The following is a 144179-nucleotide window of genomic DNA, read 5'->3' on the forward strand; positions in this document are numbered from 1 at the left end:
ATGTTTGGTTTTGGAGTTATATTTATATAACCTGCTTTCTGAGCCGCCACCTTTGTGGTTTGCGTGTCCCACTGATCCAGGAACAACTATGGCTTCTATGGTCTCCCAAGACAAACAGGTCCTAGGTGAGGGATCAGACAAAGAGCAGCTCAAAGACCTTTATTAAAAGTACAATTGAGGACCTAGATTTTTTCTCGCCCGGACGCAGGTCACCGTGGCTCCCCTGTGGAGCCAGGCCCAGAGGTGTGGCACGATGGCGATTGACGGGCCTGTCCCCATGGGGCCCAGCCGTGCTCAGCTCGAAGAGCCAACGTGGATCCCCCCTCCGAGGCTCACCACTCATGGGCTGGGTCATAGAGGGTGCAGTGTGAGCTGGGCGGCAGCCGAAGGCAGGGCACTTGGTGGTCCGATTATCGGCTACATAAGCTCGCTCTTGGGACATGGAACGTCATCTCGCTGGGAGGGAAGGAGCCTGAGCTGTTGCTTGAGGTGGAGACGTTCCCGGCTAGATATAGTTGGACTCACAGCAAGGGCTCTGGAACCTGTTCTCTCAGAGGGGCTGGACTGAGCTGAACTTTCATTACTTGCAACGCCAGAGTGGAAGGGATTCCACACTGGCGTTGCAACTAATGAGAGGCTGGGGTGGCAATTCTTGTTGCCCCCCGGCTCAAAGCCTGCACGTTGGACTTTAAACCCAATAGACGAGATGGTAGCTTCCTTCAGCCTTCGGGTTGGGTGACGGGTCCTGACTGTTGTTTGTGTTTACACACCAAACAGCAGCTCAGAGTACCAACTCTTTTTGGATTCCCTTGAGGGAGTACTGGAGAGTGCTCCCTCGGGTGATTCCCTTGTTCTGCTGGTGGACTTCAACACTATGTTGGCAACGACAGTGAAACCTGGAGAGTCGTGATTGGGAAAAATGGCCACCCGGATCTGAACCCAAGTGGTGCTTTGTTATTGGACTTTTGTGCTTGTCACGGATTGTCCATAACAAACACAATGTTCAAACATAAGGGTGTCCATATGTGCACTTGGCACAAGGACACCCTCGGCCGCATGATTGACTTTGTAGTTGTGTCATGGGATTTGCGGCCTCATGTTTTGGACACTCGGTGAAGAGAGGGGCAGAGCTTTCTACCAACCACCACCTGGTGGTGAGCTGGCTCCGATGGTAGGGGAGGATGCCGGTCAGACCTGGCAGGCCCAAACGCATTGTAAGGGTCTGCTGGGAACACCTAGCAGAGTCTCCTGAAGAACTTTGAACATGTCCGGAAGAACTTTGAACATGTCACGAGGGAGGTGCTGGACATTGAGTCTGAGTGGACCATGTTCCGTTCCTCTCTTGTTGAGCCAGCTGATTGAAGCTGTGGCCGCACGGTGTTTGGTGCCTGTTGTGGCAGTAATCCACCAGCAGTGAGGGATGCTGTCAAGCTGAAGAAAGAGCCACCAGGTCCTTTTGGCTCATGGGACTCCAGAGGCAGTGGGCATACCGACAGGCCAAGCGAGACCTCCTCAGTCCCACCAACACGTCTTCCTATGAGGAAACAGTGCCTGGGAAGTCTGTGGTGGGCTCTCCTATTTCTGGGGCTGAGGTTGCCAAGGTAGTTAAAAAGCTCCTCGGTGGCAAGGCCCCAGGGGTATGAGCTCCGTCCGGAGTTCCTTAAGGCTCTGGATGCTGTGGGGCAGTCTTGGTTGACAAGACTCTGCAACATTGCGTCTACATCGGGGGCGGTACCTCTGGATTGGCAGACCGGGGTGGTGGTTCCTCTCTTTAAGAAGGGGAACCGGAGGGTGTGTTCCAACTATCGTAGATCACACTCCTCAGCCTTCCCGGTAAGGTCTATTCATGTGTAATGGAGAGGAGGAACCTCGGATCCAGGACGAACAGTGTAGTTTTCGTCCTGGTCGTGGAACGGTAGACCAGCTCTATACTCTCGGCAGGGTCCGAGTGTTCATGGGAGTTTGCCCAACCAGTCTACATAAGTTTTGTGGACTTGGAGAAGACATTCGACCTTGGCCCCCGGTAAATCCTGTGGGGAGTGCTCAGAGAGTATGCAGTATCGGCATGTCTGATTGTGGCGGGTGTCTCCCTGTATGATCAGTGTCAGAGCTTGGTCCGCATTGCCGGCAGTATGTCGTACCCCTTTCCAGTGAGGGTTGGACTCCCCCAAGGCTGCCCTTTGTCACCGATTCTGTTCATAACTTTAATGGACATAATATCTAGGCGCAGTCATGGCTTTGAGGATCCCCTCAACGCCATGACTGCGCCTGGTTTGGTGGCTGCAGGATTAGGTCCCTGCTTTTTGCAGATGATGTGGTCCTGATGGCTTCAACTGGCCAAGATCTTCAGCTTTCATTGGATCGGTTCGCAGTGAAGCGACTGGGATGAGAATCAGCACCTCCAAGTCCGAGTCCATGGTTCTCGCCCGGGAAAGGGTGGAGTGCCATTTCGAGGTTGGGAAAGAGATCTTTCCCCAAGTGAAGGAGTTCAAGTACCTAGGAGTCTTGTTCACGAGTGAGGATAGAGTGGATTGTGAGATCTACAGGCGGATCGGTGCGGCGTCTTCATTAATGAGGACGCTATATCGATCCGTTGTGGTGAAGAAGGAGCTGCGCCAGAAGGAAAAGCTTTCAATTTACCGGTCGATCAACGTTCCCATCCTCACCTATGGTCATGAGCTTTGGGTTGTGTCCGAAAGGACAAGGTCACGGGTACAAGCGGCCGAAATGAGTTTCCTCCGCCGGGTGGTGGGTCTCTCCCTTAGAGATAGGGTGAGAAGCTCTGTCATCTGGGAGGAACTCAGTGTAAAGCCGCTGCTCCTCCACATTGAGAGGAGCCAGATGAGGTGGTTCGGGCATCTGCTCAGGATGCCACCCGAACGCCTCCCTAGGTCCGAACGGCAGGAGGCCATGGGGAAGACCTAGGATACATTGGAAAGACTATGGCCTGGGAACGCCTCGGGATCCCCGAGAAGAGCTGGACGAAGTGGCTGGGGAGAGGGAAGTCTGGGCTCTCTGCTTAGGCTGCTGCCCCCGCAACCCGACCTCGGATAAGCGGAAGAAAATGGATGGATTTAGTATGACTGTTATACTGTCATATTGAGTGTGACAGTATACTGTCATAAAACCCAATTTTTGTATTTGCAAACCTGATTCTAGTAAAACTCACATCTATACAATATTACAGGCAATTTTGGACATAATGCACGTTTGGTTTTGGAGTTATGTTCATATAACTTTAATATATAGTATGACATCTATACTGTTATAATGAGTAAAAAAAGTAACTTGTGTCCGTCATAAAACTCAATTTTTGTATTTGTAAAACAAATGATTCTAGTAAAACTCACATGGATTCAATATTACAGGCATTTTTAGACATTTTGCATGTTTGGTTTAGGAATCATGTTGGAATACATTTGTATTGTTTTTTTCACATTATCTCAGCATTTTAAGAACTTACTGTCATATTGAGTAAAAAAAACCTTTTGTGTTTGCAAGCCTTAAAAAAACAACCGATTCTAGTAAAACTCACATTGATACAATATTACAGGCATGTTTAGACATCTTGCATGTTTGGTTTTGGAGTTATGTTTATATAACCTGCTTTCTGAGCCGCCACCTTTGTGGTTTACGTGTCCCACTGATCCTAGGAGCTATGTTGTCCGGGGGCTTCTATGCCCCCTGATAGGGTCCCCCAAGACAAACAGGTCCTAGGTGAGGAATCAGACAAAGAGTAGCTCAAAGACCTTTATGAAAAGTACAAATCGAGGACCTAGATATTTTCTCGCCCGGACGCGGGTCACCGTGGCTCCCCTGTGGAGCCAGGCCCAGAGGTGGGGCACGATGGCGAGCGACTGGTGCCCATGGGGCCCAGCTCGAAGAGGCAACGTGGGTCCCCCCTGCAATAGGCTCACCACTCATGGGCTGGGTCATAGAGGTCGGGTGCAGTGTTAGCTGGACGGAAGCCGAAGGCAGGGCACTTGGCGGTCCGATTATCGGCTACATAAGCTCGCTCTTGGGACGTGGAACGTCACCTCGCGAGGTGGAGAAGTTCCCGGCTAGATAAAGCTGGACTCACTTCGACGCACAGCAAGGGCTCTGGAACCTGTTCTCTCAAGAGGGGTTGGACTCTCTTCCACTCTGGCGTTGCAAGTAATGAGAGGCTGGGTTGGCAATTCTTGTTGCCCCCCGGCTCAAAGCCTGCACATTGGACTTAACCCAGAAGACGAGATGGTAGCTTCCCTCCGCTTTCGGGTTGGGTGACGGGTCCTGACTATTGTTGGTGTTTACGCACCAAACAGCAGCTCAGAGTACCCACTCTTTTTGGATTCCCTTGAGAGTGCTCCCTCGGGTGATTCCCTTGTTCTGCTGGGGGTCTTCAACGCTCATGTTGGCAACGACTTTGAAACCTGGAGAGTCGTGATTGGGAAAAATGGCCACCCGGATCTGAACCCAAGTGGTGCTTTGTTATTGGACTTTTGTGCTCGTCACGGATTGTCCATAACAAACACAATGTTCAAACATAAGGGTGTCCATATGTGCACTTGGCACCAGGACACCCTCGGCCGCAGTTCCATTATTGACTTTGTAGTTGTGTCATGGGATTTGCGGCCTCATGTTTTGGACACTCGGGTGAAGAGAGGGGCGAGCTTTCTACCGATCACCACCTGGTGGTGAGCTGGCTCCGATGGTGGGGTAGGATGGCAGGCCCAAAAGCATTGTGAGAGTCTTTTGGGAATGCCTAGCAGAGTCTCCTGTCAGAGAGAGTTTCTTTTTCCACCTCCGGAGGAACTTTGAACATGTCACAAAGGAGGTGCTGGACATTGAGTCTGAATGGATCATGTTCCGTGCCTCTCTTGTCAAGCCAGCTGATTGGAGCTGTGGCCGCAAGGTGTTTGGTGCCTGTCGCGGCGGTAATCCTAGAACCTGCTGGTGGCCACCAGCAGTGCGGGATGCCGTCAAGCTGAAGAAAGAGCTTATCTGGTCCTTTTGGCTCATGGGACTCCAGAGGCAGGGGGCATACCGACAGGCCAAGCAGTGCCTGGGGAATCTGTGGTGGGCTCTCCTATTTCTGGGGCTGAGGTTGCCAAGATAGTTTTAAAAGCTCCTCGGTGGCAAGGCCCCGGGGGTGGATGAGCTCCGTCCGGAGTTCCTTAAGGCTCTGGATGCTGTGGGGCTGTTTTAGTTGACAAGACTCTGCAACATCGCGTGGACATCAGGGGCGGTACCTCTGGATTGGCAGACCGGGGTGGTGGTTCCTCTCTTTAAGAAGGGGAACCGGAGGGTGTGTTCCAACTATCGTAGATCACACTCCTCAGCCTTCCCGGTAAGGTCTATTCATGTGTACTGGAGAGGAGGAACCTCGGATCCAGGACGAACAGTGTGGTTTTCGTCCTGGTCGTGGAACGGTAGACCAGCTCTATACTCTCGGCAGGGTCCTTGAGTGTGCATGGGAGTTTGTCCAACCAGTCTACATGTGCTTTGTGGACTTGGAGAAGACATTCGACCGTGGCCACCCCGGGAAGTCCTGTGGGGAGTGCTCAGAGAGTATGGGGTATCGGCATGTCTGATTGTGGCGGGTCGCTCCCTGTATGATCAGTGTCAGAGCTTGGTCCGCATTGCCAGCAGTAAGTTGGCTGCCCTTTGTCACCAAATGTGTTCATAAATTTTATGGACAGAATTTCTAGGTGCAGTCATGGCGTTGAGGGGATCCGGTTTGGTGGCTGCAGGATTAGGTCTCTCCTTTTTGCAGATGATGTGGTCCTTATGGCTTCAACTGGCCAGGATCTTCAGCTCTCATTGGATTGGTTCGCAGCCGAGTGTGAAGCGACTGGGATGAGAATCAGCACCTCCAAGTCCGAGGTTCTCGCCCGGGAAAGGGTGGAGTGCCATCTCGAGGTTGGGCAGGAGATCTTGCCCCAAGTGGATGAGTTCAAGTACCTGGAGTCTTGTTCATGAGTGAGGGAAGAGTGGATCGTGAGATGCACAGGCTGATCGGTGCGGCGTCTTCAGTAATGAGGACGCTATATCGATTCGTTGTGGTAAGAAGGAGCTGCGCCAGAAGGAAAAATTCTCTCAATTTACCGGTCAATCTACGTTCCCATCCTCACCTATGGTCATGAGCTTTGGGTAATGACCGAAAGGACAAGATCACGGGTACAAGCGGCCGAAATGAGTTTTCTCCGCTGGGTGGCGGGTCTCTCCCTTACTGTAAGAATTTTCACCGTTTAATTACAGTAACCTACTGGCAGCTAATGGTTCCAGTATAAAACTGTTTTTCTACAGCACACATACTGTGATTTATCACTACAGTTTATTACTGTAAAAAGTATCACAGTACTGTGCTGTATCAAATATACGCTTCACAGCATAATACTGTCATCTGTTTAGCGGCATTACACTGTTATTTTAGTGTATCTACTGTAATATCCATTAACAGTTAATTACAGTAAAATAATTGTAAGCACTGAGCTTTACAGTATAATGCCACTAGAAGTTAATGAGTTGAACTTTTAATTTTTCAAAATCAAAACCCCTGCAATCTGCTGGCATAAAAATGACTGGAGAAATGGCCTTGCAAGATTATGTTTTTATTAACCAATTATTTTAAAGTGCATCAAATACATTCAATGTACATTTAGTGCATTCTTCTTATTTTCAGTAAAGCATTTTAACATTTATAACATGTCCACTTAATTTCTAACTGGAGACAAAACACTGAACACGAGTCCAGTGTTTAGTTGTCGGCTACATAAAGCCCCACTCAAAGTCTGTGAGATGTTTTTTAAGGGTGGCTACGTGAGGATTTACAGTTGCTGCCTTTTTCTGGACCAGCTTCCCGGTCTTCTTGGACAGCACCTTTCCCTGGCTAGCCTTTGTTCCCCTCTCAGGGTTAACGCCAATGAATCGCCTAAAAAAGAGAGAAAGCATATTAGATATTCTGTTGTGATTGAAGATTACTTGCAGTCGATACAGAACCCCCCTCACATTGTTATTTAGGAATATGCACTGCACAAATATTAATATCAATTTTAGGATATATGTGAGCCTATACCATAACCACAGCTGTAGATGAGTGAATGCTCTAAAACCCATTAAGACAAATTCAGAGAGGAAGACAATGCTAAAGCCTCCCCAATCCCTCTCTCTATTTATGTTTTCTCTCCATCTACGGGACCGTGTATTTACGCTGATGTTTCCTGCTTTCACCCATTTAACATATCGTTACCTGCTCATTACCTATCTTCTCTGCATCCTGGGGTCACACTGGTGCTTCTTGCCTTTACCCATTCAACATATCTTTACCTGCACATTACCTACCTTCTCTGTATCCTGGAGTCAAGCTGGTGTTTCCTGCCTTTACTCATTCAACATATCTTTACCTGCACATTACCTACCTTCTCTGTATCCTGGCGTCTAGCTGGTGTTTCCTGCCTTCACCTATTCAACATATCTTTACCTGCACATTACCTACCTTCCCTGCATCCTTGGGTCACACTGGTGCTTCTTTCTTTCACCATACAACATATCTTCACCTGCACATACCTACCTTGTCTGCATGGCCTCGACCACACCTGCGCTTCCTTCTTTCACCCATTCAACATACCTTCACCCGCACATTACCTACCTTCCCTGCATAGTGGGGTCACACTGGTGCTTCCTGCCTTTACCCATTCAACATATCTTCACCCGCACATTACCTACTTGCTCTGCATTCTCGGGTCAAGCTGGTGCTTCCTGCCATCATCCAGTCAACATATCTTTACCTGCAAATTACCTACTTTTTCTGCATCCTGGGGTCAAACAGGTGCTTCCTTCTTTGACCCAGTCAACATATCTTTACCTGCACATTACCTACCTTCTCTGTATCCTAGAGTCAAACTGGTGCTTCGGTCCCTAATAAGAAGGTCCACAAAGGAACAGAAGAGTCATTGATTTAAGGCACAAAATTGGGGAAATGACAAGTCAAATTCCTGAACAGAGGTGAGAAATATAAAATAAAATATCCTAACAGTATTTTAACAGTATCAAGAGGATTTACCTTTGAACAAATTCCAATGTCCGAGGACCTTCCTCTTGGTATTCCAAGTTGAACACATAGTAGGTGGCAAGAAGGGCAGCAAGCCCTGAGATTAAGCTAGGTTGGACGCCTTTGCAGATGACATCACCTTCCATGCTGATCATCCAACGTTTTATTGTGACTTTGTCACCAGCAACTGGTACAGTCAAGAAATGCAGTTTATGTTCCTAAACAGTATCCAATATGGGTAGCATTTTAAAAGTATTTGGAATGGCTACCTCACTCGCTCTCTCTTTCCTCTGTTTACATCTAGTCTCCTAAGGCAGTGGTTCTCAAATGGGGGTACGCGTACTCCTGGGGGTACTTGAAGGTATGCCAAGGGGTACGTGAGATTTTTTTTTAATATTCTAAAAATAGCAACAATTCAAAAATCCTTCATAAATATATTTATTGAATAATACTTCGACAAAATATGAATGTAAGTTCATAAACTGAACAACTAATCAAGTAGGCTATTCCATTCATTACCATAAAGCCAGAGTTTCCCCCATGCCATGATGGTTTGACCCTACCTGGCGGTGCCACACGGCACCAACTGTCAATCAACTATCCATGTAGAAAACAATGGAGGCTTGGTTAAAGCGTAGTGGACATGTTCCATAAATATTGATGTTAAAGATTTCTTTTTTTTTGAAGAAATGTTGAGAATGAAGTTCATGAATCCAGATGGATCTCTATTGCAATCCCCAAAGAGGGCACTTTAAGTTGATTACTTCTATGTGTAAAAATCTTTATTTATAATTGAATCACTTGTTTATTTTTCAACAAGTTTTTAGTTATTTTTATATCTTTTTTTCCAAATAGTTCAAGAAAGACCACAACAAATGAGCAATATTTTGCACTGTTATACAATTTAATAAATCAGAAACTGATGACATAGTGCTGTATTTTACTTCTTTATCTCTTTTTTTCAACCAAAAATGCTTTGCTCTGATTATGGGGTACTTGAATTTAAAAAATGTTCACAGGGGTACATCACTGAAAAAAGGTTGAGAACCACTGTCCTAAGGCAGTGGTTCTCAACCTTTTTTCAGTGCTGTGAACATTTTTTTAATGCAAGTAGACCTCCATGTCTTCATAACAGGAATATCCTGTATCCTCAAGTTGCATATCACAATAGTCATCATCAGTGTTAATAACACAAGAGCTGCTTGGATTTGCTGTTGAGCAAGTCAAACTTCGTTCAGTGTAGCCGTAGTGCTTCCTTGACACGTGCGATGTGAAAGTAGACTTAACTGTAAATCTTTTTTCACATTGACTGAAGGGGCACGTAACTGTCCTACCTTCGGTAATATGACTTTTCAAATGCAGGAGAAGGGCCCGTATATCATCGCACTTCGCACTACATGAGACAATATTACAAGGTAAACCTTCTGCGCTATACATATCAGTCCTACTCTTGCCATATTTATGACGACGGCTGTGAGTTTTGAAGGCTGAGAAGTTGGAAAAAACTCTTGTGCATTTAGGGAAAGCACACTTAAACGATGCATTAGGCATACAACTATGACTTCGCATGTGTCTAACATACGCAAATACATTGCTGCAAGTCGTAGCACATATGTTGCAAGTTATCATCTTTTATGATGACTATGACAAAAAAGAAGAAAACTTAGCTAGCTAGCATGCGGCGGTACATGCGCGTGGTCAACGATAGTGTCTGTGATGCTGACTGTGACGCTATGTCATTTCGGACTTTATAAATATATATATAAAGTAATTCAAACAGAAAATGACACATCAAGGTACAAGTGACTCTTACCTTGTTATTAAAAACACACAATGCAGTAGGATGGATTTAGCGGGGTCGGCCAGGTGAAATGAAGCTCGGTTGGACGAATTGTGGGCGGACCCAAGAAACAAGTCTGAAAAATACTGAATTACACTGTAGGTTTTACAGTAACTTACTGCTGGTTGATATTTTTTGAAAAATGCAACAAAATTTACAGTACTTAACTGCATTTAAGAAGAACATGATAGGTTGATTGGCAACACTAAATTGGCCCTAGTGTGTGAATGTGAGTGTGAATGTTGTCTGTCTATCTGTGTTGGCCCTGCGATGAGGTGGCGACTTGTCCAGGGTGTACCCCGCCTTCCGCCCGATTGTAGCTGAGATAGGCTCCAGTGCCCCCCGCGACCCCGAAGGGAATAAGCGGTAGAAAATGGATGGATGGATGGAGTATATAACTGTAATTTTATTTTTTATTTTTACAGTAATTTTTTACAGTGAAGGTCATGGGTGTCAAACCAAATTTGGCCCAACGTGTAATTTGACTTGGCCCTTGAGGCAATATCAAATTAACACTAAAGCTGGACCGGCGATTATACATTGCGGCAGTGCCGCGGTAACACCGCATTCACCGCTACTTCTAATACTTGCCAAGACAAAAGTGACTCCAGCACTCCTCCCGAATTTTTTTTTTTTTTTTCAGCTAGTCAAACGAGTGCCGGCCCAGTTTCATGTCAGTGCAGCTTCTGCACCCACACACAATTGAATGCAACGCATACTTCATCAACAGCGATACAGGTTACACTGACGGTAGCCAAATAAAAAACTTTAACACTTTTAGAAATATACGCCACACTGTGAATCCACACCAAACAAGTATGACGAAAACTCATTTCAGGAGAACATCCGCACCGTAACACAACATAAACACAACACAACAAATACCCAGAACCCTTTGTAGCACTGAATCTTCCGGGACGCTACAAGGTGTGTGTGTGTGTGGGGGGGAGGTTTGGTGGTAGCGGGGGTGTATTTTGTAGCGTCCCGAAAGAGTTAGTGCTGCAAAAGATTCTGGGTATTTGTTCTTTTGTGTTTATGTTGTGTTACGGTGCGGATGTTCTCCCGAAATGTGTTTTTTATTTTTGTTTGGTGTGGGTTCACAGTGTGGCGTATATTTCTAACAGTGTTAACGTTTTTTATACTGGCACCCTCAGTGTAACCTGTATCGCTGTTGATGAAGTATGCGTTGCATTTATTTGTGTATGCGTGCTGAAGCTGCACATATCTTGTGACTGGGTGTGAATGATGTTAGAATTGGGTGTACGAGATATGACTGTTGAACACCTTGTTCGATAATGAAAGTTGCCTCAGCTCAAAGCCTGAGCCCCGACATTAAAGAACTAGCATCTAAAAAAAGATGCCAGGTATCTGGCTTGGGCACATCAAATTAGATCAGTGTGTTGCAAACTGAGCAGTTTAAAGTCCTGAATGGTTGTTTTATTCATTGTTATTTTATTTTCAAATGTATTAGCCTGTGGAAAAAGTTAATGTTGATATTTACCTCAGAAGGCTGCAAATAGAAAAGAGGCATTCAATTTTTATTTAAATTGTATTTGATATGCAATTGATATTTTTTAATTATTATTATTATTATTTGAAACTCCATTTTGCATGTCACTATAAAGTTATATAAGCCTTGCTTGTTCAATATTCAATGCAAAACTTGTTTGGGTCCCTATTAAAAGGTTAATTTGTTCAACCTTGGCCCGCGGCTTTGTTCAGTTTTAAACTTTGGCCCACTCTGTATTTGAGGTTGACACCCCTGGTGAAGGTGAAGCTCTGTCATCCTGGAGGCCACGGGGAAGACCCAGGACACACTGGGAACACTATGTCTCCCGGCTGGCCTGGGAACGCCTGGGGATCCCCTGAGAAAAGGTCCTAGGTGAGGGATCAGACAAAGAGCAGCTCAAAGACCTTTATGAAAAGTACAAATCGAGGACCTAGATTTTTTCTCGCCCAGGCGCAGGTCACCGTGGCTCCCCTGTGGAGCCAGGCGCAGAGGTGGGGCACGATGGCGAGCGACTGGTGGCCGGGCCTGTCTCCATGGGGCCCTGCCGGGCTCAGCTCGAAGAGGCAACGTGGGTCAACCCTCCAATGGGCTCACCACTCATGGGCCCATTGAGGTCATAGAGGTCAGATGCAGTGTGAACTGGGCGGCAGCCGAAGGCAGGGCACTTGGCGGTCCGATTATCGGCTACATAAGCTCGCTCTTGGGACGTGGAACGTCACCTCGCTGGGAGGGAAAGAGCCTGAGCTGGTGCGCGAGGTGAAGAAGTTCCGGCTAGATATAGTTGGACTCACTTCGACGCACAGCAAGGGCTCTGGAACCTGTTCTCTCAAGAGAGGCTGGACTCTCTTCCACTCTGGCGTTGCAAGCAATGAGAGGCAGGGGTGGCAATTGTTGTTGCTCAAAGCCTGCACGTTGGACTTTAACCCAGTAGACGAGATGGTAGTTTCCCTCCGCCTTCGGGTTGGGTGACGGGTCCTGACTGTTGTTTGTGTTTACGCACCAAACAGCAGCTCAGAGTACCCACTCTTTTTGGATTCCCTTGAGGGAGTACTGGAGAGTGCTCCCTCGGGTGATTCCCTTGTTCTGTTGGGGGACTTCAATGCTCATGTTGGCAAGGACAGTGAAACCTGGAGAGTCGTGATTGGGAAAAATGGCCACCCGGATCTGAACCCAAGTGGTGCTTTGTTATTGGACTTTTGTGCTCGTCACGGATTGTCCATAACAAACACAATGTTCAAACATAAGGAAGAACTTTGAACATGTCACGAGGGAGGTGCTGGACATTGAGTCTGAGTGGACCATGTTCCGTGCCTCTCTTGTCGAGTCTGCTGATTGGAGCTGTGGCCGCAAGGTGTTTGGTGCCTGTCGTGGCGGTAATCCTAGAATTCGCTGGTGGCCACCAGCAGTGAGGGATGCCGTCAAGCTGAAGAAAGAGCCTATCGGGTCCTTTTGGCTCATGGGACTCCAGAGGCAGCGGGCATACCGACAGGCCAAGCAGTCCCTGGAGAATCTGTGGTGGACTCTCCTAATTCTGGGGCTTAGGTTGCCTAGGTAGTTAAAAAGCTCCTCTGTGGCAAGGCCCCGGTGGTGGATGAGTTCCTTAAGGCTCTGGATACTGTGGGGCTGTCTTGGTTGACAAGACTCTGCAACATCGCGTGAACATTGGGGGCGGTACCTCTGGATTGGCAGACCGGGGTGGTGGTTCCTCTCTTTAAGAAGGGGAACCGGAGGGTGTGTTCCAACTATCGTGAAACACACTCCTCAGCCTTCCCGGTAAGGTCTATTCATGTGTACTGGAGAGGAGGAAACTCGGATCCAGGACGAACAGTGTGGTTTTCGTCCTGGTCGTGGAACGGTAGACCAGGTCTATACTCTCGGCAGGCTCCTTGAGTGTGAAGCGACTGGGATGAGAATCAGCACCTCCAAGTCCAAGTCCGTGGTTCTCGCGCAGGAAAGGGTCGAGTGCCATCTCCAGGTTGGGGAGGAGATCTTGCCCCAAGTGGAGGAGTTCAAGTACCTAGGAGTCTTGTTCACGAGTGAGGATAGAGTGGATCGAGAGATCCACAGGCGGATTGGTGCGGCGTCTTCAGTATTGAGGACGCTATATCGATCCGTTGTGGTGAAGAAGGAGCTGAGCCAGAAGGAAAAGCTCTCAATTTACCGTCGATCTACGTTCCCAGCTTTGGGTTATGACTGAAAGGACAAGCGGCCGAAATGCGTTTCCTCTGCCGGGTGGTGGGTCTCTCCCTTAGAGACAGGGTGAGAAGCTCTGTCATCCGGGAGGAACTCAAAGTAAAGCCGCTGCTCCTCCACATTGAGAGGAGGCATGAGGTGGTTCGGGCATCTGCTCAGGATGCCACCCGAACGCCTCTAGGGAGGTGTGGCAGGTGGCCACGGGGAAGACCTAGGACACATTGGAAAGATTATGTCCCCGGCTGGCCTGGGAACGCCTCGGAATACCCCGAGAAGAGCTGGACGAAGTGGCTGGGGAAAGGGAAGTCTGGGATTTTCTGCTCAGGCTGCTGCCCCCGCAACCCGACCTCGGATAAGCGGAAGAAAATGGATGGATTTAGAATGACAGTTATACTGTCAGATTGAGTACAAAAACTAACTAAACCTTACACAATATAATGTTTCTAGTAAAACTCACAAAGATACATATCTCCAGGCATTATTAGCCATTTTGCATGTGTGGTTTAGGAGTTATGTTTAAATAAATAACTGTCAGATTGAGTGTGACAGTAAACTGTCATAGTGAGTAAAACCCTTATTTTGTATTTGCAAACCTTACAAAAACAACTTAATCTAGTTAAACTCACACAGATACAATATTACAGGCATTTTTAGACACAATGCATGTTTGGTTTTAGAGTAATGTTTATATAACTTTCATATTTAGTATGACAGTTATACTGTCATATTGAATAAAAAAAACAACTAACCTGTGTCTTTGCAAACCTTACAAAATACCATTTTTCTAGTAAAACTAACTAAGATACATGCTCCAGGCATTATTAGCTATTTTGCATGTGTTGTTTGAGTTATGTTTAAATAACTGTCATATTGAGTGTGACAGTATACTGTCATAAAACCCAATTTTTGTATTTGCAACCCTGATTCTGGTAAAACTCACATATATACAATATTACAGGCAGTTTTGGACATAATGCATGTTTGGTTTTGGTTTTGGAGTTATGTTTTTATAACTTTCATATATAGTATGACAGCTAAACTGTTATATTGAGAAAAAAACAATTTTTGTATTAGCAAACCATACAACTGATTCAAATAAAACTCACATGGATTCAATATTACAGGCATTTTCAGACATTTTGCATGTTTGGTTTAGGAATTATGTTGTAATACATAATACAATACAAATAATTTTTGTGTTTGCAAGCCTTAAAAAAGCATATGTTTCCAGTAAAACTCCCAAAGATGCATTATTTCAGGCATTATTAGCCATTTTTCAGGTGTGGTTTAGGAGTTACGTTAAAATAACTGTCATATTGAGTGTGGCGTTATACTGTCATATTGAGTTAAAAAAAAACTAACTTGTGTCTTTGCAAACCTTACAAAAGAAAATGTTTCTAGCAACACTCACAAAGATATTTTTTTTCACGCTATTAGACATGTTTCATGTGTATTTAGGAGTTATAATTAAATAACTTTCATATTGAGTGTTAAAGTTATAATGTCATTATGTGTAAAACCTAATTTTTGTATTTGCAAACCTTACAAAAACAATTGATTCTAGTCAAACTTACATAGATTCAATATTACAGGCATTTTTAGACAATTTACATGTTTGGTTTAAAAGTTGTGTTTGAATACATTTGTATTGCTTTATTCACATTATCTCAGGATTCTAAGATCATTACTTTCATATTGAGTAAAACACTACTTTAGTTTTTTGCAAACCTTACAAACTCACATGATACATTATTATAAGCAATTTTAGACATGACACACGTTTGGTTCTGGAGTTATGTTTATATAACTTTTATATTTAGTATGACTGTTATACTGTCATATTGAATAAAAAAAAAACTAGCTTGTGTCTTTGCAAACTTTACAAAAGATCATTTTTCTAGTAAAACTAACAAAGATACATGTCTCCAGGCATTATTACCCATTTTGCATGGGTTGTTTAGGAATTATGTTTAAATAAATTTGTATTGCTTTTTTCGCATTATCTCAGGATTCTTAGATCATTACTTTCATATTGAGTAAAAAACTACTTTTTGTTTTAGCAAACCTTACAAATTCACATAAATACATTATTACAGGCATTTTTAGACATAACACATGTTTGGTTTTGGAGTTATGTTTATATAACTTTTATATTTAATATGACTGTTATACTGTCACATTGAATTAAAAAAACTAGCTTGTGTCTTTGCAAACTTTACAAAAGTTCATTTTTCTAGTAAAACTAACAAAGATACATGTCTCCAGGCATTATTACCCATTTTGCATGGGTTGTTTAGGAATTATGTTTAAATACAATTGTATTGCTTTTTTCGCATTATCTCAGGATTCTTATATCATTACTTTCATATTGAGGAAAAAACTACTTTTTGTTTTTGCAAACCTTACAAACTCACATAAATACATTATTACAGACATTTTTAGACATGACACATGTTTGGTTTTGGAGTTATGTTTATATAACTTTTATATTTAGTATGACTGTTATACTGTCATATTGAATTTAAAAAAACTAGCTTGTGTCTTTGCAAACTTTACAAAAGATCATTTTTCTAGTAAAACTAACAAAGATACATGTCTCCAGGCATCATTAGCCATTTTGCATGGGTTGTTTAGGAATTATGTTTAAATACATTTTTATTGCTTTTTTCGCATTATCTCAGGATTCTAAAATCCCTACTTTCATATTGAGGAAAAAACTACTTTTTGTTTTTGCAAACCTTACAAACTCACATTAATACATTATTACAGGCATTTTTAGACATGACACGTTTGGTTTTGGAGTTATGTTTCCAGGCATTATTAGCCATTTTGCATATTTTGTTTAGGAGTAATGTTTAAATACATTTGTATTGCTTTTTTCGCATTATCTCAGGATTCTTAGATCATTACTTTCATATTGAGTAAAAAACTACTTTTTGTGTTTGCAAGATTTAAAAAAGCATGTGTTTCGAGTAAAACGGCCAAAGATGCATTATTTCAGGCATTATTAGCCATTTTTCATGTGTGGTTTGAGTTATGGTTAAATAACTGTCATATACTGTCAGTTATGACATAGTAAGTAAAACCTAATTTATGTATTTGCAAACCTTACAAAATCATTTAAATCTAGTAAAACTCATATGGATTCAATATTACAGACATTTTTAGACTTTTGCATGTTTGGTTTAGGAATTATGTTGGAATCATTTTTATTAATTTGTTCGTATTTTCTCAGAATTTTAGAACATTACTGTCATATTGAGTAAATAAATAATTTTTGTGTTTGCAAGCCTTAAAAAAGCATATGTTTCGAGTAAAACTTACAAGAATGCATTATTTCAGGCATTGTTAATCATTTTTCATGTGTAGTTTAAGAGTTATGTTTAAATAACTGTCATATTGAGTGTGGCAGTTATACTATCATATTGAGTAAAAAAAAACTAACCTGTCTTTGCAAACCTTACAAAAGAAAATGTTTCTAGTAACACTCACAAAGATACATTTGTTCACGCATTATTAGACATGTTTCATGTGTGGTTAGGAGTTATAAATAAATAATTGTCATATTGAGTGTTACAGTTTTAATGTCATTATGTGTAAAACCTAATTTTTGTATTTGCAAACCTTACAAAAACAACAGATTCTAGTAAAACTTATATAGATTCAATAATACAGGCATTTTTAGACATTTTACATGTTTGGTTTAAAATTTGTGTTTGAATACATTTGTATTGCTTTTTTCGCATTATCTCAGGATTCTAAGAACATTACTTTCATATTGAGTAAAAAACTACTTTTTGTTTTTGTAAACCTTACAAACTCACATAAATACATTATTACAGGCATTTTTAGACATGACACATGTTTGGTTTTGGAGTTATGTTTATATAACTTTCATATTTATTATGACTGTTATACTGTCATATTGAATAAAAAAAACTAGCTTGTGTCTTTGATATCTTTACAAAAGATCATTTTTTTAAACTAACAACGTTACATGTCTCCCTAGGCATTATTAGCCATTTTGCATGTGTTGTTTAGGAGTTAGGTTTAAATACATTTTTATTGCTTTTTTCCCATTATCTCAGGGTTCTAAGAACATTACAGTCAAGTAAAAAACTACTTTTTGTGTTTGCAAAATGTAAAACTCAGTAAAACTCCCAATGATTCATTATTTCAGGCATTATTAGCCATTTTTTTGTGTGGTTTATGAGTTATGTTTAAATAGCTGTCATATTGAGTGTGATTTTGTCATTGTGAGTAAAACCTAATTTTTGTATTTGCAAACCTTACAAAAACAACCGATTCTAGGAAAACTCACATTGATACAATATTACAGGCATGTTTAGACATATTGCATGTTTGGTTTTGGAGTTATATTTATATAACCTGCTTTCTGAGCTGCCACCTTTGTGGTTTGCGTGTCCCACTGATCCAGGAACTATGTTGTCCGGAGGCTTCTATGGTCTCCCAAGACAAACAGGTCCTAGGTGAGGGATCAGACAAAGAGCAGCTCAAAGACCTTTATTAAAAGTATGATTGAGGACCTAGATTTTTTCTCGCCCGGACGCAGGTCACCGTGGCTCCCCTGTGGAGCCAGGCCCAGAGGTGTGGCATGATGGCGATTGACGGGCCTGTCCCCATGGGGCCCAGCCGTGCTCAGCTCGAATAGGCAACGTGGATCCCCCCTCCAGGGCTCACCACTCATGGGCTGGGTCATAGAGGGTGCAGTGTGAGCTTTGTGGTCCCATTATCGGCTACATAAGCTCGCTCTTGGGACATGGAACGTCACCTCGCTGGGAGGGAAGGAGCCTGAGCTGGTGCTTGAGGTGGAGACGTTCCCGGCTAGATATAGTTGGACTCACAGCAAGGGCTCTGGAACCTGTTCCCTCAGAGGGGCTGGACTGAGCTGAACTTTCATTACTTGCAACGCCAGAGTGGAAGAGATTCCACACTGGCGTTGCAACTAATGAGAGGCTGGGGTGGAAATTCTTGTTGCAAAGCCTGCACGTTGGACTTTAAACCCAATAGACGAGATGGTAGCTTCCTTCAGCCTTCGGGTTGGGTGACGGGTCCTGACTGTTGTTTGTGTTTACACACCAAACAGCAGCTCAGAGTACCAACACTTTTTGGATTCCCTTGAGGGAGTACTGGAGAGTGCTCCCTCGGGTGATTCCCTTGTTCTGCTGGTGGACTTCAACGCTATGTTGGCAACGACAGTGAAACCTGGAGAGTCGTGATTGGGAAAAATGGCCACCCGGATCTGAACCCAAGTGGTGCTTTGTTATTGGACTTTTGTGCTTGTCACGGATTGTCCATAACAAACACAATGTTCAAACATAAGGGTGTCCATATGTGCACTTGGCACAAGGACACCATCGGCCGCATGATTGACTTTGTAGTTGTGTCATGGGATTTGCGGCCTCATGTTTTGGACAGTCGGTGAAGAGAGGGGCAGAGCTTTCTACCAACCACCACCTGGTGGTGAGCTGGCTCCGATGGTAGGGGAGGATGCCGGTCAGACCTGGCAGGCCCAAACGCATTGTAAGGGTCTGCTGGGAACACCTAGCAGAGTCTCCTGAAGAACTTTGAACATGTCCGGAAGAACTTTGAACATGTCACGAGGGAGGTGATGGACATTGAGTCGGAGTGGACCATGTTCCGTTCCTCTCTTGTTGAGCCATCTGATTGAAGCTGTGGCCGCAAGGTGTTTGGTGCCTGTCGTGGCGGTAATCCACCAGCAGTGAGGGATGCTATCAAGCTGAAGAAAGAGCCACCGGGTCCTTTTGGCTCATGGGACTCCAGAGGCAGTGGGCATACCGACAGGCCAAGCGAGACCTCCTCAGTCCCACCAACACGTCGTCCTATGAAGAAACAGTGCCTGGGAAGTCTGTGGTGGGCTCCCCTATTTCTGGGGCTGAGGTAGCCAAGGTAGTTAAAAGGCTCCTCGGTGGCAAGGCCCCGGTGGTATGAGCTCCGTCCGGAGTTCCTTAAGGCTCTGGATGCTGTGGGGCTGTCTTGGTTGACAAGACTCTGCAACATTGCGTCTACTTCGGGGGCGGTACCTCTGGATTGGCAGACCGGGGTGGTGGTTCCTCTCGTTAAGAAGGGGAACCGGAGGGTGTGTTCCAACTATCGTAGATCACACTCCTCAGCCTTCCCGGTAAGGTCTATTCATTTGTAATGGAGAGGAGGAACCTCGGATCCAGGACGAACAGTGTGGTTTTCGTCCTGGTCGTGGAACGGTAGACCAGCTCTATACTCTCGGCAGGGTCCTTGAGTGTGCATGGGAGTTTGCCCAACCAGTATACATAAGTTTTGTGGACTTGGAGAAGACATTCGACCTTGGCCCCCGGTAAATCCTGTGGGGAGTGCTCAGAGAGTATGGAGTATCGGCATGTCTGATTGTGGCGGGTGTCTCCCTGTATGATCAGTGTCAGAGCTTGGTCCGCATTGCCGGCAGTATGTCGGACCCCTTTCCAGTGAGGGTTGGACTCCGCCAAGGTTGCCCTTTGTCACCGATTCTGTTCATAACTTTAATGGACATAATATCTAGGCGCAGTCATGGCTTTGAGGATCCCCTCAACGCCATGACTGCGCCTGGTTTGGTGGCTGCAGGATTAGGTCTCTGCTTTTTGCAGATGATGTGGTCCTGATGGCTTCAACTGGCCAAGATCTTCAGCTTTCATTGGATCGGTTCGCAGTGAAGCGACTGGGATGAGAATCAGCACCTCCAAGTCCGAGTCCATGGTTCTCGCCCGGGAAAGGGTGGAGTGCCATCTCGAGGTTGGGAAAGAGATCTTGCCCCAAGTGAAGGAGTTCAAGTACCTAGGAGTCTTGTTCACGAGTGAGGATAGAGTGGATTGTGAGATCTACAGGCGGATCGGTGCGGCGTCTTCAGTAATGAGGACGCTATATCGATCCGTTGTGGTGAAGAAGGAGCTGAGCCAGAAGGAAAAGCTTTCAATTTACCGGTCGATCAACGTTCCCATCCTCACCTATGGTCATGAGCTTTGGGTTATGACCGAAAGGACAAGGTCACGGGTACAAGCGGCCGAAATGAGTTTCCTCCGCCGGGTGGTGGGTCTCTCCCTTAGAGATAGGGTGAGAAGCTCTGTCATCTGGGAGGAACTCAGTGTAAAGCCGCTGCTCCTCCACATTGAGAGGAGCCAGATGAGGTGGTTCGGGCATCTGCTCAGGATGCCACCCGAACGCCTCCCTAGGTCCGAACGGTAGGAGGCCATGGGGAAGACCTAGGATACATTGGAAAGACTATGGCCTGGGAACGCCTCGGGATCCCCCGAGAAGAGCTGGACGAAGTGGCTGGGGAGAGGGAAGTCTGGGCTCTCTGCTTAGGCTGCTGCCCCCGCAACCCGACCTCGGATAAGCGGAAGAAAATGGATGGATTTAGTATGACAGTTATACTGTCATATTGAGTGTGACAGTATACTGTCATAAAACCCAATTTTTGTATTTGCAAACCTGATTCTAGTAAAACTCACATCTATACAATATTACAGGCAATTTTGGACATAATGCACGTTTGGTTTTGGAGTTATGTTCATATAACTTTAATATATAGTATGACATCTATACTGTTATAATGAGTAAAAAAGCTAACTTGTGTCTGTCATAAAACTCAATTTTTGTATTTGCAAACCTTACAAAAACAAATGATTCTAGTAAAACTCACATGGATTCAATATTACAGGCATTTTTAGACATTTTGCATGTTTGGTTTAGGAATCATGTTGGAATACATTTGTATTGTTTTTTTCACATTATCTCAGCATTTTAAGAACTTACTGTCATATTGAGTAAAAAAAACCTTTTGTGTTTGCAAGCCTTAAAAAAACAACCGATTCTAGTAAAACTCACATTGATACAATATTACAGGCATGTTTAGACATCTTGCATGTTTGGTTTTGGAGTTATGTTTATATAACCTGCTTTCTGAGCCGCCACCTTTGTGGTTTGCGTGTCCCACTGATCCTAGGAGCTATGTTGTCCGGGGGCTTCTATGCCCCCTGATAGGGTCCCCCAAGACAAACAGGTCCTAGGTGAGGAATCAGACAAAGAGCAGCTCAAAGACCTTTATGAAAAGTACAAATCGAGGACCTAGATATTTTCTCGCCCGGACGCGGGTCACCGTGGCTCCCCTGTGGAGCCAGGCCCAGAGGTGGGGCACGATGGCGAGCGACTGGTGCCCATGGGGCCCAGCTCGAAGAGGCAACGTGGGTCCCCCCTGCAATAGGCTCACCACTCATGGGCTGGGTCATAGAGGTCGGGTGCAGTGTTAGCTGGGCGGAAGCCGAAGGCAGGGCACTTGGCGGTCCGATAATCGGCTACATAAGCTCGCTCTTGGGATGTGGAACGTCACCTCGCGAGGTGGAGAAGTTCCCGGCTAGATAAAGCTGGACTCACTTCGACGCACAGCAAGGGCTCTGGAACCTGTTCTCTCAAGAGGGGTTGGACTCTCTTCCACTCTGGCGTTGCAAGTAATGAGAGGCTGGGTTGGCAATTCTTGTTGCCCCCCGGCTCAAAGCCTGCACGTTGGACATAACCCAGAAGACGAGATGGTAGCTTCCCTCCGCTTTCGGGTTGGGTGACGGGTCCTGACTGTTGTTGGTGTTTACGCACCAAACAGCAGCTCAGAGTACCCACTCTTTTTGGATTCCCTTGAGAGTGATCCCTCGGGTGATTCCCTTGTTCTGCTGGGGGTCTTCAACGCTCATGTTGGCAACGACTTTGAAACCTGGAGAGTCGTGATTGGGAAAAATGGCCACCCGGATCTGAACCCAAGTGGTGCTTTGTTATTGAGCTTTTGTGCTCGTCACGGATTGTCCATAACAAACACAATGTTCAAACATAAGGGTGTCCATATGTGCACTTGGCACCAGGACACCCTCGGCAACAGTTCCATTATTGACTTTGTAGCTGTGTCATGGGATTTGCGGCCTCATGTTTTGGACACTCGGGTGAAGAGAGGGGCGAGCTTTCTACCGATCACCACCTGGTGAGCTGGCTCCGATGGTGGGGTAGGATCCCGGACAGACCTGGCAGGCCCAAAAGCATTGTGAGAGTCTTTTGGGAATGCCTAGCAGAGTCTCCTGTCTGAGAGAGTTTCTTTTTCCACCTCCGGAGGAACTTTGAACATGTCACAAAGGAGGTGCTGGACATTGAGTCTAAATGGATCATGTTCCGTGCCTCTCTTGTCAAGCCAGCTGATTGGAGCTGTGGCCCCAAGGTGTTTGGTGCCTGTCGTGGCGGTAATCCTAGAACCCGCTGGTGGCCACCAGCAGTGCGGGATGCCGTCAAGCTGAAGAAAGAGCTTATCTGGTCCATTTGGCTCATGGGACTCCAGAGGCAGCGGGCATACCGACAGGCCAAGCAGTGCCTGGGGAATCTGTGGTGGGCTCTCCTATTTCTGGGGCTGAGGTTGCCAAGGTAGTTTTAAAAGCTCCTCGGTGGCAAGGCCCCGGGGGTGGATGAGCTCCGTCCGGAGTTCCTTAAGGCTCTGGATGCTGTGGGGCTGTTTTAGTTGACAAGACTCTGCAACATCGCGTGGACATCAGGGGCGGTACCTCTGGATTGGCAGACCGGGGTGGTGGTTCCTCTCTTTAAGAAGGGGAACCGGAGGGTGTGTTCCAACTATCGTAGATCACACTCCTCAGCCTTCCCGGTAAGGTCTATTCATGTGTACTGGAGAGGAGGAACCTCGGATCCAGGACGAACAGTGTGGTTTTCGTCCTGGTCGTGGAACGGTAGACCAGCTCTATACTCTCGGCAGGGTCCTTGAGTGTGCATGGGAGTTTGTCCAACCAGTCTACATGTGCTTTGTGGACTTGGAGAAGACATTCGACCGTGGCCACCCCGGGAAGTCCTGTGGGGAGTGCTCAGAGAGTATGGGGTATCGGCATGTCTGATTGTGGCGGGTCGCTCCCTGTATGATCGGTGTCAGAGCTTGGTCCGCATTGCCAGCAGTAAGTTGGCTGCCCTTTGTCACCAAATGTGTTCATAAATTTTATGGACAGAATTTCTAGGCGCAGTCATGGCGTTGAGGGGATCCGGTTTGGTGGCTGCAGGATTAGGTCTCTCCTTTTTGCAGATGATGTGGTCCTTATGGCTTTAACTGGCCAGGATCTTCAGCTCTCATTGGATTGGTTCGCAGCCGAGTGTGAAGCGACTGGGATGAGAATCAGCACCTCCAAGTCCGAGGTTCTCGCCCGGGAAAGGGTGGAGTGCCATCTCGAGGTTGGGAAGGAGATCTTGCCCCAAGTGGATGAGTTCAACTACCTGGAGTCTTGTTCATGAGTGAGGGAAGAGTGGATCGTGAGATGCACAGGCTGATCGGTGCGGCGTCTTCAGTAATGAGGACGCTATATCGATTTGTTGTGGTAAGAAGGAGCTGCGCCAGAAGGAAAAGCTCTCAATTTACCCGTCAATCTACGTTCCCATCCTCACCTATGGTCATGAGCTTTGGGTTATGACCGAAAGGACAAGATCACGGGTACAAGCGGCCGAAATGAGTTTTCTCCGCTGGGTGGCGGGTCTCTCCCTTACTGAAAGAATTTTCACCGTTTAATTACAGTAACCTACTGGCAGCTAATGGTTCCAGTATAAAACTGTTTTTCTACAGCACACATACTGTGATTTATCACTACAGTTTATTACTGTAAAAAGTATCACAGTACTGTGCTGTATCAAATATACGCTTCACAGCATAATACTGTCATCTGTTTAGCGGCATTACACTGTTATTTTAGTGTATCTACTGTAATATCCATTAACTGTTAATTACAGTAAAGTAATTGTAAGCACTATAGACTGAGCTTTACAGTATAATGCCACTAGAAGTTAATGAGTTGAACTTTTAATTTTTCAAAATCAAAACCCCTGCAATCTGCTGGCATAAAAATGACTGGAGAAATGGCCTTGCAAGATTATGTTTTTATTAACCAATTATTTTAAAGTGCATCAAATAAATTCAATGTACATTTAGTGCATTCTTCTTATTTTCAGTAAAGCATTTTAACATTTATAACATGTCCACTTAATTTCTAACTGGAGACAAAACACTGAACACGAGTCCAGTGTTTAGTTGTCGGCTACATAAAGCCCCACTCAAAGTCCGTGAGATGTTTTATAAGGGTGGCTACGTGAGGATTTACAGTTGCTGCCTTTTTCTGGAGCAGCTTCCCGGTCTTCTTGGACACCACCTTTCCCTGGCTAGCCTTTGTTCCCCTCTCAGGGTTAACGCCAATGAATCGCCTAAAAAAGAGAGAAAGCATATTAGATATTCTGTTGTGATTGAAGATTACTTGCAGTCGATACAGAACCCCCCTCACATTTTTATTTAGGAATATGCACTGCACAAATATTAATATCAATTTTAGGATATATTTGAGCCTATACCATAACCACAGCTGTAGATGAGTGAATGCTCTAAAACCCATTAAGACAAATTCAGAGAGGAAGACAATGCTAAAGCCTCCCCAATCCTTCTCTCTATTTATGTTTTCTCTCCATCTACGGGACCGTGTATTTACGCTGATGTTTCCTGCTTTCACCCATTTAACATATCGTTACCTGCTCATTACCTATCTTCTCTGCATCCTGGGGTCACACTGGTGCTTCTTGCCTTTACCCATTCAACATATCTTTACCTGCACATTACCTACCTTCTCTGTATCCTGGAGTCAAGCTGGTGTTTCCTGCCTTTACTCATTCAACATATCTTTACCTGCACATTACCTACCTTCTCTGTATCCTGGCGTCTAGCTGGTGTTTCCTGCCTTCACCCATTCAACATATCTTTACCTGCACATTACCTACCTTCCCTGCATCCTTGGGTCACACTGGTACTTCTTTCTTTCACCATACAACATATCTTCACCTGCACATACCTACCTTGTCTGCATGGCCTCGACCACACATGCGCTTCCTTCTTTCACCCATTCAACATACCTTCACCCGCACATTACCTACCTTCCCTGCATAGTGGGGTCACACTGGTGCTTCCTGCCTTTACCCATTCAACATATCTTCACCCGCACATTACCTACTTGCTCTGCATTCTCGGGTCAAGCTGGTGCTTCCTGCCATCATCCAGTCAACATATCTTTACCTGCAAATTACCTACTTTTTCTGCATCCTGGGGTCAAACAGGTGCTTCCTTCTTTGACCCAGTCAACATATCTTTACCTGCACATTACCTACCTTCTCTGTATCCTAGAGTCAAACTGGTGCTTCGGTCCCTAATAAGAAGGTCCACAAAGGAACAGAAGAGTCATTGATTTAAGGCACAAAATTGGGGAAAGGACAAGTCAAATTCCTGAACAGAGGTGAGAAATATAAAATAAAATATCCTAACGGTATTTTAACAGTATCAAGAGGATTTACCTTTGAACAAATTCCAATGTCCGAGGACCTTCCTCTTGGTATTCCAAGTTGAACACATAGTAGGTGGCAAGAAGGGCAGCAAGCCCTGATATTAAGCTAGGTTGGACGCCTTTGCAGATGACATCACCTTCTATGCTGATCATCCAACGTTTTATTGTGACTTTGTCACCAGCAACTGGTACAGTCAAGAAATGCAGTTTATGTTCCTAAACGGTATCCAATATGGGTAGCATTTTAAAAGTATTTGGAATGGCCACCTCACTCGCTCTCTCTTTACTCTGTTTACATCTAGTCTCCTAAGGCAGTGGTTCTCAAATGGGGGTACGCGTACTCCTGGGGGTACTTGAAGGTATGCCAAGGGGTACGTGAGATTTTTTTTTAATATTCTAAAAATAGCAACAATTCAAAAATCCTTTATAAATATATTTATTGAATAATACTTCGACAAAATATGAATGTAAGTTCATATACTGAACAACTAATCAAGTAGGCTATTCCATTCATTACCATAAAGCCAGAGTTTCCCCCATGCCATGATGGTTTGACCCTACCTGGCGGTGCCACACGGCACCAACTGTCAATCAACTATCCATGTAGAAAACAACGGAGGCTTGGTTAAAGCGTAGTGGACATGTTCCATAAATATTGATGTTAAAGATTTCTTTTTTTTTGAAGAAATGTTGAGAATGAAGTTCATGAATCCAGATGGATCTCTATTGCAATCCCCAAAGAGGGCACTTTAAGTTGATTACTTCTATGTGTAAAAATCTTTATTTATAATTGAATCACTTGTTTATTTTTCAACAAGTTTTTAGTTATTTGTATATCTTTTTTTCCAAATAGTTCAAGAAAGACCACAACAAATGAGCAATATTTTGCACTGTTATACAATTTAATAAATCAGAAACTGATGACATAGTGCTGTATTTTACTTCTTTATCTCTTTTTTTCAACCAAAAATGCTTTGCTCTGATTAGGGGGTACTTGAATTTAAAAAATGTTCACAGGGGTACATCACTGAAAAAAGGTTGAGAACCACTGTCCTAAGGCAGTGGTTCTCAACCTTTTTTCAGTGCTGTGAACATTTTTTTAATGCAAGTAGACCTCCATGTCTTTATAACAGGATTATCCTGAATTCTCAAGTTGCATATCACAATAGTCATCATCAGTGTTAATAACACAAGAGCTGCTTGGATTTGCTGTAGAGCAAGTCAAACTTCGTTCAGTGTAGCCGTAGTGCTTCCTTGACATGTGCGATGTGAAAGTAGACTTAACTGTAAATCTTTTTTCACATTGACTGAAGGGGCACGTAACTGTCGGTAATATGACTTTTCAAATGCAGGAAAAGGGCCCGTATATCAGCGCACTTCGCGCTACATGAGACAATATTACAAGGTAAACCTTCTGCGCTATACATTTCAGTCCTACTCTTGCCATATTTATGACGACGGCTGTGAGTTTTGAAGGCTGAGAAGTTGGAAAAAACTCTTGTGCATTTAGGGAAAGCACACTTAAACGATGCATTAGGCATACAACTATGACTTCGCATGTGTCTAACATACGCAAATACATTGCTGCAAGTCGTAGCACATATGTTGCAAGTTATCATCTTTTATGATGACTATGACAAAAAAGAAGAAAACTTAGCTAGCTAGCATGCGGCGGTACATGCGCGTGGTCAACGATAGTGTCTGTGATGCTGACTGTGACGCTATGTCATTTCGGACTTTATAAATATATATATAAAGTAATTCAAACAGAAAATGACACATCAAGGTACAAGTGACTCTTACCTTGTTATCAAAAACACACAATGCAGTAGGATGGATTTAGCAGGGTCGGCCAGGTGAAATGAAGCTCGGTTGGACGAATTGTGGGCGGACCCAAGAAACAAGTCTGAAAAATACTGAATTACACTGTAGGTTTTACAGTAACTTACTGCTGGTTGATATTTTTTGAAAAATGCAACAAAATTTACAGTACTTAACTGCATTTAAGAAGAACATGATAGGTTGATTGGCAACACTAAATTGGCCCTAGTGTGTGAATGTGAGTGTGAATGTTGTCTGTCTATCTGTGTTGGCCCTGCGATGAGGTGGCGACTTGTCCAGGGTGTACCCCGCCTGCCGCCCGATTGTAGCTGAGATAGGCTCCAGCGCCCCCCGCGACCCCGAAGGGAATAAGTGGTAGAAAATGGATGGATGGATGGAGTATATAACTGTAATTTTATTTTTTATTTTTACAGTAATTTTTTACAGTGAAGGTCATGGGTGTCAAACTCTGGCCCGTGGGCCAAATTTGGCCCAACGTGTAATTTGACTTGGCCCTTGAGGCAATATCAAATTAACACTAAAGCTGGACCGGCGATTATACATTGCGGCAGTGCCGCGGTAACACCGCATTCACCGCTACTTCTAATACTTGCCAAGACAAAAGTGACTCCAGCACTGCTCCCGAATTTTTATTTTTTTATTTTCAGCTAGTCAAACAAGTGCCGGCCCAGTTTCACGTCAGTGCAGCTTCTGCACCCACACACAATTGAATGCAACGCATACTTCATCAACAGTGATACAGGTTACACGGACGGTAGCCAAATAAAAAACTTTAACACTTTTAGAAATATACGCCACACTGTGAATCCACACCAAACAAGAATGACAAACACATTTCGGGAGAACATCCGCACCGTAACACAACATAAACACAACACAACAAATACCCGGAACCCTTTGTAGCACTAAATCTTCCGGGACGCTACAAGGTGTGTGTGTGTGTGGGGGGCGGGGGTTTGGTGGTAGCGGGGGTGTATTTTGTAGCGTCCCGAAAGAGTTAGTGCTGCAAAAGATTCTGGGTATTTGTTCTTTTGAGTTTATGTTATGTTACGGTGCGGATGTTCTCCCGAAAAGTGTTTTTTATTTTTGTTTGGTGTGGGTTCACAGTGTGGCGTATATTTCTAACAGTGTTAAAGTTTTTTATACTGGCACCCTCAGTGTAACCTGTATCGCTGTTGATGAAGTATGCGTTGCATTCATTTGTGTATGCGTGCTGAAGCTGCACATATCTTGTGACTGGGTCTGAATGATGTTAGAATTGGGTGTACGAGATATGACTGTTGAACATCTTGTTCGATAATGAAAGTTGCCTCAGCTCAAAGCCTGAGCCCCGACATTAAAGAACTAGCATCTAAAAAACGATGCCAGGTATCTGGCTTGGGCACATTAAATTAGATCAGTGTGTTGCAAACTGAGCAGTTTAAAGTCCTGAATGGTTGTTTTATTCATTGTTATTTTATTTTCAAATTTATTAGCCTGTGGAAAAAGTTAATGTTGATATTTACCTCAGAAGGCTGCAAATAGAAAAGAGGCATTCAATTTTTATTTAAATTGTATTTGATATGCAATTGATATTTTTTAATTATTATTATTATTATTTGAAACTCCATTTTGCATGTCACTATAAAGTTATATAAGCCTTGCTTGTTCAATATTCAATGCAAAACTTGTTTGGGTCCCTATTAAAAGGTTAATTTGTTCAACCTTGGCCCGCGGCTTTGTTCAGTTTTAAACTTTGGCCCACTCTGTATTTGAGTTTGACACCCCTGGTGAAGGTGAAGCTCTGTCGTCCTGGAGGCCACGGGGAAGACCCAGGACACACTGGGAACACTATGTCTCCCGGCTGGCCTGGGAACGCCTCGGGATCCCCTGAGAAAAGGTCCTAGGTGAGGGATCAGACAAAGAGCAGCTCAAAGACCTTTATGAAAAGTACAAATCGAGGACCTAGATTTTTTCTCGCCCAGGCGCAGGTCACCGTGGCTCCCCTGTGGAGCCAGGCGCAGAGGTGGGGCACGATGGCGAGCGACTGGTGGCCGGGCCTGTCTCCATGGGGCCCTGCCGGGCTCAGCTCGAAGAGGCAACGTGGGTCAACCCTCCAATGGGCTCACCACTCATGGGCCCATTGAGGTCATAGAGGTCAGATGCAGTGTGAACTGGGCTAGAGCCGAAGGCAGGGCACTTGGCGGTCCGATTATCGGCTACATAAGCTCGCTCTTGGGACGTGGAACGTCACCTCGCTGGGAGGGAAAGAGCCTGAGCTGGTGCGTGAGGTGAAGAAGTTCCGGCTAGATATAGTTGGACTCACTTCGACGCACAGCAAGGGCTCTGGAACCTGTTCTCTCAAGAGGGGCTGGACTCTTTTCCACTCTGGCGTTGCAAGCAATGAGAGGCTGGGGTGGCAATTGTTGTTGCTCAAAGCCTGCACGTTGGACTTTAACCCAGTAGACGAGATGGTAGCTTCCCTCCGCCTTCGGGTTGGGTGACGGGTCCTGACTGTTGTTTGTGTTTACGCACCAAACAGCAGCTCAGAGTACCCACTCTTTTTGGATTCCCTTGAGGGAGTACTGGAGAGTGCTCCCTCGGGTGATTCCCTTGTTCTGTTGGGGGACTTCAATGCTCATGTTGGCAAGGACAGTGAAACCTGGAGAGTCGTGATTGGGAAAAATGGCCACCCGGATCTGAACCCAAGTGGTGCTTTGTTATTGGACTTTTGTGCTCGTCACGGATTGTCCATAACAAACACAATGTTCAAACATAAGAAAGAACTTTGAACATGTCACGAGGGAGGTGCTGGACATTGAGTCTGAGTGGACCATGTTCCGTGCCTCTCTTGTCGAGCCTGCTGATTGGAGCTGTGGCCGCAAGGTGTTTGGTGCCTGTCGTGGCGGTAATCCTAGAACTCGCTGGTGGCCACCAGCAGTGAGGGATGCCGTCAAGCTGAAGAAAGAGCCTATCGGGTCCTTTTGGCTCATGGGACTCCAGAGGCAGCGGGCATACCGACAGGCCAAGCAGTGCCTGGGGAATCTGTGGTGGACTCTCCTATTTCTGGGGCTTAGGTTGCCTAGGTAGTTAAAAAGCTCCTCTGTGGCAAGGCCCCGGTGGTGGATGAGTTCCTTAAGGCTCTGGATACTGTGGGGCTGTCTTGGTTGACAAGACTCTGCAACATCGCGTGAACATTGGGGGCGGTACCTCTGGATTGGCAGACCGGGGTGGTGGTTCCTCTCTTTAAGAAGGGGAACCGGAGGGTGTGTTCCAACTATCGTGAAACACACTCCTCAGCCTTCCCGGTAAGGTCTATTCATGTGTACTGGAGAGGAGGAAACTCGGATCCAGGACGAACAGTGTGGTTTTCGTCCTGGTCGTGGAACGGTAGACCAGGTCTATACTCTCGGCAGGGTCCTTGAGTGTGAAGCGACTGGGATGAGAATCAGCACCTCCAAGTCCAAGTCCATGGTTCTCGCGCAGGAAAGGGTCGAGTGCCATCTCCAGGTTGGGGAGGAGATCTTGCCCCAAGTGGAGGAGTTCAAGTACCTAGGAGTCTTGTTCACGAGTGAGGATAGAGTGGATCGAGAGATCCACAGGCGGATTGGTGCGGCGTCTTCAGTATTGAGGATGCTATATCGATCCGTTGTGGTGAAGAAGGAGCTGAGCCAGAAGGAAAAGCTCTCAATTTACCGTCGATCTACGTTCCTAGCTTTGGGTTATGACCGAAAGGACAAGCGGCCGAAATGCGTTTCCTCTGCCGGGTGGTGGGTCTCTCCCTTAGAGACAGGGTGAGAAGCTCTGTCATCCGGGAGGAACTCAAAGTAAAGCCGCTGCTCCTCCACATTGAGAGGAGCCATGAGGTGGTTCGGGCATCTGCTCAGGATGCCACCCGAACGCCTCTAGGGAGGTGTGGCAGGAGGCCACGGGGAAGACCTAGGACACATTGGAAAGACTATGTCCCCGGCTGGCCTGGGAACGCCTCGGAATACCCCGAGAAGAGCTGGACGAAGTGGCTGGGGAGAGGGAAGTCTGGGATTTTCTGCTCAGGCTGCTGCCCCCGCAACCCGACCTCGGATAAGCGGAAGAAAATGGATGGATTTAGAATGACAGTTATACTGTCAGTTTGAGTACAAAAACTAACTAAACCTTACACAATATAATGTTTCTAGTAAAACTCACAAAGATACATATCTCCAGGCATTATTAGCCATTTTGCATGTGTGGTTTAGGAGTTATGTTTAAATAAATAACTGTCAGATTGAGTGTGACACTAAACTGTCATAGTGAGTAAAACCCTTATTTTGTATTTGCAAACCTTACAAAAACAACTAAATCTAGTTAAACTCACACAGATACAATATTACAGGCATTTTTAGACATAATGCATGTTTGGTTTTAGAGTAATGTTTATATAACTTTCATATTTAGTATGACAGCTGTACTGTCATATTGAATAACAAAAACAACTAACTTGTGTCTTTGCAAACCTTACAAAATACCGTTTTTCTAGTAAAACTAACTAGATACATGCTCCAGGCATTATTAGCCATTTTGCATGTGTTGTTTGAGTTATGTTTAAATAACTGTCATATTGAGTGTGACAGTATACTGTCATAAAACCCAATTTTTGTATTTGCAACCCTGATTCTAGTAAAACTCACATATATACAATATTACAGGCAGTTTTGGACATAATGCATGTTTGGTTTTGGAGTTATGTTTATATAACTTGTATATATAGTATGACAGCTAAACTGTTATATTGAGTAAAAAAAACTAACTTGTGTTTGTCATAAAACCCAATTTTTGTATTAGCAAACCATACAACTGATTCAAATAAAACTCACATGGATTCAATATTACAGGCATTTTCAGACATTTTGAATGTTTGGTTTAAGAATTATGTTGTAATACATTTGTATTGCTTTGTTCACATTATCTCAGGATTTTTAGAACATTACTGTCATATTGAGTAAAAAAATAATTGTTGTGTTTGCAAGCCCTAAAAAAAGCATATGTTTCCAGTAAAACTCCCAAAGATGCATTATTTCAGGCATTATTAGCCATTTTTCAGGTGTGGTTTAGGAGTTATGTTTAAATAACTGTCATATTGGGTGTGGAGTTGTACTGTCATATTGAGTTAAAAAAAAAATAACTTGTGTCTTTGCAAACCTTACAAAAGAAAATGTTTCTAGCAACACTCACAAAAATATTTTTTTTCACGCTATTAGACATGTTTCATGTGTATTTAGGAGTTATAATTAAATAACTTTCATATTGAGTGTTAAAGTTATAATGTCATTATGTGTAAAACCTAATTTTTGTATTTGCAAACCTTACAAAAACAATTGATTGTAGTAAAACTTACATAGATTCAATATTACAGGCATTTTTAGACAATTTACATGTTTGGTTTAAAAGTTGTGTTTGAATACATTTGTATTGCTTTTTTCGCATTATCTCAGGATTCTAAGATCATTACTTTCATATTGAGTAAAACACTACTTTTTGTTTTTGCAAACCTTACAAACTCACATAAAGACATTATTACAGACATTTTAGACATGATACATGTTTGGTTTTGGAGTTATGTTTATATAACTTTTATATTTAGTATGACTGTTATACTGTCATATTGAATTAAAAAAACTAGCTTGTGTCTTTGCAAACTTTACAAAAGTTTATTTTTCTAGTAAAACTAACAAAGATACATGTCTCCAGGCATCATTAGCCATTTTGCATGGGTTGTTTAGGAATTATGTTTAAATACATTTTTATTGCTTTTTTCGCATTATCTCAGGATTCTTAGATCATTACTTTCATATTGAGTAAAAACACTACTTTTTGTTTTTGCAAACCTTACAAACTCACATAAATACATTATTACAGCCATTTTTAGACATAACACATGTTTGGTTTTGGAGTTATGTTTTGATAATTTTCATATTTAGTAGGACTGTTATACTGTCATATTTTAATTTAAAAAAACTAGGTTATGTCTTTGCAAACTGTACAAAATATAATTTTTCTAGTAAAACTAACAAAGATACATGTCTCCAGGCATTATTAGCCATTTTGCATGGGTTGTTTAGGAATTATGTTTAAATACATTTTTATTGCTTTTTTCGCATTATCTCAGGATTCTAAAAGCCTTATTTTCATATTGAGGAAAAAACTACTTTTTGTTTTTGCAAACCTTACAAACTCACATAAATACATTATTATAGGCAATTTTAGACATGACACACGTTTGGTTCTGGAGTTATGTTTATATAACTTTCATATTTAGTATGACTGTTATACTGTCTTATTGAATAAAAACAACTAGCTTGTGTCTTTGCAAACTTTACAAAATATACATTTCCTAGTAAAACTAACAATGATACATGTCTCCAGGCATTATTACCCATTTTGCCTGGGTTGTTTAGGAGTTATGTTTAAATACATTTGTATTGCTTTTTTTTGCATTATCTCAGGATTCTAAGATCATTACTTTCATATTGAGTAAAAAACTACTTTTTGTTTTTGCAACCTTACAAACTCACATAAATACATTATTACAGACATTTTTAGACATGACACATATTTGGTTTTGGAGTTATGTTTATATAACTTTTATATTTAGTATGACTGTTATACTGTCATATTGAATTAAAAAAAACTAGCTTATGTCTTTGCAAACTTTACAAAATATACATTTCCTAGTAAAACTAACAAAGATACATGTCTCCAGGCATTATTATCCATTTTGCATGGGTTGTTTAGGAATTATGTTTAAAGACATTTTTATTGCTTTTTTCGCATTATCTCAGGATTCTTAGATCATTACTTTCATATTGAGTAAAAAACTACTTTTTGTTTTTGCAAACCTTACAAACTCACATAAATACATTATTAAAGGCATTTTTAGACATGACACATGTTTGGTTTTGGAGTTATGTTTATATAACTTTTATATTTAGTATGACTGTTATACTGTCATATTGAATAAAAAAAAAACTGGCTTGTGTCTTTGCAAACTTTACAAAAGATCATTTTTCTAGTAAAACTAACAAAGATACACGTCACCAGGCATTATTACCCATTTTGCATGGGTTGTTTAGGAATTATGTTTAAAGACATTTTTATTGCTTTTTTCGCATTATCTCAGGATTCTTAGATCATTGCTTTCATGTTGAGTAAAAAACTACTTTTTGTTTTTGCAAACCTTACAAACTCACGTAAATACATTATTTTAGGCAATTTTAGACATGACACACGTTTGGTTCTGGAATTATGTTTATATAACCTTCATATTTAGTATGACTGGTATACTGTCTTATTGAATAAAAACAACTAGCTTGTGTCTTTGCAAACTTTAAAAAAGATACATTTTCTAGTAAAACTAACAAAGATACATGTCTCCAGGCATTATTACCCATTTTCCCTGGATTGTTTAGGAGTTATGTTTAAATACATTTTTATTGCTTTTTTCGCATTATCTCAGGATTCTAAGATCATGACTTTCATATTGAGTAAAAAACTACTTTTTATTTTTGCAAACCTTACAAACTCACATTAATACATTATTACAGGCATTTTTAGACATGACACATGTTTGGTTTTGGAGTTATGTTTATATGACTTTTATATTTAGTATGACTGTTATACTGTCATATTGAATAAAAACAAACTAGCTTGTGTCTTTGCAAACTTTACAAAAGTTCATTTTTCTAGTAAAACTAACAAAGATACATGTCTCCAGGCATCATTAGCCATTTTGCATGGGTTGTTTAGGAATTATGTTTAAATACATTTTTATTGCTTTTTTCGCATTATCTCAGGATTCTTAGATCATTACTTTCATATTGAGTAAAAACACTACTTTTTGTTTTTGCAAACCTTACAAACTCACATAAATACATTATTACAGCCATTTTTAGACATAACACATGTTTGGTTTTGGAGTTATGTTTTGATAATTTTCATATTTAGTAGGACTGTTATACTGTCATATTTTAATTTAAAAAAACTAGGTTATGTCTTTGCAAACTGTACAAAATATAATTTTTCTAGTAAAACTAACAAAGATACATGTCTCCAGGCATTATTAGCCATTTTGCATGGGTTGTTTAGGAATTATGTTTAAATACATTTTTATTGCTTTTTTCGCATTATCTCAGGATTCTAAAAGCCTTATTTTCATATTGAGGAAAAAACTACTTTTTGTTTTTGCAAACCTTACAAACTCACATAAATACATTATTATAGGCAATTTTAGACATGACACACGTTTGGTTCTGGAGTTATGTTTATATAACTTTCATATTTAGTATGACTGTTATACTGTCTTATTGAATAAAAACAACTAGCTTGTGTCTTTGCAAACTTTACAAAATATACATTTCCTAGTAAAACTAACAATGATACATGTCTCCAGGCATTATTACCCATTTTGCCTGGGTTGTTTAGGAGTTATGTTTAAATACATTTTTATTGCTTTTTTTTGCATTATCTCAGGATTCTAAGATCATTACTTTCATATTGAGTAAAAAACTACTTTTTGTTTTTGCAACCTTACAAACTCACATAAATACATTATTACAGACATTTTTAGACATGACACATATTTGGTTTTGGAGTTATGTTTATATAACTTTTATATTTAGTATGACTGTTATACTGTCATATTGAATTAAAAAAAACTAGCTTGTGTCTTTGCAAACTTTACAAAATATACATTTCCTAGTAAAACTAACAAAGATACATGTCTCCAGGCATTATTATCCATTTTGCATGGGTTGTTTAGGAATTATGTTTAAAGACATTTTTATTGCTTTTTTCGCATTATCTCAGGATTCTTAGATCATTACTTTCATATTGAGTAAAAAACTACTTTTTGTTTTTGCAAACCTTACAAACTCACATAAATACATTATTAAAGGCATTTTTAGACATGACACATGTTTGTTTTTGGAGTTATGTTTATATAACTTTTATATTTAGTATGACTGTTATACTGTCATATTGAATTAAAAAAAAACTGGCTTGTGTCTTTGCAAACTTTACAAAAGATCATTTTTCTAGTAAAACTAACAAAGATACATGTCACCAGGCATTATTACCCATTTTGCATGGGTTGTTTAGGAATTATGTTTAAAGACATTTTTATTGCTTTTTTCGCATTATCTCAGGATTCTTAGATCATTGCTTTCATGTTGAGTAAAAAACTACTTTTTGTTTTTGCAAACCTTACAAACTCACATAAATACATTATTTTAGGCAATTTTAGACATGACACACGTTTGGTTCTGGAATTATGTTTATATAACCTTCATATTTAGTATGACTGGTATACTGTCTTATTGAATAAAAACAACTAGCTTGTGTCTTTGCAAACTTTAAAAAAGATACATTTTCTAGTAAAACTAACAAAGATACATGTCTCCAGGCATTATTACCCATTTTCCCTGGATTGTTTAGGAGTTATGTTTAAATACATTTTTATTGCTTTTTTCGCATTATCTCAGGATTCTAAGATCATGACTTTCATATTGAGTAAAAAACTACTTTTTATTTTTGCAAACCTTACAAACTCACATTAATACATTATTACAGGCATTTTTAGACATGACACATGTTTGGTTTTGGAGTTATGTTTATATGACTTTTATATTTAGTATGACTGTTATACTGTCATATTGAATAAAAACAAACTAGCTTGTGTCTTTGCAAACTTTACAAAAGATCATTTTTCTAGTAAAACTAACAAAGATACATGTCTCCAGGCATTATTACCCATTTTGCATGGGTTGTTTAGGAATTATGTTTAAATACATTTTTATTGCTTTTTTCGCATTATCTCAGGATTCTTAGATCATTACTTTCATATTGAGTAAAAAACTACTTTTTGTTTTTGCAAACCTTACAAACTCACATAAATACATTATTACCGAAATTTTTAGACATGACACATGTTTGGTTTTGGAGTTATGTTCATATAACTTTTATATTTAATATGACTGTTATACTGTCATATTGAATTAAAAAAACTAGCTTTTGTCTTTGCAAACTTTACAATATATAATTTTTCTAGTAAAACTAACAAAGATACATGTCTCCAGGCATTATTAGCCATTTTGCATGGGTTGTTTAGGAATTATATTTAAATACATTTTTATTGCTTTTTTCGCATTATCTCAGGATTCTAAAATCCTTACTTTCATTGAGGAAAACACTACTTTTTGTTTTTGCAAACCTTACAAACTCACATAAATACATTATTATAGGCAATTTTAGACATGACACACGTTTGGTTCTGGAGTTATGTTTATATAACTTTCATATTTAGTATGACTGTTATACTGTCATATTGAATAAAAAAAAACTGGCTTGTGTCTTTGCAAACTTTACAAAAGATCATTTTTCCAGTAAAACTAAAAAAGATACATGTTTCCAGGCATTATTAGCCATTTTGCATATGTTGTTTAGGAGTAATGTTTAAATACATTTTTATTGCTTTTTTCGCATTATCTCAGGATTTTAAGAACATTACAGTCATATTGAGTAAAAAAACTACTTTTTGTGTTTGCAAGATTTAAAAAAGCATGTGTTTCGAGTAAAACGGCCAAGGATGCATTATTTCAGGCATTATTAGCCATTTTTCATGTGTGGTTTGAGTTATGGTTAAATAACTGTCATATACTGTCAGTTATGACATAGTAAGTAAAACCTAATTTATGTATTTGCAAACCTTACAAAATCATTTAAATCTAGTAAAACTCACATGGATTCAATATTACAGACATTTTTAGACATTTTGCATGTCTGGTTTAGGAATTATGTTGGAATCATTTTTATTAATTTGTTCGTATTATCTCAGAATTTTAGAACATTACTGTCATATTGAGTAAAAAAATAATTTTTGTGTTTGCAAGCCTTAAAAAAGCATATGTTTCGAGTAAAACTTACAAGAATGCATTATTTCAGGCATTGTTAGTCATTTTTCATGTGTAGTTTAAGAGTTATGTTTAAATAACTGTCATATTGAGTGTGGCAGTTAAACTGTAATATTGAGTAAAAAAAACTAACCTGTCTTTGCAAACCTTACAAAAGAAAATGTTTCTAGTAACACTCACAAAGATAAATTTTTTCACGCATTATTAGACATGTTTCATGTGTGGTTAGGAGTTATAAATAAATAATTGTCATATTGAGTGTTACAGTTTTAATGTCATGTGTAAAATCTAATTTTTGTATTTGCAAACCTTACAAAAATAATTGATTCTAGTAAAACTTATATAGATTCAATATTACAGGCATTTTTAGACATTTTACATGTTTGGTTTAAAATTTGTGTTTGAATACATTTGTATTGCTTTTTTCGCATTATCTCAGGATTTTAAGAACATTACAGTCATATTGAGTAAAAAAACTACTTTTTGTGTTTGCAAGATTTAAAAAAGCATGTGTTTCGAGTAAAACGGCCAAGGATGCATTATTTCAGGCATTATTAGCCATTTTTCATGTGTGGTTTGAGTTATGGTTAAATAACTGTCATATACTGTCAGTTATGACATAGTAAGTAAAACCTAATTTATGTATTTGCAAACCTTACAAAATCATTTAAATCTAGTAAAACTCACATGGATTCAATATTACAGACATTTTTAGACATTTTGCATGTCTGGTTTAGGAATTATGTTGGAATCATTTTTATTAATTTGTTCGTATTATCTCAGAATTTTAGAACATTACTGTCATATTGAGTAAAAAAATAATTTTTGTGTTTGCAAGCCTTAAAAAAGCATATGTTTCGAGTAAAACTTACAAGAATGCATTATTTCAGGCATTGTTAGTCATTTTTCATGTGTAGTTTAAGAGTTATGTTTAAATAACTGTCATATTGAGTGTGGCAGTTAAACTGTAATATTGAGTAAAAAAAACTAACCTGTCTTTGCAAACCTTACAAAAGAAAATGTTTCTAGTAACACTCACAAAGATAAATTTTTTCACGCATTATTAGACATGTTTCATGTGTGGTTAGGAGTTATAAATAAATAATTGTCATATTGAGTGTTACAGTTTTAATGTCATGTGTAAAATCTAATTTTTGTATTTGCAAACCTTACAAAAATAATTGATTCTAGTAAAACTTATATAGATTCAATATTACAGGCATTTTTAGACATTTTACATGTTTGGTTTAAAATTTGTGTTTGAATACATTTGTATTGCTTTTTTCGCATTATCTCAGGATTCTAAGAACATTACTTTCATATTGAGTAAAAAACTACTTTTTGTTTTTGCAAACCTTACAAACTCACATAAATACATTATTACAGGCATTTTTAGACATGACACATGTTTGGTTTTGGAGTTATGTTTATATAACTTTCATATTTAGTATGACTGTTATACTGTCATATTGAATTAAAAAAAACTAGCTTGTGTCTTTGATATCTTTACAAAAGATCATTTTTTTAAACTAACAACGTTACATGCCTCCCTAGGCATTATTAGCCATTTTGCATGTGTTGTTTAAGAGTTAGGTTTAAATACATTTTTATTGCTTTTTTCCCATTATCTCAGGGTTCTAAGAACTTTAAAGTCAAGTAAAAAACTACTTTTTGTGTTTGCAAAATGTAAAACTCAGTAAAACTCCCAATGATTCATTATTTCAGGCATTATTAGCCATTTTTTTGTGTGGTTTATGAGTTATGTTTACATAACTGTCATATTGAGTGTGATTTTGTCATTGTGAGTAAAACCTAATTTTTGTATTTGCAAACCTTACAAAAACAACCGATTCTAGGAAAACTCACATTGATACAATATTACAGGCATGTTTAGACATATTGCATGTTTGGTTTTGGAGTTATATTTATATAACCTGCTTTCTGAGCCGCCACCTTTGTGGTTTGCGTGTCCCACTGATCCAGGAACTATGTTGTCCGGGGGCTTCTATGGTCTCCCAAGACAAACAGGTCCTAGGTGAGGGATCAGACAAAGAGCAGCTCAAAGACCTTTATTAAAAGTACAATTGAGGACCTAGATTTTTTCTCGCCCGGACGCAGGTCACCGTGGCTCCCCTGTGGAGCCAGGCCCAGAGGTGTGGCACGATGGCGATTGACGGGCCTGTCCCCATGGGGCCCAGCCGTGCTCAGCTCGAAGAGGCAACGTGGATCCCCCCTCCAGGGCTCACCACTCATGGGCTGGGTCATAGAGGGTGCAGTGTGAGCTGGGCGGCAGCCGAAGGCAGGGCACTTGGTGGTCCGATTATCGGCTACATAAGCTCGCTCTTGGGACGTGGAACGTCACCTCGCTGGGAGGGAAGGAGCCTGAGCTGGTGCTTGAGGTGGAGACGTTCCCGGCTAGATATAGTTGGACTCACAGCAAGGGCTCTGGAACCTGTTCTCTCAGAGGGGCTGGACTGAGCTGAACTTTCATTACTTGCAACGCCAGAGTGGAAGAGATTCCACACTGGCGTTGCAACTAATGAGAGGCTGGGGTGGCAATTCTTGTTGCCCCCCGGCTCAAAGCCTGCACGTTGGACTTTAAACCCAATAGACGAGATGGTAGCTTCCTTCAGCCTTCGGGTTGGGTGACGGGTCCTGACTGTTGTTTGTGTTTACACACCAAACAGCAGCTCAGAGTACCAACTCTTTTTGGATTCCCTTGAGGGAGTACTGGAGAGTGCTCCCTCGGGTGATTCCCTTGTTCTGCTGGTGGACTTCAACGCTATGTTGGCAACGACAGTGAAACCTGGAGAGTCGTGATTGGGAAAAATGGCCACCCGGATCTGAACCCAAGTGGTGCTTTGTTATTGGACTTTTGTGCTTGTCACGGATTGTCCATAACAAACACAATGTTCAAACATAAGGGTGTCCATATGTGCACTTGGCACAAGGACACCCTCGGCCGCATGATTGACTTTGTAGTTGTGTCATGGGATTTGCGGCCTCATGTTTTGGACACTCGGTGAAGAGAGGGGCAGAGCTTTCTACCAACCACCACCTGGTGGTGAGCTGGCTCCGATGGTAGGGGGGGATGCCGGTCAGACCTGGCAGGCCCAAACGCATTGTAAGGGTCTGCTGGGAACACCTAGCAGAGTCTCCTGAAGAACTTTGAACATGTCCGGAAGAACTTTGAACATGTCACGAGGGAGGTGCTGGACATTGAGTCTGAGTGGACCATGTTCCGTTCCTTTCTTGTTGAGCCAGCTGATTGAAGCTGTGGCCGCAAGGTGTTTGGTGCCTGTCGTGGCGGTAATCCACCAGCAGTGAGGGATGCTGTCAAGCTGAAGAAAGAGGTTTTGGCTCATGGGACTCCAGAGGCAGTGGGCATACCGACAGGCCAAGTGAGACCTCCTCAGTCCCACCAACACGTCTTCCTATGAGGAAACAGTGCCTGGGAAGTCTGTGGTGGGCTCTCCTATTTCTGGGGCTGAGGTTGCCAAGGTAGTTAAAAAGCTCCTTGGTGGCAAGGCCCCAGGGGTATGAGCTCCGTCCGGAGTTCCTTAAGGCTCTGGATGCTCTGGGGCAGTCTTGGTTGACAAGACTCTGCAACATTGCGTCTACATCGGGGGCGGTACCTCTGGATTGGCAGACCGGGGTGGTGGTTCCTCTCTTTAAGAAGGGGACCGGAGGGTGTGTTCCAACTATCGTAGATCACACTCCTCAGCCTTCCCGGTAAGGTCTATTCATGTGTAATGGAGAGGAGGAACCTCGGATCCAGGACGAACAGTGTGGTTTTCGTCCTGGTCGTGGAACGGTAGACCAGCTCTATACTCTCGGCAGGGTCCTTGAGTGTGCATGGGAGTTTGCCCAACCAGTCTACATAAGTTTTGTGGACTTGGAGAAGACATTCGACCTTGGCCCCCGGTAAATCCTGTGGGGAGTGCTCAGAGAGTATGGAGTATCGGCATGTCTGATTGTGGCGGGTGTCTCCCTGTATGATCAGTGTCAGAGTTTGGTCCGCATTGCCGGCAGTATGTCGGACCCCTTTCCAGTGAGGGTTGGACTCCGCCAAGGCTGCCCTTTGTCACCGATTCTGTTCATAACTTTAATGGACAGAATATCTAGGCGCAGTCATGGCTTTGAGGATCCCCTCAACGCCATGACTGCGCCTGGTTTGGTGGCTGCAGGATTAGGTCTCTGCTTTTTGCAGATGATGTGGTCCTGATGGCTTCAACTGGCCAAGATCTTCAGCTTTCATTGGATCGGTTCGCAGTGAAGCGACTGGGATGAGAATCAGCACCTCCAAGTCCGAGTCCATGGTTCTCGCCCGGGAAAGGGTGGAGTGCCATCTCGAGGTTGGGAAAGAGATCTTGCCCCAAGTGAAGGAGTTCAAGTACCTAGGAGTCTTGTTCACGAGTGAGGATAGAGTGGATTGTGAGATCTACAGGCTGATCGGTGCGGCGTCTTCATTAATGAGGACGCTATATCGATCCGTTGTGGTGAAGAAGGAGCTGAGCCAGAAGGAAAAGCTTTCAATTTACCGGTCGATCAACGTTCCCATCCTCACCTATGGTCATGAGCTTTGGGTTATGTCCGAAAGGACAAGGTCACGGGTACAAGCGGCCGAAATGAGTTTCCTCCGCCGGGTGGTGGGTCTCTCCCTTAGAGATAGGGTGAGAAGCTCTGTCATCTGGGAGGAACTCAGTGTAAAGCCGCTGCTCCTCCACATTGAGAGGAGCCAGATGAGGTGGTTCGGGCATCTGCTCAGGATGCCACCCGAACGCCTCCCTAGGTCCGAACGGCAGGAGGCCATGGGGAAGACCTAGGATACATTGGAAAGACTATGGCCTGGGAACGCCTCGGGGTCCCCCGAGAAGAGCTGGACGAAGTGGCTGGGGAGAGGGAAGTCTGGGCTCTCTGCTTAGGCTGCTGCCCCCGCAACCCGACCTCGGATAAGCGGAAGGAAATGGATGGATTTAGTATGACAGTTATACTGTCATATTGAGTGTGACAGTATACTGTCATAAAACCCAATTTTTGTATTTGCAAACCTGATTCTAGTAAAACTCACATCTATACAATATTACAGCCAATTTTGGACATAATGCACGTTTGGTTTTGGAGTTATGTTCATATAACTTTAATATATAGTATGACATCTATACTGTTATGAGTAAAAAAACTAACTTGTGTCTGTCATAAAACTCAATTTTTGTATTTGCAAACCTTACAAAATCAAAAGATTTTAGTAAAACTCACATGGATTCAATATTACAGGCATTTTTAGACATTTTGCATGTTTGGTTTAGGAATCATGTTGGAATACATTTGTATTGTTTTTTTCACATTATCTCAGCATTTTAAGAACTTACTGTCATATTGAGTAAAAAAAAACCTTTTGTGTTTGCAAGCCTTAAAAAAACAACCGATTCTAGTAAAACTCACATTGATACAATATTACAGGCATGTTTAGACATCTTGCATGTTTGGTTTTGGAGTTATGTTTATATAACCTGCTTTCTGAGCCGCCACCTTTGTGGTTTGCGTGTCCCACTGATCCTAGGAGCTATGTTGTCCGGGGGATTCTATTCCCCCTGATAGGGTCCCCTAAGACAAACAGGTCCTAGGTGAGGAATCAGACAAAGAGCAGCTCAAAGACCTTTATGAAAAGTACAAATCGAGGACCTAGATATTTTCTCGCCCGGACGCGGGTCACCGTGGCTCCCCTGTGGAGCCAGGCCCAGAGGTGGGGCACGATGGCGAGCGACTGGTGCCCATGGGGCCCAGCTCGAAGAGGCAACGTGGGTCCCCCCTGCAATAGGCTCACCACTCATGGGCTGGGTCATAGAGGTCGGGTGCAGTGTTAGCTGGGCGGGAGCCGAAGGCAGGGCACTTGGCGGTCCGATAATCGGCTACATAAGCTCGCTCTTGGGACGTGGAACATCACCTCGCGAGGTGGAGAAGTTCCCGGCTAGATAAAGCTGGACTCACTTCGACGCACAGCCAGGGCTCTGGAACCTGTTCTCTCAAGAGGGGTTGGACTCTCTTCCACTCTGGCGTTGCAAGTAATGAGAGGCTGGGTTGGCAATTCTTGTTGCCCCCCGGCTCAAAGCCTGCACGTTGGACTTAATCCAGAAGACGAGATGGTAGCTTCCCTCCGCTTTCGGGTTGGGTGACGGGTCCTGACTGTTGTTGGTGTTTACGCACCAAACAGCAGCTCAGAGTACCTACTCTTTTTGGATTCCCTTGAGAGTGCTCCCTCGGGTGATTCCCTTGTTCTGCTGGGGGTCTTCAACGCTCATGTTGGCAACGACTTTGAAACCTGTAGAGTCGTGATTGGGAAAAATGGCCACCCGGATCTGAACCCAAGTGGTGCTTTGTTATTGAGCTTTTGTGCTCGTCACGGATTGTCCATAACAAACACAATGTTCAAACATAAGGGTGTCCATATGTGCACTTGGCACCAGGAAACCCTCGGCCGCAGTTCCATTATTGACTTTGTAGTTGTGTCATGGGATTTGCGGCCTCATGTTCTGGACACTCGGGTGAAGAGAGGGGCGAGCTTTCTACCGATCACCACCTGGTGAGCTGGCTCCGATGGTGGGGTAGGATCCCGGACAGACCTGGCAGGCCCAAAAGCATTGTGAGAGTCTTTTGGGAATGCCTAGCAGAGTCTCCTGTCAGAGAGAGTTTCTTTTTCCACCTCCGGAGGAACTTTGAACATGTCACAAAGGAGGTGCTGGACATTGAGTATGAATGGATCATGTTCCGTGCCTCTCTTGTCAAGCCAGCTGATTGGAGCTGTGGCCGCAAGGTGTTTGGTGCCTGTCGTGGCGGTAATCCTAGAACCCGCTGGTGGCCACCAGCAGTGCGGGATGCCGTCAAGCTGAAGAAAGAGCTTATCTGGTCCTTTTGGCTCATGGGACTCCAGAGGCAGCGGGCATACCGACAGGCCAAGCAGTGCCTGGGGAATCTGTGGTGGGCTCTCCTATTTCTGGGGCTGAGGTTGCCAAGGTAGTTTTAAAAGCTCCTCGGTGGCAAGGCCCCGGGGGTGGATGAGCTCCGTCCGGAGTTCCTTAAGGCTCTGGATGCTGTGGGGCTGTTATAGTTGACAAGACTCTGCAACATCGCGTGGACATCAGGGGCGGTACCTCTGGATTGGCAGACCGGGGTGGTGGTTCCTCTCTTTAAGAAGGGGAACCGGAGGGTGTGTTCCAACTATCGTAGATCACACTCCTCAGCCTTCCCGGTAAGGTCTATTCATGTGTACTGGAGAGGAGGAACCTCGGATCCAGGACGAACAGTGTGGTTTTCGTCCTGGTCGTGGAACGGTAGACCAGCTCTATACTCTCGGCAGGGTCCTTGAGTGTGCATGGGAGTTTGTCCAACCAGTCTACATGTGCTTTGTGGACTTGGAGAAGACATTCGACCGTGGCCACCCCGGGAAGTCCTGTGGGGAGTGCTCAGAGAGTATGGGGTATCGGCATGTCTGATTGTGGCGGGTCGCTCCCTGTATGATCGGTGTCAGAGCTTGGTCCGCATTGCCAGCAGTAAGTTGGCTGCCCTTTGTCACCAAATGTGTTCATAAATTTTATGGACAGAATTTCTAGGCGCAGTCATGGCGTTGAGGGGATCCGGTTTGGTGGCTGCAGGATTAGGTCTCTCCTTTTTGCAGATGATGTGGTCCTTATGGCTTTAACTGGCCAGGATCTTCAGCTCTCATTGGATTGGTTCGCAGCCGAGTGTGAAGCGACTGGGATGAGAATCAGCACCTCCAAGTCCGAGGTTCTCGCCCGGGAAAGGGTGGAGTGCCATCTCGAGGTTGGGCAGGAGATCTTGCCCCAAGTGGATGAGTTCAAGTACCTGGAGTCTTGTTCATGAGTGAGGGAAGAGTGGATCGTGAGATGCACAGGCTGATCGGTGCGGCGACTTCAGTAATGAGGACGCTATATCGATTTGTTGTGGTAAGAAGGAGCTGCGCCAGAAGGAAAAGCTCTTAATTTTCCGGTCAATCTACGTTCCCATCCTCACCTATGGTCATGAGCTTTGGGTTATGACCGAAAGGACAAGATCACGGGTACAAGCGTCCGAAATGAGTTTTCTCCACTGGGTGGCGGGTCTCTCCCTTACTGAAAGAATTTTCACCGTTTAATTACAGTAACCTACTGGCAGCTAATGGTTCCAGTATAAAACTGTTTTTCTACAGCACACATACTGTGATTTATCACTACAGTTTATTACTGTAAAAAGTATCACAGTACTGTGCTGTATCAAATATACGCTTCACAGCATAATACTGTCATCTGTTTAGCGGCATCACACTGTTATTTTAGTGTATCTACTGTAATATCCATTAACTGTTAATTACAGTGAAATAATTGTAAGCACTATAGACTGAGCTTTACAGTATAATGCCACTAGAAGTTAATGAGTTGAACTTTTAATTTTTCAAAATCAAAACGCCTGCAATCTGCTGGCATAAAAATGACTGGAGAAATGGCCTTGCAAGATTATGTTTTTATTAACCAATTATTTTAAAGTGCATCAAATAAATTCAATGTACATTTAGTGCATTCTTCTTATTTTCAGTAAAGCATTTTAACATTTATAACATGTCCACTTAATTTCTAACTGGAGACAAAACACTGAACACGAGTCCAGTGTTTAGTTGTCGGCTACATAAAGCCCCACTCAAAGTCTGTGAGATGTTTTATAAGGGTGGCTACGTGAGGATTTACAGTTGCTGCCTTTTTCTGGACCAGCTTCCCGGTCTTCTTGGACAGCACCTTTCCCTGGCTAGCCTTTGTTCCCCTCTCAGGGTTAACGCCAATGAATCGCCTAAAAAAGAGAGAAAGCATATTAGATATTCTGTTGTGATTGAAGATTACTTGCAGTCGATACAGAACCCCCCTCACATTTTTATTTAGGAATATGCACTGCACAAATATTAATATCAATTTTAGGATATATTTGAGCCTATACCATAACCACAGCTGTAGATGAGTGAATGCTCTAAAACCCATTAAGACAAATTCAGAGAGGAAGACAATGCTAAAGCCTCCCCAATCCCTCTCTCTATTTATGTTTTCTCTCCATCTACGGGACCGTGTATTTACGCTGATGTTTCCTGCTTTCACCCATTTAACATATCGTTACCTGCTCATTACCTATCTTCTCTGCATCCTGGGGTCACACTGGTGCTTCTTGCCTTTACCCATTCAACATATCTTTACCTGCACATTACCTACCTTCTCTGTATCCTGGAGTCAAGCTGGTGTTTCCTGCCTTTACTCATTCAACATATCTTTACCTGCACATTACCTACCTTCTCTGTATCCTGGCGTCTAGCTGATGTTTCCTGCCTTCACCCATTCAACATATCTTTACCTGCACATTACCTACCTTCCCTGCATCCTTGGGTCACACTGGTGCTTCTTTCTTTCACCATACAACATATCTTCACCTGCACATACCTACCTTGTCTGCATGGCCTCGACCACACCTGCGCTTCCTTCTTTCACCCATTCAACATACCTTCACCCGCACATTACCTACCTTCCCTGCATAGTGGGGTCACACTGGTGCTTCCTGCCTTTACCCATTCAACATATCTTCACCCGCACATTACCTACTTGCTCTGCATTCTCGGGTCAAGCTGGTGCTTCCTGCCATCATCCAGTCAACATATCTTTACCTGCAAATTACCTACTTTTTCTGCATCCTGGGGTCAAACAGGTGCTTCCTTCTTTGACCCAGTCAACATATCTTTACCTGCACATTACCTACCTTCTCTGTATCCTAGAGTCAAACTGGTGCTTCGGTCCCTAATAAGAAGGTCCACAAAGGAACAGAAGAGTCATTGATTTAAGGCACAAAATTGGGGAAAGGACAAGTCAAATTCCTGAACAGAGGTGAGAAATATAAAATAAAATATCCTAACAGTATTTTAACAGTATCAAGAGGATTTACCTTTGAACAAATTCCAATGTCCGAGGACCTTCCTCTTGGTATTCCAAGTTGAACACATAGTAGGTGGCAAGAAGGGCAGCAAGCCCTGAGATTAAGCTAGGTTGGACGCCTTTGCAGATGACATCACCTTCCATGCTGATCATCCAACGTTTTATTGTGACTTTGTCACCAGCAACTGGTACAGTCAAGAAATGCAGTTTATGTTCCTAAACAGTATCCAATATGGGTAGCATTTTAAAAGTATTTGGAATGGCCACCTCACTCGCTCTCTCTTTACTCTGTTTACATCTAGTCTCCTAAGGCAGTGGTTCTCAAATGGGGGTACGCGTACTCCTGGGGGTATTTGAAGGTATGCCAAGGGGTACGTGAGATTTTTTTTTAATATTCTAAAAATAGCAACAATTCAAAAATCCTTTATAAATATATTTATTGAATAATACTTCGACAAAATATGAATGTAAGTTCATATACTGAACAACTAATCAAGTAGGCTATTCCATTCATTACCATAAAGCCAGAGTTTCCCCCATGCCATGATGGTTTGACCCTACCTGGCGGTGCCACACGGCACCAACTGTCAATCAACTATCCATGTAGAAAACAATGGAGGCTTGGTTAAAGCGTAGTGGACATGTTCCATAAATATTGATGTTAAAGATTTCTTTTTTTTTGAAGAAATGTTGACAATGAAGTTCATGAATCCAGATAGATCTCTATTGCAATCCCCAAAGAGGGCACTTTAAGTTGATTACTTCTATGTGTAAAAATCTTTATTTATAATTGAATCACTTGTTTATTTTTCAACAAGTTTTTAGTTATTTTTATATCTTTTTTTCCAAATAGTTCAAGAAAGACCACAACAAATGAGCAATATTTTTCACTGTTATACAATTTAATAAATCAGAAACTGATGACATAGTGCTGTATTTTACTTCTTTAACTCTTCTTTTCAACCAAAAATGCTTTGCTCTGATTAGGGGGTACTTGAATTTAAAAAATGTTCACAGGGGTACATCACTGAAAAAAGGTTGAGAACCACTGTCCTAAGGCAGTGGTTCTCAACCTTTTTTCAGTGCTGTGAACATTTTTTTAATGCAAGTAGACCTCCATGTCTTTATAACAGGAATATCCTGAATTCTCAAGTTGCATATCACAATAGTCATCATCAGTGTTAATAACACAAGAGCTGCTTGGATTTGCTGTTGAGCAAGTCAAACTTCGTTCAGTGTAGCCGTAGTGCTTCCTTGACACGTGCAATGTGAAAGTAGACTTAACTGTAAATCTTATTTCACATTGACTGAAGGGGCACGTAACTGTCGGTAATATGACTTTTCAAATGCAGGAAAAGGGCCCGTATATCATCGCACTTCGCGCTACATGAGACAATATTACAAGGTAAACCTTCTGCGCTATACATATCAGTCCTACTCTTGCCATATTTATGACGACGGCTGTGAGTTTTGAAGGCTGAGAAGTTGGAAAAAACTCTTGTGCATTTAGGGAAAGCACACTTAAACGATGCATTAGGCATACAACTATGACTTCGCATGTGTCTAACATACGCAAATACATTGCTGCAAGTCGTAGCACATATGTTGCAAGTTATCATCTTTTATGATGACTATGACAAAAAAGAAGAAAACTTAGCTAGCTAGCATGCGGCGGTACATGTCAACGATAGTGTCTGTGATGCTGACTGTGACGCTATGTCATTTCGGACTTTATAAATATATATATAAAGTAATTCAAACAGAAAATGACACATCAAGGTACAAGTGACTCTTACCTTGTTATCAAAAACACACAATGCAGTAGGATGGATTTAGCAGGGTCGGCCAGGTGAAATGAAGCTCGGTTGGACGAATTGTGGGCGGACCCAAGAAACAAGTCTGAAAAATACTGAATTACACTGTAGGTTTTACAGTAACTTACTGCTGGTTGATATTTTTTGAAAAATGCAACAAAATTTACAGTACTTAACTGCATTTAAGAAGAACATGATAGGTTGATTGGCAACACTAAATTGGCCCTAGTGTGTGAATGTGAGTGTGAATGTTGTCTGTCTATCTGTGTTGGCCCTGCGATGAGGTGGCGACTTGTCCAGGGTGTACCCCGCCTTCTGCCCGATTGTAGCTGAGTTAGGCTCCAGCGCCCCCCGCGACCCCGAAGGGAATAAGCGGTAGAAAATGGATGGATGGATGGAGTATATAACTGTAATTTTATTTTTTATTTTTACAGTAATTTTTTACAGTGAAGGTCATGGGTGTCAAACTCTGGCCCGTGGGCCAAATTTGGCCCAACATGTAATTTGACTCGGCCCTTGAGGCAATATCAAATTAACACTAAAGCTGGACCGGCGATTATACATTGCGGCAGTGCCGCGGTAACACCGCATTCACCGCTACTTCTAATACTTGCCAAGACAAAAGTGACTCCAGCACTGCTCCCGAATTTTTTATTTTTAGCTAGTCAAACAAGTGCCGGCCCAGTTTCACATCAGTGCAGCTTCTGCACCCACACACAATTGAATGCAACGCATACTTCATCAACAGCGATACAGGTTACACTGACGGTAGCCAAATAAAAAACTTTAACACTTTTAGAAATATACGCCACACTGTGAATCCACACCAAACAAGAATGACAAACACATTTCGGGAGAACATCCGCACCGTAACACAACATAAACACAACACAACAAATACCCAGAACCCTTTGTAGCACTAAATCTTCCGGGACGCTACAAGGTGTGTGTGTGTGTGGGGGGGAGGTTTGGTGGTAGCGGGGGTGTATTTTGTAGCGTCCCGAAAGAGTTAGTGCTGCAAAAGATTCTGGGTATTTGTTCTTTTGTGTTTATGTTGTGTTACGGTACGGATGTTCTCCCGAAAAGTGTTTTTTATTTTTGTTTGGTGTGGGTTCACAGTGTGGCGTATATTTCTAACAGTGTTAAAGTTTTTTATACTGTCACCCTCAGTGTAACCTGTATCGCTGTTGATGAAGTATGCGTTGCATTCATTTGTGTATGCGTGCTGAAGCTGCACATATCTTGTGACTGGGTCTGAATGATGTTAGAATTGGGTGTACGAGATATGACTGTTGAACACCTTGTTCGATAATGAAAGTTGCCTCAGCTCAAAGCCTGAGCCCCGAAATTAAAGAACTGGCATCTAAAAAAAGATGCCAGGTATCTGGCTTGGGCACATCAAATTAGATCAGTGTGTTGCAAACTGAGCAGTTTAAAGTCCTGAATGGTTGTTTTATTCATTGTTATTTTATTTTCAAATTCATTAGCCTGTGGAAAAAGTTAATGTTGATATTTACCTCAGAAGGCTGCAAATAGAAAAGAGGCATTCAATTTTTATTTAAATTGTATTTGATATGCAATTGATATTTTTTAATTATTATTATTATTATTTGAAACTCCATTTTGCATGTCACTATAAAGTTATATAAGCCTTGCTTGTTCAATATTCAATGCAAAACTTGTTTGGGTCCCTATTAATAGGTTAATTTGTTCAACCTTGGCCCGCGGCTTTGTTCAGTTTTAAACTTTGGCCCACTCTGTATTTGAGTTTGACACCCCTGGTGAAGGTGAAGCTCTGTCGTCCTGGAGGCCACGGGGAAGACCCAGGACACACTGGGAACACTATGTCTCCCGGCTGGCCTGGGAACGCCTCGGGATCCCCTGAGAAAAGGTCCTAGGTGAGGGATCAGACAAAGAGCAGCTCAAAGACCTTTATGAAAAGTACAAATCGAGGACCTAGATTTTTTCTCGCCCAGGCGCAGGTCACCGTGGCTCCCCTGTGGAGCCAGGCGCAGAGGTGGGGCACGATGGCGAGCGACTGGTGGCCGGGCCTGTCTCCATGGGGCCCTGCCGGGCTCAGCTCGAAGAGGCAACGTGGGTCAACCCTCCAATGGGCTCACCACTCATGGGCCCATTGAGGTCATAGAGGTCAGATGCAGTGTGAACTGGGCTAGAGCCGAAGGCAGGGCACTTGGCGGTCCAATTATCGGCTACATAAGCTCGCTCTTGGGACGTGGAACGTCACCTCGCTGGGAGGGAAATAGCCTGAGCTGGTGCGCGAGGTGAAGAAGTTCCGGCTAGATATAGTTGGACTAACTTCGTCGCACAGCAAGGGCTCTGGAACCTGTTCTCTCAAGAGGGGCTGGACTCTCTTCCACTCTGGCGTTGCAAGCAATGAGAGGCTGGGGTGGCAATTGTTGTTGCTCAAAGCCTGCACGTTGGACTTTAACCCAGTAGACGAGATGGTAGCTTCCCTCCGCCTTCGGGTTGGGTGACGGGTCCTGACTGTTGTTTGTGTTTACACACCAAACAGCAGCTCAGAGTACCTACTCTTTTTGGATTCCCTTGAGGGAGTACTGGAGAGTGCTCCCTCGGGTGATTCCCTTGTTCTGTTGGGGGACTTCAATGCTCATGTTGGCAAGGACAGTGAAACCTGGAGAGTCGTGATTGGGAAAAATGGCCACCCGGATCTGAACCCAAGTGGTGCTTTGTTATTGGACTTTTGTGCTCGTCACGGATTGTCCATAACAAACACAATGTTCAAACATAAGGAAGAACTTTGAACATGTCACGAGGGAGGTGCTGGACATTGAGTCTGAGTGGACCATGTTCCGTGCCTCTCTTGTCGAGCCTGCTGATTGGAGCTGTGGCCGCAAGGTGTTTGGTGCCTGTCGTGGCGGTAATCCTAGAACTCGCTGGTGGCCACCAGCAGTGAGGGATGCCGTCAAGCTGAAGAAAGAGCCTATCGGGTCCTTTTGGCTCATGGTTCTCCAGAGGCAGCGGGCATACCGACAGGCCAAGCAGTGCCTGGGGAATCTGTGGTGGACTCTCCTATTTCTGGGGCTTAGGTTGCCTAGGTAGTTAAAAAGCTCCTCTGTGGCAAGGCCCCGGTGGTGGATGAGTTCCTTAAGGCTCTGGATACTGTGGGGCTGTCTTGGTTGACAAGACTCTGCAACATCGCGTGAACATTGGGGGCGGTACCTCTGGATTGGCAGACCGGGGTGGTGGTTCCTCTCTTTAAGAAGGGGAACCGGAGGGTGTGTTCCAACTATCGTGAAACACACTCCTCAGCCTTCCCGGTAAGGTCTATTCATGTGTACTGGAGCGGAGGAAACTCGGATCCAGGACGAACAGTGTGGTTTTCGCCCTGGTCGTGGAACGGTAGACCAGGTCTATACTCTCGGCAGGGTCCTTGAGTGTGAAGCGACTGGGATGAGAATCAGCACCTCCAAGTCCAAGTCCATGGTTCTCGCGCAGGAAAGGGTCGAGTGCCATCTCCAGGTTGGGGAGGAGATCTTTCCCCAAGTGGAGGTGTTCAAGTACCTAGGAGTCTTGTTCACGAGTGAGGATGGAGTGGATCGAGAGATCCACAGGCGGATTGGTGCGGCGTCTTCAGTATTGAGGACGCTATATCGATCCGTTGTGGTGAAGAAGGAGCTGAGCCAGAAGGAAAAGCTCTCAATTTACAGTCGATCTACGTTCCCAGCTTTGGGTTATGACCGAAAGGACAAGCGGCCGAAATGTGTTTCCTCTGCCGGGTGGTGGGTCTCTCCCTTAGAGACAGGGTGAGAAGCTCTGTCATCCGGGAGGAACTCAAAGTAAAGCCGCTGCTCCTCCACATTGAGAGGAGCCATGAGGTGGTTCGGGCATCTGCTCAGGATGCCACCCGAACGCCTCTAGGGAGGTGTGGCAGGAGGCCACGGGGAAGACCTAGGACACATTGGAAAGACTATGTCCCCGGCTGGCCTGGGAACGCCTCGGAATACCCCGAGAAGAGCTGGACGAAGTGGCTGGGGAGAGGGAAGTCTGGGATTTTCTGCTCAGGCTGCTGCCCCCGCAACCCGACCTCGGATAAGCGGAAGAAAATGGATGGATTTAGAATGACAGTTATACTGTCAGATTGAGTACAAAAACTAACTAAACCTTACACAATATAATGTTTCTAGTAAAACTCAGAAAGATACATATCTCCAGGCATTATTAGCCATTTTGCATGTGTTGTTTAGGAGTTATGTTTAAATAAATAACTGTCAGATTGAGTGTGACAGGAAACTGTCATAGTGAGTAAAACCCTTATTTTGTATTTGCAAACCTTACAAAAACAACTAAATCTAGTTAAACTCACACAGATACAATATTACAGGCATTTATATAACTTTCATATTTAGTATGACAGCTGTACTGTCATATTGAATAAAAAAAACAACTAACTTGTTAAACCTTACAAAATACCATTTTTCTAGTAAAACTAACTAGATACATGCTCCAGGCATTATTAGCCATTTTGCATGTGTTGTTTGAGTTATGTTTAAATAACTGTCATATTGAGTGTGACAGTATACTGTCATAAAACCCAATTTTTGTATTTGCAACCCTGATTCTAGTAAAACTCACATATATACAATATTACAGGCAGTTTTGGACATAATGTATGTTTGGTTTTGGAGTTATGTTTATATAACTTTTATATATAGTATGACAGCTAAACTGTTATATTGAGTTAAATAACTAACTTGTGTTTGTCATAAAACCCAATTTTTGTATTAGCAAACCATACAACTGATTCAAATAAAACTCACATGGATTCAATATTACAGGCATTTTCAGACATTTTGCATGTTTGGTTTAGGAATTATGTTGTAATACATTTGTATTGCTTTTTTCACATTATCTCAGGATTTTTAGAACATTACTGTCATATTGAGTAAAAAAATAATTTTTGTGTTTGCAAGCCTTAAAAAAAGCATATGTTTCCAGTAAAACTCCCAAAGATGCATTATTTCAGGCATTATTAGCCATTTTTCAGGTGTGGTTTAGGAGTTATGTTTAAATAACTGTCATATTGAGTGTGGCGTTATACTGTCATAGTGAGTTAAAAAAAACTAACTTGTGTCTTTGCAAACCTTACAAAAGAAAATGTTTCTAGCAACACTCACAAAGATAATTTTTTTCACGCTATTAGACATGTTTCATGTGTATTTAGGAGTTATAATTAAATAACTTTCATATTGAGTGTTAAAGTTATAATGTCATTATGTGTAAAACCTAATTTTTGTATTTGCAAACCTTACAAAAACAATTGATTCTAGTAAAACTTACATAGATTCAATATTACAGGCATTTTTAGACAATTTACATGTTTGGTTTAAAAGTTGTGTTTGAATACATTTGTATTGCTTTTTTCGCATTATCTCAGGATTCTAAGATCATTACTTTCATATTGAGTAAAACACTACTTTTTGTTTTTGCAAACCTTACAAACTCACATGAATACATTATTATAAGCAATTTTAGACATGACACACGTTTGGTTTTGGAGTTATGTTTATATAACTTTTATATTTAGTATGACTGTTATACTGTCATATTGAATAAAAAAAAACTAGCTTGTGTCTTTGCAAACTTTACAAAAGATCATTTTTCTAGTAAAACTAACAAAGATACATGTCTCCAGGCATTATTACCCATTTTGCATGGGTTGTTTAGGAATTATGTTTAAATACATTTTTATTGCTTTTTTCGCATTATCTCAGGATTCTTAGATCATTACTTTCATATTGAGTAAAAAACTACTTTTTGTTTTTGCAAAACTTACAAACTCACATAAATACATTATTACAGACATTTTTAGACATGACACATGTTTGGTTTTGGAGTTATGTTTATATAACTTTTATATTTAGTATGACTGTTATACTGTCATATTGAATAAAAAAAAACTAGCTTGTGTCTTTGCAAACTTTACAAAAGATAATTTTTCTAGTAAAACTAACAAAGATACATGTCTCCAGGCATTATTAGCCATTTTGCATGGGTTGTTTAGGAATTATGTTTAAATACATTTTTATTGCTTTTTTCGCATTATCTCAGGATTCTTAGATCATTACTTTCATATTGAGGAAAAAACTACTTTTTGTTTTTGCAAACCTTACAAACTCACATAAATACATTATTATAGGCAATTTTAGACATGACACACGTTTGGTTCTGGTGTTATGTTTATATAACTTTCATATTTAGTATGACTGTTATACTGTCTTATTGAATAAAAACAACTAGCTTGTGTCTTTGCAAACTTTACAAAATATACATTTCCTAGTAAAACTAACAAAGATACATGTCTCCAGGCATTATTACCCATTTTGCATGGGTTGTTTAGGAATTATGTTTAAATACATTTGTATTGCTTTTTTCGCATTATCTCAGGATTCTTAGATCATTACTTTCATATTGAGTAAAAAACTACTTTTTGTTTTTGCAAAACTTACAAACTCACATAAATACATTATTACAGACATTTTTAGACATGACACATGTTTGGTTTTGGAGTTATGTTTATATAACTTTTATATTTAGTATGACTGTTATACTGTCATATTGAATAAAAAAAACTAGCTTGTGTCTTTGCAAACTTTACAAAAGATAATTTTTGTAGTAAAACTAACAAAGATACATGTCTCCAGGCCTTATTACCCATTTTGCATGGGTTGTTTAGGAATGATGTTTAAATACATTTTTATTGCTTTTTTCGCATTATCTCAGGATTCTTAGATCATTACTTTCATATTGAGTAAAAAACTACTTTTTGTTTTTGCAAACTTTACAAACTCACATAAATACATTATTACAGGCATTTTTAGACATAACACATTAGGTTTTGGAGTTATGTTTTGATAACTTTCATATTTAGTAGGACTGTTATACTGTCATATTGAATAAAAAAAACTAGCTTGTGTCTTTGATTCCTTTACAAAAGATCATTTTCTAGTAAAACTAACAAAGATACATGTCTCCAGGCATTATTACCCATTTTGCATGGGTTGTTTTGGAATTATGTTTAAATACATTTTTATTGCTTTTTTCGCATTATCTCAGTATTCTAAAATCCTTACTTTCATATTGAGGAAAAAAATACTTTTTGTTTTTGCAAACCTTACAAACTCACATAAATACATTATTATAGGCAATTTTAGACATGACACACGTTTGGTTCTGGAGTTATGTTTATATAACTTTCATATTTAGTATGACTGTTATACTGTCTTATTGAATAAAAACAACTAGTTTGTGTCATTGCAAACTTTACAAAAGATACATTTTCTAGTAAAACTAACAAAGATACATGTCTTTAGGCATTATTACCCATTTTGCCTGGGTTGTTTAGAAGTTATGTTTAAATACATTTTTATTGCTTTTTTCGCATTATCTCAGGATTCTAAGATCATTACTTTCATATTGAGTAAAAAACTACTTTTTGTTTTTGCAAACCTTACAAACTCACATTAATACATTATTACAGGCATTTTTAGACATGACACACGTTTGGTTCTGGAGTTATGTTTATATAACTTTCATATTTAGTATGACTGTTATACTGTCTTATTGAATAAAAACAACTAGCTTGTGTCTTTGCAAACTTTACAAAATATACATTTTCTAGTAAAACTAACAAAGATACATGTCTCTAGGCATTATTACCCATTTTGCCTGGGTTGTTTAGAAGTTATGTTTAAATAAATTTTTATTGCTTTTTTCGCATTATCTCAGGATTCTAAGATCATTACTTTCATATTGAGTAAAAAACTACTTTTTGTTTTTGCAAACCTTACAAACTCACATAAATACATTATTACAGGCATTTTTAGACATGACACATGTTTGGTTTTGGAGTTATGTTTATATAACTTTCATATTTAGTATGACTGTTATACTGTCATATTGAATAAAAAAAACTAGCTTGTGTCTTTGATATCTTTACAAAAGATCATTTTTTTAAACCAACAACGTTACATGTCTCCCTAGGCATTATTAGCCATTTTGCATGTGTTGTTTAGGAGCTGGTTTAAATACATTTTTATTGCTTTTTTCCCATTATCTCAGGGTTCTAAGAACATTACAGTCAAGTAAAAAACTACTTTTTGTGTTTGCAAAATGTAAAACTCAGTAAAACTCCCAATGATTCATTATTTCAGGCATTATTAGCCATTTTTTTGTGTGGTTTATGAGTTATGTTTAAATAACAGTCATATTGAGTGTGATTTTGTCATTGTGAGTAAAACCTAATTTTTGTATTTGCAAACCTTACAAAAACAACCGATTCTAGGAAAACTCACATTGATACAATATTACAGGCATGTTTAGACATATTGCATGTTTGGTTTTGGAGTTATATTTATATAACCTGCTTTCTGAGCCGCCACCTTTGTGGTTTGCGTGTCCCACTGATCCAGGAAATATGTTTTCCGGGGGCTTCTATGGTCTCCCAAGACAAACAGGTCCTAGGTGAGGGATCAGACAAAGAGCAGCTCAAAGACCTTTATTAAAAGTACAATTGAGGACCTAGATTTTTTCTCGCCCGGACGCAGGTCACCGTGGCTCCCCTGTGGAGCCAGGCCCAGAGGTGTGGCACGATGGCGATTGACGGGCCTGTCCCCATGGGGCCCAGCCGTGCTCAGCTCGAAGAGGCAACGTGGATCCCCCCTCCAGGGCTCACCACTCATGGGCTGGGTCATAGAGGGTGCAGTGTGAGCTGGGCGGCAGCCAAAGGCAGGGCACTTGGTGGTCCGATTATCGGCTACATAAGCTCGCTCTTGGGACATGGAACGTCATCTCGCTGGGAGGGAAGGAGCCTGAGCTGGTGCTTGAGGTGGAGACGTTCCCGGCTAGATATAGTTGGACTCACAGCAAGGGCTCTGGAACCTGTTCTCTCAGAGGGGCTGGACTGAGCTGAACTTTCATTACTTGCAACGCCAGAGTGGAAGAGATTCCACACTGGCGTTGCAACTAATGAGAGGCTGGGGTGGCAATTCTTGTTGCCCCCCGGCTCAAAGCCTGCACGTTGGACTTTAAACCCAATAGACGAGATGGTAGCTTCCTTCAGCCTTCGGGTTGGGTGACGGGTCCTGACTGTTGTTTGTGTTTACACACCAAACAGCAGCTCAGAGTACCAACTCTTTTTGGATTCCCTTGAGGGAGTACTGGAGAGTGCTCCCTCGGGTGATTCCCTTGTTCTGCTGGTGGACTTCAACGCTATGTTGGCAACGACAGTGAAACCTGGAGAGTCGTGATTGGGAAAAATGGTCACCCGGATCTGAACCCAAGTGGTGCTTTGTTATTGGACTTTTGTGCTTGTCACGGATTGTCCATAACAAACACAATGTTCAAACATAAGGGTGTCCATATGTGCACTTGGCACAAGGACACCCTCGGCCGCATGATTGACTTTGTAGTTGTGTCATGGGATTTGCGGCCTCATGTTTTGGACACTCGGTGAAGAGAGGGGCAGAGCTTTCTACCAACCACCACCTGGTGGTGAGCTGGCTCCGATGGTAGGGGAGGATGCCGGTCAGACCTGGCAGGCCCAAACGCATTGTAAGGGTCTGCTGGGAACACCTAGCAGAGTCTCCTGAAGAACTTTGAACATGTCCGGAAAAACTTTGAACATGTCACGAGGGAGGTGCTGGACATTGAGTCTGAGTGGACCATGTTCCGTGCCAGCTGATTGAAGCTGTGGCCGCAAGGTGTTTGGTGCCTGTCGTGGCAGTAATCCACCAGCAGTGAGGGATGCTGTCAAGCTGAAGAAAGAGCCACCGGGTCCTTTTGGCTCATGGGACTCCAGAGGCAGTGGGCATACCGACAGGCCAAGCGAGACCTCCTCAGTCCCACCAACACGTCTTCCTATGAGGAAACAGTGCCTGGGAAGTCTGTGGTGGGCTCTCCTATTTCTGGGGCTGAGGTTGCCAAGGTAGTTAAAAAGCTCCTCGGTGGCAAGGCCCCAGGGGTATGAGCTCCGTCCGGAGTTCCTTAAGGCTCTGGATGCTGTGGGGCAGTCTTGGATGACAAGACTCTGCAACATTGCGTCTACATCGGGGGCGGTACCTCTGGATTGGCAGACCGGGGTGGTGGTTCCTCTCTTTAAGAAGGGGAACCGGAGGGTGTGTTCCAACTATCGTAGATCACACTCCTCAGCCTTCCCGGTAAGGTCTATTCATGTGTAATGGAGAGGAGGAACCTCGGATCCAGGACGAACAGTGTGGTTTTCGTCCTGGTCGTGGAACGGTAGACCAGCTCTATACTCTCGGCAGGGTCCTTGAGTGTGCATGGGAGTTTGCCCAACCAGTCTACATAAGTTTTGTGGACTTGGAGAAGACATTCGACCTTGGCCCCCGGTAAATCCTGTGGGGAGTGCTCAGAGAGTATGCAGTATCGGCATGTCTGATTGTGGCGGGTGTCTCCCTGTATGATCAGTGTCAGAGCTTGGTCCGCATTGCCGGCAGTATGTCGTACCCCTTTCCAGTGAGGGTTGGACTCCCCCAAGGCTGCCCTTTGTCACCGATTCTGTTCATAACTTTAATGGACATAATATCTAGGCGCAGTCATGGCTTTGAGGATCCCCTCAACGCCATGACTGCGCCTGGTTTGGTGGCTGCAGGATTAGGTATCTGCTTTTTGCAGATGATGTGGTCCTGATGGCTTCAACTGGCCAAGATCTTCAGCTTTCATTGGATCGGTTCGCAGTGAAGCGACTGGGATGAGAATCAGCACCTCCAAGTCCGAGTCCATGGTTCTCGCCCGGGAAAGGGTGGAGTGCCATCTCGAGGTTGGGAAAGAGATCTTGCCCCAAGTGAAGGAGTTCAAGTACCTAGGAGTCTTGTTCACGAGTGAGGATAGAGTGGATTGTGAGATCTACAGGCGGATCGGTGCGGCGTCTTCATTAATGAGGACGCTATATCGATCCGTTGTGGTGAAGAAGGAGCTGAGCCAGAAGGAAAAGATTTCAATTTACCGGTCGATCAACGTTCCCATCCTCACCTATGGTCATGAGCTTTGGGTTATGTCCGAAAGGACAAGGTCACGGGTACAAGCGGCCGAAATGAGTTTCCTCCGCCGGGTGGTGGGTCTCTCCCTTAGAGATAGGGTGAGAAGCTCTGTCATCTGGGAGGAACTCAGTGTAAAGCCGCTGCTCCTCCACATTGAGAGGAGCCAGATGAGGTGGTTCGGGCATCTGCTCAGGATGCCACCCGAACGCCTCCCTAGGTCCGAACGGCAGGAGGCTATGGGGAAGACCTAGGATACATTGGAAAGACTATGGCCTGGGAACGCCTGGGACGAAGTGGCTGGGGAGAGGGAAGTCTGGGCTCTCTGCTTAGGCTGCTGCCCCCGCAACCCGACCTCGGATAAGCGGAAGAAAATGGATGGATTTAGTATGACAGTTATACTGTCATATTGAGTGTGACAGTATACTGTCATAAAACCCAATTTTTGTATTTGCAAACCTGATTCTAGTAAAACTCACATCTATACAATATTACAGGCACTTTTGGACATAATGCACGTTTGGTTTTGGAGTTATGTTCATATAACTTTAATATATAGTATGACATCTATACTGTTATAATGAGTAAAAAAACTAACTTGTGTCTGTCATAAAACTCAATTTTTGTATTTGCAAACCTTACAAAAACAAATGATTCTAGTAAAACTCACATGGATTCAATATTACAGGCATTTTTAGACATTTTGCATGTTTGGTTTAGGAATCATGTTGGAATACATTTGTATTGTTTTTTTCACATTATCTCAGCATTTTAAGAACTTACTGTCATATTATGTAAAAAAACCTTTTGTGTTTGCAAGCCTTAAAAAAACAACCGATTCTAGTAAAACTCACATTGATACAATATTACAGGCATGTTTAGACATCTTAGATGCATGTTTGGTTTTGGAGTTATGTTTATATAACCTGCTTTCTGAGCCGCCACCTTTGTGGTTTGCGTGTCCCACTGATCCTAGGAGCTATGTTGTCCGGGGGCTTCTATGCCCCCTGATAGGGTCCCCCAAGACAAACAGGTCCTAGGTTAGGAATCAGACAAAGAGCAGCTCAAAGACCTTTATGAATCGAGGACCTAGATATTTTCTCGCCCGGACCCGGGTCACCGTGGCTCCCCTGTGGAGCCAGGCCCAGAGGTGGGGCACGATGGCGAGCGACTGGTGCCCATGGGGCCCAGCTCGAAGAGGCAACGTGGGTCCCCCCTGCAATAGGCTCACCACTCATGGGCTGGGTCATAGAGGTCGGGTGCAGTGTTAGCTGGGCGGAAGTCGAAGGCAGGGCACTTGGCGGTCCAATAATCGGCTACATAAGCTCGCTCTTGGGACGTGGAACGTCACCTCGCGAGGTGGAGAAGTTCCCGGCTAGATAAAGCTGGACTCACTTCGACGCACAGCAAGGGCTCTGGAACCTGTTCTCTCAAGAGGGGTTGGACTCTCTTCCACTCTGGCGTTGCAAGTAATGAGAGGCTGGGTTGGCAATTCTTGTTGCCCCCCGGCTCAAAGCCTGCACGTTGGACTTAACCCAGAAGACGAGATGGTAGCTTCCCTCCGCTTTCGGGTTGGGTGACGGGTCCTGACTGTTGTTGGTGTTTACGCACCAAACAGCAGCTCAGAGTACCCACTCTTTTTGGATTCCCTTGAGAGTGCTCCCTCGGGTGATTCCCTTGTTCTGCTGGGGGTCTTCAACGCTCATGTTGGCAACGACTTTGAAACCTGGAGAGTCGTGATTGGGAAAAATGGCCGCCCGGATCTGAACCCAAGTGGTGCTTTGTTATTGGACTTTTGTGCTCGTCACGGATTGTCCATAACAAACACAATGTTCAAACATAAGGGTGTCCATATGTGCACTTGGCACCAGGACACCCTCGGCCGCAGTTCCATTATTGACTTTGTAGTTGTGTCATGGGATTTGCGGCCTCATGTTTTGGACACTCGGGTGAAGAGAGGGGCGAGCTTTCTACCGATCACCACCTGGTGAGCTGGCTCCGATGGTGGGGTAGGATCCCGGACAGACCTGGCAGGCCCAAAAGCATTGTGAGAGTCTTTTGGGAATGCCTAGCAGAGTCTCCTGTCAGAGAGAGTTTCTTTTTCCACCTCCGGAGGAACTTTGAACATGTCACAAAGGAGGTGCTGGACATTGAGTCTGAATGGATCATGTTCCGTGCCTCTCTTGTCAAGCCAGCTGATTGGAGCTGTGGCCGCAAGGTGTTTGGTGCCTGTCGTGGCGGTAATCCTAGAACCCGCTGGTGGCCACCAGCAGTGCGGGATGCCGTCAAGCTAAAGAAAGAGCTTATCTGGTCCTTTTGGCTCATGGGACTCCAGAGGCAGCGGGCATACCGACAGGCCAATTAGTGCCTGGGGAATCTGTGGTGGGCTCTCCTATTTCTGGGGCTGAGGTTGCCAAGATAGTTTTAAAAGCTCCTCGGTGGCAAGGCCCCGGTGGTGGATGAGCTCCGTCCGGAGTTCCTTAAGGCTCTGGATGCTGTGGGGCTGTTTTAGTTGACAAGACTCTGCAACATCGCGTGGACATCAGGGGCGGTACCTCTGGATTGGCAGACCGGGGTGGTGGTTCCTCTCTTTAAGAAGGGGAACCGGAGGGTGTGTTCCAACTATCGTAGATCACACTCCTCAGCCTTCCCGGTAAGGTCTATTCATGTGTACTGGAGAGGAGGAACCTCGGATCCAGGACGAACAGTGTGGTTTTCGTCCTGGTCGTGGAACGGTAGACCAGCTCTATACTCTCGGCAGGGTCCTTGAGTGTGCATGGGAGTTTGTCCAACCAGTCTACATGTGCTTTGTGGACTTGGAGAAGACATTCGACCGTGGCCACCCCGGGAAGTCCTGTGGGGAGTGCTCAGAGAGTATGGGGTATCGGCATGTCTGATTGTGGCGGGTCGCTCCCTGTATGATCAGTGTCAGAGCTTGGTCCGCATTGCCAGCAGTAAGTTGGCTGCCCTTTGTCACCAAATGTGTTCATAAATTTTATGGACAGAATTTCTAGGCGCAGTCATGGCGTTGAGGGGATCCGGTTTGGTGGCTCCAGGATTAGGTCTCTCCTTTTTGCAGATGATGTGGTCCTTATGGCTTTAACTGGCCAGGATCTTCAGCTCTCATTAGATTGGTTCGCAGCCGAGTGTGAAGCGACTGGAATGAGAATCAGCACCTCCAAGTCCGAGGTTCTCGCCCGGGAAAGGGTGGAGTGCCATCTCGAGGTTGGGCAGGAGATCTTGCCCCAAGTGGATGAGTTCAAGTACCTGGAGTCTTGTTCATGAGTGAGGGAAGAGTGGATCGATAGATGCACAGGCTGATCGGTGCGGCGTCTTCAGTAATGAGGACGCTATATCGATTCGTTGTGGTAAGAAGGAGCTGCGCCAGAAGGAAAAGCTCTCAATTTACCGGTCAATCTACGTTCCCATCCTCACCTATGGTCATGAGCTTTGGGTTATGACCGAAAGGACAAGATCACGGGTACAAGCGGCCGAAATGAGTTTTCTCCGCTGGGTGGCGGGTCTCTCCCTTACTGTAAGAATTTTCACCGTTTAATTACAGTAACCTACTGGCAGCTAATGGTTCCAGTATAAAACTGTTTTTCTACAGCACACATACTGTGATTTATCACTACAGTTTATTACTGTAAAAAGTATCACAGTACTGTGCTGTATCAAATATACGCTTCACAGCATAATACTGTCATCTGTTTAGCGGCATTACACTGTTATTTTAGTGTATCTACTGTAATATCCATTAACAGTTAATTACAGTAAAATAATTGTAAGCACTATAGACTGAGCTTTACAGTATAATGCCACTAGAAGTTAATGAGTTGAACTTTTAATTTTTCAAAATCAAAACCCCTGCAATCTGCTGGCATAAAAATGACTGGAGAAATGGCCTTGTAGGATTATGTTTTTATTAACCAATTATTTTAAAGTGCATCAAATACATTCAATGTACATTTAGTGCATTCTTCTTATTTTCAGTAAAGCATTTTAATATTTATAACATGTCCACTTAATTTCTAACTGGAGACAAAACACTGAACACGAGTCCAGTGTTTAGTTGTTGGCTACATAAAGCCCCACTCAAAGTCTGTGAGATGTTTTATAAGGGTGGCTACGTGAGGATTTACAGTTGCTGCCTTTTTCTGGACCAGCTTCCCGGTCTTCTTGGACACCACCTTTCCCTGGCTAGCCTTTGTTCCCCTCTCAGGGTGAACGCCAATGAATCGCCTAAAAAAGAGAGAAAGCATATTAGATATTCTGTTGTGATTGAAGATTACTTGCAGTCGATACAGAACCCCCCTCACATTGTTATTTAGGAATATGCACTGCACAAATATTAATATCAATTTTAGGATATATGTGAGCCTATACCATAACCACAGCTGTAGATGAGTGAATGCTCTAAAACCCATTAAGACAAATTCAGAGAGGAAGACAATGCTAAAGCCTCCCCAATCCCTCTCTCTATTTATGTTTTCTCTCCATCTACGGGACCGTGTATTTACGCTGATGTTTCCTGCTTTCACCCATTTAACATATCGTTACCTGCTCATTACCTATCTTCTCTGCATCCTGGGGTCACACTGGTGCTTCTTGCCTTTACCCATTCAACATATCTTTACCTGCACATTACCTACCTTCTCTGCATAGTGTGGTCACGCTGGTGCTTTCTACCTTTACCTTTTCAACATATCTTTACCTGCACATTACCTACCTTCCCTGCATCCTTGGGTCACACTGGTGCTTCTTTCTTTCACCATACAACATATCTTCACCTGCACATACCTACCTTGTCTGCATGGCCTCGACCACACCTGCGCTTCCTTCTTTCACCCATTTTACCCATTCAACATATCTTCACCCGCACATTACCTACTTGCTCTGCATTCTCGGGTCAAGCTGGTGCTTCCTGCCATCATCCAGTCAACATATCTTTACCTGCAAATTACCTACTTTTTCTGCATCCTGGGGTCAAACAGGTGCTTCCTTCTTTGACCCAGTCAACATATCTTTACCTGCACATTACCTACCTTCTCTGTATCCTAGAGTCAAACTGGTGCGTCAGTCCCTAATAAGAAGGTCCACAAAGGAACAGAAGAGTCATTGATTTAAGGCACCAAATTGGGGAAATGACAAGTCAAATTCCTGAACAGAGGTGAGAAATATAAAATAAAATATCCTAACAGTATTTTAACAGTATCAAGAGGATTTACCTTTGAACAAATTCCAATGTCCGAGGACCTTCCTCTTGGTATTCCAAGTTGAACACATAGTAGGTGGCAAGAAGGGCAGCAAGCCCTGAGATTAAGCTAGGTTGGACGCCTTTGCAGATGACATCACCTTCCATGCTGATCATCCAACGTTTTATTGTGACTTTGTACAGTCAAGAAATGCAGTTTATGTTCCTAAACAGTATCCAATATGGGTAGCATTTTAAAAGTATTTGGAATGGCCACCTCACTCGCTCTCTCTTTCCTCTGTTTACATCTAGTCTCCTAAGGCAGTGGTTCTCAAATGGGGGTACGCGTACTCCTGGGGGTACTTGAAGGTATGCCAAGGGGTACGTGAGATTTTTTTTTAATATTCTAAAAATAGCAACAATTCAAAAATCCTTTATAAATATATTTATTGAATAATACTTCGACAAAATATGAATGTAAGTTCATAAACTCAACAACTAATCAAGTAGGCTATTCCATTCATTACCATAAAGCCAGAGTTTCCCCCATGCCATGATGGTTTGACCCTACCTGGCGGTGCCACACGGCACCAACTGTCAATCAACTATCCATGTAGAAAACAATGGAGGCTTGGTTAAAGCGTAGTGGACATGTTCCATAAATATTGATGTTAAAGATTTCTTTTTTTGTGAAGAAATGTTGAGAATGAAGTTCATGAATCCAGATGGATCTCTATTACAATCCCCAAAGAGGGCACTTTAAGTTGATTACTTCTATGTGTAAAAATCTTTATTTATAATTGAATCACTTGTTTATTTTTCAACAAGTTTTTAGTTATTTTTATATCTTTTTTTCCAAATAGTTCAAGAAAGACCACAACAAATGAGCAATATTTTGCACTGTTATACAATTTAATAAATCAGAAACTGATGACATAGTGCTGTATTTTACTTCTTTATCTCTTTTTTTCAACCAAAAATGCTTTGCTCTGATTAGGGGGTACTTGAATTTAAAAAATGTTCACAGGGGTACATCACTGAAAAAAGGTTGAGAACCACTGTCCTAAGGCAGTGGTTCTCAACCTTTTTTCAGTGCTGTGAACATTTTTTTAATGCAAGTAGACCTCCATGTCTTTATAACAGGAATATCCTGAATTCTCAAGTTGCATATCACAATAGTCATCATCAGTGTTAATAACACAAGAGCTGCTTGGATTTGCTGTTGATCAAGTCAAACTTCGTTCAGTGTAGCCGTAGTGCTTCCTTGACACGTGCGATGTGAAAGTAGACTTAACTGTAAATCTTTTTTCACATTGACTGAAGGGGCACGTAACTGTCCTACCTTCGGTAATATGACTTTTCAAATGCAGGAGAAAGGCCCGTATATCATCGCACTTCGCGCTACGTGAGACAATATTACCAGGTAAACCTTCTGCGCTATACATATCAGTCCTACTCTTGCCATATTTATGACGACGGCTGTGAGTTTTGAAGGCTGAGAAGTTGGAAAAAACTCTTGTGCATTTAGGGAAAGCACAGTTAAACGATGCATTAGGCATACAACTATGACTTTGCATGTGTCTAACATACGCAAATACATTGCTGCAAGTCGTAGCACATATGTTGCAAGTTATCATCTTTTATGATGACTATGACAAAAAAGAAGAAAACTTAGCTAGCTAGCATGCGGCGGTACATGCGCGTGGTCAACGATAGTGTCTGTGATGCTGACTGTGACGCTATGTCATTTCGGACTTTATAAATATATATATAAAGTAATTCAAACAGAAAATGACACATCAAGGTACAAGTGACTCTTACCTTGTTATCAAAAACACACGATGCAGTAGGATGGATTTAGCCAGGTGAAATGAAGCTCGGTTGGACGAATTGTGGGCGGACCCAAGAAACAAGTCTGAAAAATACTGAATTACACTGTAGGTTTTACAGTAACTTACTGCTGGTCGATATTTTTTGAAAAATGCAACAAAATTTACAGTACTTAACTGCATTTAAGAAGAACATGATAGGTTGATTGGCAACACTAAATTGGCCCTAGTGTGTGAATGTGAGTGTGAATGTTGTCTGTCTATCTGTGTTGGCCCTGCGATGAGGTGGCGACTTGTCCAGGGTGTACCCCGCCTTCCGCCTGATTGTAGCTGAGATAGGCTCCAGCGCCCCCCGCGACCCCGAAGGGAATAAGCGGTAGAAAATGGATGGATGGATGGAGTATATAACTGTAATTTTATTTTTTATTTTTACAGTAATTTTTTACAGTGAAGGTCATGGGTGTCAAACTCTGGCCCGTGGGCCAAATTTGGCCCAACGTGTAATTTGACTTGGCCCTTGAGGCAATATCAAATTAACACTAAAGCTGGACCGTCGATTATACATTGCAGCAGTGCCGCGGTAACACCGCATTCACCGCTACTTCTAATACTTGCCAACCCTCCCGGGAGTGAAGCCAGCACTCCTCCCGAATTTTTTTTTTTTTTTTTCAGCTAGTCAAACGAGTGCCGGCCCAGTTTCATGTCAGTGCAGCTTCTGCACCCACACACACAATTGAATGCAACGCATACTTCATCAACAGCGATACAGGTTACACTGACGGTAGCCAAATAAAAAACTTTAACACTTTTAGAAATATACGCCACACTGTGAATCCACACCAAACAAGAATGACAAACACATTTCGGGAGAACATCCACACCGTAACACAACATAAACACAACAGAACAAATACCCGGAACCCTTTGTAGCACTAAATCTTCCGGGACGCTACAAGGTGTGTGTGTGTGTGGGGGGCGGGGGTTTGGTGGTAGCGGGGGTGTATTTTGTAGCGTCCCGAAAGAGTTAGTGCTGCAAAAGATTCTGGGTATTTGTTCTTTTGTGTTTATGTTATGTTACGGTGCGGATGTTCTCCCGAAAAGTGTTTTTTATTTTTGTTTGGTGTGGGTTCACAGTGTGGCGTATATTTCTAACAGTGTTAAAGTTTTTTATACTGGCACCCTCAGTGTAACCTGTATCGCTGTTGATGAAGTATGCGTTGCATTCATTTGTGTATGCGTGCTGAAGCTGCACATTTCTTGTGACTGGGTGTGAATGATGTTAGAATTGGGTGTACAAGATATGACTGTTGAACACCTTCGTTCGATAATGAAAGTTACCTCAGCTCAAAGCCTGAGCCCCGACATTAAAGAACTAGCATCTAAAAAAAGATGCCAGGTATCTGGCTTGGGCACATCAAATTAGATCAGTGTGTTGCAAACTGAGCAGTTTAAAGTCCTGAATGGTTGTTTTATTCATTGTTATTTTATTTTCAAATTTATTATCCTGTGGAAAAAGTTAATGTTGATATTTACCTCAGAAGGCTGCAAATAGTAAAGAGGCATTCAATTTTTATTTAAATTGTATTTGATATGCAATTGATATTTTTTAATTATTATTATTATTATTTGAAACTCTATTTTGCATGTCACTATAAAATTATATAAGCCTTGCTTGTTCAATATTCAATGCAAAACTTGTTTGGGTCGCTATTAAAAGGTTAATTTGTTCAACCTTGGCCCGCGGCTTTGTTCAGTTTTAAACTTTGGCCCACTCTGTATTTGAGCTTGACACCCCTGGTGAAGGTGAAGCTCTGTCATCCTGGAGGCCACGGGGAAGACCCAGGACACATTGGGAATACTATGTCTCCCGGCTGGCCTGGGAACGCCTCGGGATCCCCTGAGAAAAGGTCCTAGGTGAGGGATCAGACAAAGAGCAGCTCAAAGACCTTTATGAAAAGTACAAATCGAGGACCTAGATTTTTTCTCGCCCAGGCGCAGGTCACCGTGGCTCCCCTGTGGAGCCAGGCGCAGAGGTGGGGCACGATGGCGAGCGACTGGTGGCCGGGCCTGTCTCCATGGGGCCCTGCCGGACTCAGCTCGAAGAGGCAACGTGGGTCAACCCTCCAATGGGCTCACCACTCATGGGCCCATTGAGGTCATAGAGGTCGGATGCAGTGTGAACTGGGCGGCAGCCGAAGGCAGGGCACTTGGCGGTCCGATTATTGGCTACATAAGCTCGCTCTTGGGACGTGGAACGTCACCTCGCTGGGAGGGAAAGAGCCTGAGCTGGTGCGCTAGGTGAAGAAGTTCCGGCTAGATATAGTTGGACTCACTTCGACGCACAGCAAGGGCTCTGGAACCTGTTCTCTCAAGAGGGGCTGGACTCTCTTCCACTCTGGCGTTGCAAGCAATGAGAGGCTGGGGTGGCAATTGTTGTTGCTCAAAGCCTGCACGTTGGACTTTAACCCAGTAGACGAGATGGTAGCTTCCCTTCGCCTTCGGGTTGGGTGACGGGTCCTGACTGTTGTTTGTGTTTACACACCAAACAGCAGCTCAGAGTACCCACTCTTTTTGGATTCCCTTGAGGGAGTACTGGAGAGTGCTCCCTCGGGTGATTCCCTTGTTCTGTTGGGGGACTTCAATGCTCATGTTGGCAAGGACAGTGAAACCTGGAGAGTCGTGATTGGGAAAAATGGCCACCCGGATCTGAACCCAAGTGGTGCTTTGTTATTGGACTTTTGTGCTCGTCACGGATTGTCCATAACAAACACAATGTTCAAACATAAGGAAGAACTTTGAACATGTCACGAGGGAGGTGCTGGACATTGAGTCTGAGTGGACCATGTTCCGTGCCTCACTTGTCGAGCCTGCTGATTGGAGCTGTGGCCGCAAGGTGTTTGGTGCCTGTCGTGGCGGTAATCCTAGAACTCGCTGGTGGCCACCAGCAGTGAGGGATGCCGTCAAGCTGAAGAAAGAGCCTATCGGGTCCTTTTGGCTCATGGGACTCCAGAGGCAGCGGGCATACCGACAGGCCAAGCAGTGCCTGGGGAATCTGTGGTGGACTCTCCTATTTCAGGGGCTTAGGTTGCCTAGGTAGTTAAAAAGCTCCTCTGTGGCAAGGCCCCGGTGGTGGATGAGTTCCTTAAGGCTCTGGATACTGTGGGGCTGTCTTGGTTGACAAGACTCTGCAACATCGCGTGAACATTGGGGGCGGTACCTCTGGATTGGCAGACCGGGGTGGTGGTTCCTCTCTTTAAGAAGGGGAACCGGAGGGTGTGTTCCAACTATCGTGAAACACACTCCTCAGCCTTCCCGGTAAGGTCTATTCATGTGTACTGGAGAGGAGGAAACTCGGATCCAGGACGAAGAGTGTGGTTTTCGCCCTGGTCGTGGAACGGTAGACCAGGTCTATACTCTCGGCAGGGTCCTTGAGTGTGAAGCGACTGGGATGAGAATCAGCACCTCCAAGTCCAAGTCCATGGTTCTCGCGCAGGAAAGGGTCGAGTGCCATCTCCAGGTTGGGGAGGAGATCTTGCCCCAAGTGGAGGAGTTCAAGTACCTAGGAGTCTTGTTCACGAGTGAGGATAGAGTGGATCGAGAGATCCACAGGCGGATTGGTGCGGCGTCTTCTGTATTGAGGACGCTATATCGATCCGTTGTGGTGAAGAAGGAGCTGAGCCAGAAGGAAAAGCTCTCAATTTACCGTCGATCTACGTTCCTAGCTTTGGGTTATGACCGAAAGGACAAGCGGCCGAAATGCGTTTCCTCTGCCGGGTGGTGGGTCTCTCCCTTAGAGACAGGGTGAGAAGCTCTGTCATCCGGGAGGAACTCAAAGTAAAGCCGCTGCTCCTCCACATTGAGAGGAGCCATGAGGTGGTTCGGGCATCTGCTCAGGATGCCACCCGAACGCCTCTAGGGAGGTGTGGCAGGAGGCCACGGGGAAGACCTAGGACACATTGGAAAGACTATGTCCCCGGCTGGCCTGGGAACGCCTCGGAAGTGGCTGGGGAGAGGGAAGTCTGGGATTTTCTGCTCAGGCTGCTGCCCCCGCAACCCGACCTCGGATAAGCGGAAGAAAATGGATGGATTTAGAATGACAGTTATACTGTCAGATTGAGTACAAAAACTAACTAAACCTTACACAATATAATGTTTCTAGTAAAACTCACAAAGATACATATCTCCAGGCATTATTAGCCATTTTGCATGTGTGGTTTAGGAGTTATGTTTAAATAAATAACTGTCAGATTGAGTGTGACAGTAAACTGTCATAGTGAGTAAAACCCTTATTTTGTATTTGCAAACCTTACAAAAACAAGTAAATCTAGTTAAACTCACACAGATACAATATTACAGGCATTTTTAGACATAACGCATGTTTGGTTTTAGAGTAATGTTTATATAACTTTCATGTTTAGTATGACAGCTGTACTGTCATATTGAATAACAAAAACAACTAACTTGTGTCTTTGCAAACCTTAAAAAATACCATTTTTCTAGTAAAACTAACTAGATACATGCTCCTGGCATTATTAGCCATTTTGCATGTGTTGTTTGAGTTATGTTTAAATAACTGTCATATTGAGTGTGACAGTATACTGTCATAAAACCCAATTTTTGTATTTGCAACCCTGATTCTAGTAAAACTCACATATATACAATATTACAGGCAGTTTTGGACATAATGCATGTTTGGTTTTGGAGTTATGTTTATATAACTTTTATATATAGTATGACAGCTAAACTGTTATATTGAGTAAAAAAACTAACTTGTGTTTGTCATAAAACCCAATTTTTGTATTAGCAAACCATACAACTGATTCAAATAAAACTCACATGGATTCAATATTACAGGCATTTTCAGACATTTTGAATGTTTGGTTTAAGAATTATGTTGTAATACATTTGTATTGCTTTTTTCACATTATCTCAGGATTTTTAGAACATTACTGTCATACTGAGTAAAAAAATATTTTTTGTGTTTGCAAGCCCTAAAAAAAGCATATGTTTCCAGTAAAACTCCCAAAGATGCATTATTTCAGGCATTATTAGCCATTTTTCAGGTGTGGTTTAGGAGTTTTGTTTAAATAACTGTCACATGTGGCGTTATACTGTCATATTGAGTTAAAAAAAAACTAACTTGTGTCTTTGCAAACCTTACAAAAGAAAATGTTTCTAGCAACACTCACAAAAATATTTTTTTTCACGCTATTAGACATGTTTCATGTGTATTTAGGAGTTATAATTAAATAACTTTCATATTGAGTGTTAAAGTTATAATGTCATTATGTGTAAAACCTAATTTTTGTATTTGCAACCTTACAAAAACAATTGATTGTAGTAAAACTTACATAGATTCAATATTACAGGCATTTTTAGACAATTTACATGTTTGGTTTAAAAGTTGTGTTTGAATACATTTGTATTGCTTTTTTCGCATTATCTCAGGATTCTAAGATCATTACTTTCATATTGAGTAAAACACTACTTTTTGTTTTTGCAAACCTTACAAACTCACATAAATACATTATTACAGACATTTTTAGACATGATACATGTTTGGTTTTGGAGTTATGTTTATATAACTTTTATATTTAGTATGACTGTTATACTGTCATATTGAATTAAAAAAACTAGCTTGTGTCTTTGCAAACTTTACAAAAGTTAATTTTTCTAGTAAAACTAACAAAGATACGTGTCTCCAGGCATTATTACCCATTTTGCATGGGTTGTTTAGGAATTATGTTTAAATACATTTTTATTGCTTTTTTCGCATTATCTCAGGATTCTAAAAGCCTTATTTTCATATTGAGGAAAAAACTACTTTTTGTTTTTGCAAACCTTACAAACTCACATAAATACATTATTATAGGCAATTTTAGACATGACACACGTTTGGTTCTGGAGTTATGTTTATATAACTTTCATATTTAGTATGACTGTTATACTGTCTTATTGAATAAAAACAACTAGCTTGTGTCTTTGCAAACTTTACAAAATATACATTTCCTAGTAAAACTAACAAAGATACATGTCTCCAGGCATTATTACCCATTTTGCCTGGGTTGTTTAGGACTTATGTTTAAATACATTTGTATTGCTTTTTTCGCATTATCTCAGGATTCTAAGATCATTACTTTCATATTGAGTAAAAAACTACTTTTTGTTTTTCCAACCTTACAAACTTACATAAATACATTATTACAGACATTTTTAGACATGACACATGTTTGGTTTTGGAGTTATGTTTATATAACTTTCATATTTAGTATGACTGTTATCATGTCATATTGAATTAAAAAAAACTAGCTTGTGTCTTTGCAAACTTTACAAAAGACCATTTTTCTAGTAAAACTAACAAAGATACATGTCTCCAGGCATTATTACCCATTTTGCATGGGTTGTTTAGGAATTATGTTTAAAGACATTTTTATTGCTTTTTTCGCATTATCTCAGGATTCTTAGATCATTACTTTCATATTGAGTAAAAAACTACTTTTTGTTTTTGCAAACCTTACAAACTCACATAAATACATTATTAAAGGCATTTTTAGACATGACACATGTTTGGTTTTGGAGTTATGTTTATATAACTTTTATATTTAGTATGACTGTTATACTGTCATATTGAATTAAAAAAAACTGGCTTGTGTCTTTGCAAACTTTACAAAAGATCATTTTTCTAGTAAAACTAACAAAGATACATGTCACCAGGCATTATTACCCATTTTGCATGGGTTGTTTAGGAATTATGTTTAAATACATTTTTATTGCTTTTTTCGCATTATCTCAGGATTCTTAGATCATTACTTTCATGTTGAGTAAAAAACTACTTTTTGTTTTTGCAAACCTTACAAACTCACATAAATACATTATTACAGGCATTTTTAGACATGACACATGCTTGGTTTTGGAGTTATGTTTATATAACCTTTATATTTAATATGACTGTTATACTGTCATATTGAATTTAAAAAAAATAGCTTGTGTCTTTGCAAACTTTACAACATATCATTTTTCTAGTAAAACTAACAAAGATACATGTCTCCAGGCATTATTAGCCATTTTGCATGGGTTGTTTAGGAATTATGTTTAAATACATTTTTATTGCTTTTTTCGCATTATCTCAGGATTCTAAAATCCTTACTTTCATATTGAGGAAAAAACTACTTTTTGTTTTTGCAAACCTTACAAACTGACATAAATACATTATTTTAGGCAATTTTAGACATGACACACGTTTGGTTCTGGAGTTATGTTTATATAACTTTCATATTTAGTATGACTGGTATACTGTGTTATTGAATAAAAACAACTAGCTTGTGTCTTTGCAAACTTTAAAAAAGATACATTTTCTAGTAAAACTAACAAAGATACATGTCTCCAGGCATTATTACCCATTTTCCCTGGGTTGTTTAGGAGTTATGTTTAAATACATTTTTATTGCTTTTTTCGCATTATCTCAGGATTCTAAGATCATTACTTTCATATTGAGTAAAAAACTACTTTTTGTTTTTGCAAACCTTACAAACTCACATTAATACATTATTACAGGCATTTTTAGACATGACACATGTTTGGTTTTGGAGTTATGTTTATATGACTTTTATATTTAGTATGACTGTTATACTGTCATATTGAATAAAAAAAACTAGCTTGTGTCTTTGCAAACTTTACAAAATATCATTTTTCTAGTAAAACTAACAAAGATACATGTCTCCAGGCATTATTACCCATTTTGCATGGGTTGTTTAGGAATTATGTTTAAAGACATTTTTATTGCTTTTTTCGCATTATCTCAGGATTCTTAGATCATTACTTTCATATTGAGTAAAAAACTACTTTTTGTTTTTGCAAACCTTACAAACTCACATAAATGCATTATTAAAGGCATTTTTAGACATGACACATGTTTGGTTTTGGAGTTATGTTTATATAACTTTTATATTTAGTATGACTGTTATACTGTCATATTGAATTAAAAAAAACTGGTTTGTGTCTTTGCAAACTTTACAAAATATCATTTTTCTAGTAAAACTAACAAAGATACATGTCACCAGGCATTATTACCCATTTTGCATGGGTTGTTTAGGAATTATGTTTAAAGACATTTTTATTGCTTTTTTCGCATTATCTCAGGATTCTTAGATCATTACTTTCATGTTGAGTAAAAAACTACTTTTTGTTTTTGCAAACCTTACAAACTCACATAAATACATTATTACAGGCATTTTTAGACATGACACATGTTTGGTTTTGGAGTTATGTTTATATAACCTTTATATTTAATATGACTGTTATACTGTCATATTGAATTAAAAAAAACTAGCTTGTGTCTTTGCAAACTTTACAAAATATCATTTTTCTAGTAAAACTAACAAAGATACATGTCTCCAGGCATTATTAGCCATTTTGCATGGGTTGTTTAGGAATTATGTTTAAATACATTTTTAATTCTTTTTTTTGCATTATCTCAGGATTCTAAAATCCTTACTTTCATTGAGGAAAACACTACTTTTTGTTTTTGCAAACCTTACAAACTCACATAAATGCATTATTATAGGCAATTTTAGACATGACACACGTTTGGTTCTGGAGTTATGTTTATATAACTTTCATATTTAGTATGACTGTTATACTGTCATATTGAATAAAAAAAAACTGGCTTGTGTCTTTGGAAACTTTACAAAAGATCATTTTTCCAGTAAAACTAAAAAAGATACATGTTTCCAGGCATTATTAGCCATTTTGCATATGTTGTTTAGGAGTAATGTTTAAATACATTTTTATTGCTTTTTTCGCATTATCTCAGGATTCTTAGATCATTACTTTCATATTGAGTAAAAAACTACTTTTTGTTTTTGCAAACCTTACAAACTCACATAAATACATTATTAAAGGCATTTTTAGACATGACACATGTTTGGTTTTGGAGTTATGTTTATATAACTTTTATATTTAGTATGACTGTTATACTGTCATATTGAATTAAAAAAAACTGGCTTGTGTCTTTGCAAACTTTACAAAAGATCATTTTTCTAGTAAAACTAACAAAGATACATGTCACCAGGCATTATTACCCATTTTGCATGGGTTGTTTAGGAATTATGTTTAAATACATTTTTATTGCTTTTTTCGCATTATCTCAGGATTCTTAGATCATTACTTTCATGTTGAGTAAAAAACTACTTTTTGTTTTTGCAAACCTTACAAACTCACATAAATACATTATTACAGGCATTTTTAGACATGACACATGCTTGGTTTTGGAGTTATGTTTATATAACCTTTATATTTAATATGACTGTTATACTGTCATATTGAATTTAAAAAAAATAGCTTGTGTCTTTGCAAACTTTACAACATATCATTTTTCTAGTAAAACTAACAAAGATACATGTCTCCAGGCATTATTAGCCATTTTGCAAGGGTTGTTTAGGAATTATGTTTAAATACATTTTTATTGCTTTTTTCGCATTATCTCAGGATTCTAAAATCCTTACTTTCATATTGAGGAAAAAACTACTTTTTGTTTTTGCAAACCTTACAAACTGACATAAATACATTATTTTAGGCAATTTTAGACATGACACACGTTTGGTTCTGGAGTTATGTTTATATAACTTTCATATTTAGTATGACTGGTATACTGTGTTATTGAATAAAAACAACTAGCTTGTGTCTTTGCAAACTTTAAAAAAGATACATTTTCTAGTAAAACTAACAAAGATACATGTCTCCAGGCATTATTACCCATTTTCCCTGGGTTGTTTAGGAGTTATGTTTAAATACATTTTTATTGCTTTTTTCGCATTATCTCAGGATTCTAAGATCATTACTTTCATATTGAGTAAAAAACTACTTTTTGTTTTTGCAAACCTTACAAACTCACATTAATACATTATTACAGGCATTTTTAGACATGACACATGTTTGGTTTTGGAGTTATGTTTATATGACTTTTATATTTAGTATGACTGTTATACTGTCATATTGAATAAAAAAAACTAGCTTGTGTCTTTGCAAACTTTACAAAATATCATTTTTCTAGTAAAACTAACAAAGATACATGTCTCCAGGCATTATTACCCATTTTGCATGGGTTGTTTAGGAATTATGTTTAAAGACATTTTTATTGCTTTTTTCGCATTATCTCAGGATTCTTAGATCATTACTTTCATATTGAGTAAAAAACTACTTTTTGTTTTTGCAAACCTTACAAACTCACATAAATGCATTATTAAAGGCATTTTTAGACATGACACATGTTTGGTTTTGGAGTTATGTTTATATAACTTTTATATTTAGTATGACTGTTATACTGTCATATTGAATTAAAAAAAACTGGTTTGTGTCTTTGCAAACTTTACAAAATATCATTTTTCTAGTAAAACTAACAAAGATACATGTCACCAGGCATTATTACCCATTTTGCATGGGTTGTTTAGGAATTATGTTTAAAGACATTTTTATTGCTTTTTTCGCATTATCTCAGGATTCTTAGATCATTACTTTCATGTTGAGTAAAAAACTACTTTTTGTTTTTGCAAACCTTACAAACTCACATAAATACATTATTACAGGCATTTTTAGACATGACACATGTTTGGTTTTGGAGTTATGTTTATATAACCTTTATATTTAATATGACTGTTATACTGTCATATTGAATTAAAAAAAACTAGCTTGTGTCTTTGCAAACTTTACAAAATATCATTTTTCTAGTAAAACTAACAAAGATACATGTCTCCAGGCATTATTAGCCATTTTGCATGGGTTGTTTAGGAATTATGTTTAAATACATTTTTAATTCTTTTTTTTGCATTATCTCAGGATTCTAAAATCCTTACTTTCATTGAGGAAAACACTACTTTTTGTTTTTGCAAACCTTACAAACTCACATAAATGCATTATTATAGGCAATTTTAGACATGACACACGTTTGGTTCTGGAGTTATGTTTATATAACTTTCATATTTAGTATGACTGTTATACTGTCATATTGAATAAAAAAAAACTGGCTTGTGTCTTTGGAAACTTTACAAAAGATCATTTTTCCAGTAAAACTAAAAAAGATACATGTTTCCAGGCATTATTAGCCATTTTGCATATGTTGTTTAGGAGTAATGTTTAAATACATTTTTATTGCTTTTTTCGCATTATCTCAGGATTTTAAGAACATTACAGTCATATTGAGTAAAAAAACTACTTTTTGTGTTTGCAAGATTTAAAAAAGCATGTGTTTCTAGTAAAACGGCCAAGGATGCATTATTTCAGGCATTATTAGCCATTTTTCATGTGTGGTTTGAGTTATGGTTAAATAACTGTCATATACTGTCAGTTATGACATAGTAAGTAAAACCTAATTTATGTATTTGCAAACCTTACAAAATAATTTAAATCTAGTAAAACTCACATGGATTCAATATTACAGACATTTTTAGACATTTTGCATGTTTGGTTTAGGAATTATGTTGGAATCATTTTTATTAATTTGTTCGTATTATCTCAGAATTTTAGAACATTACTGTCATATTGAGTAAAAAAATATTTTTTGTGTTTGCAAGCCTTAAAAAAGCATATGTTTCGAGTAAAACTTACAAGAATGCATTATTTCAGGCATTGTTAGTCATTTTCATGTGTAGTTTAAGAGTTATGTTTAAATAACTGTCATATTGAGTGTGGCAGTTATACTGTCATATTGAGTAAAAAAAACTAACCTGTCTTTGCAAACCTTACAAAAGAAAATGTTTCTAGTAACACTCACAAAGATAAATTTTTTCACCCATTATTAGACATGTTTCATGTGTGGTTAGGAGTTATAAATAAATAATTGTCATATTGAGTGTTACAGTTTTAATGTCATGTGTAAAACCTAATTTTTGTATTTGCAAACCTTACAAAAATAATTGATTCTAGTAAAACTTATATAGATTCAATATTACATGCATTTTTAGACATTTTACATGTTTGGTTTAAAATTTGTGTTTGAATACATTTGTATTGCTTTTTTCTCATTATCTCAGGATTCTAAGAACATTACTTTCATATTGAGTAAAAAACTACTTTTTGTTTTTGCAAACCTTACAAACTCACATAAATACATTATTACAGGCATTTTTAGACATGACACATGTTTGGTTTTGGAGTTATGTTTATATAACTTTCATATTTAGTATGACTGTTATACTGTCATATTGAATAAAAAAAACTAGCTTGTGTCTTTGATATCTTTACAAAAGATCATTTTTTTAAACTAACAACGTTACATGTCTCCCTAGGCATTATTAGCCATTTTGCATGTGTTGTTTAGGAGTTAGGTTTAAATACATTTGTATTGCTTTTTTCCCATTATCTCAGGGTTCTAAGAACTTTAAAGTCAAGTATAAAACTACTTTTTGTGTTTGCAAAATGTAAAACTCAGTAAAACTCCCAATGATTCATTATTTCAGGCATTATTAGCATTTTTTTTGTGTGGTTTATGAGTTATGTTTAAATAACAGTCATATTGAGTGTGATTTTGTCATTGTGAGTAAAACCTAATTTTTGTATTTGCAAACCTTACAAAAACAACCGATTCTAGGAAAACTCACATTGATACAATATTACAGGCATGTTTAGACATATTGCATGTTTGGTTTTGGAGTTATATTTATATAACCTGCTTTCTGAGCCGCCACCTTTGTGGTTTGCGTGTCCCACTGATCCAGGAACTATGTTGTCCGGGGGCTTCTATGGTCCCCCAAGACAAACAGGTCCTAGGTGAGGGATCAGACAAAGAGCAGCTCAAAGACCTTTATTAAAAGTACAATTGAGGACCTAGATTTTTTCTCGCCCGGACGCAGGTCACCGTGGCTCCCCTGTGGAGCCAGGCCCAGAGGTGTGGCACGATGGCGATTGACGGGCCTGTCCCCATGGGGCCCAGCCGTGCTCAGCTCGAAGAGCCAACGTGGATCCCCCCTCCAGGGCTCACCACTCATGGGCTGGGTCATAGAGGGTGCAGTGTGAGCTGGGCGGCAGCCGAAGGCAGGGCACTTGGTGGTCCGATTATCGGCTACATAAGCTCGCTCTTGGGACATGGAACGTCACCTCGCTGGGAGGGAAGGAGCCTGAGCTGGTGCTTGAGGTGGAGACGTTCCCGGCTAGATATAGTTGGACTCACAGCAAGGGCTCTGGAACCTGATCTCTCAGAGGGACTGGACTGAGCTGAACTTTCATTACTTGCAACGCCAGAGTGGAAGAGATTCCACACTGGCGTTGCAACTAATGAGAGGCTGGGGTGGCAATTCTTGTTGCCCCCCGGCTCAAAGCCTGCACGTTGGACTTTAAACCCAATAGACGAGATGGTAGCTTCCTTCAGCCTTCGGGTTGGGTGACGGGTCCTGACTGTTGTTTGTGTTTACACACCAAACAGCAGCTCAGAGTACCAACTCTTTTTGGATTCCCTTGAGGGAGTACTGGAGAGTGCTCCCTCGGGTGATTCCCTTGTTCTGCTGGTGGACTTCAACGCTATGTTGGCAACGACAGTGAAACCTGGAGAGTCGTGATTGGGAAAAATGGCCACCCGGATCTGAACCCAAGTGGTGCTTTGTTATTGGACTTTTGTGCTTGTCACGGATTGTCCATAACAAACACAATGTTCAAACATAAGGGTGTCCATATGTGCACTTGGCACAAGGACACCCTCGGCCGCATGATTGACTTTGTAGTTGTGTCATGGGATTTGCGGCCTCATGTTTTGGACACTCGGTGAAGAGAGGGGCAGAGCTTTCTACCAACCACCACCTGGTGGTGAGCTGGCTCCGATGGTAGGGGGGGGGTGCCAGTCAGACCAGGCAGGCCCAAACGCATTGTAAGGGTCTGCTGGGAACACCTAGCAGAGTCTCCTGAAGAACTTTGAACATGTCCGGAAGAACTTTGAACATGTCACGAGGGAGGTGCTGGACATTGAGTCTGAGTGGACCATGTTCCGTTCCTCTCTTGTTGAGCCAGCTGATTGAAGCTGTGGCCAGCAGTGAGGGATGCTGTCAAGCTGAAGAAAGAGCCACCGGGTCCTTTTGGCTCATGGGACTCCAGAGGCAGTGGGCATACCGACAGGCCAAGCGAGACCTCCTCAGTCCCACCAACACGTCTTCCTATGAGGAAACAGTGCCTGGGAAGTCTGTGGTGGGCTCTCCTATTTCTGGGGCTGAGGTTGCCAAGGTAGTTAAAAAGCTCCTTGGTGGCAAGGCCCCAGGGGTATGAGCTCCGTCCGGAGTTCCTTAAGGCTCTGGATGCTGTGGGGCAGTCCTGGTTGACAAGACTCTGCAACATTGCGTCTACATCGGGGGCGGTACCTCTGGATTGGCAGACCGGGGTGGTGGTTCCTCTCTTTAAGAAGGGGAACCGGAGGGTGTGTTCCAACTATCGTAGATCACACTCCTCAGCCTTCCCGGTAAGGTCTATTCATGTGTAATGGAGAGGAGGAACCTCGGATCCAGGACGAACAGTGTGGTTTTCGTCCTGGTCGTGGAACTGTAGACCAGCTCTATACTCTCGGCAGGGTCCTTGAGTGTGCATGGGAGTTTGCCCAACCAGTCTACATAAGTTTTGTGGACTTGGAGAAGACATTCGACCTTGGCCCCCGGTAAATCCTGTGGGGAGTGCTCAGAGAGTATGGAGTATCGGCATGTCTGATTGTGGCGGGTGTCTCCCTGTATGATCAGTGTCAGAGTTTGGTCCGCATTGCCGGCAGTATGTCGGACCCCTTTCCAGTGAGGGTTGGACTGCGCCAAGGCTGCCCTTTGTCGCCGATTCTGTTCATAACTTTAATGGACAGAATATCTAGGCGCAGTCATGGCTTTGAGGATCCCCTCAACGCCATGACTGCGCCTGGTTTGGTGGCTGCAGGATTAGGTCTCTGCTTTTTGCAGATGATGTGGTCCTGATGGCTTCAACTGGCCAAGATCTTCAGCTTTCATTGGATCGGTTCGCAGTGAAGCGACTGGGATGAGAATCAGCACCTCCAAGTCCGAGTCCATGGTTCTCGCCCGGGAAAGGGTGGAGTGCCATCTCGAGGTTGGGAAAGAGATCTTGCCCCAAGTGAAGGAGTTCAAGTACCTAGGAGTCTTGTTCACGAGTGAGGATAGAGTGGATTGTGAGATCTACAGGCGGATCGGTGCGGCGTCTTCAGTAATGAGGACGCTGTATCGATCCGTTGTAGTGAAGAAGGAGCTGAGCCAGAAGGAAAAGCTTTCAATTTACCGGTCGATCAACGTTCCCATCCTCACCTATGGTCATGAGCTTTGGGTTATGACCGAAAGGACAAGGTCACGGGTACAAGCGGCCGAAATGAGTTTCCTCCGCCGGGTGGTGGGTCTCTCCCTTAGAGATAGGGTGAGAAGCTCTGTCATCTGGGAGGAACTCAGTGTAAAGCCGCTGCTCCTCCACATTGAGAGGAGCCAGATGAGGTGGTTCGGGCATCTGCTCAGGATGCCACCCGAACGCCTCCCTAGGTCCGAACGGCAGGAGGCCATGGGGAAGACCTAGGATACATTGGAAAGACTATGGCCTGGGAACGCCTCGGGATCTCCCGAGAAGAGCTGGACGAAGTGGCTGGGGAGAGGGAAGTCTGGGCTCTCTGCTTAGGCTGCTGCCCCCGCAACCCGACCTCGGATAAGCGGAAGAAAATGGATGGATTTAGTATGACAGTTATACTGTCATATTGAGTGTGACAGTATACTGTCATACAACCCAATTTTTGTATTTGCAAACCTGATTCTAGTAAAACTCACATCTATACAATATTACAGCCAATTTTGGACATAATGCACGTTTGGTTTTGGAGTTATGTTCATATAACTTTAATTATAGTATGACATCTATACTGTTATAATGAGTAAAAAAACTAACTTGTGTCTGTCATAAAACTCAATTTTTGTATTTGCAAACCTTACAAAAACAAAAGATTCTAGTAAAACTCACATGGATTCAATATTACAGGCATTTTTAGACACTTTGCATGTTTGGTTTAGGAATCATGTTGGAATACATTTGTATTGTTTTTTTCACATTATCTCAGCATTTTAAGAACTTACTGTCATATTGAGTAAAAAAAACCTTTTGTGTTTGCAAGCCTTAAAAAAACAACCGATTCTAGTAAAACTCACATTGATACAATATTACAGGCATGTTTAGACATCTTGCATGTTTGGTTTTGGAGTTATGTTTATATAACCTGCTTTCTGAGCCGCCACCTTTGTGGTTTGCGTGTCCCACTGATCCTAGGAGCTATGTTGTCCGGGGGCTTCTATGCCCCCTGGTGGGGGCCCCCAAGACAAACAGGTCCTAGGTGAGGAATCAGACAAAGAGCAGCTCAAAGACCTTTATGAAAAGTACAAATCGAGGACCTAGATATTTTCTCGCCCGGACGCGGGTCACCGTGGCTCCCCTGTGGAGCCAGGCCCAGAGGTGGGGCACGATGGCGAGCGACTGGTGCCCATGAGGCCCAGCTCGAAGAGGCAACGTGGGTCCCCCCTGCAATAGGCTCACCACTCATGGGATGGGTCATAGAGGTCGGGTGCAGTGTTAGCTGGGCGGAAGCCGAAGGCAGGGCACTTGGCGGTCCGATAATCGGCTACATAAGCTCGCTCTTGGGACGTGGAACGTCACCTCGGGAGATAAGGCTGGACTCACTTCGACGCACAGCAAGGGCTCTGGAACCTGTTCTCTCAAGAGGGGTTGGACTCTCTTCCACTCTGGCGTTGCAAGTAATGAGAGGCTGGGTTGGCAATTCTTGTTGCCCCCCGGCTCAAAGCCTGCACGTTGGACTTAACCCAGAAGACGAGATGGTAGCTTCCCTCCGCTTTCGGGTTGGGTGACGGGTCCTGACTGTTGTTGGTGTTTACGCACCAAACAGCAGCTCAGAGTACCCACTCTTTTTGGATTCCCTTGAGAGTGCTCCCTCGGGTGATTCCCTTGTTCTGCTGGGGGTCTTCAACGCTCATGTTGGCAACGACTTTGAAACCTGGAGAGTCGTGATTGGGAAAAATGGCCACCCGGATCTGAACCCAAGTGGTGCTTTATTATTGAGCTTTTGTGCTCGTCACGGATTGTCCATAACAAACACAATGTTCAAACATAAGGGTGTCCATATGTGCACTTGGCACCAGGACACCCTCGGCCGCAGTTCCATTATTGACTTTGTAGTTGTGTCATGGGATTTGCGGCCTCATGTTTTGGACACTCGGGTGAAGAGAGGGGCGAGCTTTCTACCGATCACCACCTGGTGAGCTGGCTCCGATGGTGGGGTAGGATCCCGGACAGACCTGGCAGGCCCGAAAGCATTGTGAGAGTCTTTTGGGAATGCCTAGCAGAGTCTCCTGTCAGAGAGAGTTTCTTTTTCCACCTCCGGAGGAACTTTGAACATGTCACAAAGGAGGTGCTGGACATTGAGTCTGAATGGATCATGTTCCGTGCCTCTCTTGTCAAGCCAGCTGATTGGAGCTGTGGCCGCAAGGTGTTTGGTGCCTGTCGTGGCGGTAATCCTAGAACCCGCTGGTGGCCACCAGCAGTGCGGGATGCCGTCAAGCTGAAGAAAGAGCTTATCTGGTCCTTTTGGCTCATGGGACTCCAGAGGCAGCGGGCATACCGACAGGCCAAGCAGTGCCTGGGGAATCTGTGGTGGGCTCTCCTATTTCTGGGGCTGAGGTTGCCAAGGTAGTTTTAAAAGCTCCTCGGTGGCAAGGATGAGCTCCGTCCGGAGTTCCTTAAGGCTCTGGATGCTGTGGGGCTGTTTTAGTTGACAAGACTCTGCAACATCGCGTGGACATCAGGGGCGGTACTTCTGGATTGGCAGACCGGGGTGGTGGTTCCTCTCTTTAAGAAGGGGAACCGGAGGGTGTGTTCCAACTATCGTAGATCACACTCCTCAGCCTTCCCGGTAAGGTCTATTCATGTGTACTGGAGAGGAGGAACCTCGGATCCAGGACGAACAGTGTGGTTTTCGTCCTGGTCGTGGAACGGTAGACCAGCTCTATACTCTCGGCAGGGTCCTTGAGTGTGCATGGGAGTTTGTCCAACCAGTCTACATGTGCTTTGTGGACTTGGAGAAGACATTCGACCGTGGCCACCCCGGGAAGTCCTGTGGGGATTGCTCAGAGAGTATGGGGTATCGGCATGTCTGATTGTGGCGGGTCGCTCCCTGTATGATCGGTGTCAGAGCTTGGTCCGCATTGCCAGCAGTAAGTTGGCTGCCCTTTGTCACCAAATGTGTTCATAAATTTTATGGACAGAATTTCTAGGCGCAGTCATGGCGTTGAGGGGATCCGGTTTGGTGGCTGCAGGATTAGGTCTCTCCTTTTTGCAGATGATGTGGTCCTTATGGCTTTAACTGGCCAGGATCTGCAGCTCTCATTGGATTGGTTCGCAGCCGAGTGTGAAGCAACTGGGATGAGAATCAGCACCTCCAAGTCCTAGGTTCTCGCCCGGGAAAGGGTGGAGTGCCATCTCGAGGTTGGGCAGGAGATCTTGCCCCAAGTGGATGAGTTCAAGTACCTGGAGTCTTGTTCATGAGTGAGGGAAGAGTGGATCGTGAGATGCACAGGCTGATCGGTGCGGCGTCTTCAGTAATGAGGACGCTATATCGATTTGTTGTGGTAAGAAGGAGCTGCGCCAGAAGGAAAAGCTCTCAATTTACCCGTCAATCTACGTTCCCATCCTCACCTATGGTCATGAGCTTTGGGTTATGACCGAAAGGACAAGATCACGGGTACAAGCGGCCGAAATGAGTTTTCTCCGCTGGGTGGCGGGTCTCTCCCTTACTGAAAGAATTTTCACCATTTAATTACAGTAACCTACTGGCAGCTAATGGTTCCAGTATAAAACTGTTTTTCTACAGCACACATACTGTGATTTATCACTACAGTTTATTACTGTAAAAAGTATCACAGTACTGTGCTGTATCAAATACACGCTTCACAGCATAATACTGTCATCTGTTTAGCGGCATTACACTGTTATTTTAGTGTATCTACGGTAATATCCATTAACAGTTAATTACAGTAAAATAATTGTAAGCACTATAGACTGAGCTTTACAGTATAATGCCACTAGAAGTTAATGAGTTGAACTTTTAATTTTTCAAAATCAAAACCCCTGCAATCTGCTGGCATAAAAATGACTGGAGAAATGGCCTTGCAAGATTATGTTTTCATTAACCAATTATTTTAAAGTGCATCAAATAAATTCAATGTACATTTAGTGCATTCTTCTTATTTTCAGTAAAGCATTTTAACATTTATAACATGTCCACTTAATTTCTAACTGGAGACAAAACACTGAACACGAGTCCAGTGTTTAGTTGTCGGCTACATAAAGCCCCACTCAAAGTCTGTGAGATGTTTTATAAGGGTGGCTACGTGAGGATTTACAGTTGCTGCCTTTTTCTGGACCAGCTTCCCGGTCTTCTTGGACACCACCTTTCCCTGGCTAGCCTTTGTTCCCCTCTCAGGGTTAACGCCAATGAATCACCTAAAAAAGAGAGAAAGCATATTAGATATTCTGTTGTGATTGAAGATTACTTGCAGTCGATACAGAACCCCCCTCACATTTTTATTTAGGAATATGCACTGCACAAATATTAATATCAATTTTAGGATATATTTGAGCCTATACCATAACCACAGCTGTAGATGAGTGAATGCTCTAAAACCCATTAAGACAAATTCAGAGAGGAAGACAATGCTAAAGCCTCCCCAATCCCTCTCTCTATTTATGTTTTCTCTCCATATACGGGACCGTGTATTTACGCTGATGTTTCCTGCTTTCACCCATTTAACATATCGTTACCTGCTCATTACCTATCTTCTCTGCATCCTGGGGTCACACTGGTGCTTCTTGCCTTTACCCATTCAACATATCTTTACCTGCACATTACCTACCTTCTCTGTATCCTGGAGTCAAGCTGGTGTTTCCTGCCTTTGCTCATTCAACATATCTTTACCTGCACATTACCTACCTTCTCTGTATCCTGGCGTCTAGCTGGTGTTTCCTGCCTTCACCCATTCAACATATCTTTACCTGCACATTACCTACCTTCCCTGCATCCTTGGGTCACACTGGTGCTTCTTTCTTTCACCATACAACATATCTTCACCTGCACATACCTACCTTGTCTGCATGGCCTCGACCACACCTGCGCTTCCTTCTTTCACCCATTCAACATACCTTCACCCGCACATTACCTACCTTCCCTGCATAGTGGGGTCACACTGGTGCTTCCTGCCTTTACCCATTCAACATATCTTCACCCGCACATTACCTACTTGCTCTGCATTCTCGGGTCAAGCTGGTGCTTCCTGCCATCATCCAGTCAACATATCTTTACCTGCAAATTACCTACTTTTTCTGCATCCTGGGGTCAAACAGGTGCTTCCTTCTTTGACCCAGTCAACATATCTTTACCTGCACATTACCTACCTTCTCTGTATCCTAGAGTCAAACTGGTGCGTCAGTCCCTAATAAGAAGGTCCACAAAGGAACAGAAGAGTCATTGATTTAAGGCACCAAATTGGGGAAATGACAAGTCAAATTCCTAAACAGAGGTGAGAAATATAAAATAAAATATCCTAACAGTATTTTAACAGTATCAAGAGGATTTACCTTTGAACAAATTCCAATGTCCGAGGACCTTCCTCTTGGTATTCCAAGTTGAACACATAGTAGGTGGCAAGAAGGGCAGCAAGCCCTGAGATTAAGCTAGGTTGGACGCCTTTGCAGATGACATCACCTTCCATGCTGATCATCCAACGTTTTATTGTGACTTTGTCACCAGCAACTGGTACAGTCAAGAAATGCAGTTTATGTTCCTAAACAGTATCCAATATGGGTAGCATTTTAAAAGTATTTGGAATGGCCACCTCACTCGCTCTCTCTTTACTCTGTTTACATCTAGTCTCCTAAGGCAGTGGTTCTCAAATGGGGGTACGCGTACTCCTGGGGGTACTTGAAGGTATGCCAAGGGGTACGTGAGATTTTTTTTTAATATTCTAAAAATAGCAACAATTCAAAAATCCTTTATAAATATATTTATTGAATAATACTTCGACAAAATATGAATGTAAGTTCATATACTGAACAACTAATCAAATAGGCTATTCCATTCATTACCATAAAGCCAGAGTTTCCCCCATGCCATGATGGTTTGACCCTACCTGGCGGTGTCACACGGCACCAACTGTCAATCAACTATCCATGTAGAAAACAATGGAGGCTTGGTTAAAGCGTAGTGGACATGTTCCATAAATATTGATGTTAAAGATTTCTTTTTTTTTGAAGAAATGTTGAGAATGAAGTTCATGAATCCAGATGGATCTCTATTGCAATCCCCAAAGAGGGCACTTTAAGTTGATTACTTCTATGTGTAAAAATCTTTATTTATAATTGAATCACTTGTTTATTTTTCAACAAGTTTTTAGTTTTTTTTATATCTTTTTTTCCAAATAGTTCAAGAAAGACCACAACAAATGAGCAATATTTTTCACTGTTATACAATTTAATAAATCAGAAACTGATGACATAGTGCTGTATTTTACTTCTTTATCTCTTTTTTTCAACCAAAAATGCTTTGCTCTGATTAGGGGGTACTTGAATTTAAAAAATGTTCACAGGGGTACATCACTGAAAAAAGGTTGAGAACCACTGTCCTAAGGCAGTGGTTCTCAACCTTTTTTCAGTGCTGTGAACATTTTTTTAATGCAAGTAGACCTCCATGTCTTTATAACAGGAATATCCTGAATTCTCAAGTTGCATATCACAATAGTCATCATCAGTGTTAATAACACAAGAGCTGCTTGGATTTGCTGTTGAGCAAGTCAAACTTCGTTCAGTGTAGCCGTAGTGCTTCCTTGACACGTGCGATGTGAAAGTAGACTTAACTGTAAATCTTATTTCACATTGACTGAAGGGGCACGTAACTGTCGGTAATATGACTTTTCAAATGCAGGAAAAGGGCCCGTATATCATCGCACTTCGCGCTACATGAGACAATATTACAAGGTAAACCTTCTGCGCTATACATATCAGTCCTACTCTTGCCATATTTATGACGACGGCTGTGAGTTTTGAAGGCTGAGAAGTTGGAAAAAACTCTTGTGCATTAAGGGAAAGCACACTTAAACGATGCATTAGGCATACAACTATGACTTCGCATGTGTCTAACATACGCAAATACATTGCTGCAAGTCGTAGCACATATGTTGCAAGTTATCATCTTTTATGATGACTATGACAAAAAAGAAGAAAACTTAGCTAGCTAGCATGCGGCGGTACATGCGCGTGGTCAACGATAGTGTCTGTGATGCTGACTGTGACGCTATGTCATTTCGGACTTTATAAATATATATATAAAGTAATTCAAACAGAAAATGACACATCAAGGTACAAGTGACTCTTACCTTGTTATCAAAAACACACAATGCAGTAGGATGGATTTAGCAGGGTCGGCCAGGTGAAATGAAGCTCGGTTGGACGAATTGTGGGCGGACCCAAGAAACAAGTCTGAAAAATACTGAATTACACTGTAGGTTTTACAGTAACTTACTGCTGGTTGATATTTTTTGAAAAATGCAACAAAATTTACAGTACTTAACTGCATTTAAGAAGAACATGATAGGTTGATTGGCAACACTAAATTGGCCCTAGTGTGTGAATGTGAGTGTGAATGTTGTCTGTCTATCTGTGTTGGCCCTGCGATGAGGTGGCGACTTGTCCAGGGTGTACCCCGCCTTCCGCCCGATTGTAGCTGAGATAGGCTCCAGCGCCCCCCGCGACCCCGAAGGGAATAAGCGGTAGAAAATGGATGGATGGATGGAGTATATAACTGTAATATTATTTTTTATTTTTACAGTAATTTTTTACAGTGAAGGTCATGGGTATCAAACTCTGGCCCGTGGGCCAAATTTGGCCCAACGTGTAATTTGACTTGGCCCTTGAGGCAATATCAAATTAACACTAAAGCTGGACCGGCGATTATACATTGCGGCAGTGCCGCGGTAACACCGCATTCACCGCTACTTCTAATACTTGCCAAGACAAAAGTGACTCCAGCACTGCTCCCGAATTTTTTATTTTTTATTTTCAGCTAGTCAAACAAGTGCCGGCCCAGTTTCACGTCAGTGCAGCTTCTGCACCCACACACAATTGAATGCAATGCATACTTCATCAACAGCGATACAGGTTACACTGACGGTAGCCAAATAAAAAACTTTAACACTTTTAGAAATATACGCCACACTGTGAATCCACACCAAACAAGAATGACAAACACATTTCGGGAGAACATCCGCACCGTAACACAACATAAACACAAAACAACAAATACCCAGAACCCTTTGTAGCACTAAATCTTCCGGGACGCTACAAGGTGTGTGTGTGTGTGGGGGGGAGGTTTGGTGGTAGCGGGGGTGTATTTTGTAGCGTCCCGAAAGAGTTAGTGCTGCAAAAGATTCTGGGTATTTGTTCTTTTGTGTTTATGTTGTGTTACGGTACGGATGTTCTCCCGAAAAGTGTTTTTTATTTTTGTTTGGTGTGGGTTCACAGTGTGGCGTATATTTCTAACAGTGTTAAAGTTTTTTATACTGGCACCCTCAGTGTGCGTTGCATTCATTTGTGTATGCGTGCTGAAGCTGCACATATCTTGTGACTGGGTCTGAATGATGTTAGAATTGGGTGTACGAGATATGACTGTTGAACACCTTGTTCGATAATGAAAGTTGCCTCAGCTCAAAGCCTGAGCCCCGACATTAAAGAACTAGCATCTAAAAAAAGATGCCAGGTATCTGGCTTGGGCACATCAAATTAGATCAGTGTGTTGCAAACTGAGCAGTTTAAAGTCCTGAATGGTTGTTTTATTCATTGTTATTTTATTTTCAAATTTATTAGCCTGTGGAAAAAGTTAATGTTGATATTTACCTCAGAAGGCTGCAAATAGAAAAGAGGCATTCAATTTTTATTTAAATTGTATTTGATATGCAATTGATATTTTTTAATTATTATTATTATTATTTGAAACTCCATTTTTCATGTCACTATAAAGTTATATAAGCCTTGCTTGTTCAATATTCAATGCAAAACTTGTTTGGGTCCCTATTAAAAGGTTAATTTGTTCAACCTTGGCCCGCGGCTTTGTTCAGTTTTAAACTTTGGCCCACTCTGTATTTGAGTTTGACACCCCTGGTGAAGGTGAAGCTCTGTCGTCCTGGAGGCCACGGGGAAGACCCAGGACACACTGGGAACACTATGTCTCCCGGCTGGCCTGGGAACGCCTCGGGATCCCCTGAGAAAAGGTCCTAGGTGAGGGATCAGACAAAGAGCAGTTTAAAGACCTTTATGAAAAGTACAAATCGAGGACCTAGATTTTTTCTCGCCCAGGCGCAGGTCACCGTGGCTCCCCTGTGGAGCCAGGCGCAGAGGTGGGGCACGATGGCGAGCGACTGGTGGCCGGGCCTGTCTCCATGGGGCCCTGCCGGGCTCAGCTCGAAGAGGCAACGTGGGTCAACCCTCCAATGGGCTCACCACTCATGGGCCCATTGAGGTCATAGAGGTCAGATGCAGTGTGAACTGGGCTAGAGCCGAAGGCAGGGCACTTGGCTGTCCGACTATCGGCTATATAAGCTCGCTCTTGGGACGTGGAACGTCACCTCGCTGGGAGGGAAAGAGCCTGAGCTGGTGCGTGAGGTGAAGAAGTTCCGGCTGGATATAGTTGGACTCACTTCGACGCACAGCAAGGGCTCTGGAACCTGTTCTCTCAAGAGGGGCTGGACTCTCTTCCACTCTGGCGTTGCAAGCAATGAGAGGCTGGGGTGGCAATTGTTGTTGCTCAAAGCCTGCACGTTGGACTTTAACCCAGTAGACGAGATGGTAGCTTCCCTCCGCCTTCGGGTTGGGTGACGGGTCCTTGTTTGTGTTTACGCACCAAACAGCAGCTCAGAGTACCTACTCTTTTTGGATTCCCTTGAGGGAGTACTGGAGAGTGCTCCCTCGGGTGATTCCCTTGTTCTGTTGGGGGACTTCAATGCTCATGTTGGCAAGGACAGTGAAACCTGGAGAGTCGTGATTGGGAAAAATGGCCACCCGGATCTGAACCCAAGTGGTGCTTTGTTATTGGACTTTTGTGCTCGTCACGGATTGTCCATAACAAACACAATGTTCAAACATAAGGAAGAACTTTGAACATGTCACGAGGGAGGTGCTGGACATTGAGTCTGAGTGGACCATGTTCCGTGCCTCTCTTGTCGAGCCTGCTGATTGGAGCTGTGGCCGCAAGGTGTTTGGTGCCTGTCGTGGCGGTAATCCTAGAACTCGCTGGTGGCCACCAGCAGTGAGGGATGCCGTCAAGCTGAAGAAAGAGCCTATCGGGTCCTTTTGGCTCATGGGACTCCAGAGGCAGCGGGCATACCGACAGGCCAAGCAGTGCCTGGGGAATCTGTGGGTGACTCTCCTATTTCTGGGGCTTAGGTTGCCTAGGTAGTTAAAAAGCTCCTCTGTGGCAAGGCCCCGGTGGTGGATGAGTTCCTTAAGGCTCTGGATACTGTGGGGCTGTCTTGGTTGACAAGACTCTGCAACATCGCGTGAACATTGGGGGCGGTACCTCTGGATTGGCAGACCGGGGTGGTGGTTCCTCTCTTTAAGAAGGGGAACCGGAGGGTGTGTTCCAACTATCGTGAAACACACTCCTCAGCCTTCCCGGTAAGGTCTATTCATGGGTACTGGAGAGGAGGAAACTCGGATCCAGGACGAACAGTGTGGTTTTCGCCCTGGTCGTGGAACGGTAGACCAGGTCTATACTCTCGGCAGGGTCCTTGAGTGTGAAGCGACTGGGATGAGAATCAGCACCTCCAAGTCCAAGTCCATGGTTCTCGCGCAGGAAAGGGTCGAGTGCCATCTCCAGGTTGGGGAGGAGATCTTGCCCCAAGTGGAGGAGTTCAAGTACCTAGGAGTCTTGTTCACGAGTGAGGATAGAGTGGATCGAGAGATCCACAGGCGGATTGGTGCGGCGTCTTCAGTATTGAGGACGCTATATCGATCCGTTGTGGTGAAGAAGGAGCTGAGCCAGAAGGAAAAGCTCTCAATTTACAGTCGATCTACGTTCCCAGCTTTGGGTTATGACCGAAAGGACAAGCGGCCGAAATGTGTTTCCTCTGCCGGGTGGTGGGTCTCTCCCTTAGAGACAGGGTGAGAAGCTCTGTCATCCGGGAGGAACTCAAAGTACAGCCGCTGCTCCTCCACATTGAGAGGAGCCATGAGGTGGTTCGGGCATCTGCTCAGGATGCCACCCGAACGCCTCTAGGGAGGTGTGGCAGGAGGCCACGGGGAAGACCTAGGACACATTGGAAAGACTATGTCCCCGGCTGGCCTGGGAACGCCTCGGAATACCCCGAGAAGAGCTGGACGAAGTGGCTGGGGAGAGGGAAGTCTGGGATTTTCTGCTCAGGCTGCTGCCCCCGCAACCCGACCTCGGATAAGCGGAAGAAAATGGATGGATTTAGAATGACAGTTATACTGTCAGATTGAGTACAAAAACTAACTAAACCTTACACAATATAATGTTTCTAGTAAAACTCACAAAGATACATATCTCCAGGCATTATTAGCCATTTTGCATGTGTGGTTTAGGAGTTATGTTTAAATAAATAACTGTCAGATTGAGTGTGACAGTAAACTGTCATAGTGAGTAAAACCCTTATTTTGTATTTGCAAACCTTACAAAAACAACTAAATCTAGTTAAACTCACACAGATACAATATTACAGGCATTTTTAGACATAATGCATGTTTGGTTTTAGAGCAATGTTTATATAACTTTCATATTTAGTATGACAGCTGTACTGTCATATTGAATAAAAAAAACAACTAACTTGTGTCTTTGCAAACCTTACAAAATACAATTTTTCTAGTAAAACTAACTAGATTTATGCTCCAGGCATTATTAGCCATTTTGCATGTGTTGTTTGAGTTATGTTTAAATAACTGTCATATTGAGTGTGACAGTATACTGTCATAAAACCCAATTTTTGTATTTGCAACCCTGATTCTAGTAAAACTCACATATATACAATATTACAGGCAGTTTTGGACATAATGCATGTTTGGTTTTGGAGTTATGTTTATATAACTTTCATATATAGTATGACAGCTAAACTGTTATATTGAGTTAAATAACTAACTTGTGTTTGTCATAAAACCCCATTTTTGTATTAGCAAACCATACAACTGATTCAAATAAAACTCACATGGATTCAATATTACAGGCATTTTCAGACATTTTGCATGTTTGGTTTAGGAATTATGTTGTAATACATTTGTATTGCTTTTTTCACATTATCTCAGGATTTTTAGAACATTACTGTCATATTGAGTAAAAAAATAATTTTTGTGTTTGCAAGCCTTAAAAAAAGCATATGTTTCCAGTAAAACTCCCAAAGATGCATTATTTCAGGCATTATTAGCCATTTTTCAGGTGTGGTTCAGGAGTTATGTTTAAATAACTGTCATATTGAGTGTGGCGTTATACTGTCATAGTGAGTTAAAAAAAACTAACTTGTGTCTTTGCAAACCTTACAAAAGAAAATGTTTCTAGCAACACTCACAAAGATAATTTTTTTCACGCTATTAGACATGTTTCATGTGTATTTAGGAGTTATAATTAAATAACTTTCATATTGAGTGTTAAAGTTATAATGTCATTATGTGTAAAACCTAATTTTTGTATTTGCAAACCTTACAAAAACAATTGATTGTAGTAAAACTTACATAGATTCAGTATTACAGGCATTTTTAGACAATTTACATGTCAGGTTTAAAAGTTGTGTTTGAATACATTTGTATTGCTTTTTTCGCATTATCTCAGGATTCTAAGATCATTACTTTCATATTGAGTAAAACACTACTTTTTGTTTTTGCAAACCTTACAAACTCACATGAATACATTATTATAAGCAATTTTAGACATGACACACGTTTGGTTTTGGAGTTATGTTTATATAACTTTTATATTTAGTATGACTGTTATACTGTCATATTGAATAAAAAAAAACTAGCTTGTGTCTTTGCAAACTTTACAAAAGATCATTTTTCTAGTAAAACTAACAAAGATACATGTCTCCAGGCATTATTACCCATTTTGCATGGGTTGTTTAGGAATTATGTTTAAATACATTTTTATTGCTTTTTTCGCATTATCTCAGGATTCTTAGATCATTACTTTCATATTGAGTAAAAAACTACTTTTTGTTTTTGCAAACTTTACAAACTCACATAAATACATTATTACAGGCATTTTTAGACATAACACGTTTGGTTTTGGAGTTATGTTTTGATAACTTTCATATTTAGTAGGACTGTTATACTGTCATATTGAATAAAAAAAACTAGTTTGTGTCTTTGATACATTTACAAAAGATCATTTTGTAGTAAAACTAACAAAGATACATGTCTCCAGGCATTATTACCCATTTTGCATGGGTTGTTTAGGAATTATGTTTAAATACATTTTTATTGCTTTTTTCGCATTATCTCAGTATTCTAAAATCCTTACTTTCATATTGAGGAAAAAACTACTTTTTGTTTTTGCAAACCTTACAAACTCACATAAATACATTATTTTAGGCAATTTTAGACATGACACACGTTTGGTTCTGGAATTATGTTTATATAACATTCATATTTAGTATGACTGGTATACTGTCTTATTGAATAAAAACAACTAGCTTGTGTCTTTGCAAACTTTAAAAAAAGATACATTTTCTAGTAAAACTAACAAAGATACATGTCTCCAGGCATTATTACCCATTTTCCCTGGATTGTTTAGGAGTTATGTTTAAATACATTTTTATTGCTTTTTTCGCATTATCTCATGATTCTAAGATCATTACTTTCATATTGAGTAAAAAACTACTTTTTGTTTTTACAAACCTTACAAACTCACATTAATACATTATTACAGGCATTTTTAGACATGACACATGGTTGGTTTTGGAGTTATGTTTATATAACTTTTATCTTTAGTATGACTGTTATACTGTCATATTGAATAAAAAAAAACTGGCTTGTGTCTTTGCAAACTTTACAAAAGATCATTTTTCTAGTAAAACTAACAAAGATACATGTCACCAGGCATTATTACCCATTTTGCATGGGTTGTTTAGGAATTATGTTTAAAGACATTTTTATTGCTTTTTTCGCATTATCTCAGGATTCTTAGATCATTGCTTTCATGTTGAGTAAAAAACTACTTTTTGTTTTTGCAAACCTTACAAACTCACATAAATACATTATTTTAGGCAATTTTAGACATGACACACGTTTGGTTCTGGAATTGTGTTTATATAACCTTCATATTTAGTATGACTGGTATAATGTCTTATTGAATAAAAACAACTAGCTTGTGTCTTTGCAAACTTTAAAAAAGATACATTTTCTAGTAAAACTAACAAAGATACATGTCTCCAGGCATTATTACCCATTTTCCCTGGATTGTTTAGGAGTTATGTTTAAATACATTTTTATTGCTTTTTTCGCATTATCTCATGATTCTAAGATCATTACTTTCATATTGAGTAAAAAACTACTTTTTGTTTTTGCAAACCTTACAAACTCACATTAATACATTATTACAGGCATTTTTAGACATGACACATGTTTGGTTTTGGAGTTATGTTTATATAACTTTTATCTTTAGTATGACTGTTATACTGTCATATTGAATAAAAAAAAACTGGCTTGTGTCTTTGCAAACTTTACAAAAGATCATTTTTCTAGTAAAACTAACAAAGATACATGTCACCAGGCATTATTACCCATTTTGCATGGGTTGTTTAGGAATTATGTTTAAAGACATTTTTATTGCTTTTTTCGCATTATCTCAGGATTCTTAGATCATTGCTTTCATGTTGAGTAAAAAACTACTTTTTGTTTTTGCAAACCTTACAAACTCACATAAATACATTATTTTAGGCAATTTTAGACATGACACACGTTTGGTTCTGGAATTATGTTTATATAACCTTCATATTTAGTATGACTGGTATACTGTCTTATTGAATAAAAACAACTAGCTTGTGTCTTTGCAAACTTTAAAAAAGATACATTTTCTAGTAAAACTAACAAAGATACATGTCTCCAGGCATTATTACCCATTTTCCCTCGATTGTTTAGGAGTTATGTTTAAATACATTTTTATTGCTTTTTTCGCATTATCTCAGGATTCTAAGATCATTACTTTCATATTGAGTAAAAAACTACTTTTTGTTTTTGCAAACCTTACAAACTCACATTACTACATTATTACAGGCATTTTTAGACATGACACATGTTTGGTTTTGGAGTTATGTTTATATGACTTTTATATTTAGTATGACTGTTATACTGTCATATTGAATTAAAAAAAACTAGCTTGTGTCTTTGCAAACTTTACAAAAGATCATTTTTCTAGTAAAACTAACAAAGATACATGTCTCCAGGCATTATTACCCATTTTGCATGGGTTGTTTAGGAATTATGTTTAAATACATTTTTATTGCTTTTTTCGCATTATCTCAGGATTCTTAGATCATTACTTTCATATTGAGTAAAAAACTACTTTTTGTTTTTGCAAACCTTACAAACTCACATAAATACATTATTACCGGCATTTTTAGACATGACACATGTTTGGTTTTGGAGTTATGTTCATATAACTTTTATATTTAATATGACTGTTATACTGTCATATTGAATTAAAAAAAACTAGCTTTTGTCTTTGCAAACTTTACAATATATATTTTTTCTAGTAAAACTAACAAAGATACATGTCTCCAGGCATTATTAGCCATTTTGCATGGGTTGTTTAGGAATTATGTTTAAATACATTTTCATTGCTTTTTTCGCATTATCTCAGGATTCTAAAATCATTACTTTCATATTGAGGAAAACACTATTTTTTGTTTTTGCAAACCTTACAAACTCACATAAATACATTATTATAGGCAATTTTAGACATGACACACGTTTGGTTCTGGAGTTATGTTTATACAACTTTCATATTTAGTATGACTGTTATACTGTCATATTGAATAAAAAAAAAACTGGCTTGTGTCTTTGCAAACTTTACAAAAGATCATTTTTCCAGTAAAACTAAAAAAGATACATGTTTCCAGGCATTATTAGCCATTTTGCATATGTTGTTTAGGAGTAATGTTTAAATACATTTTTATTGCTTTTTTCGCATTATCTCAGGATTTTAAGAACATTACAGTCATATTGAGTAAAAAAACTACTTTTTGTGTTTGCAAGATTTAAAAAAGCATGTGTTTCGAGTAAAACGGCCAAGGATTCATTATTTCAGGCATTATTTGCCATTTTTCATGTGTGGTTTGAGTTATGGTTAAATAACTGTCATATACTGTCAGTTATGACATAGTAAGTAAAACCTAATTTATGTATTTGCAAACCTTACAAAATCATTTAAATCTAGTAAGACTCACATGGATTCAATATTACAGACATTTTTAGACATTTTGCATGTTTGGTTTAGGAATTATGTTGGAATCATTTTTATTAATTTGTTCGTATTATCTCAGAATTTTAGAACATTACTGTCATATTGAGTAAAAAAATAATTTTTGTGTTTGCAAGCCTTAAAAAAGCATATGTTTCGAGTAAAACTTACAAGAATGCATTATTTCAGGCATTGTTAGTCATTTTTCATGTGTAGTTTAAGAGTTATGTTTAAATAACTGTCATATTGAGTGTGGGAGTTAAACTGTCATATTGAGTAAAAAAAACTAACCTGTCTTTGCAAACCTTACAAAAGAAAATGTTTCTAGTAACACTCACAAAGATAAATTTTTTCACGCATTATTAGACATGTTTCATGTGTGGTTAGGAGTTATAAATAAATAATTGTCATATTGAGTGTTACAGTTTTAATGTCATGTGTAAAATCTAATTTTTGTATTTGCAAACCTTACAAAAATAATTGATTCTAGTAAAACTTATATAGATTCAATATTACAGGCATTTTTAGACATTTTACATGTTTGGTTTAAAATTTGTGTTTGAATACATTTGTATTGCTTTTTTCGCATTATCTCAGGATTCTAAGAACATTACTTTCATATTGAGTAAAAAACGACTTTTTGTTTTTGCAAACCTTACAAACTCACATAAATACATTATTACAGGCATTTTTAGACATGACACATGTTTGGTTTTGGAGTTATGTTTATAAAACTTTCATATTTAGTATGACTGTTATACTGTCATATTGAATAAAAAAAAACTAGCTTGTGTCTTTGATATCTTTACAAAAGATCATTTTTTTAAACTAACAACGTTACATGTCTCCCTAGGCATTATTAGCCATTTTGCATGTGTTGTTTAGGAGTTAGGTTTAAATACATTTTTATTGCTTTTTTCCCATTATCTCAGGGTTCTAAGAACTTTAAAGTCAAGTAAAAAACTACTTTTTGTGTTTGCAAAATGTAAAACTCAGTAAAACTCCCAATGATTCATTATTTCAGGCATTATTAGCCATTTTTTTGTGTGGTTTATGAGTTATGTTTAAATAACTGTCATATTGAGTGTGATTTTGTCATTGTGAGTAAAACCTAATTTTTGTATTTGCAAACCTTACAAAAACAACCGATTCTAGGAAAACTCACATTGATACAATATTACAGGCATGTTTAGACATATTGCATGTTTGGTTTTGGAGTTATATTTATATAACCTGCTTTCTGAGCCGCCACCTTTGTGGTTTGCGTGTCCCACTGATCCAGGAACTATGTTGTCCGGGGGCTTCTATGGTCTCCCAAGACAAACAGGTCCTAGGTGAGGGATCAGACAAAGAGCAGCTCAAAGACCTTTATTAAAAGTACAATTGAGGACCTAGATTTTTTCTCGCCCGGACGCAGGTCACCGTGGCTCCCCTGTGGAGCCAGGCCCAGAGGTGTGGCACGATGGCGATTGACGGGCCTGTCCCCATGGGGCCCAGCCGTGCTCAGCTCGAAGAGGCAACGTGGATCCCCCCTCCAGGGCTCACCACTCATGGGCTGGGTCATAGAGGGTGCAGTGTGAGCTGGGCGGCAGCCGAAGGCAGGGCACTTGGTGGTCCGATTATCGGCTACATAAGCTCGCTCTTGGGACGTGGAACGTCACCTCGCTGGGAGGGAAGGAGCCTGAGCTGGTGCTTGAGGTGGAGACGTTCCCGGCTAGATATAGTTGGACTCACAGCAAGGGCTCTGGAACCTGTTCTCTCAGAGGGGCTGGACTGAGCTGAACTTTCATTACTTGCAACGCCAGAGTGGAAGAGATTCCACACTGGCGTTGCAACTAATGAGAGGCTGGGGTGGCAATTCTTGTTGCCCCCCGGCTCAAAGCCTGCACGTTGGACTTTAAACCCAATAGACGAGATGGTAGCTTCCTTCAGCCTTCGGGTTGGGTGACGGGTCCTGACTGTTGTTTGTGTTTACACACCAAACAGCAGCTCAGAGTACCAACTCTTTTTGGATTCCCTTGAGGGAGTACTGGAGAGTGCTCCCTCGGGTGATTCCCTTGTTCTGCTGGTGGACTTCAACGCTATGTTGGCAACGACAGTGAAACCTGGAGAGTCGTGATTGGGAAAAATGGCCACCCGGATCTGAACCCAAGTGGTGCTTTGTTATTGGACTTTTGTGCTTGTCACGGATTGTCCATAACAAACACAATGTTCAAACATAAGGGTGTCCATATGTGCACTTGGCACAAGGACACCCTCGGCCGCATGATTGACTTTGTAGTTGTGTCATGGGATTTGCGGCCTCATGTTTTGGACACTCGGTGAAGAGAGGGGCAGAGCTTTCTACCAACCACCACCTGGTGGTGAGCTGGCTCCGATGGTAGGGGGGGATGCCGGTCAGACCTGGCAGGCCCAAACGCATTGTAAGGGTCTGCTGGGAACACCTAACAGAGTCTCCTGAAGAACTTTGAACATGTCCGGAAGAACTTTGAACATGTCACGAGGGAGGTGCTGGACATTGAGTCTGAGTGGACCATGTTCCGTTCCTTTCTTGTATAGCCAGCTGATTGAAGCTGTGGCCGCAAGGTGTTTGGTGCCTGTCGTGGCGGTAATCCACCAGCAGTGAGGGATGCTGTCAAGCTGAAGAAAGAGCCACCGGGTCCTTTTGGCTCATGGGACTCCAGAGGCAGTGGGCATAGCGACAGGCCAAGTGAGACCTCCTCAGTCCCACCAACACGTCTTCCTATGAGGAAACAGTGCCTGGGAAGTCTGTGGTGGGCTCTCCTATTTCTGGGGCTGAGGTTGCCAAGGTAGTTAAAAAGCTCCTTGGTGGCAAGGCCCCAGGGGTATGAGCTCCGTCCGGAGTTCCTTAAGGCTCTGGATGCTGTGGGGCAGTCTTGGTTGACAAGACTCTGCAACATTGCGTCTACATCGGGGGCGGTACCTCTGGATTGGCAGACCGGGGTGGTGGTTCCTCTCTTTAAGAAGGGGAACCGGAGGGTGTGTTCCAACTATCGTAGATCACACTCCTCAGCCTTCCCGGTAAGGTCTATTCATGTGTAATAGAGAGGAGGAACCTCGGATCCAGGACGAACAGTGTGGTTTTCGTCCTGGTCGTGGAACGGTAGACCAGCTCTATACTCTCGGCAGGGTCCTTGAGTGTGCATGGGAGTTTGCCCAACCAGTCTACATAAGTTTTGTGGACTTGGAGAAGACATTCGACCTTGGCCCCCGGTAAATCCTGTGGGGAGTGCTCAGAGAGTATGGAGTATCGGCATGTCTGATTGTGGCGGGTGTCTCCCTGTATGATCAGTGTCAGAGTTTGGTCCGCATTGCCGGCAGTATGTCGGACCCCTTTCCAGTGAGGGTTGGACTCCGCCAAGGCTGCCCTTTGTCACCGATTCTGTTCATAACTTTAATGGACAGAATATCTAGGCGCAGTCATGGCTTTGAGGATCCCCTCAACGCCATGACTGCGCCTGGTTTGGTGGCTGCAGGATTAGGTCTCTGCTTTTTGCAGATGATGTGGTCCTGATGGCTTCAACTGGCCAAGATCTTCAGCTTTCATTGGATCGGTTCGCAGTGAAGCGACTGGGATGAGAATCAGCACCTCCAAGTCTGAGTCCATGGTTCTCGCCCGGGAAAGGGTGGAGTGCCATCTCGAGGTTGGGAAAGAGATCTTGCCCCAAGTGAATGAGTTCAAGTACCTAGGACAGGGGTCGGCAACCCGCGGCTCCGGAGCCGCATGCGGCTCTTTGACCACTCTGATGCGGCTCAGCTACATACTTGCCGACCCCCCGATTTTCCCAGGAGACTTATGGATCTCAGTGTCTCTCATAAATAACTCCCAGGGAAAAAATAATCCTATTTAGACTATAAATACTAGATAAAGGGCGTGACCTGATTGCACTGCAGTAATTGTCCTCTATAGCATTTACATACAGCATGCCAGTCCAGCCGCATGTTGCATGTTGTTATTAATCGCACACACAGGAGACAGCAAAGATTACTTACTCATCAGCCACACAGCTTACACTGACGGTAGCCGTATCAAACAACTTTAACATTGTTACGTTACAAATATGCGCCACACTGTGAACCCACACCAAAAAAGAATGAAAAACACATTTCTGGAGAACATCTGCACTGTAACACAACATAAACGCAACACAACCATTACCCAGAATCCCATGCAGTCCTAACTCTTCCGGTCTAGATTATACACCCCGCTACCACAACCCCCCCACACATCAACCCCCCCCCCCCCCCCCCCCCCCTCTCCTTGCGTTGGTTGAGCGGAAGAGTTAGTGCTGCATGGGATTCTGGGTATTGGTACCGTCAGTGTAAGATGTGTATTGGTACCGTCAGTGTAAGATGTGTATTGGTACCGTCAGTGTCAGATGTGTATTGGTACCGTCAGTGTAAGATGTGTGGTTGCTGAACTAGTACGGAAAAGTTAGTGCTGCATGGGATTCTGGGTATTGGCACCGTCAGTGTAAGATGTGTGGTTGCTGAGGTAGTACGCCTTGCTGCCACTTACGTGTGGTCTAGCAGGTACACTGTTAGGGCAGACTGTAGAGGGCAGTGTCATCACGCTCTGATATTCGGGAGTCTCCCGGGGAAAAACGAGAGGATTGGCAAGTATGACGCTATCAAGCGCCATTCATTCAAAACTCGCGGGCTGCACTAACATCAAATGTCCACATTAAAGTGCGTGCCGGTGCGTGTGTCGGAGACCCCTGGTTAATATAGCACAAAGCATTTAAGCTCTGTATGCAGTGTTTTTCATTTTAAATTGTAAATTTTTTTTGTGGCTCCCATCACTTTCTTTAATTTGTGAAACTTGCCAAAATGGCTCTTTGAGTGGTAAAGGTTGCCGACCCCTGACCTAGGAGTCTTGTTCACGAGTGAGGATAGAGTGGATTGTGAGATCTACAGGCTGATCGGTGCGGCGTCTTCATTAATGAGGACGCTATATCGATCCGTTGTGGTGAAGAAGGAGCTGAGCCAGAAGGAAAAGCTTTCAATTTACCGGTCGATCAACGTTCCCATCCTCACCTATGGTCATGAGCTTTGGGTTATGTCCGAAAGGACAAGGTCACGGGTACAAGCGGCCGAAATGAGTTTCCTCCGCCGGGTGGTGGGTCTCTCCCTTAGAGATAGGGTGAGAAGCTCTGTCATCTGGGAGGAACTCAGTGTAAAGCCGCTGCTCCTCCACATTGAGAGGAGCCAGATGAGGTGGTTCGGGCATCTGCTCAGGATGCCACCCGAACGCCTCCCTAGGTCCGAACGGCAGGAGGCCATGGGGAAGACCTAGGATACATTGGAAAGACTATGGCCTGGGAACGCCTCGGGATCCCCCGAGAAGAGCTGGACGAAGTGGCTGGGGAGAGGGAAGTCTGGGCTCTCTGCTTAGGCTGCTGCCCCCGCAACCCGACCTCGGATAAGCGGAAGAAAATGGATGGATTTAGTATGACAGTTATACTGTCATATTGAGTGTGACAGTATACTGTCATAAAACCCAATTTTTGTATTTGCAAACCTGATTCTAGTAAAACTCACATCTATACAATATTACAGCCAATTTTGGACATAATGCACGTTTGGTTTTGGAGTTATGTTCATATAACTTTAATATATAGTATGACATCTATACTGTTATGAGTAAAAAAACTAACTTGTGTCCGTCATAAAACTCAATTTTTGTATTTGCAAACCTTACAAAAACAAAAGATTTTAGTAAAACTCACATGGATTCAATATTACAGGCATTTTTAGACATTTTGCATGTTTGGTTTAGGAATCATGTTGGAATACATTTGTATTGTTTTTTTCACATTATCTCAGCATTTTAAGAACTTACTGTCATATTGAGTAAAAAAAAACCTTTTGTGTTTGCAAGCCTTAAAAAAACAACCGATTCTAGTAAAACTCACATTGATACAATATTACAGGCATGTTTAGACATCTTGCATGTTTGGTTTTGGAGTTATGTTTATATAACCTGCTTTCTGAGACGCCACCTTTGTGGTTTGCGTGTCCCACTGATCCTAGGAGCTATGTTGTCCGGGGGCTTCTATTCCCCCTGATAGGGTCCCCCAAGACAAACAGGTCCTAGGTGAGGAATCAGACAAAGAGCAGCTCAAAGACCTTTATGAAAAGTACAAATCGAGGACCTAGATATTTTCTCGCCCGGACGCGGGTCACCGTGGCTCCCCTGTGGAGCCAGGCCCAGAGGTGGGGCACGATGGCGAGCGACTGGTGCCCATGGGGCCCAGCTCGAAGAGGCAATGTGGGTCCCCCCTGCAATAGGCTCACCACTCATGGGCTGGGTCATAGAGGTCGGGTGCAGTGTTAGCTGGGCGGAAGCCGAAGGCAGGGCACTTGGCGGTCCGATAATCGGCTACATAAGCTCGCTCTTGGGACGTGGAACATCACCTCGCGAGGTGGAGAAGTTCCCGGCTAGATAAAGCTGGACTCACTTCGACGCACAGCAAGGGCTCTGGAACCTGTTCTCTCAAGAGGGGTTGGACTCTCTTCCACTCTGGCGTTGCAAGTAATGAGAGGCTGGGTTGGCAATTCTTGTTGCCCCCCGGCTCAAAGCCTGCACGTTGGACTTAATCCAGAAGACGAGATGGTAGCTTCCCTCCGCTTTCGGGTTGGGTGACGGGTCCTGACTGTTGTTGGTGTTTACGCACCAAACAGCAGCTCAGAGTACCCACTCTTTTTGGATTCCCTTGAGAGTGCTCCCTCTGGTGATTCCCTTGTTCTGCTGGGGGTCTTCAACGCTCATGTTGGCAACGACTTTGAAACCTGTAGAGTCGTGATTGGGAAAAATGGCCACCCGGATCTGAACCCAAGTGGTGCTTTGTTATTGAGCTTTTGTGCTCGTCACGGATTGTCCATAACAAACACAATGTTCAAACATAAGGGTGTCCATATGTGCACTTGGCACCAGGACACCCTCGGCCGCAGTTCCATTATTGACTTTGTAGTTGTGTCATGGGATTTGCGGCCTCATGTTTTGGACACTCGGGTGAAGAGAGGGGCGAGCTTTCTACCGATCACCACCTGGTGAGCTGGCTCCGATGGTGGGGTAGGATCCCGGACAGACCTGGCAGGCCCAAAAGCATTGTGAGAGTCTTTTGGGAATGCCTAGCAGAGTCTCCTGTCAGAGAGAGTTTCTTTTTCCACCTCCGGAGGAACTTTGAACATGTCACAAAGGAGGTGCTGGACATTGAGTATGAATGGATCATGTTCCGTGCCTCTCTTGTCAAGCCAGCTGATTGGAGCTGTGGCCGCAAGGTGTTTGGTGCCTGTCGTGGCGGTAATCCTAGAACCCGCTGGTGGCCACCAGCAGTGCGGGATGCCGTCAAGCTGAAGAAAGAGCTTATCTGGTCCTTTTGGCTCATGGGACTCCAGACGCAGCGGCATACCGACAGGCCAAGCAGTGCCTGGGGATCTGTGGTGGGCTCTCCTATTTCTGGGGCTGAGGTTGCCAAGGTAGTTTTAAAAGCTCCTCGGTGGCAAGGCCCCGGGGGTGGATGAGCTCCTTCCGGAGTTCCTTAAGGCTCTGGATGCTGTGGGGCTGTTTTAGTTGACAAGACTCTGCAACATCGCGTGGACATCAGGGGCGGTACCTCTGGATTGGCAGACCGGGGTGGTGGTTCCTCTCTTTAAGAAGGGGAACCGGAGGGTGTGTTCCAACTATCGTAGATCACACTCCTCAGCCTTCCCGGTAAGGTCTATTCATGTGTACTGGAGAGGAGGAACCTCGGATCCAGGACGAACAGTGTGGTTTTCGTCCTGGTCGTGGAACGGTAGACCAGCTCTATACTCTCGGCAGGGTCCTTGAGTGTGCATGGGAGTTTGTCCAACCAGTCTACATGTGCTTTGTGGACTTGGAGAAGACATTCGACCGTGGCCACCCCGGGAAGTCCTGTGGGGAGTGCTCAGAGAGTATGGGGTATCGGCATGTCTGATTGTGGCGGGTCGCTCCCTGTATGATCAGTGTCAGAGCTTGGTCCGCATTGCCAGCAGTAAGTTGGCTGCCCTTTGTCACCAAATGTGTTCATAAATTTTATGGACAGAATTTCTAGGCGCAGTCATGGCGTTGAGGGGATCCGGTTTGGTGGCTGCAGGATTAGGTCTCTCCTTTTTGCAGATGATGTGATCCTTATGGCTTTAACTGGCCAGGATCTGCAGCTCTCATTGGATTGGTTCGCAGCCGAGTGTGAAGCGACTGGGATGAGAATCAGCACCTCCAAGTCCGAGGTTCTCGCCCGGGAAAGGGTGGAGTGCCATCTCGAGGTTGGGCAGGAGATCTTGCCCCAAGTGGATGAGTTCAAGTACCTGGAGTCTTGTTCATGAGTGAGGGAAGAGTGGATCGTGAGATGCACAGGCTGATCGGTGCGGCGTCTTCAGTAATGAGGACGCTATATCGATTTGTTGTGGTAAGAAGGAGCTGCGCCAGAAGGAAAAGCTCTCAATTTTCCGGTCAATCTACGTTCCCATCCTCACCTATGGTCATGAGCTTTGGGTTATGACCGAAAGGACAAGATCACGGGTACAAGCGGCCGAAATGAGTTTCCTCCGCTGGGTGGCGGGTCTCTCCCTTACTGTAAGAATTTTCACCGTTTAATTACAGTAACCTACTGGCAGCTAATGGTTCCAGTATAAAACTGTTTTTCTACAGCACACATACTGTGATTTATCACTACAGTTTATTACTGTAAAAAGTATCACAGTACTGTGCTGTATCAAATATACGCTTCACAGCATAATACTGTCATCTGTTTAGCGGCATTACACTGTTATTTTAGTGTATCTACTGTAATATCCATTAACTGTTAATTACAGTAAAATAATTGTAAGCACTATAGACTGAGCTTTACAGTATAATGCCACTAGAAGTTAATGAGTTGAACTTTTAATTTTTCAAAATCAAAACGCCTGCAATCTGCTGGCATAAAAATGACTGGAGAAATGGCCTTGCAAGATTATGTTTTTATTAACCAATTATTTTAAAGTGCATCAAATACATTCAATGTACATTTAGTGCATTCTTCTTATTTTCAGTAAAGCATTTTAACATTTATAACATGTCCACTTAATTTCTAACTGGAGACAAAACACTGAACACGAGTCCAGTGTTTAGTTGTCGGCTACATAAAGCCCCACTCAAAGTCTGTGAGATGTTTTATAAGGGTGGCTACGTGAGGATTTACAGTTGCTGCCTTTTTCTGGACCAGCTTCCCGGTCTTCTTGGACAGCACCTTTCCCTGGCTAGCCTTTGTTCCCCTCTCAGGGTTAACGCCAATGAATCGCCTAAAAAAGAGAGAAAGCATATTAGATATTCTGTTGTGATAGAAGATTACTTGCAGTCGATACAGAACCCCCCTCACATTTTTATTTAGGAATATGCACTGCACAAATATTAATATCAATTTTAGGATATATTTGAGCCTATACCATAACCACAGCTGTAGATGAGTGAATGCTCTAAAACCCATTAAGACAAATTCAGAGAGGAAGACAATGCTAAAGCCTCCCCAATCCCTCTCTCTATTTATGTTTTGTCTCCATCTACGGGACCGTGTATTTACGCTGATGTTTCCTGCTTTCACCCATTTAACATATCGTTACCTGCTCATTACCTATCTTCTCTGCATCCTGGGGTCACACTGGTGCTTCTTGCCTTTACCCATTCAACATATATTTACCTGCACATTACCTACCTTCTCTGTATCCTGGAGTCAAGCTGGTGTTTCCTGCCTTTACTCATTCAACATATCTTTACCTGCACATTACCTACCTTCTCTGTATCCTGGCGTCTAGCTGGTGTTTCCTGCCTTCACCCATTCAAGATATCTTTACCTGCACATTACCTACCTTCCCTGCATCCTTGGGTCACACTGGTGCTTCTTTCTTTCACCATACAACATATCTTCACCTGCACATACCTACCTTGTCTGCATGGCCTCGACCACACCTGCGCTTCCTTCTTTCACCCATTCAACATACCTTCACCCGCACATTACCTACCTTCCCTGCATAGTGGGGTCACACTGGTGCTTCCTGCCTTTACCCATTCAACATATCTTCACCCGCACATTACCTACTTGCTCTGCATTCTCGGGTCAAGCTGGTGCTTCCTGCCATCATCCAGTCAACATATCTTTACCTGCAAATTACCTACTTTTTCTGCATCCTGGGGTCAAACAGGTGCTTCCTTCTTTGACCCAGTCAACATATCTTTACCTGCACATTACCTACCTTCTCTGTATCCTAGAGTCAAACTGGTGCTTCGGTCCCTAATAAGAAGGTCCACAAAGGAACAGAAGAGTCATTGATTTAAGGCACAAAATTGGGGAAAGGACAAGTCAAATTCCTGAACAGAGGTGAGAAATATAAAATAAAATATCCTAACAGTATTTTAACAGTATCAAGAGGATTTACCTTTGAACAAATTCCAATGTCCGAGGACCTTCCTCTTGGTATTCCAAGTTGAACACATAGTAGGTGGCAAGAAGGGCAGCAAGCCCTGAGATTAAGCTAGGTTGGACGCCTTTGCAGATGACATCACCTTCCATGCTGATCATCCAACGTTTTATTGTGACTTTGTCACCAGCAACTGGTACAGTCAAGAAATGCAGTTTATGTTCCTAAACAGTATCCAATATGGGTAGCATTTTAAAAGTATTTGGAATGGCCACCTCACTCGCTCTCTCTTTACTCTGTTTACATCTAGTCTCCTAAGGCAGTGGTTCTCAAATGGGGGTACGCGTACTCCTGGGGGTACTTGAAGGTATGCCAAGGGGTACGTGAGATTTTTTTTTAATATTCTAAAAATAGCAACAATTCAAAAATCCTTTATAAATATATTTATTGAATAATACTTCGACAAAATATGAATGTAAGTTCATATACTGAACAACTAATCAAGTAGGCTATTCCATTCATTACCATAAAGCCAGAGTTTCCCCCATGCCATGATGGTTTGACCCTACCTGGCGGTGCCACACGGCACCAACTGTCAATCAACTATACATGTAGAAAACAATGGAGGCTTGGTTAAAGCGTAGTGGACATGTTCCATAAATATTGATGTTAAAGATTTCTTTTTTTTTGAAGAAATGTTGAGAATGAAGTTCATGAATCCAGATGGATCTCTATTGCAATCCCCAAAGAGGGCACTTTAAGTTGATTACTTCTATGTGTAAAAATCTTTATTTATAATTGAATCACTTGTTTATTTTTCAACAAGTTTTTAGTTTTTTTTATATCTTTTTTTCCAAATAGTTCAAGAAAGACCACAACAAATGAGCAATATTTTTCACTGTTATACAATTTAATAAATCAGAAACTGATGACATAGTGCTGTTTTTTACTTCTTTATCCCTTCTTTTCAACCAAAAATGCTTTGCTCTGATTAGGGGGTACTTGAATTTAAAAAATGTTCACAGGGGTACATCACTGAAAAAAGGTTGAGAACCACTGTCCTAAGGCAGTGGTTCTCAACCTTTTTTCAGTGCTGTGAACATTTTTTTAATGCAAGTAGACCTCCATGTCTTTATAACAGGAATATCCTGAATTCTCAAGTTGCATATCACAATAGTCATCATCAGTGTTAATAACACAAGAGCTGCTTGGATTTGCTGTTGAGCAAGTCAAACTTCGTTCAGTGTAGCCGTAGTGCTTCCTTGACACGTGCGATGTGAAAGTAGACTTAACTGTAAATCTTATTTCACATTGACTGAAGGGGCACGTAACTGTCGGTAATATGACTTTTCAAATGCAGGAAAAGGGCCCGTATATCATCGCACTTCGCGCTACATGAGACAATATTACAAGGTAAACCTTCTGCGCTATACATATCAGTCCTACTCTTGCCATATTTATGACGACGGCTGTGAGTTTTGAAGGCTGAGAAGTTGGAAAAAACTCTTGTGCATTTAGGGAAAGCACACTTAAACGATGCATTAGGCATACAACTATGACTTCGCATGTGTCTAACATACGCAAATACATTGCTGCAAGTCGTAGCACATATGTTGCAAGTTATCATCTTTTATGATGACTATGACAAAAAAGAAGAAAACTTAGCTAGCTAGCATGCGGCGGTACATGCGCGTGGTCAACGATAGTGTCTGTGATGCTGACTGTGACGCTATGTCATTTCGGACTTTATAAATATATATATAAAGTAATTCAAACAGAAAATGACACATCAAGGTACAAGTGACTCTTACCTTGTTATCAAAAACACACAATGCAGTAGGATGGAAATTAGCCAGGTGAAATGAAGCTCGGTTGGACGAATTGTGGGCGGACCCAAGAAACAAGTCTGAAAAATACTGAATTACACTGTAGGTTTTACAGTAACTTACTGCTGGTCGATATTTTTTGAAAAATGTAACAAAATTTACAGTACTTAACTGCATTTAAGAAGAACATGATAGGTTGATTGGCAACACTAAATTGGCCCTAGTGTGTGAATGTGAGTGTGAATGTTGTCTGTCTATCTGTGTTGGCCCTGCGATGAGGTGGCGACTTGTCCAGGGTGTACCCCGCCTTCCGCCTGATTGTAGCTGAGATAGGCTCCAGCGCCCCCCGCGACCCCGAAGGGAATAAGCGGTAGAAAATGGATGGATGGATGGAGTATATAACTGTAATTTTATTTTTTATTTTTACAGTAATTTTTTACAGTGAAGGTCATGGGTGTCAAACTCTGGCCCGTGGGCCAAATTTGGCCCAACGTGTAATTTGACTTGGCCCTTGAGGCAATATCAAATAAACACTAAAGCTGGACCGTCGATTATACATTGCAGCAGTGCCGCGGTAACACCGCATTCACCGCTACTTCTAATACTTGCCAACCCTCCCGGGAGTGAAGCCAGCACTCCTCCCGAATTTTTTTTTTTTTTTTTTTCAGCTAGTCAAACGAGTGCCGGCCCAGTTTCATGTCAGTGCAGCTTCTGCACCCACACACACAATTGAATGCAACGCATACTTCATCAACAGCGATACAGGTTACACTGACGGTAGCCAAATAAAAAACTTTAACACTTTTAGAAATATACGCCACACTGTGAATCCACACCAAACAAGAATGACAAACACATTTCGGGAGAACATCCACACCGTAACACAACATAAACACAACAGAACAAATACCCGGAACCCTTTGTAGCACTAAATCTTCCGGGACGCTACAAGGTGTGTGTGTGTGTGGGGGGCGGGGGTTTGGTGGTAGCGGGGGTGTATTTTGTAGCGTCCCGAAAGAGTTAGTGCTGCAAAAGATTCTGGGTATTTGTTCTTTTGTGTTTATGTTATGTTACGGTGCGGATGTTCTCCCGAAAAGTGTTTTTTATTTTTGTTTGGTGTGGGTTCACAGTGTGGCGTATATTTCTAACAGTGTTAAAGTTTTTTATACTGGCACCCTCAGTGTAACCTGTATCGCTGTTGATGAAGTATGCGTTGCATTCATTTGTGTAAGCTTGCTGAAGCTGCACATTTCTTGTGACTGGGTGTGAATGATGTTAGAATTGGGTGTACAAGATATGACTGTTGAACACCTTCGTTCGATAATGAAAGTTACCTCAGCTCAAAGCCTGAGCCCCGACATTAAAGAACTAGCATCTAAAAAAATATGCCAGGTATCTGGCTTGGGCACATCAAATTAGATCAGTGTGTTGCAAACTGAGCAGTTTAAAGTCCTGAATGGTTGTTTTATTCATTGTTATTTTATTTTCAAATTTATTATCCTGTGGAAAAAGTTAATGTTGATATTTACCTCAGAAGGCTGCAAATAGAAAAGAGGCATTCAATTTTTATTTAAATTGTATTTGATATGCAATTGATATTTTTTAATTATTATTATTATTATTTGAAACTCCATTTTGCATGTCACTATAAAATTATATAAGCCTTGCTTGTTCAATATTCAATGCAAAACTTGTTTGGGTCGCTATTAAAAGGTTAATTTGTTCAACCTTGGCCCGCGGCTTTGTTCAGTTTTAAACTTTGGCCCACTCTGTATTTGAGCTTGACACCCCTGGTGAAGGTGAAGCTCTGTCATCCTGGAGGCCACGGGGAAGACCCAGGACACATTGGGAACACTATGTCTCCCGGCTGGCCTGGGAACGCCTCGGGATCCCCTGAGAAAAGGTCCTAGGTGAGGGATCAGACAAAGAGCAGCTCAAAGACCTTTATGAAAAGTACAAATCGAGGACCTAGATTTTTTCTCGCCCAGGCGCAGGTCACCGTGGCTCCCCTGTGGAGCCAGGCGCAGAGGTGGGGCACGATGGCGAGCGACTGGTGGCCGGGCCTGTCTCCATGGGGCCCTGCCGGACTCAGCTCGAAGAGGCAACGTGGGTCAACCCTCCAATGGGCTCACCACTCATGGGCCCATTGAGGTCATAGAGGTCGGATGCAGTGTGAACTGGGCGGCAGCCGAAGGCAGGGCACTTGGCGGTCCGATTATTGGCTACATAAGCTCGCTCTTGGGACGTGGAACGTCACCTCGCTGGGAGGGAAAGAGCCTGAGCTGGTGCGCTAGGTGAAGAAGTTCCGGCTAGATATAGTTGGACTCACTTCGACGCACAGCAAGGGCTCTGGAACCTGTTCTCTCAAGAGGGGCTGGACTCTCTTCCACTCTGGCGTTGCAAGCAATGAGAGGCTGGGGTGGCAATTGTTGTTGCTCAAAGCCTGCACGTTGGACTTTAACCCAGTAGACGAGATGGTAGCTTCCCTTCGCCTTCGGGTTGGGTGACGGGTCCTGACTGTTGTTTGTGTTTACACACCAAACAGCAGCTCAGAGTACCCACTCTTTTTGGATTCCCTTGAGGGAGTACTGGAGAGTGCTCCCTCGGGTGATTCCCTTGTTCTGTTGGGGGACTTCAATGCTCATGTTGGCAAGGACAGTGAAACCTGGAGAGTCGTGATTGGGAAAAATGGCCACCCGGATCTGAACCCAAGTGGTGCTTTGTTATTGGACTTTTGTGCTCGTCACGGATTGTCCATAACAAACACAATGTTCAAACATAAGGAAGAACTTTGAACATGTCACGAGGGAGGTGCTGGACATTGAGTCTGAGTGGACCATGTTCCGTGCCTCACTTGTCGAGCCTGCTGATTGGCTGTGGCCGCAAGGTGTTTGGTGCCTGTCGTGGCGGTAATCTTAGAACTCGCTGGTGGCCACCAGCAGTGAGGGATGCCGTCAAGCTGAAGAACGAGCCTATCGGGTCCTTTTGGCTCATGGGACTCCAGAGGCAGCGGGCATACCGACAGGCCAAGCAGTGCCTGGGGAATCTGTGGTGGACTCTCCTATTTCTGGGGCTTAGGTTGCCTAGGTAGTTAAAAAGCTCCTCTGTGGCAAGGCCCCGGTGGTGGATGAGTTCCTTAAGGCTCTGGATACTGTGGGGCTGTCTTGGTTGACAAGACTGCAACATCGCGTGAACATTGGGGGCGGTACCTCTGGATTGGCAGACCGGGGTGGTGGTTCCTCTCTTTAAGAAGGGGAACCGGAGGGTGTGTTCCAACTATCGTGAAACACACTCCTCAGCCTTCCCGGTAAGGTCTATTCATGTGTACTGGAGAGGAGGAAACTCGGATCCAGGACGAAGAGTGTGGTTTTCGCCCTGGTCGTGGAACAGTAGACCAGGTCTATACTCTCGGCAGGGTCCTTGAGTGTGAAGTGACTGGGATGAGAATCAGCACCTCCAAGTCCAAGTCCATGGTTCTCGCGCAGGAAAGGGTCGAGTGCCATCTCCAGGTTGGGGAGGAGATCTTGCCCCAAGTGGAGGAGTTCAAGTACCTAGGAGTCTTGTTCACGAGTGAGGATAGAGTGGATCGAGAGATCCACAGGCGGATTGGTGCGGCGTCTTCTGTATTGAGGACGCTATATCGATCCGTTGTGGTGAAGAAGGAGCTGAGCCCGAAGGAAAAGCTCTCAATTTACCGTCGATCTACGTTCCTAGCTTTGGGTTATGACCGAAAGGACAAACGGCCGAAATGCGTTTCCTCTGCCGGGTGGTGGGTCTCTCCCTTAGAGACAGGGTGAGAAGCTCTGTCATCCGGGAGGAACTCAAAGTAAAGCCGCTGCTCCTCCACATTGAGAGGAGCCATGAGGTGGTTCGGGCATCTGCTCAGGATGCCACCCGAACGCCTCTAGGGAGGTGTGGCAGGAGGCCACGGGGAAGACCTAGGACACATTGGAAAGACTATGTCCCCGGCTGGCCTGGGAACGCCTCGGAAGTGGCTGGGGAGAGGGAAGTCTGGGATTTTCTGCTCAGGCTGCTGCCCCCGCAACCCGACCTCGGATAAGCGGAATAAAATGGATGGATTTAAAATGACAGTTATACTGTCAGATTGAGTACAAAAACTAACTAAACCTTACACAATATAATGTTTCTAGTAAAACTCACAAAGATACATATCTCCAGGCATTATTAGCCATTTTGCATGTGTGGTTTAGGAGTTATGTTTAAATAAATAACTGTCAGATTGAGTGTGACAGTAAACTGTCATAGTGAGTAAAACCCTTATTTTGTATTTGCAAACCTTACAAAAACAACTAAATCTAGTTAAACTCACACAGATACAATATTACAGGCATTTTTAGACATAATGCATGTTTGGTTTTAGAGTAATGTTTATATAACTTTCATGTTTAGTATGACAGCTGTACTGTCATATTGAATAACAAAAACAACTAACTTGTGTCTTTGCAAACCTTACAAAATACCATTTTTCTAGTAAAACTAACTAGATACATGCTCCAGGCATTATTAGCCATTTTGCATGTGTTGTTTGAGTTATGTTTAAATAACTGTCATATTGAGTGTGACAGTATACTGTCATAAAACCCAATTTTTGTATTTGCAACCCTGATTCTAGTAAAACTCACATATATACAATATTACAGGCAGTTTTGGACATAATGCATGTTTGGTTTTGGAGTTATGTTTATATAACTTTTATATATAGTATGACAGCTAAACTGTTATATTGAGTAAAAAAACTAACTTGTGTTTGTCATAAAACCCAATTTTTGTATTAGCAAACCATACAACTGATTCAAATAAAACTCACATGGATTCAATATTACAGGCATTTTCAGACATTTTGAATGTTTGGTTTAAGAATTATGTTGTAATACATTTGTATTGCTTTTTTCACATTATCTCAGGATTTTTAGAACATTACTGTCATACTGAGTAAAAAAATATTTTTTGTGTTTGCAAGCCCTAAAAAAAGCATATGTTTCCAGTAAAACTCCCAAAGATGCATTATTTCAGGCATTATTAGCCATTTTTCAGGTGTGGTTTAGGAGTTTTGTTTAAATAACTGTTACATTTGGCGTTATACTGTCATATTGAGTTAAAAAAAAACTAACTTGTGTCTTTGCAAACCTTACAAAAGAAAATGTTTCTAGCAACACTCACAAAAATATTTTTTTTCACGCTATTAGACATGTTTCATGTGTATTTAGGAGTTATAATTAAATAACTTTCATATTGAGTGTTAAAGTTATAATGTCATTATGTATAAAACCTAATTTTTGTATTTGCAACCTTACAAAAACAATTGATTGTAGTAAAACTTACATAGATTCAATATTACAGGCATTTTTAGACAATTTACATGTTTGGTTTAAAAGTTGTGTTTGAATACATTTGTATTGCTTTTTTCGCATTATCTCAGGATTCTAATATCATTACTTTCATATTGAGTAAAACACTACTTTTTGTTTTTGCAAACCTTACAAACTCACATAAATACATTATTACAGACATTTTTAGACATGATACATGTTTGGTTTTGGAGTTATGTTTATATAACTTTTATATTTAGTATGACTGTTATACTGTCATATTGAATTAAAAAAACTAGCTTGTGTCTTTGCAAACTTTACAAAAGTAAATTTTTCTAGTAAAACTAACAAAGATACATGTCTCCAGGCATTATTACCCATTGTGCATGGGTTGTTTAGGAATTATGTTTAAATACATTTTTATTGCTTTTTTCGCATTATCTCAGGATTCTTAGATCATTACTTTCATATTGAGTAAAAAAACTACTTTTTGTTTTTGCAAACCTTACAAACTCACATAAATACATTATTACAGCCATTTTTAGACATAACACATGTTTGGTTTTGGAGTTTTGTTTTGATAATTTTCATATTTAGTAGGACTGTTATACTGTCATATTTCAATTTAAAAAAACTAGGTTGTGTCTTTGCAAAGTTTACAAAATATCATTTTTCTAGTAAAACTAACAAAGATACATGTCTCCAGGCATTATTAGCCATTTTGCATGGGTTGTTTAGGAATTATGTTTAAATACATTTTTATTGCTTTTTTCGCATTATCTCAGGATTCTAAAAGCCTTATTTTCATATTGAGGAAAAAACTACTTTTTGTTTTTGCAAACCTTACAAACTCACATAAATACATTATTATAGGCAATTTTAGACATGACACACGTTTGGTTCTGGAGTTATGTTTATATAACTTTCATATTTAGTATGACTGTTATACTGTCTTATTGAATAAAAACAACTAGCTTGTGTCTTTGCAAACTTTACAAAATATACATTTCCTAGTAAAACTAACAAAGATACATGTCTCCAGGCATTATTACCCATTTTGCCTGGGTTGTTTAGGAGTTATGTTTAAATACATTTTTATTGCTTTTTTCGCATTATCTCAGGATTCTAAGATCATTACTTTCATATTGAGTAAAAAACTACTTTTTGTTTTTGCAACCTTACAAACTCACATAAATACATTATTACAGACATTTTTAGACATGACACATGTTTGGTTTTGGAGTTATGTTCATATAACTTTTATATTTAGTATGACTGTTATACTGTCATATTGAATTAAAAAAAAATAGCTTGTGTCTTTGCAAACTTTAGAAAATATACATTTCCTAGTAAAACTAACAAAGATACATGTCTCCAGGCATTATTACCCATTTTGCATGGGTTGTTTAGGAATTATGTTTAAATACATTTTTATTGCTTTTTCCGCATTATCTCAGGATTTTAAGATCATTACTTTCATATTGAGTAAAAAACTACTTTTTGTTTTTGCAAACCTTACAAACTCACATTAATACATTATTACAGGCATTTTTAGACATGACACATGTTTGGTTTTGGAGTTATGTTTATATAACTTTCATATTTAGTATGACTGTTATCATGTCATATTGAATAAAAAAAAACTAGCTTGTGTCTTTGCAAACTTTACAAAAGACCATTTTTCTAGTAAAACTAACAAAGATACATGTCTCCAGGCATTATTACCCATTTTGCATGGGTTGTTTAGGAATTATGTTTAAATACATTTTTATTGCTTTTTTCGCATTATCTCAGGATTCTAAGATCATTACTTTCATATTGAGTAAAAAACTACTTTTTGTTTTTGCAACCTTACAAACTCACATAAATACATTATTACAGACATTTTTAGACATGACACATGTTTGGTTTTGGAGTTATGTTTATATAACTTTTATATTTAGTATGACTGTTATACTGTCATATTGAATTAAAAAAAAATAGCTTGTGTCTTTGCAAACTTTAGAAAATATACATTTCCTAGTAAAACTAACAAAGATACATGTCTCCAGGCATTATTACCCATTTTGCATGGGTTGTTTAGGAATTATGTTTAAATACATTTTTATTGCTTTTTTCGCATTATCTCAGGATTTTAAGATCATTACTTTCATATTGAGTAAAAAACTACTTTTTGTTTTTGCAAACCTTACAAACTCACATTAATACATTATTACAGGCATTTTTAGACATGACACATGTTTGGTTTTGGAGTTATGTTTAAATAACTTTCATATTTAGTATGACTGTTATCATGTCATATTGAATAAAAAAAAACTAGCTTGTGTCTTTGCAAACTTTACAAAAGACCATTTTTCTAGTAAAACTAACAAAGATACATGTCTCCAGGCATTATTACCCATTTTGCATGGGTTGTTTAGGAATTATGTTTAAAGACATTTTTATTGCTTTTTTCGCATTATCTCAGGATTCTTAGATCATTACTTTCATATTGAGTAAAAAATTACTTTTTGTTTTTGCAAACCTTACAAACTCACATAAATACATTATTAAAGGCATTTTTAGACATGACACATGTTTGGTTTTGGAGTTATGTTTATATAACTTTTATATTTAGTATGACTGTTATACTGTCATATTGAATTAAAAAAAACTGGCTTGTGTCTTTGCAAACTTTCCAAAAGATCATTATTCTAGTAAAACTAACAAAGATACATGTCACCAGGCATTATTACCCATTTTGCATGGGTTGTTTAGGAATTATGTTTAAATACATTTTTATTGCTTTTTTCGCATTATCTCAGGATTCTTAGATCATTACTTTCATGTTGAGTAAAAAACTACTTTTTGTTTTTGCAAACCTTACAAACTCACATAAATACATTATTACAGGCATTTTTAGACATGACACATGTTTGGTTTTGGAGTTATGTTTATATAACCTTTATATTTAATATGACTGTTATACTGTCATATTGAATTAAAAAAAAATAGCTTGTGTCTTTGCAAACTTTACAAAATATCATTTTTCTAGTAAAACTAACAAAGATACATGTCTCCAGGCATTATTAGCCATTTTGCATGGGTTGTTTAGGAATTATGTTTAAATACATTTTTATTGCTTTTTTCGCATTATCTCAGGATTCTAAAATCCTTACTTTCATTGAGGAAAACACTACTTTTTGTTTTTGCAAACCTTACAAACTCACATAAATACATTATCATAGGCAATTTTAGACATGACACACGTTTGGTTCTGGAGTTATGTTTATATAACTTTCATATTTAGTATGACTGTTATACTGTCATATTGAATAAAAAAAAACTGGCTTGTGTCTTTGCAAACTTTACAAAAGATAATTTTTCCAGTAAAACTAAAAAAGATACATGTTTCCAGGCATTATTAGCCATTTTGCATATGTTGTTTAGGAGTAATGTTTAAATACATTTTTATTGCTTTTTTCGCATTATCTCAGGATTTTAAGAACATTACAGTCATATTGAGTAAAAAAACTACTTTTTGTGTTTGCAAGATTTAAAAAAGCATGTGTTTTCTAGTAAAACGGCCAAGGATGCATTATTTCAGGCATTATTAGCCATTTTTCATGTGTGGTTTGAGTTATGGTTAAATAACTGTCATATACTGTCAGTTATGACATAGTAAGTAAAACCTAATTTATGTATTTGCAAACCTTACAAAATAATTTAAATCTAGTACAACTCACATGGATTCAATATTACAGACATTTTTAGACATTTTGCATGTTTGGTTTAGGAATTATGTTGGAATCATTTTTATTAATTTGTTCGTATTATCTCAGAATTTTAGAACAGTACTGTCATATTGAGTAAAAAAATATTTTTTGTGTTTGCAAGCCTTAAAAAAGCATATGTTTCGAGTAAAACTTACAAGAATGCATTATTTCAGGCATTGTTAGTCATTTTTCATGTGTAGTTTAAGAGTTATGTTTAAATAACTGTCATATTGAGTGTGGCAGTTATACTGTCATATTGAGTAAAAAAAACTAACCTGTCTTTGCAAACCTTACAAAAGAAAATGTTTCTAGTAACACTCACAAAGATACATTTTTTCACGCATTATTAGACATGTTTCATGTGTGGTTAGGAGTTATAAATAAATAATTGTCATATTGAGTGTTACAGTTTTAATGTCATGTGTAAAACCTAATTTTTGTATTTTCAAACCTTACAAAAATAATTGATTCTAGTAAAACTTATATAGATTCAATATTACATGCATTTTTAGACATTTTACATGTTTGGTTTAAAATTTGTGTTTGAATACATTTGTATTGCTTTTTTCGCATTATCTCAGGATTCTAAGAACATTACTTTCATATTGAGTAAAAAACTACTTTTTGTTTTTGCAAACCTTACAAACTCACATAAATACCTTATTACAGGCATTTTTAGACATGACACATGTTTGGTTTTGGAGTTATGTTTATATAACTTTCATATTTAGTATGACTGTTATACTGTCATATTGAATAAAAAAAACTAGCTTGTGTCTTTGATATCTTTACAAAAGATCATTTTTTTAAACTAACAACGTTACATGTCTCCCTAGGCATTATTAGCCATTTTGCATGTGTTGTTTAGGAGTTAGGTTTAAATACATTTTTATTGCTTTTTTCCCATTATCTCAGGGTTCTAAGAACTTTAAAGTCAAGTAAAAAACTACTTTTTGTGTTTGCAAAATGTAAAACTCAGTAAAACTCCCAATGATTCATTATTTCAGGCATTATTAGCCATTTTTTTGTGTGGTTTATGAGTTATGTTTAAATAACTGTCATATTGAGTGTGATTTTGTCATTGTGAGTAAAACCTAATTTTTGTATTTGCAAACCTTACAAAAACAACCGATTCTAGGAAAACTCACATTGATACAATATTACAGGCATGTTTAGACATATTGCATGTTTGGTTTTGGAGTTATATTTATATAACCTGCTTTCTGAGCCGCCACCTTTGTGGTTTGCGTGTCCCACTGATCCAGGAACTATGTTGTCCGGGGGCTTTTATGGTCTCCCAAGACAAACAGGTCCTAGGTGAGGGATCAGACAAAGAGCAGCTCAAAGACCTTTATTAAAAGTACAATTGAGGACCTAGATTTTTTCTCGCCCGGACGCAGGTCACCGTGGCTCCCCTGTGGAGCCAGGCCCAGAGGTGTGGCACGATGGCGATTGACGGGCCTGTCCCCATGGGGCCCAGCCGTGCTCAGCTCGAAGAGGCAACGTGGATCCCCCCTCCAGGGCTCACCACTCATGGGCTGGGTCATAGAGGGTGCAGTGTGAGCTGGGCGGCAGCCGAAGGCAGGGCACTTGGTGGTCCGATTATCGGCTACATAAGCTCGCTCTTGGGACGTGGAACGTCACCTCGCTGGGAGGGAAGGAGCCTGAGCTGGTGCTTGAGGTGGAGACCTTCCCGGCTAGATATAGTTGGACTCACAGCAAGGGCTCTGGAACCTGTTCTCTCAGAGGGGCTGGACTGAGCTGAACTTTCATTACTTGCAACGCCAGAGTGGAAGAGATTCCACACTGGCGTTGCAACTAATGAGAGGCTGGGGTGGCAATTCTTGTTGCCCCCCGGCTCAAAGCCTGCACGTTGGACTTTAAACCCAATAGACGAGATGGTAGCTTCCTTCAGCCTTCGGGTTGGGTGACGGGTCCTGACTGTTGTTTGTGTTTACACACCAAACAGCAGCTCAGAGTACCAACTCTTTTTGGATTCCCTTGAGGGAGTACTGGAGAGTGCTCCCTCGGGTGATTCCCTTGTTCTGCTGGTGGACTTCAACGCTATGTTGGCAACGACAGTGAAACCTGGAGAGTCGTGATTGGGAAAAATGGCCACCCGGATCTGAACCCAAGTGGTGCTTTGTTATTGGACTTTTGTGCTTGTCACGGATTGTCCATAACAAACACAATGTTCAAACATAAGGGTGTCCATATGTGCACTTGGCACAAGGACACCCTCGGCCGCATGATTGACTTTGTAGTTGTGTCATGGGATTTGCGGCCTCATGTTTTGGACACTCGGTGAAGAGAGGGGCAGAGCTTTCTACCAACCACCACCTGGTGGTGAGCTGGCTCCGATGGTAGGGGGGGATGCCGGTCAGACCTGGCAGGCCCAAACGCATTATAAGGGTCTGCTGGGAACACCTAACAGAGTCTCCTGAAGAACTTTGAACATGTCCGGAAGAACTTTGAACATGTCACGAGGGAGGTGCTGGACATTGAGTCTGAGTGGACCATGTTCCGTTCCTTTCTTGTTGAGCCAGCTGATTGAAGCTGTGGCCGCAAGGTGTTTGGTGCCTGTCGTGGCGGTAATCCACCAGCAGTGAGGGATGCTGTCAAGCTGAAGAAAGAGCCACCGGGTCCCTTTGGCTCATGGGACTCCAGAGGCAGTGGGCATAGCGACAGGCCAAGTGAGACCTCCTCAGTCCCACCAACACGTCTTCCTATGAGGAAACAGTGCCTGGGAAGTCTGTGGTGGGCTCTCCTATTTCTGGGGCTGAGGTTGCCAAGGTAGTTAAAAAGCTCCTTGGTGGCAAGGCCCCAGGGGTATGAGCTCCGTCCGGAGTTCCTTAAGGCTCTGGATGCTGTGGGGCAGTCTTGGTTGACAAGACTCTGCAACATTGCGTCTACATCGGGGGCGGTACCTCTGGATTGGCAGACCGGGGTGGTGGTTCCTCTCTTTAAGAAGGGGAACCGGAGGGTGTGTTCCAACTATCGTAGATCACACTCCTCAGCCTTCCCGGTAAGGTCTATTCATGTGTAATAGAGAGGAGGAACCTCGGATCCAGGACGAACAGTGTGGTTTTCGTCCTGGTCGTGGAACGGTAGACCAGCTCTATACTCTCGGCAGGGTCCTTGAGTGTGCATGGGAGTTTGCCCAACCAGTCTACATAAGTTTTGTGGACTTGGAGAAGACATTCGACCTTGGCCCCCGGTAAATCCTGTGGGGAGTGCTCAGAGAGTATGGAGTATCGGCATGTCTGATTGTGGCGGGTGTCTCCCTGTATGATCAGTGTCAGAGTTTGGTCCGCATTGCCGGCAGTATGTCGGACCCCTTTCCAGTGAGGGTTGGACTCCGCCAAGGCTGCCCTTTGTCACCGATTCTGTTCATAACTTTAATGGACAGAATATCTAGGCGCAGTCATGGCTTTGAGGATCCCCTCAACGCCATGACTGCGCCTGGTTTGGTGGCTGCAGGATTAGGTCTCTGCTTTTTGCAGATGATGTGGTCCTGATGGCTTCAACTGGCCAAGATCTTCAGCTTTCATTGGATCGGTTCGCAGTGAAGCGACTGGGATGAGAATCAGCACCTCCAAGTCTGAGTCCATGGTTCTCGCCCCGGAAAGGGTGGAGTGCCATCTCGAGGTTGGGAAAGAGATCTTGCCCCAAGTGAAGGAGTTCAAGTACCTAGGAGTCTTGTTCACGAGTGAGGATAGAGTGGATTGTGAGATCTACAGGCTGATCGGTGCGGCGTCTTCATTAATGAGGACGCTATATCGATCCGTTGTGGTGAAGAAGGAGCTGAGCCAGAAGGAAAAGCTTTCAATTTACCGGTCGATCAACGTTCCCATCCTCACCTATGGTCATGAGCTTTGGGTTATGTCCGAAAGGACAAGGTCACGGGTACAAGCGGCCGAAATGAGTTTCCTCCGCCGGGTGGTGGGTCTCTCCCTTAGAGATAGGGTGAGAAGCTCTGTCATCTGGGAGGAACTTAGTGTAAAGCCGCTGCTCCTCCACATTGAGAGGAGCCAGATGAGGTGGTTCGGGCATCTGCTCAGGATGCCACCCGAACGCCTCCCTAGGTCCGAACGGCAGGAGGCCATGGGGAAGACCTAGGATACATTGGAAAGACTATGGCCTGGGAACGCCTCGGGGTCCCCCGAGAAGAGCTGGACGAAGTGGCTGGGGAGAGGGAAGTCTGGGCTCTCTGCTTAGGCTGCTGCCCCCGCAACCCGACCTCGGATAAGCGGAAGAAAATGGATGGATTTAGTATGACAGTTATACTGTCATATTGAGTGTGACAGTATACTGTCATAAAACCCAATTTTTGTATTTGCAAACCTGATTCTAGTAAAACTCACATCTATACAATATTACAGCCAATTTTGGACATAATGCACGTTTGGTTTTGGAGTTATGTTCATATAACTTTAATATATAGTATGACATCTATACTGTTATGAGTAAAAAAACTAACTTGTGTCTGTCATAAAACTCAATTTTTGTATTTGCAAACCTTACAAAAACAAAAGATTTTAGTAAAACTCACATGGATTCAATATTACAGGCATTTTTAGACATTTTGCATGTTTGGTTTAGGAATCATGTTGGAATACATTTGTATTGTTTTTTTCACATTATCTCAGCACTTTAAGAACTTACTGTCATATTGAGTAAAAAAAAACCTTTTGTGTTTGCAAGCCTTAAAAAAACAACCGATTCTAGTAAAACTCACATTGATACAATATTACAGGCATGTTTAGACATCTTGCATGTTTGGTTTTGGAGTTATGTTTATATAACCTGCTTTCTGAGACGCCACCTTTGTGGTTTGCGTGTCCCACTGATCTTGGAGCTATGTTGTCCGGGGGCTTCTATTCCCCCTGATAGGGTCCCCCAAGACAAACAGGTCCTAGGTGAGGAATCAGACAAAGAGCAGCTCAAAGACCTTTATGAAAAGTACAAATCGAGGACCTAGATATTTTCTCGCCCGGACGCGGGTCACCGTGGCTCCCCTGTGGAGCCAGGCCCAGAGGTGGGGCACGATGGCGAGCGACTGGTGCCCATGGGGCCCAGCTCGAAGAGGCAACGTGGGTCCCCCCTGCAATAGGCTCACCACTCATGGGCTGGGTCATAGAGGTCGGGTGCAGTGTTAGCTGGGCGGAAGCCGAAGGCAGGGCACTTGGCGGTCCGATAATCGGCTACATAAGCTCGCTCTTGGGACGTGGAACATCACCTCGCGAGGTGGAGAAGTTCCCGGCTAGATAAAGCTGGACTCACTTCGACGCACAGCAAGGGCTCTGGAACCTGTTCTCTCAAGAGGGGTTGGACTCTCTTCCACTCTGGCGTTGCAAGTAATGAGAGGCTGGGTTGGCAATTCTTGTTGCCCCCCGGCTCAAAGCCTGCACGTTGGACTTAATCCAGAAGACGAGATGGTAGCTTCCCTCCGCTTTCGGGTTGGGTGACGGGTCCTGACTGTTGTTGGTGTTTACGCACCAAACAGCAGCTCAGAGTACCCACTCTTTTTGGATTCCCTTGAGAGTGCTCCCTCTGGTGATTCCCTTGTTCTGCTGGGGGTCTTCAACGCTCATGTTGGCAACGACTTTGAAACCTGTAGAGTCGTGATTGGGAAAAATGGCCACCCGGATCTGAACCCAAGTGGTGCTTTGTTATTGAGCTTTTGTGCTCGTCACGGATTGTCCATAACAAACACAATGTTCAAACATAAGGGTGTCCATATGTGCACTTGGCACCAGGACACCCTCGGCAGCAGTTCCATTATTGACTTTGTAGTTGTGTCATGGGATTTGCGGCCTCATGTTTTGGACACTCGGGTGAAGAGAGGGGCGAGCTTTCTACCGATCACCACCTGGTGAGCTGGCTCCGATGGTGGGGTAGGATCCCGGACAGACCTGGCAGGCCCAAAAGCATTGTGAGAGTCTTTTGGGAATGCCTAGCAGAGTCTCCTGTCAGAGAGAGTTTCTTTTTCCACCTCCGGAGGAACTTTGAACATGTCACAAAGGAGGTGCTGGACATTGAGTATGAATGGATCATGTTCCGTGCCTCTCTTGTCAAGCCAGCTGATTGGAGCTGTGGCCGCAAGGTGTTTGGTGCCTGTCGTGGCGGTAATCCTAGAACCCGCTGGTGGCCACCAGCAGTGCGGGATGCCGTCAAGCTGAAGAAAGAGCTTATCTGGTCCTTTTGGCTCATGGGACTCCAGACGCAGCGGCATACCGACAGGCCAAGCAGTGCCTGGGGAATCTGTGGTGGGCTCTCCTATTTCTGGGGCTGAGGTTGCCAAGGTAGTTTTAAAAGCTCCTCGGTGGCAAGGCCCCGGGGGTGGATGAGCTCCGTCCGGAGTTCCTTAAGGCTCTGGATGCTGTGGGGCTGTTTTAGTTGACAAGACTCTGCAACATCGCGTGGACATCAGGGGCGGTACCTCTGGATTGGCAGACCGGGGTGGTGGTTCCTCTCTTTAAGAAGGGGAACCGGAGGGTGTGTTCCAACTATCGTAGATCACACTCCTCAGCCTTCCCGGTAAGGTCTATTCATGTGTACTGGAGAGGAGGAACCTCGGATCCAGGACGAACAGTGTGGTTTTCGTCCTGGTCGTGGAACGGTAGACCAGCTCTATACTCTCGGCAGGGTCCTTGAGTGTGCATGGGAGTTTGTCCAACCAGTCTACATGTGCTTTGTGGACTTGGAGAAGACATTCGACCGTGGCCACCCCGGGAAGTCCTGTGGGGAGTGCTCAGAGAGTATGGGGTATCGGCATGTCTGATTGTGGCGGGTCGCTCCCTGTATGATCAGTGTCAGAGCTTGGTCCGCATTGCCAGCAGTAAGTTGGCTGCCCTTTGTCACCAAATGTGTTCATAAATTTTATGGACAGAATTTCTAGGCGCAGTCATGGCGTTGAGGGGATCCGGTTTGGTGGCTGCAGGATTAGGTCTCTCCTTTTTGCAGATGATGTGATACTTATGGCTTTAACTGGCCAGGATCTGCAGCTCTCATTGGATTGGTTCGCAGCCGAGTGTGAAGCGACTGGGATGAGAATCAGCACCTCCAAGTCCGAGGTTCTCGCCCGGGAAAGGGTGGAGTGCCATCTCGAGGTTGGGCAGGAGATCTTGCCCCAAGTGGATGAGTTCAAGTACCTGGAGTCTTGTTCATGAGTGAGGGAAGAGTGGATCGTGAGATGCACAGGCTGATCGGTGCGGCGTCTTCAGTAATGAGGACGCTATATCGATTTGTTGTGGTAAGAAGGAGCTGCGCCAGAAGGAAAAGCTCTCAATTTTCCGGTCAATCTACGTTCCCATCCTCACCTATGGTCATGAGCTTTGGGTTATGACCGAAAGGACAAGATCACGGGTACAAGCGGCCGAAATGAGTTTTCTCCGCTGGGTGGCGGGTCTCTCCCTTACTGAAAGAATTTTCACCGTTTAATTACAGTAACCTACTGGCAGCTAATGGTTCCAGTATAAAACTGTTTTTCTACAGCACACATACTGTGATTTATCACTACAGTTTATTACTGTAAAAAGTATCACAGTACTGTGCTGTATCAAATATACGCTTCACAGCATAATACTGTCATCTGTTTAGCGGCATTACACTGTTATTTTAGTGTATCTACTGTAATATCCATTAACTGTTAATTACAGTAAAATAATTGTAAGCACTATAGACTGAGCTTTACAGTATAATGCCACTAGAAGTTAATGAGTTGAACTTTTAATTTTTCAAAATCAAAACGCCTGCAATCTGCTGGCATAAAAATGACTGGAGAAATGGCCTTGCAAGATTATGTTTTTATTAACCAATTATTTTAAAGTGCATCAAATACATTCAATGTACATTTAGTGCATTCTTCTTATTTTCAGTAAAGCATTTTAACATTTATAACATGTCCACTTAATTTCTAACTGGAGACAAAACACTGAACACGAGTCCAGTGTTTAGTTGTCGGCTACATAAAGCCCCACTCAAAGTCTGTGAGATGTTTTATAAGGGTGGCTACGTGAGGATTTACAGTTGCTGCCTTTTTCTGGACCAGCTTCCCGGTCTTCTTGGACAGCACCTTTCCCTGGCTAGCCTTTGTTCCCCTCTCAGGGTTAACGCCAATGAATCGCCTAAAAAAGAGAGAAAGCATATTAGATATTCTGTTGTGATAGAAGATTACTTGCAGTCGATACAGAACCCCCCTCACATTTTTATTTAGGAATATGCACTGCACAAATATTAATATCAATTTTAGGATATATTTGAGCCTATACCATAACCACAGCTGTAGATGAGTGAATGCTCTAAAACCCATTAAGACAAATTCAGAGAGGAAGACAATGCTAAAGCCTCCCCAATCCCTCTCTCTATTTATGTTTTCTCTCCATCTACGGGACCGTGTATTTACGCTGATGTTTCCTGCTTTCACCCATTTAACATATCGTTACCTGCTCATTACCTATCTTCTCTGCATCCTGGGGTCACACTGGTGCTTCTTGCCTTTACCCATTCAACATATCTTTACCTGCACATTACCTACCTTCTCTGTATCCTGGAGTCAAGCTGGTGTTTCCTGCCTTTACTCATTCAACATATCTTTACCTGCACATTACCTACCTTCTCTGTATCCTGGCGTCTAGCTGGTGTTTCCTGCCTTCACCCATTCAACATATCTTTACCTGCACATTACCTACCTTCCCTGCATCCTTGGGTCACACTGGTGCTTCTTTCTTTCACCATACAACATATCTTCACCTGCACATACCTACCTTGTCTGCATGGCCTCGACCACACCTGCGCTTCCTTCTTTCACCCATTCAACATACCTTCACCCGCACATTACCTACCTTCCCTGCATAGTGGGGTCACACTGGTGCTTCCTGCCTTTACCCATTCAACATATCTTCACCCGCACATTACCTACTTGCTCTGCATTCTCGGGTCAAGCTGGTGCTTCCTGCCATCATCCAGTCAACATATCTTTACCTGCAAATTACCTACTTTTTCTGCATCCTGGGGTCAAACAGGTGCTTCCTTCTTTGACCCAGTCAACATATCTTTACCTGCACATTACCTACCTTCTCTGTATCCTAGAGTCAAACTGGTGCTTCGGTCCCTAATAAGAAGGTCCACAAAGGAACAGAAGAGTCATTGATTTAAGGCACAAAATTGGGGAAAGGACAAGTCAAATTCCTGAACAGAGGTGAGAAATATAAAATAAAATATCCTAACAGTATTTTAACAGTATCAAGAGGATTTACCTTTGAACAAATTCCAATGTCCGAGGACCTTCCTCTTGGTATTCCAAGTTGAACACATAGTAGGTGGCAAGAAGGGCAGCAAGCCCTGAGATTAAGCTAGGTTGGACGCCTTTGCAGATGACATCACCTTCCATGCTGATCATCCAACGTTTTATTGTGACTTTGTCACCAGCAACTGGTACAGTCAAGAAATGCAGTTTATGTTCCTAAACAGTATCCAATATGGGTAGCATTTTAAAAGTATTTGGAATGGCCACCTCACTCGCTCTCTCTTTACTCTGTTTACATCTAGTCTCCTAAGGCAGTGGTTCTCAAATGGGGGTACGCGTACTCCTGGGGGTACTTGAAGGTATGCCAAGGGGTACGTGAGATTTTTTTTTAATATTCTAAAAATAGCAACAATTCAAAAATCCTTTATAAATATATTTATTGAATAATACTTCGACAAAATATGAATGTAAGTTCATATACTGAACAACTAATCAAGTAGGCTATTCCATTCATTACCATAAAGCCAGAGTTTCCCCCATGCCATGATGGTTTGACCCTACCTGGCGGTGCCACACGGCACCAACTGTCAATCAACTATCCATGTAGAAAACAATGGAGGCTTGGTTAAAGCGTAGTGGACATGTTCCATAAATATTGATGTTAAAGATTTCTTTTTTTTTGAAGAAATGTTGAGAATGAAGTTCATGAATCCAGATGGATCTCTATTGCAATCCCCAAAGAGGGCACTTTAAGTTGATTACTTCTATGTGTAAAAATCTTTATTTATAATTGAATCACTTGTTTATTTTTCAACAAGTTTTTAGTTTTTTTTATATCTTTTTTTCCAAATAGTTCAAGAAAGACCACAACAAATGAGCAATATTTTTCACTGTTATACAATTTAATAAATCAGAAACTGATGACATAGTGCTGTATTTTACTTCTTTATCTCTTCTTTTCAACCAAAAATGCTTTGCTCTGATTAGGGGGTACTTGAATTTAAAAAATGTTCACAGGGGTACATCACTGAAAAAAGGTTGAGAACCACTGTCCTAAGGCAGTGGTTCTCAACCTTTTTTCAGTGCTGTGAACATTTTTTTAACGCAAGTAGACCTCCATGTCTTTATAACAGGAATATCCTGAATTCTCAAGTTGCATATCACAATAGTCATCATCAGTGTTAATAACACAAGAGCTGCTTGGATTTGCTGTTGAGCAAGTCAAACTTCGTTCAGTGTAGCCGTAGTGCTTCCTTGACACGTGCGATGTGAAAGTAGACTTAACTGTAAATCTTATTTCACATTGACTGAAGGGGCACGTAACTGTCGGTAATATGACTTTTCAAATGCAGGAAAAGGGCCCGTATATCATCGCACTTCGCGCTACATGAGACAATATTACAAGGTAAACCTTCTGCGCTATACATATCAGTCCTACTCTTGCCATATTTATGACGACGGCTGTGAGTTTTGAAGGCTGAGAAGTTGGAAAAACTCTTGTGCATTTAGGGAAAGCACACTTAAACGATGCATTAGGCATACAACTATGACTTCGCATGTGTCTAACATACGCAAATACATTGCTGCAAGTCGTAGCACATATGTTGCAAGTTATCATCTTTTATGATGACTATGACAAAAAAGAAGAAAACTTAGCTAGCTAGCATGCGGCGGTACATGCGCGTGGTCAACGATAGTGTCTGTGATGCTGACTGTGACGCTATGTCATTTCGGACTTTATAAATATATATATAAAGTAATTCAAACAGAAAATGACACATCAAGGTACAAGTGACTCTTACCTTGTTATCAAAAACACACAATGCAGTAGGATGGATTTAGCAGGGTCGGCCAGGTGAAATGAAGCTCGGTTGGACGAATTGTGGGCGGACCCAAGAAACAAGTCTGAAAAATACTGAATTACACTGTAGGTTTTACAGTAACTTACTGCTGGTTGATATTTTTTGAAAAATGCAACAAAATTTACAGTACTTAACTGCATTTAAGAAGAACATGATAGGTTGATTGGCAACACTAAATTGGCCCTAGTGTGTGAATGTGAGTGTGAATGTTGTCTGTCTATCTGTGTTGGCCCTGCGATGAGGTGGCGACTTGTCCAGGGTGTACCCCGCCTTCCGCCCGATTGTAGCTGAGATAGGCTCCAGCGCCCCCCGCGACCCCGAAGGGAATAAGCGGTAGAAAATGGATGGATGGATGGAGTATATAACTGTAATTTTATTTTTTATTTTTACAGTAATTTTTTACAGTGAAGGTCATGGGTATCAAACTCTGGCCCGTGGGCCAAATTTGGCCCAACGTGTAATTTGACTTGGCCCTTGAGGCAATATCAAATTAACACTAAAGCTGGACCGGCGATTATACATTGCGGCAGTGCCGCGGTAACACCGCATTCACCGCTACTTCTAATACATGCCAAGACAAAAGTGACTCCAGCAGTGCTCCCGAATTTTTTATTTTTTATTTTCAGCTAGTCAAACAAGTGCCGGCCCAGTTTCACATCAGTGCAGCTTCTGCACCCACACACAATTGAATGCAACGCATACTTCATCAACAGCGATACAGGTTACACTGACGGTAGCCAAATAAAAAACTTTAACACTTTTAGAAATATACGCCACACTGTGAATCCACATCAAACAAGAATGACAAACACATTTCGGGAGAACATCCGCACCGTAACACAACATAAACACAACACAACAAATACCCAGAACCCTTTGTAGCACTAAATCTTCCGGGACGCTACAAGGTGTGTGTGTGTGTGGGGGGGAGGTTTGGTGGTAGCGGGGGTGTATTTTGTAGCGTCCCGAAAGAGTTAGTGCTGCAAAATATTCTGGGTATTTGTTCTTTTGTGTTTATGTTGTGTTACGGTACGGATGTTCTCCCGAAAAGTGTTTTTTATTTTTGTTTGGTGTGGGTTCACAGTGTGGCGTATATTTCTAACAGTGTTAAAGTTTTTTATACTGGCACCCTCAGTGTAACCTGTATCGCTGTTGATGAAGTATGCGTTGCATTCATTTGTGTATGCGTGCTGAAGCTGCACATATCTTGTGACTGGGTCTGAATGATGTTAGAATTGGGTGTACGAGATATGACTGTTGAACACCTTGTTCGATAATGAAAGTTGCCTCAGCTCAAAGCCTGAGCCCCGACATTAAAGAACTGGCATCTAAAAAAAGATGCCAGGTATCTGGCTTGGGCACATCAAATTAGATCAGTGTGTTGCAAACTGAGCAGTTTAAAGTCCTGAATGGTTGTTTTATTCATTGTTATTTTATTTTCAAATTTATTAGCCTGTGGAAAAAGTTAATGTTGATATTTACCTCAGAAGGCTGCAAATAGAAAAGAGGCATTCAATTTTTATTTAAATTGTATTTGATATGCAATTGATATTTTTTAATTATTATTATTATTATTTGAAACTCCATTTTTCATGTCACTATAAAGTTATATAAGCCTTGCTTGTTCAATATTCAATGCAAAACTTGTTTGGGTCCCTATTAAAAGGTTAATTTGTTCAACCTTGGCCCGCGGCTTTGTTCAGTTTTAAACTTTGGCCCACTCTGTATTTGAGTTTGACACCCCTGGTGAAGGTGAAGCTCTGTCGTCCTGGAGGCCACGGGGAAGACCCAGGACACACTGGGAACACTATGTCTCCCGGCTGGCCTGGGAACGCCTCGGGATCCCCTGAGAAAAGGTCCTAGGTGAGGGATCAGACAAAGAGCAGCTCAAAGACCTTTATGAAAAGTACAAATCGAGGACCTAGATTTTTTCTCGCCCAGGCGCAGGTCACCGTGGCTCCCCTGTGGAGCCAGGCGCAGAGGTGGGGCACGATGGCGAGCGACTGGTGGCCGGGCCTGTCTCCATGGGGCCCTGCCGGGCTCAGCTCGAAGAGGCAACGTGGGTCAACCCTCCAATGGGCTCACCACTCATGGGCCCATTGAGGTCATAGAGGTCAGATGCAGTGTGAACTGGGCTAGAGCCGAAGGCAGGGCACTTGGCTGTCCGATTATCGGCTACATAAGCTCGCTCTTGGGACGTGGAACGTCACCTCGCTGGGAGGGAAAGAGCCTGAGCTGGTGCGCGAGGTGAAGAAGTTCCGGCTAGATATAGTTGGACTCACTTCGACGCACAGCAAGGGCTCTGGAACCTGTTCTCTCAAGAGGGGCTGGACTCTCTTCCACTCTGGCGTTGCAAGCAATGAGAGGCTGGGGTGGCAATTGTTGTTGCTCAAAGCCTGCACGTTGGACTTTAACCCAGTAGACGAGATGGTAGCTTCCCTCCGCCTTCGGGTTGGGTGACGGGTCCTTGTTTGTGTTTACGCACCAAACAGCAGCTCAGAGTACCTACTCTTTTTGGATTCCCTTGAGGGAGTACTGGAGAGTGCTCCCTCGGGTGATTCCCTTGTTCGGTTGGGGGACTTCAATGCTCATGTTGGCAAGGACAGTGAAACCTGGAGAGTCGTGATTGGGAAAAATGGCCACCCGGATCTGAACCCAAGTGATGCTTTGTTATTGGACTTTTGTGCTCGTCACGGATTGTCCATAACAAACACAATGTTCAAACATAAGGAAGAACTTTGAACATGTCACGAGGGAGGTGCTGGACATTGAGTCTGAGTGGACCATGTTCCGTGCCTCTCTTGTCGAGCCTGCTGATTGGAGCTGTGGCCGCAAGGTGTTTGGTGCCTGTCGTGGCGGTAATCCTAGAACTCGATGGTGGCCACCAGCAGTGAGGGATGCCGTCAAGCTGAAGAAAGAGCCTATCGGGTCCTTTTGGCTCATGGGACTCCAGAGGCAGCGGGCATACCGACAGGCCAAGCAGTGCCTGGGGAATCTGTGGTGGACTCTCCTATTTCTGGGGCTTAGGTTGCCTAGGTAGTTAAAAAGCTCCTCTGTGGCAAGGCCCCGGTGGTGGATGAGTTCCTTAAGGCTCTGGATACTGTGGGGCTGTCTTGGTTGACAAGACTCTGCAACATTGCGTGAACATTGGGGGCGGTACCTCTGGATTGGCAGACCGGGGTGGTGGTTCCTCTCTTTAAGAAGGGGAACCGGAGGGTGTGTTCCAACTATCGTGAAACACACTCCTCAGCCTTCCCGGTAAGGTCTATTCATGTGTACCGGAGAGGAGGAAACTCGGATCCAGGACGAACAGTGTGGTTTTCGTCCTGGTCGTGGAACGGCAGGGTCCTTGAGTGTGAAGCGACTGGGATGAGAATCAGCACCTCCAAGTCCAAGTCCACGCAGGAAAGGGTCGAGTGCCATCTCCAGGTTGGGGAGGAGATCTTGCCCCAAGTGGAGGAGTTCAAGTACCTAGGAGTCTTGTTCACGAGTGAGGATAGAGTGGATCGAGAGATCCACAGGCGGATTGGTGCGGCGTCTTCAGTATTGAGGACGCTATATCGATCCGTTGTGGTGAAGAAGGAGCTGAGCCAGAAGGAAAAGCTCTCAATTTACCGTCGATCTACGTTCCTAGCTTTGGGTTATGACCGAAAGGACAAGCGGCCGAAATGCGTTTCCTCTGCCGGGTGGTGGGTCTCTCCCTTAGAGACAGGGTGAGAAGCTCTGTCATCCGGGAGGAACTCAAAGTAAAGCCGCTGCTCCTCCACATTGAGAGGAGCCATGAGGTGGTTCGGGCATCTGCTCAGGATGCCACCCGAACGCCTCTAGGGAGGTGTGGCAGGAGGCCACGGGGAAGACCTAGGACACATTGGAAAGACTATGTCCCCGGCTGGCCTGGGAACGCCTCGGAATACCCCGAGAAGAGCTGGACGAAGTGGCTGGGGAGAGGGAAGTCTGGGATTTTCTGCTCAGGCTGCTGCCCCCGCAACCCGACCTCGGATAAGCGGAAGAAAATGGATGGATTTAGAATGACAGTTATACTGTCAGATTGAGTACAAAAACTAACTAAATCTTACACAATATGATGTTTCTAGTAAAACTCACAAATATACATATCTCCAGGCATTATTAGCCATTAGTTATGTTTAAATAAATAACTGTCAGATTGAGTGTGACAGTAAACTGTCATAGTGAGTAAAACCCTTATTTTGTATTTGCAAACCTTACAAAAACAACTAAATCTAGTTAAACTCACACAGATACAATATTACAGGCATTTTTAGACATAATGCATGTTTGGCTTTTCAGTAATGTTTATATAACTTTCATATTTAGTATGACAGCTGTACTGTCATATTGAATTAAAAAAACAACTAACTTGTGTCTTTGCAAGCCTTACAAAATACCATTTTTCTAGTAAAACTAACTAGATACATGCTCCAGGCATTATTAGCCATTTTGCATGTGTTGTTTGAGTTATGTTTAAATAACTGTCATATTGAGTGTGACAGTATACTGTCATAAAACCCAATTTTTGTATTTGCAACCCTGATTCTAGTAAAACTCACATATATACAATATTACAGGCAGTTTTGGACATAATGCATGTTTGGTTTTGGAGTTATGTTTATATAACTTTCATATATAGTATGACAGCTAAACTGTTATATTGAGTAAAAAAACTAACTTGTGTTTGTCATAAAACCCAATTTTTGTATTAGCAAACCATACAACTGATTCAAATAAAACTCACATGGATTCAATATTACGGCATTTTCAGACATTTTGCATGTTTGGTTTAAGAATTATGTTGTAATACATTTGTATTGCTTTTTTCGCATTATCTCAGGATTTTAAGAACATTACTGTCATATTGAGTAAAAAAATAATTTTTGTGTTTGCAAGCCCTAAAAAAAGCGTATGTTTCCAGTAAAACTCCCAAAGATGCATTATTTCAGGCATTATTAGCCATTTTTCAGGTGTGGTTTAGGAGTTATGTTTAAATAACTGTCATATTGAGTGTGGCGTTCTACTGTCATATTGAGTTAAAAAAAACTAACTTGTGTCTTTGCAAACCTTACAAAAGAAAATGTTTCTAGCAACACTCACAAAAATATTTTTTTTCACGCTATTAGATATGTTTCATGTGTATTTAGGAGTTATAATTAAATAACTTTCATATTGAGTGTTAAAGTTATAATGTCATTATGTGTAAAACCTAATTTTTTATTTGCAAACCTTACAAAAACAATTGATTGTAGTAAAACTTACATAGATTCAATATTACAGGCATTTTTAGACAATTTACATGTTTGGTTTAAAAGTTGTGTTTGAATACATTTGTATTGCTTTTTTCTCATTATCTCAGGATTCTAAGATCATTACTTTCATATTGAGTAAAACACTACTTTTTGTTTTTGCAAACCTTACAAACTCACATAAATACATTATTACAGACATTTTTAGACTGATACATGTTTGGTTTTGGAGTTATGTTTATATAACTTTTATATTTAGTATGACTGTTATACTGTCATATTGAATTAAAAAAAACTAGCTTGTGTCTTTGCAAACTTTAAAAAAGTTCATTTTTCTAGTAAAACTAACAAATATACATGTCTCCAGGCATTATTACCCATTTTGCATGGGTTGTTTAGGAATTATGTTTAAAGACATTTTTATTGCTTTTTTCGCATTATCTCAGGATTCTTAGATCATTACTTTCATATTGAGTAAAAAACTACTTTTTTTTTTTGCAAACCTTACAAACTCACATAAATACATTATTAAAGGCATTTTTAGACATGACACATGTTTGGTTTTGGAGTTATGTTTATATAACTTTTATATTTAGTATGACTGTTATACTGTCATATTGAATTAAAAAAAACTAGCTTGTGTCTTTGCAAACGTTACAAAATATCATTTTTCTAGTAAAACTAACAAAGATACATGTCTCCAGGCATTATTAGCCATTTTGCATGGGTTGTTTGGGAATTATGTTTAAAGACATTTTTATTGCTTTTTTCGCATTATCTCAGGATTCTTAGATCATTACTTTCATATTGAGTAAAAAACTACTTTTTGTTTTTGCAAACCTTACAAACTCACATAAATACATTATTACAGGCATTTTTAGACATGACACATGTTTGGTTTTGGAGTTATGTTTATATAACTTTTATATTTAATATGACTGTTATACTGTCATATTGAATTAAAAAAAACTAGCTTGTGTCTTTGCAAACGTTACAAAATATCATTTTTCTAGTAAAACTAACAAAGATACATGTCTCCAGGCATTATTACCCATTTTGCATGGGTTGTTTAGGAATTATGTTTAAAGACATTTTTATTGCTTTTTTCGCATTATCTCAGGATTCTAAAATCCTTACTTTCATATTGAGGAAAAAACTACTTTTTGTTTTTGCAAATCTTACAAACTCACATAAATACATTATTATAGGCAATTTTAGACGACACACGTTTGGTTCTGGAGTTATGTTTATATAACTTTCATATTAAGTATGACTGTTATACTGTCTTATTGAATAAAAACAACTAGCTTGTGTCTTTGCAAACTTTACAAAAGATACATTTTCTAGTAAAACTAACAAAGATACATGTCTCCAGACATTATTACCCATTTTCCCTGGGTTGTTTAGGAATTATGTTTAAATACATTTTTATTGCTTTTTTCGCATTATCAGGATTTTAAGATCATTACTTTCATATTGAGTAAAAAACTACTTTTTGTTTTTGCAAACCTTACAAACTCACATAAATACATTATTACAGGCATTTTTAGACATGACACATGTTTGGTTTTGGAGTTATGTTTTGATAACTTTCATATTTAGTATGACTGTTATACTGTCATATTGAATAAAAAAAAACTAGCTTGTGTCTTTGCAAACTTTACAAAAGATAATTTTTCTAGCAAAACTAACAAAGATACATGTCTCCAGGCATTATTACCCACTTTGCATGGGTTGTTTAGGAATTATGTTTAGAGACATTTTTATTGCTTTTTTCGCATTATCTCAGGATTCTTAGATCATTACTTTCATATTGTGTAAAAAACTACTTTTTGTTTTTGCAAACCTTACAAACTCACATAAATATATTATTACAGGCATTTTTAGACATGACACATGTTTGGTTTTGGAGTTATGTTCATATAACTTTTATATTTAATATGACTGTTATACTGTCATATTGAATTAAAAAAAACTAGCTTTTGTCTTTGCAAACTTTACAAAATATCATATTTCTAGTAAAACTAACAAAGATACATGTCTCCAGGCATTATTAGCCATTTTGCATGGGTTGTTTAGGAATTATGTTTAAATACATTTTTATTGCTTTTTTCGCATTATCTCAGGATTCTAAAATCCTTACTTTCATATTGAGGAAAACACTACTTTTTGTTTTTGCAAACCTTACAAACTCACATAAATACATTATTAAAGGCATTTTTAGACATGACACATGTTTGGTTTTGGAGTTATGTTTATATAACTTTCATATTTAGTATGACTGTTATACTGTCATATTGAATAAAAAAAAACTGGCTTGTGTCTTTGCAAACTTTACAAAAGATCATTTTTCCAGTAAAACTAAAAAAGATACATGTTTCCAGGCATTATTAGCCTGTTTAGGAGTAATGTTTAAATACATTTGTATTGCTTTTTTCGCATTATCTCAGGATTTTAAGAACATTACTGTCATATTGAGTAAAAAAATAATTTTTGTGTTTGCAAGCCCTAAAAAAAGCGTATGTTTCCAGTAAAACTCCCAAAGATGCATTATTTCAGGCATTATTAGCCATTTTTCAGGTGTGGTTTAGGAGTTATGTTTAAATAACTGTCATATTGAGTGTGGCGTTCTACTGTCATATTGAGTTAAAAAAAACTAACTTGTGTCTTTGCAAACCTTACAAAAGAAAATGTTTCTAGCAACACTCACAAAAATATTTTTTTTCACGCTATTAGATATGTTTCATGTGTATTTAGGAGTTATAATTAAATAACTTTCATATTGAGTGTTAAAGTTATAATGTCATTATGTGTAAAACCTAATTTTTTATTTGCAAACCTTACAAAAACAATTGATTGTAGTAAAACTTACATAGATTCAATATTACAGGCATTTTTAGACAATTTACATGTTTGGTTTAAAAGTTGTGTTTGAATACATTTGTATTGCTTTTTTCTCATTATCTCAGGATTCTAAGATCATTACTTTCATATTGAGTAAAACACTACTTTTTGTTTTTGCAAACCTTACAAACTCACATAAATACATTATTACAGACATTTTTAGACTGATACATGTTTGGTTTTGGAGTTATGTTTATATAACTTTTATATTTAGTATGACTGTTATACTGTCATATTGAATAAAAAAAAACTAGCTTGTGTCTTTGCAAACTTTAAAAAAGTTCATTTTTCTAGTAAAACTAACAAATATACATGTCTCCAGGCATTATTACCCATTTTGCATGGGTTGTTTAGGAATTATGTTTAAAGACATTTTTATTGCTTTTTTCGCATTATCTCAGGATTCTTAGATCATTACTTTCATATTGAGTAAAAAACTACTTTTTTTTTTTGCAAACCTTACAAACTCACATAAATACATTATTAAAGGCATTTTTAGACATGACACATGTTTGGTTTTGGAGTTATGTTTATATAACTTTTATATTTAGTATGACTGTTATACTGTCATATTGAATTAAAAAAAACTAGCTTGTGTCTTTGCAAACGTTACAAAATATCATTTTTCTAGTAAAACTAACAAAGATACATGTCTCCAGGCATTATTAGCCATTTTGCATGGGTTGTTTGGGAATTATGTTTAAAGACATTTTTATTGCTTTTTTCGCATTATCTCAGGATTCTTAGATCATTACTTTCATATTGAGTAAAAAACTACTTTTTGTTTTTGCAAACCTTACAAACTCACATAAATACATTATTACAGGCATTTTTAGACATGACACATGTTTGGTTTTGGAGTTATGTTTATATAACTTTTATATTTAATATGACTGTTATACTGTCATATTGAATTAAAAAAAACTAGCTTGTGTCTTTGCAAACGTTACAAAATATCATTTTTCTAGTAAAACTAACAAAGATACATGTCTCCAGGCATTATTACCCATTTTGCATGGGTTGTTTAGGAATTATGTTTAAAGACATTTTTATTGCTTTTTTCGCATTATCTCAGGATTCTAAAATCCTTACTTTCATATTGAGGAAAAAACTACTTTTTGTTTTTGCAAATCTTACAAACTCACATAAATACATTATTATAGGCAATTTTAGACGACACACGTTTGGTTCTGGAGTTATGTTTATATAACTTTCATATTAAGTATGACTGTTATACTGTCTTATTGAATAAAAACAACTAGCTTGTGTCTTTGCAAACTTTACAAAAGATACATTTTCTAGTAAAACTAACAAAGATACATGTCTCCAGACATTATTACCCATTTTCCCTGGGTTGTTTAGGAATTATGTTTAAATACATTTTTATTGCTTTTTTCGCATTATCAGGATTTTAAGATCATTACTTTCATATTGAGTAAAAAACTACTTTTTGTTTTTGCAAACCTTACAAACTCACATAAATACATTATTACAGGCATTTTTAGACATGACACATGTTTGGTTTTGGAGTTATGTTTTGATAACTTTCATATTTAGTATGACTGTTATACTGTCATATTGAATAAAAAAAAACTAGCTTGTGTCTTTGCAAACTTTACAAAAGATAATTTTTCTAGCAAAACTAACAAAGATACATGTCTCCAGGCATTATTACCCACTTTGCATGGGTTGTTTAGGAATTATGTTTAGAGACATTTTTATTGCTTTTTTCGCATTATCTCAGGATTCTTAGATCATTACTTTCATATTGTGTAAAAAACTACTTTTTGTTTTTGCAAACCTTACAAACTCACATAAATATATTATTACAGGCATTTTTAGACATGACACATGTTTGGTTTTGGAGTTATGTTCATATAACTTTTATATTTAATATGACTGTTATACTGTCATATTGAATTAAAAAAAACTAGCTTTTGTCTTTGCAAACTTTACAAAATATCATATTTCTAGTAAAACTAACAAAGATACATGTCTCCAGGCATTATTAGCCATTTTGCATGGGTTGTTTAGGAATTATGTTTAAATACATTTTTATTGCTTTTTTCGCATTATCTCAGGATTCTAAAATCCTTACTTTCATATTGAGGAAAACACTACTTTTTGTTTTTGCAAACCTTACAAACTCACATAAATACATTATTAAAGGCATTTTTAGACATGACACATGTTTGGTTTTGGAGTTATGTTTATATAACTTTCATATTTAGTATGACTGTTATACTGTCATATTGAATAAAAAAAAAACTGGCTTGTGTCTTTGCAAACTTTACAAAAGATCATTTTTCCAGTAAAACTAAAAAAGATACATGTTTCCAGGCATTATTAGCCTGTTTAGGAGTAATGTTTAAATACATTTGTATTGCTTTTTTCGCATTATCTCAGGATTTTAAGAACATTACAGTCATATTGAGTAAAAAAAACTACTTTTTGTGTTTGCAAGATTTAAAAAAGCATGTGTTTCGAGTAAAACGGCCAAGGATGCATTATTTCAGGCATTATTAGCCATTTTTCATGTGTGGTTTGAGTTATGGTTAAATAACTGTCATATACTGTCAGTTATGACATAGTAAGTAAAACCTAATTTATGTATTTGCAAACCTTACAAAATCATTTAAATCTAGTAAAACTCACATGGATTCAATATTACAGACATTTTTAGACATTTTGCATGTTTGGTTTAGTAATTATGTTGGAATCATTTTTATTAATTTGTTCGTATTATCTCAGAATTTTAGAACATTACTGTCATATTGAGTAAAAAAATAATTGTTGTGTTTGCAAGCCTTAAAAAAGCATATGTTTCGAGTAAAACTTACAAGAATGCATTATTTCAGGCATTGTTAGTCATTTTTCATGTGTAGTTTAAGAGTTATGTTTAAATAACTGTCATATTGAGTGTGGCAGTTATACTGTCATATTGAGTAAAAAAAACTAACCTGTCTTTGCAAACCTTACAAAAGAAAATGTTTCTAGTAACACTCACAAAGATACATTTTTTCACGCATTATTAGACATGTTTCATGTGTGGTTAGGAGTTATAAATAAATAATTGTCATATTGAGTGTTACAGTTTTAATGTCTAATTTTTGTATTTGCAAACCTTACAAAAACAATTGATTCTAGTAAAACTTATATAGATTCAATATTACAGGCATTTTTAGACATTTTACATGTTTGGTTTAAAATTTGTGTTTGAATACATTTGTATTGCTTTTTTCGCATTATCTCAGGATTCTAAGAACATTACTTTCATATTGAGTAAAAAACTACTTTTTGTTTTTGCAAACCTTACAAACTCACATGAATACATTATTACAGGCATTTTTAGACATGACACATGTTTGGTTTTGGAGTTATGTTTATATAACTTTCATATTTAGTATGACTGTTATACTGTCATATTGAATAAAAAAAACTAGCTTGTGTCTTTGATATCTTTACAAAAGATCATTTT

The sequence above is a fragment of the Entelurus aequoreus genome, linkage group LG13, assembly GCF_033978785.1.
Source record: "Entelurus aequoreus isolate RoL-2023_Sb linkage group LG13, RoL_Eaeq_v1.1, whole genome shotgun sequence".
Classification (NCBI taxonomy): domain Eukaryota; kingdom Metazoa; phylum Chordata; class Actinopteri; order Syngnathiformes; family Syngnathidae; genus Entelurus; species Entelurus aequoreus.